This window comes from Myotis yumanensis, unplaced genomic scaffold, assembly GCF_028538775.1.
Source record: "Myotis yumanensis isolate MYYU_CA2020_CCGP unplaced genomic scaffold, mMyoYum1.0.hap1 SCAF_3, whole genome shotgun sequence".
NCBI lineage: Eukaryota > Metazoa > Chordata > Mammalia > Chiroptera > Vespertilionidae > Myotis > Myotis yumanensis.
In genome coordinates, this window is record NW_027223754.1 from 161222759 (window position 1) to 161362898 (window position 140140).

Below are 140140 nucleotides of genomic sequence, written 5' to 3' on the forward strand. Positions count from 1 at the left end.
AGCAGGCAAGACAGCCAGCTCCTTCTGGGACCCAAGCCCTCCCCTGGTTCCACCTCTACCCGCCCTACCCTACTCGGGAAGCTGGTTGCATAACCCCTTGGGGTGTTTGGCAACATTGCTTGTGGCTTGACCTGATGCTGGTGGTGGTGTGCACACGCTTTTGGGTGAGGGTGGGGGTGGATGGAGCAGGGGTATGACAAGAAGTCAGTCTTTGGAGGGTGGGTGAGTAGCAGGGATGAGGAATGGTATAGTAGTAAAGATACGTGGCCACATTTTTCTCCATGTTCTGTCTCTGCTACCTTTGCTGAAGAGGGGGAATCTTGAGGGATAAGAAAATCTTAGGTATCGTACAGTGCCAAGCCACAGGCACTATCCAACCCATTCAGGCTCCTAATCCCCTGTTAATCTTACATTAAGCAAAGGAGACTTAAGGTAGAAGGGGGTTGACTCTGGACACGAGAAATCTGAGAGGAGGGAGCTAAAGGAGCTCTTCTCACCCCAAGGGCTGTAAAGGGTGTTTGGAGGCAGCACACAGCCTGGGAACCGCAGTAACGGCCTCTTTTTACAGGAGGGGAGTGAGGGGAAGGTGGGAGAGACACCTCCGCCCGACTCGTTGCCTGAGTGAAGGCTGCTTATTCACTTCGCTCAGCCTACCTGTCCATGTCTGTCCCCCTAATAAGTAGTAAACTGCTTCAAATGCTTCTATGAATGCCTATTGCTTACAGGATGAAATACAACCTCCCTGGCTTGACTTTCAAGATCGTTTACAATCTAGCCCCAGTCAAACCTCCCAGGCTTATCTTCTACTACATCTTACCCCTACACCCACCCAAAGTCCTAGGCTGTGTTTTATGCCTCCGTGCCTTCACACCTTTGCTTGGAATACCCTTCTCCCCTTCTCTGCCTGGTGAACCCCTAGTCATTCTCCACAGCTCAGCTCAATTTTCACCCCCCCTGTGAAGTCTTCTTTGAATTTTACCAAACAGAAATTCAGTTTCATAGTACTTTCTATAGAATTTTATTTATTTTTTAAAAAATATATTTTATTGATTTCAGAGAGGAAGGGAGAGGGAGAGAGAGATAGAAACATCAATAATGAGAGAGAATCATTGATCAGTTGCCTCCTGCACTCCCCCCACTGGGGATCGAGTCCACAACCTGGGCATGTGCCCTTGACTGGAATCGAACCTGGGATCCTTCAGTCTGCAGGCCGATGCTCTATCCACTGAGCCAAACCAGCTAGGGCTACAGAACTTTATTAGTGTAATTCCCCGGCTAGACTATGAATGAGGACATGGACTGTCTTACTCATCTTTGTGTTCCTGGAGTGTGACCCACAGTAGACAGTCAATAAATATTTGTTGAATGAATGAATAAATGAATAGGTTTGTGTATCCATAGTTGTATCTACAATGCCACAGTATCCTGACTGGTAGTTTTCATTCAATAAATGTTTGTTGACTAGCTATAACCTGATATCATTATTTAATCAGCCATCAGTGTGACTATCACCACTCCTAATCCCCTGTGGGTGCCCAAATAAGTATGCAAGTGAGAGAGCTATATCTGAATGTGCGAGTTTGTGACCCAGATTCATGTCCAAGTCATCAAGAGATTCTGAACCCACACGTAACATGCAATGAAGCCCTGGGTCACCTCCTGTCCTACATAGATCATACATGTAGAATCATGATTTCCTGGGATAAGGATGGAATTCAAAACATTTAACCATAGGTTTGGCATGAGCATTGATAAATTCCACACATACAGGCTGCAGGGAGGCTGAAACGAGGTGGTATTGCATTGCCACTTGAATTGCTTAGTTGTATTGCTGGGTTGTGGGGGTCCTGAGAGAGAACTGGGGTGGCTGATGTGGTGGGGGGGAATATTTGGAGGGTTCCCAGCGGCTATTTTTTATCAAGTGGGACAGAACATTTTCATTGTTTTAACAGTGAACACAATCCTATCAGAGAATACTGGCTGAATGCCAAACCTGCTTTGGGGTGTCATCTGTCTGCCTCCCCAGTCTTTAACTGTTTCCAATTTAACTTGAGCACCATATGAAAAAAGAATTAGAGGAAAAGGGTAAGTTGCAGCTGTAAGGACTGAAGCTAGACATAGGAAGGACTTTCCTTAGAGCTGAAAGCCACTAAGAGGTAGGAGGAAGCAAGGTTCTTTTCTCCTAGTCTCTGGAGAGAGATGTTTGGCCTGGGACTTGGGTTGTGGGTTGAAGGCAAGGGATGAAGAGTGACTTCTAGGGGTACTTTCTGACCTGACACAGAGCTGATATCCTACACACATGCCTTGGCCTGCCCAGGGTATGTGGCTGCCTTGTGGTTGGGGTGTCTTGCCTGGGAGAAAGGAGGACAGAGGGCACCTGGGGTCCCCTTTAAGGGAGGTGAATAATGTCACACACACACACACACACACACACACACACACACACACACCAATTCCCTTCACACTGTCAACAAACCTGGCCAAGAAAGAGGCCTTTGTCCTAGGACATCTGAGGCTGTAGGGGGAGGGGAGAAGGCTACAGGTGAAAGGACACATCAAAGCAGCCGCTGCCTCTCCCCAAAATAGCTCCCCTACCCCTTTCCCAGAACCCAGGCGTTCCTTAAATAAAAGCAGAGCCCTAAATGCCCACCTGCCTAAACAGCCGAGAGACCTGGCCCTTTTCTTCAGCACCCTTCCACCTTGCTATGACTCAGTTTCCCTGTCCCTGAGAGAGTCAAGCGAGCAGGGGGAAGGAGGTTACAGCTTGTATAACGTTTAGAGGTCACTTTGGAGTGGAACATCCGCTTGGAACTCATTATGTGCATGGGAGAAACACAGACCTGGCTGGACTCCTGGGCTCAAAAGGAGGGCTGGGAGAGGCTTGAAGCCATGTGTGCCCCTGCTGGCTGGGATCAGAGTGGGGGTGGGGTGTGGGCAGAAACCACACCGGGCTCAAGTTTCCTCCCTTGGCCAGAAGGGGCAGGAGAAGAGGAGGGCCACAGGGAAAGGGGAGGGTTGGAGGAAGGACGGAGAACTCCGGCCGAGGGCTTCATAGAGGAGGCTGGTGCACCGCCCAGCAGCTTCCTCTGCTCAGTGCTCAGTGCTCAGCCTGCAGACTCAGCGCTCAGCAATGGCCAGGGGGCGGGGCACAGACCTCCCAGGTTCTCAGAGGTAGCAGGGATCCTCGCGAAGGAGGTGTCAGCCCAGGCCCAGCCTCCCCAGAGACAGCACCTGGAGCCTCATCTCTCTCTGCACCCAACTTGGAGCCTGCCACAGGTGCCTGAGGGGCGGGGTGGGAGGGGGATTCTAGTGGGATCCAGAGACAGGCTGGGGGCGGGGTGGCGGAGGAGGAAAAGGGAGGAAATACCCAACTTTTGGCATGTTCTTAAGAGATATCAGACCTTCCCAAGCTGCCCCTGGTTTAGGAATTTGACATCTTTGGGAACTCCTCCGGGAGAAGACCTAGATGGCTTCTGGAGTGTTCTGGGATTCTTGGGTTGAACGGCTGTGCATGGGGACCAGACGGTGGTCCGCTGAGGCACCCCTGAGGGGCTGGAGAATGACCCTGAGTAACCCTTCAGCAGGCTAGTTGCCCTGGAGAAGATCGTAGACTCCCAGGAGAAAGTACCATTCTTTCTCCTGGCCATTTCATCATGCTGCCCTGTCCAGCCGGCTGGGACGGTTTGGTGGAGGCTGAGGAATTGGAGACATTGGAAGTGTCGTTGCAGCAAGATGTGCTGGTGGGAGGGTGGGGTGCTAGTTCTTGCCTCCCTTTGCCCTTCTCTTCTCTGGGCAATAGAGATCAGCTTGGACTGGAGGGGAGCGGAAGGGTCCCATCCCCAGTGTAGTTCCTTGTACCTGGAACTCATGGCAGCAGAAAGGGAGTGGGCAGGGAAGCAGTGGAAGGGGAGAGGGGCTGGGGCTGGGACTCTAGTCATTGGCCCCCAAAGGACTGCAGTTTGGGGTCTAGGGACCATGTGACAGGATGGCAGACACTTGTCCCTCTCCCCCTTGTTCCCATTCACCTGTTTGAGTTATGTATGTCCCCAGGAGGTTGAATCTCGTTCTGATCAACTCCATCTCCTTTTCCTCCATTCCCTTTGTTTCTCCCTCATCTATGTGTCCCTCTCCCTCTTCGGGGATTCTTCCTAATCTCTCCAAGTAGGTTGCTTACTGGCTACTCCACACCCCAAGTTTCACTGATCTCTCTTCATTCTTTCACTGCCTCTGTTGACACCTGTAAAGGTAGAGTGGCCTAGTAAGCCTCAGAAGAGGCTCCTAGAGGCAAGCGCCCCCTCTGCCTTGTCAAGGTAGTTAGAGCTCCGGACAGCAGTTGAGGCCAATGTCTTCCTCTCCCCAGCATCCCTCCCTAACTGGTCCTCCTGTATCCCTAAGCAAAAAGCCCCGCGTCATTCTGTGAGTACTCAGGGACTGTGATGAGAGCTTTCTGGGTATGACCATCAGGACCATCAGGATGAGAATAAAGAGGGTGGATTATAGTCCCTGGAGATGCCTCCAGTCCTACCTGATACACAATGTTGGGGAGTAAGATGGCTGTGTGACCACTAAACTGGGAAGTGGAAACTGATTATTCGAAAAGAAAAGGGACACAGGGAGCCCCACTCCATTTCCCAGCATTCTCTAGTTTCTGCACCCTCTGTGATGTTCTTGCGTGTGTGCGTGTGTGTGATGTTCTTTTGGATCCAACTCTCACTGAACTCTCTTCCCCAGTTTATATCACTGGCTGCTACACCCTGGCTGATCCTCAGGAGAGTAGGATCCGAAGACTCAAGGGGCCTATGCTTGGCATATAGGCCACCACCCATCATTGAGTGTCTAGGGAAAAACATACTCCTCCCCTTTGGCCTGGTGCAAACTTGCCACTGTATCAGAAAGCTGATGCCGAGGTTCTCTCAACTCCCCCTTCCCCAACTTCTTGCTTCTCTCTGCTCCCCTCTGGTTCTCATTTCCCTGTCCTAGGGTGAGGTGGAGATTGAGCTCCTGGTCTTCATGAGAAGAGGCTGATATCCAGTCTCAGCCATCGGGGCAGTCAGAACCCAGTGTTGCCCGGGCCAAAGATTGGAAGCTAGGAGAAGCCTGGAGACCACTTGCCAGTTGGACTAGTTTAGTGTGTCTCAAAAACACCAGGGCACTTGTTAAAATGTTGATTGCTGGGTACCCGCACCGATGGATTCAATTCAGTAGGTCTGGGGTGGCTTTCAGGAATCTGTTTTTACAAGTACCCAGGTAGTGTGGTGCACAATACAGTTTGTGACTGCCTGAGCTAGAAATAATCTACTGCCTCTCACAGCAAGTTCTTCATCCTGTTTCCATTAAATGGAAGAGACTGAATGAGAAGCAATTTGCCCAAGGTCATGCATCTGGAAGGCCAGAGAACCTTTCTCCTGCCTCCTAGGGCAGAATCTTAGTATTGCACCTAAGCGTCAGGCCTAGGAAGATATAAGGAGAGACAAAGGGTGGGGGTAGGTGGGTGTGTGAAGGACTGTGAGGCAAGAGCCAATGTCCCTGCCCCATAAACCCCTTCTCCATTCACTTTGCCTTTGGGCAATTTCCTTCAGAACCTGGGTGGGGGAGGGTGGATTTCCGGTGTTGAAATGGCATCCTGGACAGACATAAACACCCCACCCACTCTGCCCAATGGCCAGGGGCCTGTGCCTATACCAACTCTCAGCTCTGGGGATGGCAATAGAACAAGGGGGTAGGGGCAGGGGCTGGAGGAGGTCCTCTTTCTGAAGAATAATTTGCAGCTCTCTCTAATTATGTTGTGAGACTCGAAGAGTGGACTCCATAACCAAATAGGCCATCCTTGTGGTAATCTAAGGTCATGCAATTTGAGGTCATTCCGTCCCATCCTCTGTTCTTCTGTTTCCCCTCCCCCTAGCCTGACTGCTTCTACTTATATGACAGGAGTAGGGAGTAGTGTCCGGCCTTAAGAGATCAGGAGGTCCCTGCCAAATTTACTCGGAATTTCTTGCCGAAGGCAGGGAGAACAGATGCAGGGAAAACGGGTGACAGGGAATAGGGAGGTAGGATGAGGAGAAGACTGACAGAGAGAAGATGAAGGCAGAGGTGAGGGTTTGCTGAGAAAGTTAAGCTGTCCAAGCAGAAAGGGACCTCCAAGTTCCACTTGTCCAACACTCTAGTTTTACAAATGAGGAAAGAGGCTCAGAGAAGTGCGATGACTTGCCCAACATCACACAGCTACTTTGTGGCAGACCTGCAGCTAGAGCCCAGATCAAAAGAAAAGGGGCTGGAGGGGAATATGTATTCAAGGCTCTAAAGCAGTGGTTCTCAACCTTCTGGCCCTTTAAATACAGTTCCTCATGTTGTGATCCAAGCATAAAATTATTTTCGTTGCTACTTCATAACTGTAATGTTGCTACTGTTATGAATTGTAATGTAAATATCTGATAGGCAGGATGGTCTTAGGCGACCCCTGTGAAAGGGTCGTTCGACAGCCAAAGGGGTCACGACCCACAGGTTGAGAACCACTGTTCTATAGAGATATTCCCTAAAAGAGGAAAAAAGAGACTGAGATCCCACAGAAAGAATCGATGATGTAGACCACTATTAAAGGCTTGGGGTATGGAGACAGAGGGTAAGAAGGCACCTAGAAGGCGATATAGGCTATTAGACTAGCCGTGAGTAGACTCAGTCAGTAGAGGTGCCTGACCTGACTCTGCTATTTACCAGCTTGGGTTTCAATGTCTGAATGGACCTTATAGGATCTTGGTGAAAATCAGCCTCATAAACGAATGCTTATAAAACACAAGTACAGTTCTTGACAAATGCTTAATACATCTTTGTTACCTTGGAAGAGGAAAGGTCCCTGGCTGTGGGTTGGGGTATGGACAAGATGACCCTGCAGGGACACAGGGCAGAGGTCCAGTGACTCCAGAGACCATTCCTCCTCTGCTGTTTGCAGCTGATAAACCTCTTATCTGGCCCAGGCAGGGGAGTCCAGGGCCAGGATAGGAGGAGAGGGCAGGGCAGCTATCAGGCACCAGGCCTGGGCCATATCTCAGAGAAGGGGAGGGACTGTCTGCGTGGTTCTTCCCACAACACACTCCTTGGGGATCCCCAGGCACTCGCTCTCATCTTGGGAAGAAAAGGCTGAGATCCTAAAACTGAGAACAGAGGAGGAAAGCAGGAGTGATCCCTGATGTTGCCTCAGAAAATGGGGAGGAAAAATCCAGAAGATGTGACTTCTGCCCCAGCCAGTGATACAGTTTTGGGGAGAAAGAAATAGGGTAAAGAGAAGGCATCCTGTCTAAAAAAAAGGGTAAAGACCTAATGTGCTCCCAAAGGAACTGACTACAGCCATAGCAGAGGAGGTGGAGGTCACACTGCAGAAAAAGACGTTCTAGCTTGAGGAGCTGGTTGATGAGTCTAGCGTGAGGGGGAGGGGATGAGGTCTCTCCTCTCAGGTACATTGGAAGGAGCCTCTCTCTGGAGGCAGGCAGGATAAAATTGCTGACCCCCTAGTAGGAGAGCCCTAACCCCATTTCTCCTTTGATACAGGTTGCTGGGGCCATTTGGGTTTTGGGGGACCCTGGACCAGGCCCTGGCCCAGTAGGATGCCCCCGTGTCCTCCCCAGCAGAGCAGGAACAGGGTGACACAGTTGCCCACTCCGGAGCTGGGTGAGATGGAACTGACTTGGCAAGAGATCATGTCCATCACTGAGCTTCAGGTGAGTGGAGCTGGGGGCGGGGGTGGGGGGGGGCGTGGGGCGGGGGGAGGATGCGGGGGCAGGGAAGAGTAGAGAAGCAGAGAGTCTCGCTGGGACTGAGACAGGGGGCCTGAACAAGCAGGGCTCAGGGTCTCAAGCTGGAAATGTTCCAGGCACTGGAAAAGGAAGGGCTGAAGTAGAAGGGAGATCTGGATGTTAGACCAGAACATTAAGGGGAAGGGGTGTGGAAGAGCAGGGGACAGGAGTGGTGGGGAAGGAAGGATTTGACTGGGGAATGTATGCTCTCAGCAGCCACTCTGCACACATCTCTCTACCCCACCTCTGGCCCCGCCTTCCCTTCCTCACCTTCTTTTATTCTGACCTCTCTTTCCTCCAATCCTGCTGTCTTCTCCCTTCATTTTCTCCCTCTGCCCTCAGCAGCTGGGCCCCTTTCCCCCAGGTAGCTGAGCAGTAGTTCAAGGGCCTCAGGAAGGGGGGTCAGTCTATGCCAGGGTCCTCTCCTCCTGCTAGTGGACAAAGGGGTATCTGTTGGCCTAACAATAAGGTCTTTGTCCCCAGCTGGGCTAGAGCAGGGTGGCTCCCCAACGTGGTTTGGGGGCCCTGTTTCTAGCATGTTCTCTCCTCCTCTCTGCACCTGGGTAGGGGCAGAGGGACTGAAGAGTGGAGGGTAGAGCTGGCGCGGGCTCCCCAAGGTGCCTCTTAGCCCCCAGGGTGACACAGCTGCCCACTCCGGAGCTGGGTGAGATGGAACTGGCTCTGCGCCTGACCCTTTCTCTCTCCCCTACCACTACGCATGGGCCCCCGGGATCTGCCCTAAGCCCTGCTCCCACACAGCAGCTCCCTCTGCTGGACACCCAGGGCATGGCCAGGACCTGAACTTGACCCTTTGACCCTAGATAACCACAGCAGGAAAGCGTTCTGAGGGGTCATCTTGGATAACAACTCCTTGTCTTCCTGAAAGAAATAAACATGAGCCATTTCAACTCAGTAAGAATTCCTGAGGAGGAGATTCCATATGTTAGTTCTTTCTGAAGTCCGTCCTCAGTGATATCCATTCCTGTTTAAACTGCTTTCCTCTTAGAAGACTTGCATTGCAACTTTACAAGACGCTTTCAATGATTTTTAGTGCCTTTTTGTTCCTTGGTTGTTATCTCACTGGGTCTTTCAGAAGGACCGAGCTTGGTCCTGAGAGAGCTGGTTCTCTTCCTCAGCCTGTCTCCAAATCTCTTTTTATGTCTTTTCTTGCAGGGTCTAAATGCTCCAAGCGAGCCGTCGTTTGAGCCTCCAGCCCCAGCCCCATACCCTGGGCCCCCACCACTCCCAACTTACTGTCCTTGCTCAATCCACCCAGATGCTGGCTTCCCCCTTCCTCCACCACCTTATGAGCTCCCAGTATCCTCAACTCATGTCCCAGACCCCCCATATTCTTATGGCAACATGGCCATCCCAGTCTCAAAGCCACTGAGCCTCTCAGGCCTACTCAGTGAACCCCTCCCAGACCCCTTAGCCCTCCTGGATATTGGGCTGCCAGCGGAGCCACCCAAGCCTCAAGAAGACCCAGAATCCGACTCAGGATTATCCCTTAACTATAGTGATGCTGAATCTCTTGAGCTGGAGGGGACAGAGGCTGGTCGGCGGCGTAGCGAGTATGTAGAGATGTATCCGGTGGAGTACCCCTACTCACTTATGCCCAACTCCTTGGCCCACCCCAATTATGCCTTGCCATCTGCTGAGACCCCCTTAGCCGTAGAGCCCTCTTCAGGCCCTGTGCGAGCCAAGCCCACTGCACGGGGGGAGGCAGGGAGTCGGGATGAGCGTCGGGCCCTGGCCATGAAGATCCCCTTCCCTACGGACAAGATTGTCAACTTGCCGGTAGATGACTTTAATGAGCTGTTGGCACGGTACCCGCTGACAGAAAGCCAGCTGGCACTAGTCCGGGACATTCGACGGCGGGGCAAGAATAAGGTGGCTGCCCAGAACTGTCGCAAGAGAAAGCTGGAAACCATCGTGCAGCTGGAGCGGGAGCTGGAGCGGCTGGGCAGTGAGCGGGAGCGGCTGCTCAGGGCCCGTGGGGAGGCCGACAGGACCCTAGAGGTGATGCGCCAACAGCTGGCCGAGCTGTACCGTGACATTTTCCAGCACCTTCGGGATGAAGCTGGCAACAACTACTCCCCTGAAGAGTATGCGTTGCAACAGGCTGCTGATGGGGCCATATTCCTTGTGCCCCGGGGAAGCAAGATGGAAGCCTCAGACTGAGCTGGCCCAACTGGGCGGACCGGTGATGGAGATTCCCTTCATTCCCTTCTCATAAAGGAACTCCCCGACCCTGAGGCCCAGAAGAGGACAACAGTGAAAAACCTGACATGTTAGGTCCAAGGTGTGTTCAATGAGGCTGGCTGTGAGACAAGTATGTGAGGGGAAGGCTGGAATCTTTCTGTGATTCAGCTCCCCAGGTCCTAACCTCCACCTCTTGTTTGAGCTTTGGTTTATAAAGCACTCTACAGAAATAGTTTTCCACTGTGTCTTCCTTCTCCAGGGAGGGTGATGAAGCGGAGCTCTCCTCAGAGCTCATTTCTTGGTTTTGGGGGGAGGAAATCCTGCCCAGCTCATTTCTTTCCCCCATAGCTCTGTGAAAGAGTGGCACGCACAATTTTGGCTCTAGCAGTATGCGATCTACCACCTTCATCCTTTTCAGAGCCAGGGGCCGTGAATGATCTGAGGAACTCCACCTCCCTGGTGGCCCCCTATTTATAGAGCTGAGATTGCTGCCAAAGCTGGCTAGACCTTCTATGCAAGGTCCCTGAAGCTTATTTAGGCTTTCCCTTTCTCAATTTTTGGAACACAGGAGCCTAGAATACCCACAGGCCTTTTTTCTATTTCCCTCCTCCTGCCTATTCCATAGGACTCCCTCAGCCCGGCGGGGGAATATTCCAGAGCTCCCTAAGATGACGAGTGAGCAACTCTTGATTGGAATGAGAATTTGATTGGACGTCTAAGTTTTAGGGGATTTCACACCCAAGTCTGAGTAAAACCTGCTCCACAGTAGAGCACCATATGCATTTTGGTGAACTTTTCCTTTTTTAACACTACGGTGTCGGGTGAATTTCCCGCCAAAATATAAGATGGCGCGGGCAATTATTTAGGTTTCCCGCGCAAAATCAGAGTTAGTTTAAAATGCCTATATCTTTTGAAGTATGGGTTCGATTGAAATGAAATTTTCGGTTTCTTGTGTAAAAAATGAAAATTTATTCAATCACAGACATTTTTTTATCTATTCAGTACATAAATAATTCGATATATATAAACTAAATACGAAAAACCCAAAAAATACTTATTACCTAAAAATATACACATATTTTTAAAGTTTAAAATAAAATTTTCATAATAAATCAAAACAAATAGAAATTAATAGTTTTTTAGGTATCTTTGTGAACGGCAAACAAACAAATATTTGGCAATACGCAGTTACAATCGGCCCGAGTTTACACGTTTCCCGCACTCCACCGCAAATCTATATGAACCGAGTTAAGACGGCTCCCGCGGAGTACGCGCAATTCACGCGAGCCGACTTAACTCGTTTCCCGCAATCCAAGTGTTAAAATTTTTATTGATTGATTTTAGAACAGGAAACATCGACCCACCATTCCACCAACCCATGCATTTATTGGTTGATTCCTGCACGTGTCCTAACTGGGGATTAAACCCCCAAGCCAGCCAGGGCCTGTGAAATTTTCTATCTCCCTAGTTATGTTAGACACTTTCTTGTTCCCCACCCTTTTCTAGATCCTTGAAGACCAAGGGCCTTTTGTGTGTATTTTTTCAATAGAGTTTTTTTCAATATAATTTTCTTGAAACAGTAATTTTCAGATGTCACATCCAAGTTCTGACACTTTCATCTCCTTGGAGTTGGGTAGTTCCCAATCTTCTCAGGCCCTGAATTACACAAACTTATTTTGGCATTTTGCTTCTATTTATACTTCTATTCAACTTTACTAGCTCCATTCCAATGGGGAAATCTTCCAGATTCTATAATTTTTAAAATATATTTTTATTGATTTCAGAGAGGAAGGGAAACATCATTGATGAGAATCATTGATCAGCTGCCTCCTGCATGTCCCCCACTGGGGATTGAGCCTGCAACCTGGGCATCTGCCCTTGACTGGAATAGAACCTGGGACCCTTCAGTCCGCAGGCCGATGCTCTGTCCACTGAGCCAAACCAGCAAGGGCTATTTCCAGATTTTGATAGCGACACTACAGTTGTGAGACAAAAGCAGAAAAGTGGTCAAAGATGTGAAATCTTCATATCTGCACATTCTGAAAAACAGTCCAAGTTTAGGGAATTGAAAGTAAAGCTCTCTCTTCCTAATAGATCTGAAGAGTCCACACTTGTCAACTTTTGTTCTTCCAAAAAACTGAACATGTGGGACCAAGTTGTAGAGGGCAGGGCCTGGGGTCAACTGTTCAGAAACTTATTACTCTCCTAAGGCAGTGGTTACAAACCTTTCGGACCCCATGGACCACTGGTTGGCGACTGCAGGCTGCCCTGAGGGACATCAGTTTTCATTCTAATCCAGCTCATAAAGGCAATTCACTGAGCACCTAATAAGCTCTGGTTCAAAGAATGAGACATAGTGAGGACAATGCCATGCTTATGTACACATTACCACGAAGACCATCATATACATTGTTTGGTATGTGCTTAAAGCAGGGGGAACAGGCTTTTGGAGAGTAAACTGGATGTGAGCCTATTTTGAAGAACTAGCACAGGGTAATTATCTTCCTTGAGTCTATTTCCTCTAACTTGTATCAGTAAGGCATCCATCAAAGTACACCGAATGTAATACAATTGTTTTTATTTTTAGGAGAGAAATGTCAATGTGAGTATAACATTGATTGGCTGCTTCCTGCATGCCCCCTTACCTGGGACTGAGTGTACAACCCAGGCATGTACCTTGACTGGGAACGGAATCTAACCACCTTTTGGTATATGAGACAACAGCCAACCAAGCCACACTGGACAGGGTTGATGTTCTTCAATAAGAATGCTTTAGCGCCGAGACCGGTTTGGCTCAGTGGATGGAGCGTCGGCCTGCGGACTGAAAGGTTCCGGGTTCGATTCCGGTCAAGGGCATGTACCTGGGTTGCGGGCACATCCCCAGTGGGAGATGTGCAGGAGGCAGCTGATCCATGTTTCTAGCTCTCTCTCTCCCTTCCTCTCTGTAAAAAATCAATAAAATACATTAAAAAAAAAAAAGAATGCTTTTAGCTCTTGTTAACCAGTCATCCCAGGAAATTAAAAAAATAAAAATGCATTTAGTAAACTCTGGTAACCGGAGTTGTCCTATCCCACCAAACCACCATGTGAAAAACCACATCTAGTAACTTTAAGTCACAAATGGAGATTAAGCAGCAAGATAATGTACTTGCTACCCCACCCCGCCTTAGCTGATTAAAATTGAGGCAGGATGACCTCCTAAAAATAGTAGGGAAAAATGTTAAGCCTTTGCTAAAATTGCCTAAGATACCTGGCCAATACATACTTGTTCACCAAAGAGGACATCCACTATGCCCCTCCAGAATTTAACAGATAAGCATAGCTCTTGTGAGACTGGAGTGGGACAGCTCTGGCTTTTACAACTTCTCTCTTGCCAGGAGAACTAGAAAAAAAGATGTGTTCTCAAGTGGAGCAACAGTTACCAGCTTACTTCTACCGGTCACAATTCAGCCCTGCAGTGAGAGCCCAGCCTCTCAGATTTCAGTTCCCACAACCCAATCCTTCCTTGTTAATCTGAACACCAGCCCGTGATTTAAAACATTTACCTTAACTGCTAGGTTCAAAATGCAATGACTTTTTACACGAGGCCCTGCTTGTTTAGATTGTATCACGAAAAGGAGAAAGTGAAAGTAAGAAACAAAGTTAAAAGCATTTTATTTAAAAAGCCCATTCATAAAACTGAATAATTAATTCAAGCTGCAACACAGCCAACGAAAACTGCATGGCAGTGAAAATGAAGTGCACACTGGCTCAGATAAAGGTCGTCCTCATAAGGATGTTCCTGCAAAAAGAAAAAAAAAGTTATGAAGTATTTACACAAGCAGATGAAAGATTCCCATTCTTTTTACTGGGAACCCAGTTGCTTTATTAACAGATTTCTATTAGATCAGATTAGCAAGTCTTTGGTTCTGAGGCAGATTCATTCTATTTTGGCAATACCAATCATTTGCTTACCATTGCTTTATAAAAATTTACCTTTTAGCCATGAGCTTGGACAGATGAGTTTCTGTTTAAGACGTGTTGATAAGCCTGTAGTACCAGACTCCTCCCTAGAAAAGCAAACAACCTTTAGAACTAGCTTTTCTGAGATAAAGTCCCATCTCAGGCTAAGTCCCCCACCCCCCAATTAATGGTCCACCCGCCCTCCCACCATCACTTTGGGGAAGAGTCTAATGCATTACTTTGAGCCATTGTTTTAAGGAAATGGGTCAAAGAAGTAGGAAATAAAATTAAGGGCCAAAAATTTATTATTCATAGTAGATACAGTTAAAGCACTCATTTCCTTCAATTGTTATCCACCAAGGCTAGGGTGTCAATTTAAAGCAATCCATCTCCAGAAAAACCAAGTTCAGCTTAACTGGACTAGTTTTGGCTCAATATATTAAGGAAATATAACAAAAAACTGGATTTTACATAACTATATGGATGTAAGTAAAATCTGTTCTTACCTACCAGCATAGCAATAAAACCTTTCCTCCTGGTTCTGACTGCTAGTCCTAAGAGTCAGGTGTGCCTTACTTTTGTCTGCCTCCTTCCTTGCGATGGTCACTGAAAATTCACTCCCTCCTAGCTTTCATGGAGCGTGCCGTGGCCTGCCCCTGGCTTATCTGTACTCCACATACCACAAGTGTCTACTCTCAGCTGTAGAGTGTCTGAGCTCGGAGCCATTCGCGCTATGCTTGCTAGCAGTTCCTAGTAGCTGAACATCTCTCCTGGATCTTTAAAGGCATTGTCAGGAATCCTGAGGTATCTGCAAACTCCCTCAATAGTTAAGGTTCCACCTGCCATTGCAAACTCAGCCAATATCAAACCCATGGAACTGTATCATCCATCCATGCTTTCCCACCCGCCTCCACTCCACCTCCCACCCATCACCACCCCACCCCCACACTTCCAAGTAACACACCCATGGGATGAAACACAGTCCTAGTGATAAAACAAATCTCTATGCTACTAGGTAAGTACAATGGGACTGAAAATATCAAAGGGGAGGGCTCAAAAGAACCTATATACAAATAACAATGACTGGATAGTATGTAACTTAAAAGATTTAGAAATCATTTTCCATACAATTAACATTTTAGGATGGTTGTGTGATCTTGTGCCATGTTTAAAGGAAAACTGCAGTTATCATGTTTGTAAGCAGTATGGTTCCTAAACATGCCCATAATTTTTGTTTCCAAATAGGCAACTAGTGTGGTTAAAATCTATAAACCTCTATAAAGGCCCACCCAACCAGAACAAAGGAAACTGCAGTTTTCCTTTAATGTAAGCCTATTTTGTGTAGGAATAAGAATTTCTTACTGGTGCTGGCCAATTTTAAAAAACATCTCCCAAGTACTCTAAATCTGTTGACTTTTGGGGTGGCATTAGCCAGCAGCTGGTTTCTATTCTCTGGCAAAGCTTTGAACTTGAATTGTGATAGAAGTATTCAACATTATCAGGGGTGGTGGGTAGGGAAAGTCCAAAGCTCTGCCAGTCCCAAATCCATACAGTTGTCATTCAAGAGGATAGTAAATCGTTTATTGATTACACATGATAATGGATGATACACAAGCTTCATATCCAGCTATAATTTTATCTGGTACCATAATTCAATTTAGATATATTGCATAGGATGTGCCAACAATCATTAATAACCAAATAAACTCCATGACTCTGCTTGGGTGACCCTTTTAATGGTGATCTCCAGGTCACAACACAGTAACTGTCAATTCAACTACACCAAAGTTTCTGAAGACAATGGCTTCTGTGCCCAAGCAGTTTGTAAATGAATTTCAAATGGAACCTGGCATCACCCTGAAGGAATTCTAGCTTCACACTGTTGGGGTAATTTACCAAGATGGCTTCAGAGCAAACTAACTTTACACAGCACATTTAAAAAAAGACACATTTATTCAGCGTCATGATCAGACTATTACATTTAGCAATCAACAGCATGGGTGCAAAAAAAAAAAAAAAAAAAATCTACATTAAAACCCTTGGTTGGAATGCTTTACACTTTCCACAGAACAGAAACTAAAATAACCTGTTATACAATTAGTCACAAATACAGTCCTCGAGTTTTTTTTGCCCATTCACATGAGTATTGTCTAACACATGTCTTCTTTGTAGCAGCTAGGCCCTGCCACCACTGTGCTTGGCTGAGTTCACAAATCTGTTGTAACCTGTAGCTTCCCTGTCACTTCTCTGGCTCTCCTCTCCTGCTAAGCTTTGTTTCCTGTTGAACAATATGGAATAAAGTTGTTAATCTAAACATATTAAGACTTAAAGGCTACAATCCAATATCAAGTTTTGTTTCCCACAAATTTTGCTGATCTGAATTATTAGCTTAACATCCACAATTTTACTGAAGTTATAATGTTAACTATGTTGCACTGCTTAGCTACATTAGGGTTACTGGGTTCATTATCAATTATGAAAACTAAGCCAAAATACAAAAAGATGTTTACTTACCTGGCAGTAATTAAAACCTTCTGCCACTGCCATAGCTACTGCTGCTGCTGGAACCGCCATAGCCACCTAAGAATAAGGGTTGTTCCTTTAAACTTTTGGAAATATCAATAGTAATGCGTTTATGTTTGAAGCAATAGTTAAAATCTGAGGTTAAGCTCAGATGATATTTTCAATTTGATTGCAAATTACCAATCACTTCAGTATTTTGAAGGCTTTAAATTGTCAGCTTTTTATTACTAGTACCAGTTAGAAATACACTTAGCCCTCTAATACTACATATACATGCACCATACCTTGGTTTCGTGGTTTGGCAAAGTATTGACCTCCACCACCATAAGGGCCAGAACTTCTGCCTCCAAAGTTTCCTCCTTTCATAGGCCCAAAATTTGAAGATTGATTGTTGTAATTGCCAAAATCATTGTAGCTTCCACCACCTCCAAAATTGCTTCCTAGGAATGGAAAGAGGGCTGTACTGAATCTATTTAGTGTTCAGAGTGTGGGGGGGTGGAAAACGAGGTTGCACGACCTGCCTGCCTTTCTTTCTCCCAAACTAGGATGGCTCCAACGTTTATCTTTGCCATTTCCTATTTTCTGGACAAGGCATTCAGTTGAATAATCCAGTATTCAAAAAAAAAAAAAAAAAAAAGTACCCAACTCACCATGACAACAGAGCATATTCTCTAGCCTTGAAGGCCTTTATCCATCCAGGGGCACTGCAAACACATGCTGGATACATCAACTAAGTGCCTATGGTCCCAAAGAAGTTAAAACACTAAATCCTACTACAGCTTATCTAGCTCCAGCTGAACACGCCACTATCCACTTATTCAACTAGTTGGGAGTGAGGCGGCCCCAGCTTAAAGCTAGGAGGTAGCATAGCAAGCCCATTAAAAAGTACCATGCAGTGTACCACATAATGCTTTTAAGAGCATCTAATCCCCACATGGGCATAAACTACAAGACTAATCTAGCTACTGCACCAAGTACCTGGATCACTGGATACCTACCACTACCACCGCCAAAGCCGCCTCCGCCTCCTCCGTTGTTATAGCTGTCATAGCTGCCACTCCCGCCATAGCCACTGCCCTGGTTTCCATAACCCTGTCCACCACTTCCATAGCCTCTGCTTCCTCCAGAGTAACCAGGGCCGCCTCCTCCATAACCACCTACAAGAATACAATTCTTCTCAATAAGACAAAAGTACTCAACAATCAAAATCTGTTTAAGGCTAATGGGAAACAGCCTGCTTGAATCATGCTGTAATGGTCAGAGTTTAGCTTGTCATGCACTAGATGCACTCAAGTTTTAGTTTCTACCCATCTATTCTGTAGACAGCCAAAAAACCTTTTCACTTGTCTAATTCCTAAAACAACACTTACCATCATTACCAAATCCATTATAGCCATCCCCACTGCCACCATATCCACCGCCACCACGGCTGCCACCAAAGCCACCTGTAAGAGAGCAAAATTTTAAAGCAGGTTTGAAGTACATAAATTGCATACAAAGTCCAGCCTTGTAAGTATGAACTCTAGGAAGTAGTTCCTGCACTGTAACAATGATTTCCATACCAGAGTCTTTAACTTCTGGTTAGTGAGAAGTCACAACATTTGGATAAAATGTAACTTTGGAAATGCTGTTACAATACTGCCACAGATTACATAAAGGACAAATTATCTACGTTAATTAAATTACAAGCTTACTATTAGTTGGTAACAGTGGAGTATAATCCAATACCTCGACCACTGAAGTTTCCTCCACGTCCAAAGTTGTCGTTTCCACCAAAACCACCTCCACGACCACCTCCGAAGTTTCCAGAACCACTTCGACCTTAACAAGAAAAGTTTTAAGTGTTGAGCCATACAAATTAGAATTGAGCTTTAAGGTTTATTTAATAAAAGCAAAAACACCCACCTCTTTGGCTGGACGAAGCACTAGCCATCTCTTGCTTAGATAGAGCTTTCCTTACTTCACAGTTGTGGCCATTCACAGTATGGTATTTCTGAACTATATTTGAAGATAAAAAGAACACAGTATCTCAGGGTTTAGAACACAACCCAGACTTCGGAACCCTTAGCAAACATGTCACCTGATACTTACTGACAATCTTGTCTACAGAGTCATGGTCGTCAAAGGTTACAAAAGCAAAGCCTCTCTTTTTGCCACTGCCTCGGTCAGTCATGATTTCAATCACTTCTATTTTCCCATACTGTTCAAAATAATCTCTTAGGTGATGTTCTTCAGTGTCTTCTTTAATACCACCGACAAAGATCTTTTTCACAGTTAAGTGGGCACCAGGTCTTTGAGAATCCTAAGAGGGAAAAGGCCCCAATTAAGTTAGAGCAGGATCTATCCCAAAATTAGGATCGAAGTTTCTTGCCATCCCTAGTGTACCTAACGGCACGCTTCCAAGGGGAAAGAAAAAGCATCTCTTACTTCTCTCGAGACAGCCCTCTTTGGTTCCACCACTCTTCCGTCCACCTTGTGTGGCCTCGCGTTCATGGCTGCGTCCACCTCCTCCACAGTGGCATAGGTGACAAACCCAAAGCCTCTGGAGCGCTTGGTGTTTGGATCTCTCATCACCTGAGATGCAATTCATTTAATACACAGTAAGATCCCCAAAGCCACTGACATTTCCACCTTTAATAAGGTAACAGGAAACTTTATACTGGCCCTTTATACAAAGCCCTGCAGCTCCCATTACCCACCTAGTGCAAATCTAGGAATAAAAGCCTTTTAATCACTTAAGCCCACACCTTCCCGCCCAAGTTATCTGCAACTGTAATCCTGTTAATTTTCCCAAGCATTCAGAAGGAACTAGAGCAAGACAAGCCCAGGAAAATCGACAGGTTCTACTGCCCTTTTGTCTCTTCCAAGCCTTACCACACAGTCCGTGAGCGTTCCCCATTGCTCAAAATGGCTCCTCAGACTCTCATCGGTTGTTTCAAAGCTCAAACCTCCGATAAAGAGCTTCCGCAGCTGCTCGGGCTCCTTGGGAGACTAGGAATGGGGGGGGAGAGGGGAAGCGTTAAGTGGGCGCTTAACGCAAAACACCTTTCCCGTACGAGAAGCAGAACTAGACAGCACCGTGGTAGCGCTCATATTGTTCCCGCGGGTCGCAACAAGCCACGTGCTTCTCCCCGTGGGGGAGACCTTCTGTTGGGGCTGGGAAACCGCGGGCGCATGCGTCCCTACTTCCCGACGCACGCGCAACAAAAGGACTAGGTGGGAGGGATCCATTGCCAGTAAGAGATTACAGCTGCTTTTAAGAAATTCGCCTCTGAGACAAAGCAAAAAAAAAAAAAAAAAAAATCGGTGTAATGTCTAAGAGTCTTACTGGGAGGAACGAGCGGCTGATAACTAAGGATTTCAAGACGACGGCCTCATGGCCACGACGAGGACAAAATGGCGACCTGAACTTCGGGAGGGGTAGGCCCTGGGCGCGACCCAAGAACTGCCGAATGGGCTGGTGCAAGCAGCCCATCCACACTGCATCCCATAGAACTCAGGAAGGGACGAGGGAGAAAGTTAAGTTGTAGAGAGCGTCTAACTCACCTCAGACTTAGACATGATGACTGCAACAGGGGAAATTCCAACGATGCTTACTCCGCGGCGTTCACCAGCAGAAAGGAGTGATCTAAGGAGCGTATCTGCCAGCCTACTTTCGGCCTCGCTTTTTTATCCCGCCTCCTCCCTTGCGGCATTGGTAGACTCCGCCCCTTGGTAGCTCTGATAGGATAACTGAGATAGCTTCCTGCTCCTATTGGTCTGTGGTGCCGCATTGCTGTAACGTCACCCGTTTGGGCGTTCTACGCAGTGCCCACCCCTCGGAGACTATTGGTTCCTGAGTAATATTATTCTTAACTCGTCTGATTGGCTACCCAACCAATCATTCATATTTAAATGTACCTAGGGTATTTAAATAACATTCTAACCTTCTACGCTGCAAATGTTACATTGTACTCAGTTTGTACTCAGTTGTCAAAGCATGATTAATACTATGTATCAAAAAGTAGAATGTGACAATTTTATTTTTTGCAACAACCGCCTGCAGAACGCATGTGTAGTAAAATGGCGAGTTCACGCAGGCGCATTAAGAAGTTCCGCCTGGCTCAAAAAACACGTGAAATGGCGGGCGGGAGACGGTGGCGAACCTACAGCGCCTGCGTAATGGCGGGAGTTGTGCCTCGTTTTGCGCAGGCGTAATGGGCGGAGAAAAGGTCTGGTCCCAGGATTGGTAGCGCAGGCGCAGGGACGGATCCGTTTTGGCGGGCGGTTGGCGTTGCGCAGAAGACGGCGGCAGCGGTGGCTTGTGGTCCGGCTCTCATCACAGAGAAACAGAGAAGACATTTGCGTGAGAGATCGGTCTCGATCCCGGGTAAGTGGCGGACAGTCTTGCCTACCGATGGGAGGTCTCGAACCGACTCCAATTGAGCCCGTTATTGTGTGAAATGAATGGATCGCGAGGTGGGGGCTAGTGAAGGGGGAGCGGTGGGTCTGGCCAACCAATGGAAGGACAGGGGCGGATGTTTTACCCCCGCAGGTTCTGTGGAGCTTTGCCCACGAAGAATTTGACTGGCATGTGTATAGACCAATTGAGTCTGTCTTTAGCTGCAGACTGATCGGTCCTTGGGCCATCGGAATGTGGGAGGCGGGTTTTCTCCTCCTGAGCAGCATTTCACTGAGCCAATGAGCACGAAGCGCGCGGTAGGTTGGGCTCCTCCCAGAGGCAGCGGTTTGACTCCAATGGGGAATGAGGGAGTCGGGCGGTTAAATGGATGGACCAAATCTGGAGCCAGTAAAACATCCTATGGAGAGCGCTCGGCTGGTCGTCCAATCAGCGCTCCAAAAGACAGAGGTCTTAGGTTTGGGGTGGCGAGGAAGGGTATTCGATGCCTGTGATGGCGCGTCGGGGGTGGGTATTTTGTCCACAATTCCTTCTCTAACGAAGCCTTTAGGCCTCCATCCTATAAACCTCCCTGGTAGGGAAACTGCATTTGCTCCTGGATACCTTGAGTTTGCCATTTTCTCTGTACTTCCCACCATCCAAGGGAGGTTTTTGACTTTGAGAACTAGCTCCATTAGGAAGACTTCCTTGAAGTGTTAAAATGAATGGGATAAAGCTCTATGTATTGTGGAAAGGCATCCGAAAAAAAACTACATGATGCCTATTTCCACGGGCAACTCAATGTTTGTAAAAACAAAGTTTTGGAAAGCTTCATGATACAGTGGGATCGAGGCAAGTTGGATCTCTAATGTTTAAATCTTTGCAGGGATTATAAGAATTTGTGATTAAGGTTAAGCTAAAGCCCTGACCGGTTTGGCTCAGTGGATGGAGCGTCAGCCTGTGGACTGAAGGGTCCCAGGTTCGATTCCAGTCAAGGGCATGTACCTTGGTTGCGGACACATCCCCAGTAGGGGGTGTGCAGGAGGCAGTTGATTGATGTTTCTCTCTCATCGATGTTTCTAACTCTCTATCCCTCTCCCTTCCTCTCTGTAAAAAATCAATTAAAAAAAAGATTAAGCTAAAAAGTCAAGTTTTTGTTGTTTGTTTCCATTCATAATCGCGTATTCTCACCACCATTTTCCTTTCACCGTGAGAGTGCTGTTTTCCCCTTAGGAACTAAGGCCATTCTCGGTCTAAAGTATATAAATAAAAAAGTAACTTTTTGAGTACTTAGTATCTGCTAGGCATCATGCTAAGTCCTTTACAAGAAATATTCATCTTTCCCAGTGCCTTTTTCTTTGAGGAACTTTTCCCACCGCATATGTCTCTTTACACCATTAAAGAGCTTCTAATCCTCTCTTTTTGCTCCTTCTCTGAGATTGTCTGAATTTGGATAAGAAGGAAGCTGCTTGAGGAGGGTGATATTTAGGTTGTTGGTGGCAGGAGGACTCATTCATCACTTAGATTATTATCTTTTGATTATATTTCCTTCAAAGTGTTTACTTGTAGTCCATCTCCTGTTGGTAATGCCCATTTTGCTTATTCTAAGATTTTTAGCAAAATATAGAAATTTTCATTACATTTTGGCTATATCAGAATATATGCTGCTCTAGTCACTGATTTATTTAGGGTCAAGGGGAAAATGTTTAAATACTGTAACAGGTTTAGCTACATATGAAGTACCCTTATGATTAGAGACCTTTCTAACATAAAAGATAATTTTAGTTGAGCTTATAGTGAACAGAGGAGGGATTTCCACGTTCTCTGGCACTTGGAAAAGGACAAACCTATTTCATATTTGGTTATGAACTATTTGTAGGTATGCTAATAATATAGCTGCTTAGTTTATAAAAACTAAAGGACTATAGGTTCAGGATATCTTTCCGTGATTTCTTTAGGTTTGAAAAGATTACAATCTTGGTCTGCAGGATTTCTCAACCTCAGTACTGTTGACATTTCTGGTAGGAGGAATGCATCTCACCTCTCCTTACCCCCTTTTGTGTCCATCAAAATGTCTCCAGACATTGCCAGATGTCTTGGGGGGTATTAGAGCAAAATCTCCACCAGTTGAAAACTATTGACCTAAAATGACAAATGCTAGCCCTGGTCCGGGTAGGTCAGTTGGTTGAGCATCCTCCCTCCCTTGCACTGAGGGGTTGGCGTTGATTCTAGGTCAGGGCACATACCCAGGTTGCAGGTTTGATCCCTGGTCCAGGCTTGTATGGGAGGCAAAGGATCAATGTTTCTCTCTCTCAAATCAATAAAAACATATCCTCAGGCAATTAAAAAAATAAAATTGCAGATGCTAGAGTTGATTTTTTTGTCAAAGTCTTTTACCAATTAGAAATTGAGGGAGAAGATGGGTGAAGTGTTTGGGAAGTGGCCTTTGGTAAATGGATCACTAAATCCCAATGATTATCTCTTCAGATATGATCATTGTTCCATTGGATAAAGGGAAAATTTCATGAAGTCTTTTTTTATCATTGATTGCATCTTATGTTTGGCTTCCAAAAGCAATGGCAAATATATTTTCTAAGAAGGTAGACTTGCTTTAGATGCTTCTTGCATTTCATGTGAGTTAAGCCTCTGTACTGAGATTCTTTTGGATCCGTTTCAAACTTTTTTGACCTTATCCTCAATAAGAAACACATTTTATTCTGACCCTGTGCATACAATGAAACAATTTTCACTGTACAAATAAAAGTGCAAACACTGATATTTTTTGTATCTACAGTACACTTTCATTTTCTTAAAAACGTAGGTCATTTTCTACTGAACTGATTTCACAGCTGTGTACTGACCTACAGGTTAGAGAAAGAAAAACAACTGATCTATAGGATAGGTAACCAAATTATGCCACCTTAAATTACTCTCTGAGTGAATTCCTCCCATCTCTAGCCCAAGTTACTTAGATTTATAAACAAAATAGTCAGTGAACCCTTATTTGATGCTTCTTATATATTTTAATTTGAAAGATTTCAGGATTCGATTAGGAGTTTTTGGTTTACTGTGGTGTGCAAGTAAAAATTGCTTGTCTTATTAAGAATTCTCTTACAGTGTCATAGTTACTAGGTCTCATGAACATTTCTCTGATGGGGAAATTTTAGTGGGTAATTTTTAAAAATAATTTTATGTTATTTATTTTTATTGATTTAAGAGAGAAAGGGAGAGAGAGAGAAACATCAGTGATGAGAGAGAATCATTGATCAGCTGCTTCCTGCATGCAATCTGGGCATGTGCCCTTGACCGGAATCTAACCTGGGACCCTTCAGTCCGCAGGCCGACACTCTATCCACTGAGCCAAACCGGCTAGGGCAGTGGGTAATTTTTCAGTGATGTTCTGAGAGTATCACATTGAAAATTCCAATGTTAGGCCTTTTATTTTTCCCTTGCCTTCAAAAGTAATTTATTTATTTATTTATTTTATTTTAGGGAGAGAGAAGAAAATCTAGTTGTTTTTCCCCTTACTTATGCATTTATCAGTTGATGCTTGTATTTGCCCTGAGCAGAGATCAAACCCGCAGCATTGGCATATGGGGAGGATGCTCTAACCCAGTGGTTCCCTATGTGGGGCACACACCCCACAGGAGGGCAATTTGATTTTTAAGGGGGGCAGTTCGAGAATGAGTTATTAACAGTGAAATTTGTGCATTTCTTGTGGTTTTAGGGCTTCATATATAGTATATAAGTATATATTGTGACCTATTTATGCATTTCTTTATGTTTTGAAAGTTTATTTGCTATTTTTTCATATTACTTCATATTATTATTTTTTAAAACAGTTTCTTAGTGATTTCTTCCTCAATACAACTGTCCTTTTGTTCTTTTATTTTTCTCTTTCATGGATGCCATGTTCTTTGGAAGCTTGTTTAGACGAAGTTAATGACCTTTTAGGCTTCCTCCACGAGAATAGGAGCTCAGTTTTTGAATAATAAGAATTATATGGCACGGGGTCAGGGCGGCTCAGGATTTTAGAGTTGCTTAGGTGGGGCATGGCCAAAAAAAGGTGAACCACTGCTCTAACCAATTTAAGCTACCCAGCCAGAGCTTTTTTTCTTGCCTTTGGAGTACCTGGCTTGGTTGTTAACAAGACAAAATGTTGAGCTTATATTACAAAAATTAAATTTCGAGCACTGTGCTCAGTCTTTAGAGGCATACTATTGCAGCCAAACCTAAAAGGGAAAAAAACACATCTTTACTGAAAACCCATCAATAGGTGAGCAGAATGATGGTTGAGGAAAAAGAAATTACATAACCTGTGACTGGATTTTTATATGTGTAGCAAAGTTCTGGTGGTTTACAGAGCCCTGACAGTAGCTCTAGAAAAGAGAGAAAGGTGTCCAGAATACAAAGACTTCTGAGGAAGACAAGTACTCTTGGCCTTTATTGAGGTACAGTATTTTATTTAAACACATAGCATGATTTATTTATCTTATTGCCCGTGGTCGGCAAACTTATTAGTCAACAGAGCCAAATATCAACAGTATAACGATTGAAATTTCTTTTGAGAGCCAAATTTTTTAAACTTAAACTATATAGGTGGGTACATTGTTATTAACTTAATTAGGGTACTCCTAAGGCTTAGGAAGAGCCACACTCAAGGGGCCAAAGAGCCGCATGTGGCTCTCGAGCTGCAGTTTGCTGACCACGGGTTAACAACCCCTGGTAAGGCATTTCTTTTCTTTTTTGTTCTTTTACTTGCTCTATTTTTATTTCCATTCACCTTATCTGAAATTGGGCCTAAAGCTGTGCTGTGATTTTAGAAAGTAATAAATTATAGTGTGAAATATCACGTGTAACTGACTCAGTCACTATGGCTGCTATTTACATATTGTTATTCCTGAACTTGGACTCTGGGCTATTATCTTTTTCTCCTGATGTAAATTTTGATTTTCCTTCGATCTTTATAGAGGATGGCTTTAGCTGATCATTGTACTAATGGGAAGGAGTCCAGGTCATCCTGAGAAGATTTGGCTTGTGCAGAGTCCAAGATGCAGATTTGTTGGATTTCTGTAAGCCACTTGAAGCCACATATTCATTTCTGATGACAACTTTACACTTCTGTTGGCAGAACACCCGCAGTGACAACTGTTGCCTATGTTTAGTCTGTCCAGGAGCTCTACCAGCTAGCATGTTGGGGGGAAGCCTACACTGTTTTTCTTAGCAGCTGTGTAAATACTAAACCTTTCTGGTTTTGTCTACTCAGATTCTGCCAAAATTTTTGGGTAAATTGCATCCTGTGATTGCCTCAGTTTACCCTTTGAAATGAGGAATTAGAGGTTTTAGGCAATCTTTGGGTCACTTGAAGCACATTTCTTTTTTGTATCAGTAATTGGTTTTATATATATTCAGTTTATGATTTTAAAGTTTTTATTTCCCCTGTTTTTTTTAAAAATATATTTTATTGATTTTTTTTTACAGAGAGGAAGGGAGAGGGATAGAGAGTCAGAAACATCAATGAGAGAAACATCGATCAGCTGCCTCCTGCATACCCCCTCCTGGGGATGTGCCTGCAACCAAGGTACATGCCCTTGACTGGAATCGAACCTGGGACCCTTCAGTCCACAGGCCGACGCTCCATCCACTGAGCCAAACCAGTCAGGGCATATTCCCCTGTTTTAATTTAATTTAATTTCTTTATTTCTTTCCTTTTTTTTTTTTGTCTCCCTGGGTGTTAGTTTCTTGTGGCTGCTGTAACAAATTACCACACACTCAGTGGCTTCAAATAACAGGAACTTATTCTGGAGGCCAGAAATCTGTAATTAAGTGTTGAGCCCCTGTGGAGGCTCTAGGGGGAGAGTCCCTTCTTTCCTTTTTCAGCTTCTGGTGATTTTCAGCCTCAGCCTGTGGTCTCATCTCTCTTTGCTCTGTCTTACCATTTTCTTCTGCCTCTTTTACATGGATACATGTGACTGCGTTTAAGGCCCACCTGTATAATCCAAGAGAAATTCTCCTTTCCCATCTTTTAATCACATATAAGATAATATTCACAGGTTCTAGAGATTAGGACATGGATATCTTTTTTTTGGAGTCATTCAGATCAGTACACTCTGGATCTGTAACTCCTATCCAGATAAATTTTAGCTAATTCAAGAAAGAAAAGGTTACTTTAAAGCAAATGAGAGAGGCAACTGGGAAAAACGGCTCAGGAAACCTGGGTTCTTATTTCTGCCATTAAGTATTGATATAGTAACCTTGGGTGAGCCATTTGTCCTCTTTTGTCCTTAGTGTCTTTATCTTTTTTTTTTTTTTTTTTTAAATGTATTTTATTGATTTTTTTACAGAGAGGAAGGGAGACGGATAGAGAGTTAGAAACATCCATGAGAGAGCAACATGGATCAGCTGCCTCCTGCACACTCCCTACTGGGGATGTGCCCGCAACCAAGGTACATGCCCTTGACCGGAATCGAACCTGGGACCCTTCAGTCTGCAGGCTGACGCTCTATCCGCTAAGCCAAACCGGTTAGGGCTAGTGTCTTTATCTTATACTAGAGGCCTGATGCACGAAATTCTTGCAAGGGGCTCGGCCCCTCCCACCATGGTGGTCGCCTCTGCCTCAGCTTCGTCCTGAAGGAAGTCTGGTCTAATTAGCATATTACGCTTTTATTATATAGGATGGAAGAATTTGGGTAGGTGATAGCTAATAACCTTCTAGACTTAACACTTCCATGAAGTGACTCCTAAAATGTCCAGGAGTTTGTTTTTGAAGTCAATAATTTTAAATAAAAAACTCATCTAATATTTTGGGTCAATGTGGTTTGGTGGTGTGGTCTTGCCTAGGATTTGAGAGACATAAGATTGAGTTGTTGGCTGGTTGTCAACTCCCTGGGGTATTATTAACACAGGGCAACAAACCTGTACTTGTTAATTGTGTGTGATTTTCTAAAAAGAGAATAGTGGACTAGCTGGGCTGTGGACTTTGTAGTCTGGATTTCCTTTCTAGTAAGAGTAGTTTGTCAAAATTAAACACTGACAGGTTTTTCTACCTGAAACTAGGCCATGGGCCTAGTTTTAGAATTTTTCAAATGTAGTCTGATTCTTCAAACTCACTCAGTTCCTGCTTCATTGTGCTTCATTGCTAGGAAGGACACTAGAAATCATGGAGTTATTTGCTGAAAGGAGTATTTCAAGATCAAGTTTTATAACACATTCATCTATTTCTTCATGGAGAGGAGGAACCAAATTCAAGTATTTTTCTGATTATAATCTACATTTCTTAGAATAAAGCAAATTTATATCTGAGCCAGCAGGCATAATTTAATTATGTTGGAATAAAATGCCCTGTGCTAAAGAGGTCAACCAACAGGTTGGGAACTCTGTCTTAAGTTTGGTTTCTGAGGCAAATACTTGAACTTCATGTGCCTTGTTTCTCATCAGGGCACATGGAGTAAATCAGTAAGACTCACCTCAGATGGAGATGTGGAGTGTAATATACTGCTAATTTGTTCAGTACTTTACAGCAATAAATTATATCAAAGGATCTGATAAAACATAAGCAAACCTTATTTATATGAATAGTTGGAGACAAGCATAGATAAAACTTACAGATAGTTCAGAAAATTCATTAAAGTTATTTTTAACTTCTTCTATCATCAAACGTTTTACCTTCTGTTTCCTGTATATTTTCCAAAGTGTTTTCTTGTTCTTTTTCCATAGCAGCATGAGGTAAGTAAGGGACATAGCTAACACTAGGTTAGATAATGAAAGGATCAATTCATCAAGAGGACACGGCAATCCTAAATTTTGCACAACTAATAATAAAGCTTCAAAATATCCTATATAATAAAAGCGTAATATGCTAAGTGTCTGACTGTTTGACCAGTCACTATGACGCGCACTGACCACTAGGGGGCAGATGCTCTGACCCGTAGGTTAGCTTGCTGCTGGGGTCCCGCTGATCGGGACTGGGTGAGATGGGCCAGACACACCCTGGAGCCCTCCTGGGGTTCCTCCCCAGCCTCGACTGTGCACCCATAGGGTCCCTCGGCCTGGCCTGCACCCTCTCTCGCAATCCGGGATCCCTCGGGGGATGTTGGAGAGCAGAGTTAGGCTCAATCCCTGCAGCCAGGCCAAGGTACCCCACCAGTGCACGAATCCGTGTACTGGGCCTCTAGTATGAAAGAAAAAACAATAGAACCCCCTGAAATATGTATATCTACAATTACATACTTCTAAGTAACCCATGGGTCAAAGAAGAGATTACAAAGAAAATTAGGCCCTGACCGGTTTGGCTCAGTGGATAGAGCGTCGGCCTGCGGACTGAAGGGTCCCAGGTTCGATTCTGGTCAAGGGCATGTGCCTTGGTTGCGGGCACATCCCCAGTGGGGGGTGTGCAGGAGGCAGCTGATCGATGTTTCTCTCTCATCGATGTTTCTAACTCTCTATCCCTCTCCCTTCCTCTCTGTAAAAAATCAATAAAATATATTTAAAAAACAAAAAAAAACAAAGAAAATTAGAATATATTTTGAACTGAATAAAAATGATAACATGACATACCAAAATTTGTGAGATGTAACTAAGACAGTGCTTAGAAATTTGTAGTATTAAGTGCTTCAATTAAAGCAAAAAGGTCAACCTAGCCGGTTTGGCTCAGTGGATAGAGCCTCAGCCTGTGGACTGAAGGGTCTTGGGTTCGATTTCGGTCAAGGGCAAGTACCTCTGTTGTAGGCTCTTCCCTGACTCAGGCCCTCGTCAGGGTGTAGGCAGGAGGCAACCAATCGATGTGTTTCTCTCTCATTGATGTTTCTGTCTTTCCCTCTCTCTTCCACTCTCTCTAAAAATCAATAGAAAAATATCTTTGGGGGGTATTAAAAAAAAAAAAAAGGAAGAAAGGTCTACAGTTAGTGACCTATTTTTCCATCTTAAGGAACCTAGAAAAAGAAGAGCAAATTAAACCCAAAGGAAGCAGTAAGGAATTGAAGTATAAAACAAAAACAGTAGAGAAAGTGGGTATTTTGAGAAGGTCAATAAAGTTAATAAATCCAGTCTGATTAGGAAAAAAAAAATACAAATTACTAGTATCAGGAATAAGAGAAGACATATCATTACTGATCCTTCAGACATTAAAACAGTAAGGGAATGTTATGAAAAACTATGTCAGTACATTCAGTGTCCTGAGATGAAATGAATCACCTCCTTGAAAGACAAACTACTAAAGCTTACTGCAGAATACAGAACTTCACTAGCCCTATAGAATTTGAACACCTTCCCACAGAGAAAAGTCCAGGTCCAGATGGCTTTACTAGTGAATTTTAAGAGACACGGAAGAAATATCAATTCTACACAATGTCTTCAGGAAAATGTAAGAGGAGGGAACACTTACCAAAGCATTTGTTATTTTTAACTTCATCTGTTATCAGACATTTAAATTCTTTTGCTTTACATTTTTGAAGTGTTTTCTAGTTTTATTTTTCTCACAAAGCAGACCTATGAGATAAGTAGAGCAAATAACTAATATCCTTAAGGTTAAGCGAACTGTTCAGTTCAACCTTTCAGTGATTTAGTTGGAATAGGACCCACATCTTATTCCTAGTCCTGATATTTAAAAAAATATGTTTTTATTGATTTTAGAGAGAGAAGAAAGGAAAGGGAGAGAGAGAAAGATACATACAGACTGACCCAGAGTCAAGCAGGTGACTTTTTGGTGCACAGGATGACTTTCAATCAAGTGAGCACACCAGCCAGGGCCCTACCTCTAATCTTACCATTGTTAACAAGTTACCTCTTTAGTAGTTTTTTTATAACAACCTTTGGAGACAGGCTAACCACTGACTTAACCAAGGGTAAACTATTAGAATCCTCAGCCATTGAGTTGAAGACTGAGCTAGACTCTTAATAAGCCCTCAATAAATATCCCATAACCAAGCAAACAATTTTAGAGCAAGGATCAGAATTACTATGTTAATCATCCCTTTAGGATTTGAGTCAGGATTGTAGTTGGAAGCTGGACAAAAAGAGAGTTAGGAACATCTTATTTGTCTTAAGTAACACATCAGAATACTCGGTGGAAGAGCTGGGTGGTCTGAGATTGGCCATCCCTGTAGTCGTTTATCTGATGGTGGCCTGCCTTTGCATTTAACTATCAATATATCTGAGGTGTAGAGCACACTTTTATGATATTGTGGCATAGTAACTCATACTTAAATGTCAATATAGATATTTGCAAAGACCTACAAGGTTCAATAATTTCTGGTGTGGGTTTGTTTCTCCTGTCATCACCCATTATGTATTTTTTTATAGCTTTTAAATTGCCACAGAGAGAAATTGGTCAAGATCATAATAGATGGCCAAGGAGCTGCCAAGGATTCTATTGTATGGGATGGGGAAAAGTTCAATACTGGCTTGATTTTATTTATCTAAATTGTAGGCTATGACTTCAATATAATTCATGTTGCAAATATATCAAGGTAACAGCAAAGCACAAAATTATCCCATATGTTGAATGAATGCTCTCTTTTACTCCCTGAAATTTTATAGTCTGAGATATCTTTCTTATTCCAATTATATGAAACCTCCCTTTTTTGTTAGCATGTATTAATCAGATTTTAGCATATTGATTTAAATTCTAAAACCATCTCAACAGTTAAAATAGAGGTATTTTAGAAATTTTAGTTATGGTTATACAATTAATTTTTTTAAAAATATATTTTATTGATTTTTTTTACAGAGAGGAAGGGGGAGGGATAGAGAGTTAGAAACATCGATGAGAGAGAAACATTGACCAGCTGCCTCCTGCACACCTCCCACCGGGGATGTGCCCGCAACCAAGGTACATGCCCTTGACCGGAATCGAACCTGGGACCTTTCAGTCCACAGGCTGACGCTCTATCCACTGAGCCAAACCGGTTTGGCACAAATTAATTTTTTTATCTCTTGAATGTCTTCACTAAACTTAGATTATAAGAGAATATAAATTGTCTGACATAGTAGAAACTCTTCCTTAAAATGAGGATTTGTTTAAAATGACCTGAAAGGGCCTTTTTACCCTTAAGCTGCTGAATTCTAAAATCTATATAAATGAGAGTGGTAAGTACCGAGCCTTAATTTTATGGCTGTTTGAAAAATGCTTTATGACCATAATTTTATTTGGGGGTGGACTCTTTAGTTCTCTTTTAACCCTTCCATATTTTGTGAACATGTTCTGCTATAAGATTCATGATAATGTACTCAAACATGGCTATTACTCATTTTTCTTAAGACTTGTTTATGATGAAATCTCCAGGTTCTTTACAAAAGATAACAGGATCTAGTTCATGCATCATCACATTTAATTAAGAGAGGGTAGGTGTGAGATTTAACACCCACCTGAGGCCATAGTGCTTTGAGATGAGTTCAGTATATTCCAAGGATAGAGTTGTTAGAAAGTACCATCTGGAAGACATTTGCCCATAGTGCTGCTGAATTCTACCTTCTCATAAATCTTGGTATCTAACCTCTTGCTTTGTGATGGTTTAAGTGCACCCTAACTGAATTTAACAAAGATTGACATTTGAGAGAAGAAATTCAGTAGATTTTAATAAAGGAAAAAAACAAATCCCATATAAAATTTTTATTTTGTGGGAATGTGATCTGATAATGAGATATCAAGAATTTGTGTGCTACTGCTAAATATACCAGTGAACCAGACTTACAACTCAAACAGTTTTGACATTGCTGTAGTACATACTCATTTATATTTTTTAATGGTACTCAGATTTTGGAGGACAGGGCAGCCAAATAGAATTTATAAGGCAGCCTTTATCTCCATTTGTGATGTATATGTTTTAATCTGAAAGAAAAAGGCCCTTTATTCCCTTACTCAGTGGAACATGATGCTTGGATAATCAACAAGCAGAATGCTTGGCCTCAGAATCATTCTGTGACTTGTTGAAGCAGTGCCTTGGCCTGATTTTAAAGGATCACAAACTGGACCTGTGCTAGCCAAAGGGAGAACATTTCCTCCTACACTCTCTATTAATAAAGTTTGTGTTGTCTATATGTGACTTGTTAATGATAGGGGTGTTAATGACGACAGTTAATCTTTTCTCAACTCTTTTCTAATCCAGTCTCTTAAAAAGCTTTTAACTCCTTTTGAATTGGGAACTTAACGGGCTTTTGGTGGAGGTGGAATGGTAGTTATCAGCCCATTTAACAAAATCTGAGATCACCAGGACAGCTGTAATGTGCATCTATATGCTGTGTTTTTGTCAAAATGCCACATAGCTGATACTTTGGAAATCATAAATCTAGTGGAAGGAAACATCTTTATAGAGGGTATTTTAGTTTTATGCAGTATGTGTTACAAACCTAAAACCACTTGTACTTATAGGTCCTAAAGAGCAAAGAACATGACCCGATTAAAATAGTTTTATAAATTTGGTTTCTTTTCATCTGTTTTGTCACAATAAGACTGGATAGAGGATGCTTTGAAGACAAATTGTAGCTGACAATATAATCTTTACCTAGGCCACTAGTCTTCCCCAAGGGCCTTAGAGGGGAAATGGGAATTTCTTAAGGCTGGGCCTAGTAAAGTCACCCATCAGTGGCATATTTAATTAATACATATGAGAGGGAGCTTTGCATATGCCCTCAACCTACTCTACTCTTTAGAATGGCTTTTTTTTTTTCTGGAGGATTTTGCCTTATTAGACTTACAGAATTTATATTGAAACTCTAAAATGAAGAGAGAGAGCTCAATGATTATACATTTTAACATTTGATCTGACTACCACCATCAAATAGTTAAGTGAGTAGTTCAGTGAGGCAACTTACCAGTGCTTTTTCTTTTTCTTCTTCCAATTTAAAAAAAAAAAATATATATTTTTTTATTTCAGAGAGGAAGGGAGAGGGAGAGAGAGAGAAACATCAATGAGAGAGAATCACTGATCAGCTGCCTCCTGCCTACCCCCTACTGGGCATTGAGCCTACAACCCGGGCATGTGCACTTGACCAGAATCGAACCTGGGACCCTTCAGTCCGCAGGCCGATGCTGTATCCACTGATCCCAACCGGCAAGGGCACCAGTGATTTTTCATAACTTTTTAAATAATACACAAAAAGCCTAGAGAAAGATTTAGAAATATATAATATATATATTTATTTATTTGCTTGTAAGTAACGATGAAAATAAAATTTGCTACACCAAGCTCTAAGAAAAGCCGCCAAAACAGGTAGTGTTGAAGAGGGACTTGAGGAGAGCCTGAATTAATACAGAGCAGGCCCATATCAGAGACCCAATGTGGGTGGTTCTGTGGTTTCAGGATTGATTGGTTAATGCAAATGTTAACCATTATCTGTTCTGGATTTCCCTAGCTTTCCTCTTTAATTTCTGGGGGTTGGCAGCTTTAACACATTTTTTCTTTTATCCTGGTAATGTGTGGGGTTTTTTGTTTCCTCTCTTTCTGCCTCACTTCCTCACTCCCCAACCCGCGTGCTCCCTTTTTTCCCCTGGAAGATTCATCTGTTAAAAATGTCTTCTGTTATCAATTTGGAATGTGGATTCTGACTGTGCCTGACTTCAGTGCTCTTTGATGTTTTTCCAAGGCTGACTCTCACTAGATCCCTGGTTTAGGTGTCTTTTCCCTGACACCGAGAGGCCTGTAAGGTGAATTTGCCTTGTATCATTGATATAAAGGGTTGGTGGGGCCTGCTCTTTTCTTGTATCCTTATGGGCAGATAAGTTGCCGGAGTCTGTCTATAGATGTTGATATCTTTAACAGAGTTCCTGCGTATATTCAAGAACGGGTCTGTGAGAACTGTTATGCCTGAAAGACTAGAAATTTGAGAAGCTACTCACCCCTTCCCATGGAGATTTCCACAAGGATAAGGTTGCATTCAGAGGCTTATCCTCTCTTCCTCCTGCGTAGTATTGGGGTTCTACTATAATCACTCCATCATCCTGCCAGCCATGTCTCATTTCTCATACTGGAACGCTCCCTCCTCCCAAGCTCAGCTTGAACCACCAGTCCTGATGCTTTATCTGGTCCAGGCTCTAGCCCTTAAATTGTCTGTCTGGCTTTGTGTTTCATTTGACCCTAATACACTGGGTCGCACTGTCTAAAGGAGAATTATGTCCCCTCCGATGTCAGGGTGCATTTCTCATTTCTTACTGCTGCTCCTGAGCAGATCTGTAACTTCAAGGTTAAGATAAGACACATTCCATCAGAACTATGTCGTCATCCTTGCCAGCTTCTGATCTGTGACTGTCCAGGAGATTTACAAGACAATTGCATGCCATTCTTTACAGAATATTATGGTTGGACTCTGACTCCTGGCATCAGGCCCAATTTGATTTGTCAGCTGTTACAAAACCCATTTCCCAAAGAATAAGGGACTTCAGCAGTGTGCCCTTTAGGCAGGTCTTAAGAGTGGGAAGGAGGAAATTGATCTGGCTCTTTAGTCCTTGCTATTTTAGCGAGAAGGGTGGACTCCAGAATATTTTTGTCCCTTTCCTCCTTGAATTCACTTGTTTTCCCCCTGAAAGAATAGTGTTGCTAAAGTGTTAATCTTCTTTCCTGTCCTTTATCCCTTCACAGAATTACTATTTAGTCTTTTCATTCTGCCATCTCCTTTGCTTTTTTGAGTTTTAAAGCATAAGAATAAGTATTTTACCCTTGAGAGAGAACATACCTATCTATTCTCTGAAGGTTTATTAGTTTACCATTGCCTAATTAACAGGGACACTGTTCCTCCTTTCTTGCTGTCTAACATGTTGAGCTGCAGGAGTTACTGCATATGTGATATGGTTTAATGGCTTAGGAATTTGGAAGGTCATATTTCCTGCTGCTGTTGTATTCGGCCCTATAATATTTTTACAAAAGCTTCTCTTTAGGGGACTGAACAGCTCTTTGGTTTCAACATAAGCTCACTCTTTCCCTAGGAGGTAGGTGGTGGGGATTTATTTGGCCCATTTTAGTGATTCTGGGATTAGATTGAAAATTTATTTACTCAAGATCACACTTGGCAAGTTAATCACAGAATCAGAACACTGATCTAATTCCTTGGCATTATTTTCATATACCAGTTAAACAAAAAAAATTTAGTTTCCACTAAAGCAAGTCTTTTTTTTTTTTTTTTAATGGGTTTATCATGCCATTGCTAGCAAAAAAAAAAAAAAAAAAGACTGGTCTTGGGGCCTGGTGTCTAAACCACCAGAAGCATGGCTAGGTAGGAGAGACAACATGCCTGTTGTCCTAGAGTTTTGCAAGCGTTTTTATACATCAGGGAGGAGAAAGATGTAATTGTTCTGAAAGGATTTACGTTAGTTTTAGACAAAGGGGAAGGGAGAAGGTGAAACAGGACCGGTTCTGGGATGGCACAAGTAGAGTCCTTAAGGAAGGAATGTCTCCTCTTGTGATTAGCTGTGGGCAGTAGATTGGAAAATTCATGTGTAAATAAGATGCGAAGTCTCCTGGGATTCTGTTGCACTTCGCTTTTGGATAATCACAGAAATAGCCACCTGGAAATTAATACTAAATTCCAACGGATACATAGGAAATGTGAGAAGTTTTTTCTCACACTTGGTCCACAGCTATTACCAGACTAATGTTCTCTTTCTCTCACTCTGGTTGCTGTAATTTTAATTTAGAACACCTTGGAATATTTTTCTTCTCATCCCTTAGCTGCGAAGTTAAAGTTAGGAAAAGTTAAAAAAAAAAGCAACTTTTACTCAGATATCATGATGATTCATTCAAAGTTGAGAAAATCTGTAGTTGAAAACTTGTCTGCTTTGCTGTCATACCCTATAATTTCTTCTGTTTGATAACCAAAATAATCATCATTCTCTGCTTTTTCCTCAGGTTGATTTTTTTTTTTTTGTCCCTTTTTTATTACTGGCCTACGGCAGCCACTTCTAGCTCTAAAGACAAGTATCTATAAAGCAGAGCAGGGTTTTGGAGCTCTCTAAAATGTTCTTTAGGACCAGGAGAAATGCAAATTTATGGGACTGCAGGTTTCTAGGTATTTTTTCTTTGTCTCAGACCTTCTTTTCTCAAGTATAGGGACTATTGGTATCTATATAATTTTTAGTTATATATATTTTGGATGGGTAGTAATTATTTTAAAATTTTCTATATAACATTACAAGAACAACTAGTGAGAAGCGGTTTTAACAGTAATGGTTGGGGTTGGACTGCTCTCCCCTACGCTTTTTGTTTTTGTTTTTTATTTGTTTGTTTTTTTTTTCCAATCTATAATTTCAGTTGAAAAGTTCTTCGGTAGTGCTTCAAGGCTCTGGGTTCTGTTTCTGTATCTGGTAATCTTTTAAAGAAGGACAGTTATATCGTATCCCAAATACTCTCCAAGCCATTTTAATTAACTGTTCAGTGACAGATGGTAGAAGAGGCCCTGTGTAAAGTGCTTCTGGTGGGCTGGATTAGGGGATGGGTGGTTTGCACTGATTCTGTTGTAGAGGAACCTAGCCTTTCCCTTCCCCCTTCCAGTTGAGCTATAATCCTGTTGGATGATCTTAAAATGCTATTGATTAATTTCCAGTGGTTTTAGGAATAAGCACAAGTTTTGGATTTAAAACCCAAGAACCAATTCCCTTGAGCTATTGAGGCTAAGGTAGGTACCTTCCAATTTCTTCGCCCAGTCTTCACTGAAAAGGAAAGTTAAGGCTTTTAACTTTTCAGTTTGCCTCTCCCCCTCTTAGTCTAGTACTGCTGCCAGTTGCCATGGCAACGGACTGGGACAGCTGCGCAGTGGCGCCCAGGCAGCTGGGTGGGGGCGGGGGAGCTGCCTGCCCGCCAAGCCCCAGATCTGGGAGGGGAGGCCCTCCTGTTAGCCCAGAGGGAAAGAAAGAAGTGGGGCGATCCGGTAGGTAAAGGAGAGAACCCCCCTTCATCTGCTCCCTTTGGGGAGCCCCTTCTGCATGAATTTGTAAAGGGAGATTTTCCCCTTTTCTCCCTCAAACTGAAGAACACATATGTAAATCCTTGTTTTTCCTCGTGAGGCTGGGAGGCCATGGCCACAATGCTTAACTGCATGCATCTAACCCAGGGCTGGTTTTAACCCCAGCGCTCTGAACTAAACTGCTCAGCTCCCGGAAATTCCAAGGTGAGTGGGGGTGGGGTGGGGTGCTCTCCCTGGAATATGACATTTCCTGTCTCTGGTGAGGTCGGAGGCTATTTTAATTTTAAATAAATCAAATCAGATATTTTTTTTCTTGAAGCTGAAAAATTATTCTGAAGCCCCATACTTACATTCTCCCGTCCACCTCCTCTTCCAAATAAAGTATTTCAATGAGAGCTTAGTTTTATTACAGGGCAGTAATGAGTACAGACAGTTTTTTTGGTGGGCAGACCTATTGCTAGCAAGTTCTGAAGATACGGTGTCCAACTATTTACTCTTGGAATAATTCCTTAAATTTTGCTATTTGAAGTAAATTAAATGCAACTTTTTATGCTACTTGGCCTGAACAAAATTCTGAGATTAGTAGTGACCTTCCCTAATTCTGGGAATGGTCTGGTCAAGATGGAAATATTTTTATAGAGATTGCTGAAACAAATCTTTAAAGATAAATATGGAGTTCAGCTAAGAAAACAATTCCTGCTAATTTATAATCCAGACTGTAGGCACCATTTAACATGGTTAAAGAAGTATTCTTAAAAATGATTATGGTAACAACGTGGGAATTTAAAAAAACTAGATTCTCTGTTGAGTACCCCCTGGTTGTGCATATTTCTGAGCTTAACTCAATTTCCATTTGTGTTGCCTTCAGCTTTCCTTGGGCCAATGAATGGTTCCTCTGTGTTTTGAGGCTTCATGTTCATGTGAGTCTGGGGCCAGACTTCTCTTTCCTCCTCCTCTTTCTTTGGCCTGAAGCCAACTCAAGTTAAGAGGCGAGGTACCTCCTTAACTATTTGTATTAGTTGAGCGTTGAGAATTACTGAGCAATCCAATGACTACTTTTGATTTTTAGGACAAAATTTTTTTTCTCCTCCCTGCCTCCCTCCCATCCCCAAATGAAAAAGGAGGCTCAGTGTGTTTGAGATGTCTTGCTATTGTGAGCTGATGGATGCCCTGAAGAGACAAGCTCAATTTGTTTAAGGGAAATGTACCGAGTCACTGAAAATGTGGTGAAAGATGCCTGTGCAGGCCTTTTTTTTGTGCTGCTACGAGACTGACCAGTCAAGATGCTCAGAGCAGAAAGTTACATTTTGGTGGCTTTTCTTTTTTCAGTTTTATAACGAACCTTATTTACTATAGAGGGAAAGGTTCTATCTATCATGATTCTTTTAACTGCAGGTTTTCCACATTTCTATTTTAGTTTCTGGCTTGTAAACAATTACAGTAGTAGCCAGGACAGACATATCACACTACTTGACTTTAGGAATCTGAAATTAGAGGAGTTAGACAGTTGTGCCATCTAATTTTGGTCCTGTTGGTTAAAGAGAAAGTTGTGGTTGGGAAAATGGGGATAGACCCATTTTTCATTAAATTCTTAGGATTCATATGTAGAATGTTCAAGGCCTGAGAGAAGGGTACCTGGCAGTTGCGTTATACCCTTTGTATCTCATCAAGAAGAGACAGAAACTTGTCCTGGCCTATGCTTTCTCTGCTCCCCTGTGCTCAGTTGTAATGGGAGTCCAGCACAACGCACAGCAGGTCTCTCTCAGTTTAGGAGGGCCTCCGTGAGGATAGGGCTGGCTTTTAAAGGATGAGAAACCTGGCTGGGTAACGCAGTAGGTGGAGCATTGTCCTGTGCACCAAAAATATTTCAGGCTCGATTCCCAGTCAGGGCACATACGTAGGTTGCGTGTTTGATCCCTGGGGAGGGTACAGGAAACAATCGAATATTGATGTTTTGGTTTTTTAAAATGTTTTTATTGATTTCAGAGAGAGGAAGGGAGAAGAAGAGTGATATAGAAACATCAATGATGAGAGAGAATCCTTGATCAGCTGCTTCCTGCAGGCCCCCTACTGGCGATCGAGCCTGCAACCCTGAGCATGTGTCCTAATGGAGAATCGAATTGTGACCTCCTGGTTCATGGGTCGGCACTTAACAACTGAGCCACACTGGCCTGGCAACTAGTTGTTGTTTCTCTCTCTCTCTAAAATCAATAAACATATCCTCAGGTGAGGATTTTAAAAAAGAAGAGACAAATTTTAACTCCTCACATGGATTCTGACTATTATGTCCTTCCCATTTGCAGGAACCTAGTGGCCTTAGTCCTTCAGGTGGAACAGCGTGCGACATGGGAAAGAAAACCAAGCGAACAGCTGACAGTTCTTCTTCAGAGGATGAGGAGGAATACGTCGTGGAGAAGGTGCTAGATAGGCGTGTGGTTAAGGGGCAAGTGGAATATCTACTGAAGTGGAAAGGCTTTTCTGAGTAAGTGCCTTCTCTTAGGCCTTAGGACTCTGCGGAGGTAGACACCTTTGATTTATTTCCCCATGAACCACCACCATTTTGTCTTTTTCTTTCCCCACCTGCACTCCTTTCCTAAGAGTCAGAAGACGCAGCAATAAACTAAACAAAGTCTTCCCCTTCTTTGGAGTTGGTATTCTAATGATAATGCTTTTGAGAGGCAGTATAATGAATTGGTTAGGAACATGGACTTGGGAGCCAGGGTGCCTGGGTTCAGATTCTTATGCCACCACTTACGATGATGTGAGCTGGGTGACCTTGGTTAAGTTCCTTAATCTTTTTTTTTTTCTTCTCAGTAAAATAGGGATAAGAAATAATACTTGTAATAGAGATGTTGGGTAGATATACCGAGCCTGACACATAAGTAGAAACTGTTACTTTTACTATTCTTTTGGATATAACTAAGCTAAAATACATACGTTGAAGAAGATGATAAAGTATTAGTCATCGTCATGGATTCTATAGCCCATAGCTTTCCAAAATGATCCCTGGATCTCAGAACTGCCCTAAAATGAAGCTCCTTCCTTCCTTCCTGTTCTATTGTTACTTGATTTTTTAAAAATTGATTTTAGAGAGAGAAAGGGGGGGCACCGACTTGTTATTCTACTTATTTATGCATTCATTGGTTGACTTTTGTATGTGCCTTAACTGGGGATTACACCTATAACCTTGGCATATTGGGATGGTGCTCTAACCAACTGAGCTAAAGCACTTATCACAATGATACTTAAATATGAGGCCACAGTCCCGTGTATTGTCCCCTCACCATACCCCCTGCCCCCAAGTATTTATTTTTGAAATTTTCAGATGTACAGTGAGGTCAAAGAAATTGAGTGAACACTCAGATACATAACATCTAGTTTCTATAACATTTTTTATAAAGTTGTGGGTTTTTTTTTATTGATTTCAGAGAGGAAGGGAGAGGGAGAGAGAGATAGAAACATCAATGATAAGATAGAATCATTGATCGGCTGCCTCCTGCACGGCCCCCCACTGGGGATTGAGCCCACAACCTGGGCATGTGCCCTGACCAGAATAGAACCTGGGACCCTTCGGTCCGCAGGCCGACGCTCTATCCACTGAGCCAAACCAGTCAGGGCAACTACAATAAACATTTTAATGTAACCTATCCATCTATTCCTTTACCTATCATTCTACTTTTTAAAAATACCCATTTGCCCAGTCAGCATGGCTCAGTGGTTGAGTGCCAACCTATGAACCAGGAGGTCATGGTTTGGGGCACATGCCCAGGTTGCAGGCTCAATCCCCAGTGGGAGGTGTGGAGAGGCAGCCGATTGATGGTTATTCTCATCATTGATGTTTCTATCTCTCTCTCCCTTTCCCTTCCTCTCTGAAATCAATAAAAATATATTTTAAAAAAGAAAAATACCCAGTTAAAAACCTTCTTTTTAAGTCAGCTTTAAGGATGATACTAAAGTGATGGCCAGAATGCCTGTTAGGCAGTAACTGGTTTTATGCTGAAGTACTAAAGTAGGTTATTATTTTCTTTGGAATAAATAGAACTAGATACTTTGAAGCATAGAAGTAGTAGCTTGAAAGGTGAAATATGTGAAGCTAGTAATCATTAGGCATTTTGCCTCAATTGCTGGTTAATTCTTTTCTCAGGATGACTGATAACAAAGAATAGATTTCTCAGAACTCCAGTGAACTGATAGGACATGGTTTAGGCTCCTTAGGGTGGTAATATCCAGTAGAAATATAATGCAAACCACATGTGTAATTTTAAATATTTTGGTGGCCACATAAAAGAAAAGTGAAATTAATTTTAATAATATACTAGTATTTTATTTAATACAACATACTAAAATGCTATTTCAACAATAATTAATTTTAAAATTGTTGAGATGTTTTACATTATTCATATGAAGTCTTCAAAATCTGATGTATATTTTACATTTTATAGCATGTAGTTCAGATTAGTCATGTTTCAAGTGCTCAGGAGTCACATGTGACTAGTAACTACCATATTTGAACATCACAGCTTTAAAGTGTAAGGCTTAAGTATACTAAAAGATTCAATGTTTTGACGTATCTTTGGACAAAGGTATGAATCAGGAGCCTTTGGAACATAAGGTTATTTCATTACATGAATCAAATTTTCTTATCTTGAGCACTGTTTTAAGTGGGATAGTTTGTGCATTATAGGATGCTTAGCATCTCTGTCACATAGAGCGCTATAAAGGTAGGTAACACAACAATCAGAATATACCCTTCGTATTTCTAAAGAAAGATAGAAAAGGAAAAGACAGATTAAGCATTTGTCAGAAATGCCCAGGATTTTATTAAAGACTGGAATTTTGCCCCTTCAGCATTGTCTACAACTAAATACCTACTGCTTGCGAGGCAGTGGTCAGATTCTTCCTTGGTTGATGTAGAAACAGCATTATCAATGTGGTAGGAAAAGGGATGATCCCATTATAGGACTGGCCTTCCATGCTGTGAACAGAGACTCTCCTACCCCTACATCTAGTGTTGTCATGCCTCTTGATTTTGGTACCTTAATTTCTTCTGGGATAGTAAACTATATGGTCTGTGGGTATGGGGAAGGCTATTGTGTACAGAATCTTTTTTGGCTGAAAAGGAGCTATGAACGAGTGCCTTTTCTAGTTCTAGCTCAAATGATTTAAAAGTAAATTTTGTCTCATTCTTTTTTTTTTTTAATTAGAAATACCCATGACTTTGTCATTAATAGCAGCCGCAGATATTTCTGTGTTATGTTAAAGTTGTTGCAAATATCTTTTTTAAAATATATATTTTTTATTTATTTCAGAGAGGAAGGGAGAAGGAGAGAGAGATAGAAACATCAGTGATGAGAAAGAATCATTGATTAGCTGCCTCCTAAACACCCCACACTGGGGATCGAGCCCGAAACGTAGACATGTGCCCTGACTGAGAATTGAAACATGACCTCCTGGTTCATAGGTCGACACTCAACTATCCAGCCACACCAGTTGGCCTGCAGAAAGTTGTTTTAAGTCTAGAGTAAATATCTCAAATTTTTTCATCACTCTGCTTCTTACCTGAATCAAGTTATGTCATGTGTTCAAAACCATTCCTACCTAAAAATACCTTATTTTAAAAACAGTAAAATATCTAAAATGGGTAGGACATAAAATAATGTTCCCAAGTCAATGAAAGTATTGTAGGAACTGCTTCTCTGATATGTTTACAGATGTATCTTAATATAAACTAGTCCTTTCTATATAACCCAATAGGACTCCCTTGATCCAAGTTTAATTAGACCCAATTATTTAGTTTGGGTTTATTTATTTTGCTTATTAATATAATAATATATTTTTGAATGACTAGTAACAGTAGACTTGAATCCAGACAATTGAATTAATGTACTCCAATTCCTACTTCTGAGTCTTATGATTGAAATTGCCTTTTTTTTTTTTTTTTGAATAACGATTTCCAATCCTCCAATAATTTTGTTGACATTTCTTCAAGATATAAGTAACATATTTAACTGGGGGGGGGGTATGATTTATTAGATTGTCCTCTCACAATTTGCATAGATGATTGTATGTGTGAAATCACATTATTTTGCCACTTATAGAGTTCATATTTGAGTTTTTAACACCTTTATTGAGGTATCATTTACAGTCTGTAAAAGTCATTCATTGAAAATAAATGATTCATGATTTTTTTATTAAGTAAATTTATAGAACTGTGTAACCACACTCCAGTTTTAGAAAATTTTCATAACCTCTCCAAATTTCCTTGAGCCCATATCTAATTAATTCCAAGACCCAGACGCCAGCATCAGGGAACCACTGATCTGCTTTCTTTCAAAGGTCTCAAGTTGTCTTTCCTAGACATTTCATATAAATGGAATCAGACAATATATACTTTTGCATCTGGTTTCTTTCACTTAGATAATGTTTTTGATGTTTTGTTCTTCCATGTTGTAGCGTGTACTAATTAGTATTGTGTTCCTTTTTGCTGTTGGATAGAAGTTCATTGTATAGATATACCAGATTTTGTTTATCCATTCACCAGTTCATGGACATTTGAGTTGTTTTTAACTTTTGGCTATTAAAATGCTGTTATAAATAATTGTGTACAAGTTTTTTTGTGGATGTATAATTTTTTTCATTTTTTTCTTGGATAGATTCCTAGGATTAAATTTGTTCCTTTTAAGTGTAGGGTCTCTTTCTCTTTTGTCTATTTGTCCTTTTAAAACTAAGGCATTAGATTTCTCCCCTCTCCCCCCTAATTCTTTTCTCTGTTCTTGTCCAGGGAGCACAATACTTGGGAACCTGAGAAAAATTTGGATTGCCCTGAGCTAATTTCTGAGTTTATGAAAAAGTATAAGAAGATGAAGGAGGGTGAAAATAACAAACCCAGGGAGAAGTCAGAAACTAACAAGAGGAAATCCAGTTTCTCGAACAGTACTGATGATATCAAATCCAAAAAAAAGAGAGAGGTAAGTTTTCTTTCCCCCTTTTCCCACAAACTATTCTTTTGCCTCCCCGTGGCCCCCCCCCCCCCCCCCCCCTAAAAAGAGCCTCATTTTGTTTATTTCTGTTCTAAGGATGGCCTTCAAGGTAAAATAGTTGAACAAAAGAGCTTCCAGGGAGGTATGTTGATTAACTACAGCGCCCCCTCCTGGCTGAATGAGAAATGTAATATATGTACACTGAATTATATTAAGGTGGCAAAATTTAATCCCTATAAAACATTCGGCCACTGTCTGTCTTCTCCAAGCAAGGCTAAGCTGTCTTAAAGAGGAATGGTTTTTGGTGAATTTTAAGAATAGAAAAGGGCTTTAAAACATTTACTGTTTTACTTTCTTTTTTCGTTTGTTCCAAAGATAGTCCCTTATTTTCAGTTCTTTATATTCTTTCATTTTTTTCATTGAGATGAAATTCACATGTATACAATTAACCATTTTAAAGTTTATAGTTCATTGACATGTATATTCTCTTTAGATCTTATTTTTATGTACTTTACATAAGAAATTAATTTCATCCTTTTTTTTTTTTTTAATCCTTGCTCACTCAAGGACATGTTCATTTTTTTTTTTTTTTTTAGGGAGAGAAAGGAGAAGCAGGGAGGGAGAGAGAGAAAGAGAGACATCAATATGAGAGAGAAACATTGATTGGCTGCGCCTCGACTAGAGCCAGGGATCAAACCCGAAATGTAGTTATGTGCCCCAACTGGGAACTAAACCCACAACCTTTTGTTGCACGATATGATGCTCCAGCCAACTGAGCCACACTTGCCAGGGCTTCATCTCTTTTTGAAATCTTTTTATTGTTCAGTTTGGAAAGTCTGTTTATAAAATTTTGGTTTTATTCAGCTGCTTTAGATCTCAAGTTACCAGCATGAGCAGTGTTATTGCCTCTTTTTTCATCTATATCTTTTCCATCAGTGCACACACATATACATATACATATACACCCCCTTCAAGCTTCCACTCCTTTCCTTTATTTCAAGGTCATGAAGCGTTTTGTGGTGAAGGATGTATCATACCCTTAAAATTTAATAAAATAAAAGCGTAAGTCTGCTTCTGAATCTTCTAGCATCACTGTCATAAGCATCCCTGTTTATCTTCATTCTACTTGGATACCTGTCTTTCTAGAGCATTAGTTCTCAGCTCTGGCTGTACATTAGAACCACGGGGGTGTGGGGAGTGTGCTTTTAAAAACCTCCAGAGCCAAAAATGTACCCCAGACCAGTTAAATTTCATTTCTGTGGGTTGGATCCGGTCTCCATAGAGAAAATGGGAGACCAGCTTTCCCAAAAGAATTGATATAAGAGTGAAAGATTGGAGGCTGCAAGTGAAAAAGGACTCTGGGTTTGTGGCTGTCTCCTTATTTGTTTCCCTCATTGATTTTATTTTACCTTATTTTTAAAACTGCTCTATTCTGGTGAGGTGTGTATATCATTGTGATAAACTATATCGTTATAATAAACTGCTGATAAAGAATTTGAGAATGCCTTTCTCTAAGGAGCTAAGATTTGGTTTTTTCTTTTTTTAATTTATTGGGGTAACCTTGGTTAATATATACGTTTCGGGTGTACACTTAAAATACCTTCTTTTTTTTTTTTTTTTTTTTTTTTTACCTGTGAATTAGGATCCTATGTGTCACACCAGCAACAGGTGCTTTGGACTTGGCTCTGAAGAACCTAAAGGGATATCCTCAAAGGACCTTCTTTTTTTTTTTATTAGTCCTTTGTATTCTGGCTTTTGTCATTTGACTAATTCTCCAGCTAAGTAAAGAGACCGAAAACAACACAGCGTAAGACTTTAACTAGCCATTTGTGACATACAGTGTTTATATCCTCAACCTGAGGTTTCTGTCGTTTTAAAAAGGAACAATCTGGCTTAGAGCTACTGGCCAAAGCAGAGTTTTGTTCCTAGGCCAGGTTCTGATGCTGCCGACCTTGAAAACAGTCCCCACTCGTCCCTCATATTGTAATGTTCATCTGGGGCCCCGACAGCATTCTCAACAGCGCTGGTGGCTGTCATCTAGGCAGCTAGGAAGATAGGTGATGTAAGTTTTAAAGGTACAGGAGGGGATTGCCTTTCTTTCTTTTGACCACTGCAGAAGAAATTTGTCAGTTGGCATTATGCCTGATTTAAGATTACTGCCTGTGTGATGATTTTTGCATTTTCCTCGCCTCGTCACCTATTCAGCAGCTTGAACATTTTTCTTCCCCTCCCTCCTTATGTGGCAAACTGTTTTCAGCTGCCAGCTATGATTTACGACTCAGTTCATGTGCCAGCATTCCAGCTGTGAGCATCTGTGTGCACATCTGGGAACCTCCTCCCCTTAAGAGCTCCCCAAAAGGGCTATGTTTTTGAGTCAGTGTCTCCCTTGATCCATGCATGGAATTTCCTTCCCAGTGTGGGTTCTGGTATCTTTGGAGACCGCCTGGACCCTGAATGTTTGTATGTCTCAGAAGAGAGCAAGGGAGGTGAATGTCAGATCAAAGAGATTTTATGAAAATCAGACATCAGATGTGAGTTCATTTGTGCAGTCTTTATCTTCCATAATAAGGTTTTTAAAATCACCTGCTTTGTGCCCTGTCTGGTGTGACTTGGTTGGTTGGAACATCATTCTGCACACCAAAAAGTGTCAGGTTCGGTTCCCAGTCAGGGCACATACCCAGGTTTTGGGTTTGATCCCGGTCGGGGTGCATGCAGGAGGCAACCAATTGATGTTTCTCCCTCTCCCCCTTCTCTCTGAAACAAACAAAGAACAAAATTAAAAATTACCTGCTTTGCATAAAATTTTGTTCTCACCAGTGCCATCAGACCTGAATCAGACCCTGTACTCCTTACCTCAATTGCATTCTGGCCAAATTTGAATACTCTCCTAGAGAATAATCAGCTTGTTTGTTTTTAATCACTTCCAGTTCTGTTTTCTAATGCTAATGACTCACCCACATTAGGAGCGGATAGGCACAGACCAGGGCCTCTTCTCCAAGAGCATGGGTAATGCATTGTGTGAACTCTGAAAGAAATTTGTTGTTTTATGGTACTTCCTTGAATCATTCGTACCTCTGTTCTTTCATAAATATGGATGACTTTGTGAAAAGAAGTATTAAAAATATTGGTCAGTGTTAAGGTAAACTAAAAGTCTAAAAAAGTAAAGATTGAGAGATGTGGTATACTTGAAGTTTATAATATAAAAAAGGGTCTAGTTTGGGTAAACATGGACTTGTTTATCATCTCAGAAGCAATTGATATCATTAAGGAGATTGGATTAGAGGAGTTCCTAGGTGATGACTCCGGGATATTAAAGAGTTTTAGGGGCCACTCCTAATCTTGAAGGAATACTGGAGGGACAACTGCATCTTCTTGCAAAAATATCTTTTGGCATCACTGTCACTGGGTGATGCAGTATTGTATTTCTTAAATTTTAAGAATTTTATTACAAAAATGGTATCTGGTGATATTAAATTAGGTTGTGCTTTGCTAAGCTGAGAAATAGGTTTTAACTTTTACCCAGCTGTAACTTTTTTTCATCTTCTGTTTATAGCAAAGCAATGATATTGCTCGGGGCTTTGAGAGAGGACTGGAACCAGAAAAGATCATTGGGGCGACAGATTCCTGTGGCGATTTAATGTTCCTAATGAAATGGTGAGAGCGATTGGATATTACTCTACAATTGTGGGGTTTCTTTTGCCAGTGGCTTGAATTTGTATGGAAGATAGGGAGGGAAGACTGAGTATTTCCCAACCAAATATTTTGATTGTCAAGGACCTTTATTTGACACCAACTATATCTGTATTAAATGAGAATTATGGTTTGGAATGAATTAAAGAATTCAAGACATTCTCAAGTTTTGGTATTAAGCCAAATTATATTAGCCCAGATACCAGAAAAGGGTAGATTTGAGGTGGGAAGCATATAAACATGACCTAACCACTTTTTTTTTTTTTTTTACACAGTTCTGAATCATTTACCGTTAGACCAGTGGTTCTCAACCTTCTGGCCCTTTAAATACAGTTCCTCATGTTGTGACCCAACCATAAAATTATTTTCGTTGCTACTTCATAAGTGTAATGTTGCTACTGTTATGAATCGTCATGTAAATATCTGATATGCAGGATGGTCTTAGGCAACCCCTGTGAAAGGGTCATTCGACTGCCAAAGGGGTCGCGACCCACAGGTTGAGAACCACTGCCTTAGACCATGAGCCTGTGGCCATAGGATAGGAGCGAGTGGGCTTTCTGCCACCACTGAGGACCAAGACCACTGAATAATGTCTAAAAGGGAAAAATAATCGGAACAAAAAGCATTAAGGATAATACTGGCCAAAGCACAAGAATTTCATCCGGCGGAGGGAATGGCTCTTAGAGGAAAGTGTAGTTACGTCCCCTCAATTTGGTTTCTAAAAGACAGGGTGTTTTATGGTCAGGCCCCACTACCTTCTCTATCCAAGTGCTCTGAGCTTATGGTTTAGGTTTGGTCTCTAAATAGAGGGTTCATGCTCTAGTGCCACTTAGGAAGCTAATTATCTTAAAAGTATAATCCAAAGGTGTAACATTTTATTTGATCCTGGGGTGGGGCCAGCCTGCCTGCCAGGGATGATCCCCTACAAAGTTCCTGGGTTCTTCTTTTCTCTGAGCAGCAATTTGGCCATTTTTGTTGTTGTTGTTGTTAATCCTCACCCAGGGATATTTTCTTCATGATTTTTATTTTTATTTTATTTTTTTAAAATATATTTTATTGATTTTTTACAGAGAGGAAGGGAGAGAGAGAGAGAGTTAGAAACATCGATGAGAGAGAAACATCGATCAGCTGCCTCCTGCACATCTTCTACTGGGGATGTGCCCGAAACCCAGGTACATGCCCTTGACCGGAATCGAACCTGGGACCTTTCAGTCCGCAGGCCGACACTCTATCCACTGAGCCAAACCGGTTTTGGCTTCTTCATTGATTTTTAGAAGGGAGGGGGAGAGACAGAGAGAGAGAAAAACATCCATGTGAGAGAGATCTATTGATTGGTTGCCTCCTGCTCTCACCCTAAACAGCACTGGGGATCAAGCCTGCCCTTGACCAGAATTGAACCCGTGACCTTTCCGTCTGAGAGCCAATGCTCTGACCACTGAGAAAAACCAGCTAGGGCTATTTGATCAAAATTTTGCTGGTAAATTACCCAAAAACCTATTTTTTGGAGAGTCACTATACTCTTTCAGAAGTAAGGAGCTGTGTTGACTGCTTTTCCCATTCCATCATGTGTGCTACTTATGATTTATAGTCACATATTAACTAACTCTTTGCACCACTGTCCAAATTTGAGTATCTTCTCTAAGCCATGAATTTTCCCCTCCTCTTCTCACTCATAATACTTACCTTTATGAATTAAACATTTCCGTTTTCTAGACAAGGACGTAGTTGTCTTTACTCACATCTCAGTGGAATTTTGATTAAAAATTTTTTTCCTTGATTTGGAATCCTGGTTAAGAAACTTGCTGTATTTTTTGTTATATATTACTAGAGGCCCGGTGCACAAAAATTTGTACACTGGGGGTGGGGGGGGTCCCTCAGCCCGGCCTGTGCCCTCTCGCAGTCTGGGACCCCTCGGGAGATAACGACCTGCTGGCTTAGGCCTGCTCCTGGGTAGCAGAGGGCAGGCCCAATCCCTAGGTGCAGCCCCTGGTCGGGCTCTGAGCAGGGCTGATTGGGGAGTTGGGGCGCCGACCCCTGTCATGCACAGAGCAGGGCGGATCGGGAGGTTGCGATGCCACCCTCAGTCACGCTCAGGGTAGGGCTGATTGGGGGGTTGGGGCACTGCCCCCTATCACATTCAAGCCAGGGTCGATGGGGAGGTTGCGGCGCCACCCCCTGTGACGCACAGAGCAGGGCCCATCAGGGGGTTGGGGAGCTCCCCCGTCATGCACAGAGCAGGGCCCATCAGGGGGTTGGGGAGCTCCCCCCTGTCATGCACAGAGCAGGGCCCATCAGGGGGTTGGGGAGCTGCCCCCTGTCACGCACAGAGCAGGGCCCATCAAGGGGTTGAGGAGCTCCCCCCTGTCACTCACAGAGTAGGGCCGATAGGGGAGTTAGGGCACCGCCCCCTGTCACACACAGAGCAGGGCGGATCAAGGGGTTGGGGCGCTGTCACTGTCACACTCAGGGCAGGGCCAATGGGGAGGTTATGGCTCTACCCCGTCACAAAGCAGGGCCCGTGGGGGGCGGGGGGGTTGGGGCGCCACACCCTGTCACACACAGAGCAGGGCCGATCAGGGTGTTGGGGCGCCGCCACTCTCACACTCAGGGCAGGGCCGATGGGGAGGTTATGGCTCTACCCCTTCACACACAGAGCAGGGCCTGTGGGGCGGGGGGGGTTTGGGCGCTGCCCCCTGTCACACTGATCCAGTGCTAGGAGGCCTCGCGGCTCTGCTGATCTCGGTGCTGGGAGGCATATTACCCTTTTACTATATAGGATCGTGGCCTGGGGGCCGGCTGGTTTGCCCTGAAGGGTGTCCTGGATCAGGGTGGGGGTTCCCACTGGGGTGCCTGGCCAGTCTGGGTGAGGAGCTGAGGGCTGCTTTCAGGCTGGCAATTGACTGAAGCTCCCAACCACTCCTTTTTTTTCTTTTTCTTTTTTTTTTTATTCTGGGCCAGCTTTAGCTCTGGCTCTAGCTCTGAGGCTTCCGGTGCTATAATCGAAACAATGTATAACTCTAGCTCTGAGATCCCAGCTGGCTGAAAGCTTTCTTCTGGGGTTTTGTTTAGCTTCTATATTTGCAACATAGTTTCTTAGAGTTGTAGCTCAGAGGCTGGCAAGTCAGGCAGGGAACGTTGCAGTCTGCAGTCACTGGAGCAAGCAAGCCTCATGTTCGCTTCCAGCTGCCTAGCTGCCGGCCGCCATCTTGGCTGACAGTTAATTTGCATAAGGATATGCTGATTAGCCAATGGGAAGGGTAGCGGTCGTACACCAATTACCATGTTTCTCTTTTATTAGTGTAGATAGTAGAACCTATGTAACTTGGATAATTGAACTTTGCAGTTAATTCCTACATTTCATTTTAGTACTAGATTTTACATTTTTCCTACTCTCCTCCCTTTTATAAGTACTGTTGCTGACTTAAATTTCTGTTCTCTTATTGTTCCAATCCACAGTTCTGGCTAAAAGGATAAAGAATGTTTAAAAGGACACCAGATGAGGAGGGTTAGGACGCTTTCACTTGATCCAGAAACTGGATTGATCACTTTATGCATAATCAGTAGGAGTGAATGTAGGTTTGATTGTGTGTTCGTGCACATGCTCACACATACAAATAAAAATTATGGGAACAGAATTTATATAATTTTCAGCCTTTTGATTAAACCTGCTATTTCCCAACTAAATTCTAGCTGTGAAGATTGCTGTTTTTGTCTGATGTAGTAGTTAAGTGATATTCACTAATGCAATAGTTAGTAATACAGTCATCCTCCCTTATCTGTGGTGGATACATTCCAACCTCCCCCCTTCTTGCCTGAAAACTGCAAATAGTATGGAACCCTATATGTACAATGTTTTTTTCCTATACATACATACCTCTGATAGAGTTACATTTATAAATTAGGCACCATAAGAGGTTAACCAACAATAATCTATGATAAAATAGAACAGTTTACTGTAATCAGATTTATGTGCTCTCTCTCTTTCTAAGATATTTTTATTGATTTCAGAGAGGAAAGGAGAAGGAGAGAGAGTTAGAAACATTAATGATGAGAGAGAATCATTGATTGGCTGCCTCCTGCACACATTCCCTCTCTCCCCCTCAACTGGGAACTGAGCCCGGAACCCGGGCATGTGCCCTGACTGTGAATCGAACCATGACCTCCTGATTCATAGGTCGATGCTCAACCACTTAGCCACACTGGCCCGGCTCAAGATACCTTTATGTATAGCGTGGATACACTGGACAAAGGGATGATTTTAAATCCCCGGCAGGCTGGCACAAAATTTCATCATGCTACTCAGAATGGCACACAATTTAAAACTTAGGAATTATTTATTTCTGGAATTTTCCATTTTATATTTGTGGACCACTGTTGACCTTGGGTAACCAACTGCAGAAAGTGAAACCACAAATAAGAGGTGGACTACCATCATTTAATTAATTTACTTAAATTTCTCCTTGAAAATACTGAATTAGACCCCAATAAATTTAATAAAAATTTTAAAAAGAAATTGTTGAACTCGTAGGGTTCTTCTCACTTTGAAATCAGGATGGAGAGGAAATCAAGTTAACTGAATACAGCAAATACAGGAACCTATATTTGGACAGACTCAATCTTACTTCCTCTTCTCTTAAGTCTCCTTCCTGTTCTTTCTCCCCAGGAAAGACACAGATGAAGCAGACCTGGTTCTTGCAAAAGAAGCTAATGTGAAATGTCCACAGATTGTGATCGCATTTTATGAAGAGAGACTGACGTGGCATGCATATCCTGAGGATGCGGAAAACAAAGAGAAAGAAACAGCAAAGAGCTAAAGAAGGGGGTGGTCTCTGTCATTTCTCTTTGTACATAATACATTCACCTCCCTGCCTCCTCTCCCTCCTACCTACCCCCTTCTATCCTAAACACATTCATACAAAAATGTGCTTATCACTGTGCTCCACAGGAGAAATGTTGGTATTGGTTTTCTTGTAACATAACGGATGGTCTGATTCATGATTAGTGTCTCTCTGTGAAGACCAGGCATTTGCATACTGTGTGTAAAATTCCCACAATTTTTTCCTTTGCCCTGATCTCTTTCTTCTGCTCCCCTGTGACCTCAAGATGAGTTTTAACTTTTTAAGCACCTGAGAGTCTTGATCTTTTCAGGGTTGGTCACTTTTAGATTGGGGGATTTTGTTACAATGATGGTAAAATTGGTTCTTAAAACATGTTGATGACCAGCTAGCCTTTGCTTGAGATCTTGGGATGGAAAAGATGTTACCCGTCTTTTTAAATAGCCAATAGCAACTGCCTACCTGTTGGGGCTTTCCCAACTTCATTCAGCTCTACCCAGGAGAATACAGGGTTTCTGGTGTGGTCTTCTGGGCCACCCTCTGTTGTTCATCTTCACCCCTCCTCCCAGAGTAGCTCCATCCTTGGAGGACTTGAAATTTTACATTCACATTTGTCAAGGCACTCCTTTTAGCCCCAGGACTTGTGGCTTTGTTTCTTAGCAATCCCCGATTCTGCTTCTGTAAGTTGGTGTAGTCTGTCATAAAATGACAAGATTAATAACTGTGGAGCTTTTTAGCTATTAGGACATGAAGCTGATGGGGTAGGATACAGTTGTCTTTATTATTACATATGGTATATATGTATTGTTTCCTTCCGTTCCTCACATTTGGACTATATATTTATGTAGGTGTGAGTGACTGCCTGGTGCTTGCTTGTGCCAAGGTGCTAGGCACCCTCCAACCCTGCCAACTTCTGTGGCCTCCCAAAGCATTCCTGTTAACCAAAGAGGCTTCGAACCTGACCCTCACTTCTCAGTGGACACCAGTTTCCCCTCTATGCCATTATTTTCAGTGAGGAATTCTTGGAGGGGAGCCATTGGCAACACTATCAGTTTTAAATATTCATAGTGTTTATAGTCATAAATGTCCTGCTTTGTTGACTCTTGGATTTGCCAAGAGTCTCCAGTGCTCTTCCTTTTTCCACCCTAAAACTCTGTATCTTCTTTTTAAAAATGTGTTTCCATGAAAGACTATCGCCTCAGAAGATGACAGGCCCTGGCATTAGCATGTTGACACAACCGTTTTCCTTTTAGCTTCCTCCTGTTTTGCCATTATATTGAGAGTTTGTTTTTCTGATAACCTGTCTATATGCTAAGAAATGCCCTACTTCTCTTTATTCTTTTTTTCTTTTGGGGGAGGGTGTGGCTAAAAATTCAAAACTAAAAGTAAGGAAATAGTAGGGTTTTGAGCATCCTTGTCCTAGCCCAAAGCTGAGGGAATAAGAATAAATGCTTGAAATAGCCTTAACTCGAATTCACCAGTCATCAAGGTTGTTTTTGTTGTTGCTTTGATTTTTAAAACATAGCTGGCAGGAGTATTCAACCATTTCTAGGTTATTTTGAGTAATGAGGGGAATGAATAGATTGCTTCTAGTCCACAGATGAACTGAGCTGAATAATATGCAAATCATATACCCATTCATAGCATTTGTTAACATTGCTTCCCTGCTTAGCTGCTGATTGAATTCTGTGTGCTTCTATAAATTATGTCAAAAATTATACTGCACAGTTGAAAAGACAGCTGTTGATGCAGTGACATGACAGACTGGAACAATGAAGATTTTGGTTTAAGTCATCCAGGAAAATCCTTCTGAATGGTAATGTGATTAGGTAAGAACTTACCCATATCTCAAGTAGGTAGGGGTTTTATCTCCATCTTCCTTTACTCTCTGAAGGAATTAAAGGCCTAGATCAAGTGCTAGGTAATTGACAGTTGTTACTACTAATCTGATGGGCATTCACAAGAAAGGGTGGTCAGGAAATTGATTTGTCATACAGATAATCAGGGATATCATTTAGGGTAGATAAGCATAGGACTAGAGTGGGCCAGAGCCCCTGAGGAAGTGATCTGGTTCTCAGTTTGCAGGTGGAGAAAATGACTGCTTAACCATGTAGCTGTTTATCAAAATCTGATTTTCTTTGAACAACCCCAGTATTATACATTCATTACCTTACTTTTTGCTCACCTTTTTCTGCCCACAGTTTATTGAATCAAGGTCTTAATACTGAGTGCCACCAAAACAACTTTTGTTCTCTCCCTCTCCTGCCTATCCACAGCTGCTTCTATAGGAATGTCGGGAGCCAGAAGCCAGTACTGCTTTCAGCCCTCAGCACAAAGGAAACCAGGTGCCCTCCTAGGCCTCAAGCTTTTCTTAATGTTGAGAAGCTGTCCTGGCCCTTGGAGAATTGCAGCCTCAAACAGAAACTTGTTTTCATGGGGTTTTCTCTTAGAAGAGTTAATAGCCATGGGCTAAGCACTCAAACATCTAGGTCTTAGATGCTCAGTATGTTTTTGCTGTGTTGAGTTCTTTGAAAACATTTTTCTAATAATTTCTTTAGTGATCAGCATTCAAGGATCTCTCTTTCACAGAATGGAGTAAAGCTTTGCCCAGCAGTCTACCAAGGTCAATGTAGCCACCTTTCTGAGCTCTGGGCAGAACTGATACCCTCACATTAAGATCAACTGTTACAAACATCAGCCCTGAAGGAAGCACCCATTTTTAACCTGGAGAGAGGCAGGCAGTTTTTGTCTGCTCAGGGGAGCATTTGGACCTGTGGTGCTCTTGAACACGGAAGTCTGGATGGTCCTTGGCTGTCCCCCTAGCCATATCTGTGTGTTACCTTTTGTTTTTTCATGAAAGGTTGGTCTGTTCCCATAGCCTGGGCAGTTATTAACTTTTTTTTCCTGTTCTGTAGCCACCCTGGCGTCCATTTACTTTCAATTTACTAGATCACATCATAGGGCCTTGGAGGAGGTGCTTGGGATTTTCTTCCTGTGATTTTGTTGGATCTGTGTTTAGGCCAGCTCACCTAACATACAGAGGGATCTGTTTTGGGTTGGAGAGTGATTGTCTTTGCCCTTAGGATCTGACATTACAGGCCTAAAATGACATGAGAGCCCCAGGAAGGGTTATGTCATTAGATTTAAAATGTAGAAATTGTTTCTCACAAATTAGGTCAAAGGAAAAGCTTATTTTGCACCCATGACTCCATTCTTTAGGTTTAGATTTTTAGACTAAAAATTATAGTGTTGAGGTCTGTACCTTTGTAATCAGACCACCAAGCAAGCATACCTGTAGCAAAGCAGAAAAAGGAAAGGTCTGGACCCAGTATTCCAATTTCATGTTGGCTTTACCACTAATTGTAAAAGTTATGTTTTCAAAAACAGACTTTACCAAGCCATGCATCCAAGAGCATATGCTAAGCATTGGGTACCTCTACCCAATTAATAGTGGCAGATTTGTATTCAGCCATCCATATCCAGCTACACTAGTGTATATCAACATTCATTCAACATTTTTTGGCCCAGGGGATACAAAGTTCAAAAAGATGCACTTCCTGACTTCAAAGAACTGTCATACTGGTGTGGGGTAAACTGACTATTAATAGTTCAGTGTAATAAATGCTTTAAGTGGATACACATTTCTGATTTGGAGGCAGAGACAGCTATTGATACAGTTTGTAGCCCTAAAGTAGGAGGCTAACAATTGGTTGACATGTGGAAAAGACCTGTGACCTTGGATGAACTGAGTTAACTGGTCATAGATAGACCACAAGGGCTTGTTTTATTCCAGAAAATAAAAAGAACTGAAGGTTAGTTAGAAATGCTGCTATTACTGAGAGAGAACAACAGGTGAGTGGGGATTGAGAACCCCAGATTTTGATCCCTAATATAGGCTCTTTGCCAAAGCAATTAATGGTATAGTTAATCCTTATTGTGGAGAATACTAACTGTGTTGCTGATCCAATTATGTGTTGCTATGTTATTGTGGGTTCTGTAACATTTATTCCTCATGGACATTTTATCAGTTTCTCACGCCTTCTTCATGTTCTCTTTTCTTTTGGAGGAATAAACATGAGGCTGGCTTTAAGCCTAAAACAGGGACATATTTGACAATGACAGGAGATTTACTATAAAGAAGGCTTGGGCACATCTGTTGACACCTGGGCATCTACTCTGGGCAGTGTAGTTTTATTCAGCACTGCAATGGTGATTTCTAAGCAGAGACTTGTCTCAATTATGTGGAAACCCATGAACATACATATCCTGGAATTTTCTATTTAATCAGTTTGGGTGAGGCCTAGCCTTACTGAGTAACAGTCTGACCTTGAGAAATTTTTTAGTTCTGACCACAAAAAAAAAAGATAGTTTTTTCTGCCTGACAATTGAGAATTGGCTACTATTTAGAAGTCAGAATTCCCAAGAATTAGAATAACTCCTGGAAAATTAAAGTGTGAAGGTTTTTGGCATAGTTTCATAAAAACAATTTTAGTTTCTTTTTGCTTGCGCTGGATTTCTTAAATTTTAAACTACCTCATCTTGTCTTTCTAGAGTTACTTCGACTTGTCATTGCCTCTAACATGCGTGACTTTGGCTGTTTTTAAGATGGACTTCTTCCTATTCATTGGCAGCATGTTCTCTCGCCTTTTCATCCCAATCCTCATTTCACTTAACATACTGCTTCTCAGAGAAATGTTTTAAAATCTTGGTTTATGGGAAGAAAGTGATTCTCCGAATGCTATTTGTCTCAGATCAGTAGGAAAAGGAGTTAAAATGGGGGTGGGGAGGTGGGGGGTGGATGGGCTGGGGGGAGGCGGGACAGAACTGCACTGGAGGCAGCCTACAAGGGAAGAGCCATTAATTAAGACAATTTCAAAGTCAACTGATTGTGATCATTAATGTCGCAATAGATCAAAACCTAATTATCACAGCCTAGGTAAGAGCCATCAGTATTAATCAGAAAGTCTAATAGGAAACTATTATCAAGAAATTAGGTCAAATTGAATGCAATGAACTTTTAATCTTGCCATTCTGTGTTTTTGTGTGTGTGATGTCCCCTGGCATTGGCAGGTGTGACCCTCACAGTTGATCCGGGCCCCAGTGGCCAGTTTGTCACACTTTGAGGAGTTCCAAACACAGACTGAATCTGAACTGTCATTGCCACTGTTAATTGGTCTTGAACTTCATCATTTGGACTTGGTGTGATCAGCAATCAATGAGAAAAGGTTTATATTTAGGTCTTGGAATGGTTGGTCCTTCCCGGAAGTAGAGTATCCCTGAATATATACTGTGTGTGTTGATACATTCTTTGAGCTTCTGATGTATGTAGGGTCTTGCCGCTCTGGCCACTGCAAGGAGGTATGGGTTTAGTATTTGATTCTAAGCCAAGGCAGGCTGTGGATTTAGTCTAACGCCCCACTCCCCACTAGTTTTAGGAAGAGGGTCATAATTTCTACCAGAATCCACTGTAAATCCAACGGAGCGGGGGAAAGTGTTTTTTGCTTGCTTTTTGTTAAAGTGTTACTGGCAGGAGGAAAGAATATTATAAGAGTCTTATGACTAGTTATAGAGAATACTTTATCCCCTCTCTCTGAAATGAAAAGTAGGGGGGTCACCATTTATATCCTTAATCTTGAGCTGTTTATAAAGATGCCGCAATTCCAGAAGTTGAGCTGAGTCTAGAAAGGTTGGTAAGATTCTGTCTTCTAGAATTGTCTTCTAGAAGCTGCAGGAGGGAGGTTGGTGGTGCTGGAGTTCCTTTGCTCCTAGTTTAGCCTGTAGAGATGTGGCTGCTGTCACCATTGTTGTTAGCCTTTCCCCACCAACCTTGCAGCTCAGAGCACTACCAAGACCACTGCTGGGGGGATGGTTCTAATCTTTCTGGTTGAGTGTGGTCTTGCTTCATTCTGGATTTTAGGAATTTGGATTACTCAGTGCAGAACTTTGGGAAATCAGTGTGACTTAGTCCTTCACCTTATTGTTTTAAATGTAATTTTATTTTCAGAACATTTATTAACATATGGCTTTCAGAAGCAGTTTGTTTCTCCAAGGTTCCTCACATATGCTAGAAACATAATAGCCCTCAGTTAATACGTGTGGGTTGCTTGAGTTGATCTAGTTTGCAGAGCGATGTGTACTTAACTGGCTTCCTTTTGCTCCCAAGTGCACTCTAAGAAATCAGATGCTCAGGGGAGTGGAATAAGAATTGAGTGGATGCTGACTATGTGTGCCAACCTCCTCAACTGATTCATAATGGCTGACCTTGGGCAAGTCACTCCTTTCAATGCCTCAGTTCCCCATCTGTCAAATGGGGGTAATAATACTGACCTACCTCACAGGGGTGTTGTGAGGCATTGTAAATCAAAAAAGTTGATAGAATACTTTAGGGTCCTCAATGGAGGATGCTTTGAGCCTAAGTCCAGGCCTGACATAGGCTTTAGTCCTCACTGAGCTGTCCAATGGTTGGAGCTCAGAAAGTTTTCTGCCCCCCACCCCTCATCAAAGCTGCTAGTTCAGATGTTGATGGTGTTTTTGTGAATGTTGGAGTCTTAATAGTCCGGACTTAGGATGTTTAGGGGGAAGGCACTTAGTATTTTCTGTATCTCGCATCCACGGAGAGGCTGTTTTAGACCCAAGAGCATTGGATTCAGGGATCACCAGGCAGGGGAGCTACTGCTTGTTTCTCTCTGCAGGTTGGGAATTAAGGTCCCATGCCCCAGGGACTTGGAACAGACTCGAGCTGTCCCAGAAGCAAAGTAAAGACATTGGGTTTGATTTATATTGTTGCTTATCACTCCCCAAACTGACCCCCAGACAACTGGGACACTGCAGCCCTTCATGATACCTGTACCCAAGCCTCCACCTCCCCACAGAAACCACCTGGTTTGAAAAACATAACCACTTCCTCCACCCCCCCCCCCCCCCCAAAAGAGCCACACTAGGAAATTTTTTCTAGAGGCATGTTTAATACTCGGAATTGGGCATTGCTATGCTTTAAAGCTTCGTCCAGTTCACTGCGTTCAGCATCACAGTGTCCACAGTGAACCCGACTGACTTTTTCCTGTAGTTTGGGAGAATTTTGGACACTTTCTGTTTGCCCAGGTGTGGGCTCAAGAGCCTTACTCTCCATCTCAGTTTAGGGGCTCACCCAGCTCCTTTTCCCAACAGGGCTCTTTCTCCTTTCCCCCTCCCTGGCCCTAGAGGTGTAACCCATGAAAAAGCACAAGGTCCTGGCCTCCTGCTGCAGTCACATTCCGGTTCTCCATGTTTTGTGGACTCTGCTCCTCTGTTCACCCAGCACTGGCGGCAACAGATGTTCTGTGGAGTTCTGGAGGATGAAGAGCACTGTCTGACATCCTGCCGAGTAGCCAGGAGTTGACTCACCCATGGCCCACAGCCTTCCCACAGATGGGATCTAAGAGACTCAAGAGGCTGGGTTTCTCAGCACCATACCATCCTGAGTAGCAAAACAAATCACACTTTATAGCCAGATTTCTGAATGGAAAATTGAATTCTCTCTGGACTTTTTGGTTTGTGGGGGAGTATTGGTTGTGTTTCTTGGTTCTATTTCAGCCAAACATGTCTGCTTTTGATTTTTAATTTTTTTTTTTAGAATAAGTGATATATATATATATATATGTGTTCACCTTTTAAATGTAAATGTTCCAAAGTAGGCAATTTATGTGTTTCCACAACTGACATCCAATGCAGACCTCATTCTCTCCCCCTCTTCTACCCTCCTGTTTTCCCTCTTTTCATACTCTTGTATTGATTCTAATAAAATGGTTGCTTTTCAAATATGGATCCTGAGTGGTGGTTTGAAGAGCTGGGTCTTAACACCCCTTCCGTAATTTGGGTCCTGCGATGTCAGCTAGTAGTCACACATGTCTTTCTGAAAGAGCAGCGCGTTTTGGAGAACAAGGGCTTTTTTTCTAAGGATTGTTGGTCTCTGACTTTCTGCAAATAGCCACAGGGTGGCGCAAGTTTGAGGGAATAAGAATGTATGTATCCTGTTCCTTACTCTGTTCACTTAACCAATTCAGGTTGTATGCCTTCCTGGTGTCCTTGCTTGTCTCTGCTCCCAATGGCTCAAAGAATAAACATTACCCTCCAGGAATCCAGAGACTCCTAAAAGAGTCAGCCCCTGGTTAGAATTTGTGGGGAACCATATTGACAATCTAAATCAGGTTTGAAAATCCCAAAATGTGTGTTTGTAAATATAACTTTATTATCTTTCTGATTTACTTCATAAATACCAAAGAAACTGTTCTCTGAGGACCAAGTGATTGTAGATCAGGAGTATGGTGGGGGTGGGGGCAAGTGGAAGTTGGATTAGAGGAGGAAAGAGTATGTAGATAATCAAGAATTTACTGGGTAATATAAGCCTGGTACAGTTGTGACGAATGGAGATGGGCAGAAACTCGCAGAAGACAAAAGTGAGCAAGACAGGGGTCTCGGAACCCAGACATCCTCCCACTGAGATGTGACTCCGAAGGGCTGAGCCCTCCTGTTTTCACCATCTCTTATCTAATTCTCCCTTCTTGCTGCTGAGTTATAGGGTCTCCTCGGTCTAATCTCGTAAAGTCTTATGAAGACATCTGTAGACTGGCTGGTTTAATGGTCCATGAACCCATAAACATGGGATAGGAGAGCCATTTGGTCCACTTGAGAGCCAGACCTTCTGGACATTATTTATTCCCTAACTCTGAAGCCTGGGACTGCTCGCCCCCTTCCCTTTCAATCTCTTTCCAGTTCTCTCACGCCACTTTGTCTCTGTCTAGGGCCCATCCGAGACGCCAGGGTTTTGACACCCGCACTGCCACTCCTAAACAACGCTGTCTTGGTTTTTGTTTCCCTCCAGTATGTCAGGGGGTCTGCCTGCATGGCACTCATTCAGATGAGCTCTTCTTCATCACTCGTAACTCTTCTCCCAGGAATCTTGCCACTCGGAGCTCTGGAGAAGCCCAGAGCTGGGCAGTGCTGCCTCCCCTTTTGTCTCCACTAAAGGGCTGCAGAGCCAGGGAAATCGATGCAGCACTGACAGCTGGGGAAAATGGAGGCTCACTGTGTGGGAGCCTGTGCTTAGCTGGATCACTGAGCACACAGCTTGGAATCGCCCTGTTAGAGTAAGCAGCCCCCAGGCAGCCTCTGCCTTTGTGAGGAAGTGTGAGCTGGGGGAGAGCCTAGTGTTGGCTACTGCATGTGAGTGTGTGCAGAGGGCGCAGTTCAGCCTGTGGACGTGCCAAGCTGCTACTCAAACCTTGAGTGTGACCTGGGGCAGAGGAGGGGGGGGCAGACAAGGCAAAAGCTGGAGCCAACTGGTGTGTGAGCATGCCACACAGACACGGGCTGCTTCTCCAGCAGAGGTGACAGAAGTCCAACAGAGTGAGAAGCCTCGTGAACTCACCTGCTGAAAGTCACGGCCAAGCTGCTGGCACAGGAAGGGAAGGGTCTCTCCTCAGGTCCTGGGCTCTTTTGCCTTTGTTTCCTTCTCCCACTCTGCTCTCCTGCTTCCCCTCCCCCCTCTGCTGCTGGAACATCTTGCTTTCCAGGTGCTGGCTCCCTCCTCTCAGCTTCTGTATTTGTGCCTCTGTATTTTTTTTTAATGGTTTCTCCCCTTTGTCTACTATATTATGTATGTTTTTCTCTTTGTCTTTTTCCTTCTCATTTCTGGTCTCTCCACCCCATGTTCTCTCTACCCCCACCCCCGTTAAATTCCATAAACAGCCTCAATTCGGATATTTAATTCCAACCCCCTCAAATTATTGTCTTTTTGCAACAATCTGGGACTCTTTACGAGCTCTTTCTACCCCATGCTACCTCTGGAAACAGGTGCATCTCTTTCTGTATATAATGTGATGCCCCCTCCCAGACTGAGAGAGGCAATGCTGGCCCAATAGCCTCATGCCTCTTCTCAGCACAGCCTTGTGTGATCGTTGGGTTATGAGCCAGGAAGAGATGCTGAGAATTGAGTTTGCTGATAAACTGAGGGGCTGCTGAGATGAGAAGGTTTGGGGTTATTACTGCACCCTCTGCCTTTTTTCTCCCCCTTCCTGTTGCTGCTGTCCTCTGGGGAAGGAAGCTGGTGGGGAGCTGTGGTAGTGGCCATGGCCTCTGCAGCTTATGAAAGTCAGCTTATACATCTGCAGCAAGGGTGGGGGTGGGGCCGAGTGAGATCTGCAGCTGGGGGAGGAGGGCAGGTAAACCAAAGCCGTGCCATGTAAGAATGGGATGGACCATTCCTTCATGCTTTTTCAAATAGCAAGCAGCACCTCCCTCTGCAGCTGGGTTCGCTGCTTTATGTTTCAGTGATTCCTGACACCAGCCAGGGAGTCCGCTCCCAGAGAACCGGGCCTGGCTGTGCTCCTTTGTCCTCTGTCACGTACCCCCTTTCTCTCTGGTTCCTGCTTCACCATTCCAATTGGGTCTGCAAGGAGCCAGAGGTAGAGGGGATGGAGCTGCCATGGCGCTACCTGGAGAGTGCAGGCACATCTCTCCCAGGACACAGAGGATGCACCCTCTTCCTATGTTTTCTCTACCATTTTTTTTTTTTTTGAATCCTCACCCGAGGATATTTTTTAGAGAGAGTGGAAGGGAGGGAGGAAGGAGAGAAAGAGAAACATCGATGGGAGAAAGATCAGCTGCCTCCTGCCCAAGCCCTGAATGGGGCCAGGGTACTTGCCCTTGACTGGGAATTGAACCCACCATTACTTCCGTCTGTGGACTGAAGCTCTAACCACTGAGAAAACCGGCCAGGGCTCTTTACCCTTCTATTTTTTTAAAACTTGCAACTTTTAAAAAATATATTTTTTATTTTTATTTTTTTAAAAATATATTTTATTGATTTTTTACAGAGGAAGGGAGAGGGATAGAGAGTTAGAAACATCAATGAGAGAGAAACATCCATCAGCTGCCTCCTGCACACTCCCTACTGGGGATGTGCCCGCAACCAAGGTACATGCCCTTGACTGGAGCCCAACCTGGGACCCTTGAGTCTGCAGGCCGACGCTCTACCCACTGAGCCAAACCAATCAGGGCTATATATTTTTATTGATATAAATGAAGGGAGAGGGAGAGATAGAAACATCAATGATGAGAGAGAATCATTGATCGGCTGCCTCCTGCACGACCCCCTACTGAGGATTGAGACCCCCTACTGGGGATTGAGCCCACAACCCGGGCATGTGCCCTTGACTGGAATCGAACCCGGGACCTTTCAGTCCACAGGCCAACACCCCTATCCACTGAGCCAAACTTTTTGCTTTTTCTTTTCTTTTTTTTATTTGAGAGAAAGAGAGAGGGAGAGAGAGATAGAAACATCAATTATGAGAGAGAATCATCGATTGGCTGCCTCCTGCATGCCCCCCACTAGGGATCGAGCTCACAACCTGGGCATATGCCCTGACTCAGAATCGAATTGTGACCGCCTGGTTCATAGTGTTACAGAATTTACCAGGCAACCAAAAAATACACAGTAGTACTCGGAGACACAGGAAAAACTCATTTATTTCCAGATGTACTAGTACCGTGAATCAGGGGAGCCTGTTTCCAAATCCTGAGCAAGCCAATATGGAGGAAGCTTTCTCTTTATACCCATTGGTTTCTTTGTCTCCCAAATATGGATCAGACTTCCAGACCTTTCAACAGGCTTTGCAGAAAGCCCCATGTGTTGGGCCCTAACCGGTTTGGCTCAGTGGATAGAGCGTTGGCCTACCGACTGAAAGGTCCCAGGTTCGACTCCGATCGAGGGCATGTGCCTTGGTTGCAGGCACCTCGATCGATGTTTCTAACTCTCTATCCCTCTCCCTCTCTTTAAAAAAATTAATAAAATATGTTTTTGGTTTTTTTTAAAGCCCCATGTGTTGGGATGGGGGACGTGAGACCACACCTAAAGGCCTGGCCTGCCAGCACTGATAATCCCCTTGGGGGTTGTGTATTGTTCATGGTTTATGGCCTCTGTAAAATGTGAGTATTTAGGTAAACAGGTCTTGCAAGACCAGATAATTAAGGAAGGGGCAGTGACTTGATTATAGGCTAACAAGAATGTGCATTAGGGATACTGATTAACTAGGTACAGAGTCAGGCTGGTAGCCCCCCAAATGTCTTAATTTCCTCATCAATAGATTGACACTCAACCACCGCGCCATACTGGCCCGGCTCTTAAAAATTTTTAAGATAATAACTTGAGAATTTTATAACCGTTCTTGAAATGACTAGAGTCATTTGGGATGTTGTAAGAAGACTGTAAATCACTGTTCTTTAGTGTCCAGCTAAACCAATTAGATTCTTATTTCTATCCAAATTTTTTGCTACCTTTCAGCATGGGAGTAACAACTTCCCTCTTTGAGGGTTTCCTGTGGCTCCATTCATTAACATAAGGGATCATGGGCAAGTAGAAACCATTTTCCTGATTTCCTCCCCATCCCTGCCTATAAAGGGAGGTGAGGAATAGTGATTGGCTCTCATGTCCACCCTTTACTCCCCCCTTGCTTCTTTCACTCAAAGCAGAGAGAAGGGTTTCTGTTTTGGTTTAAGGAGCTGGGTCAAGGGTGGTGGGGGTTGAAGTTGCAAACTTGGATACAGGAGGTGAAGGAGAGAGGAGGAGGCACAAGGTTGTCTCTGAAAAATTGGGAGACTGGAATGAAATGAGTAACGATCGGAGATAAGAGCCTGGGAAAAACAAATGTGCAGGGTGTGTGTGTGTGTGTGTGTGTGTGTGTGTGTGTGGAGGGGTGTGCACTCACACACACATGTGCCAAAACGTGCGAGGAATGGAATGTGGATACTCACAGGGGCCTGTAAGGCCTGAGGCTGCTTTCCCTGCCTCCAGGCAGAATGTCTTCTTCACCCAGGGACTCATGGCTGGAACTTCACTTCTGAAGAGCTCTGGGCGATGAATCAACTTAGCACTTACCTTCATGTGTTTTGAGTTAGAATAGTCTTCGCCCTGGACTGGATGACTGCCCTGAAAATCTAAAAAATACTTTTGATTACTTCAGGAGGCCCTTCTGCATCCCAATGACTTCAATTTCCACACTGGTGGGGGGCGGAGGGCCTGGAATCCTGATGTTTTCTCCCCTTGATTCCCAAGGCCTGCTTCAGGTGGCCCCAGGCAGGGTATGAGAAGGGAATGTGTATAGGGAACAGATTGAGGGGTGGGCAGTGCAGGTGTCACTGGTTGCAGATAGGGGCACCGTAATGCGCATTAGAGATTTCGCAGAACCGAAGAGCTATTGTTGCCTCCGAAAAAGACACAGGGCAAACAGCTTCCCTCTTCCCCGCATTGAAGTGACCAGTTTGTCTGTGTATGAGAGTTGGAAGGATGTATTAATTTGAATATAACTCTCTGAATATATGTTTGTGCTCATTTGAATATATTAAGTTCCTCTGAGTCCAGGTTGAGTTACTCTAATGGAAGGGAAGCAATGGCCTAGGCCAGTAGTCGGCAAACCGCGGCTCGCGAGCCACATGCGGCTCTTTGGCCCCTTGAGTGTGGCCACGGAGTTTCAATCGCACTGTACGTGCGCGCCCGCACGTGGTATTTTGTGGAAGAGCCACACTCAAGGGGCCGCAATTTGCCGACCACTGGCCTAGGCCATTCAAGGCAGCAGATAATCCCCAAATCATTTATGAGTATGACTGAACGGTGCTTTGGGTTGCACTCAGGATGGGCTTTAGAAGGTGCCTGTGGGCTTCTCTGGGTCAAGAGGAAGAAGTCATTAATGGAGGCAAAGGAAAAGTGCTCTTGGACCTGCACCAGGACAGCCATACCGACCAGAAGCAGGAAACTGCAGGCAATGTGTCTCTTCAGGTGGAAAGGCAGGGAGGCCAGAGGGCCTCAGAGGCAGCATGCTATTGGAGGACAAGGGCATAAAGAGTGGCAGGGTGAAGTTTGGACAGAGGTTAGGAAGCAAGATAAGCTCTCAACTGACCTCACTCCCAAATTAGCCACATCACCAGCCCAGAACAACTGGGCCCTGGGAAACAACTGGCCCTCCAGCTCAGCCTCAGACCCTTGAAATAGTGGTGGTTCCCATGTTTCGCTCCCAGCTCTTGTTTTCATCCCAGTTTCCTTCTTCCGAGATAGCTCATCCACTCTCCAAACTTCACCCACTGCTTATAACAAGGTTCATTAACCCCAAACCTGTTCTCTGTTTCCTCTGTATCCACTGGCCTTCTGCTTCCTCCTCCTGAGTATCCTGGAGACGTCTCAGGCAAAGAGCTTGACCAAAGGAGTTACATATCATCCCTGCCTCTGGATCTCACAGTCTGAGACATAGCTGGTGTTGGGGGATGGTCGTTACAGACAGATGGACAGGGAACAAGGATGAACATACTAGTAATTTAAAGAATGAGATGACGTCGGGGGAGGTGGGATTTATCTCCATCATCACCAACAAGTGGGAAACTCACCAAGAACACCAACAACTGTTAGCAAGATCTTCACTGCCCAGACTGTCCGGCCCCTTCTGGCCCCAGCCATACAGATCTCCCTCCTGCCCTCCTGCTTTCTGCATGGGACTGTCTTGGTCTCAATACCCGTATCAGTGAGGCTGTCCCAGCCGTGAGGTTGCACATCATGTCCCTGGAAGCCCCAGAGGTGATGGTTTTCGACGTGGAGATCTCCAAAAAGTGGGTCATACATCATTAGGACCCTGGTGGTGTCTCAGGTCCAGGATGGGACAGAAAGGGGAACTGAAGGGAGATGATGGGAAGCTCCCCTAGGCGAGCAGGGAAAGCATTTGGGATGCAGAGAGGATAGGATTTCTAGACTCTAGAATCTAGAGGATAGAAGGATGGCAGGAAACTAAGTCCCAGAAGAATGAGGAGAGAGGAAATGGGAGTGGAAAGGGTAGGTGTATAAAAGGAGAGGGAAAGAAAAGAGAATAGTCCCAGGCAGACTGGCTCAGTTGGTTGAATGTCGTTCTGTACACCAAAAGTTTAATGATTTTATTCCCCTTTGGGGTGTAGGCAGAGGGCAGCCAATCGATGTTTCTTTCTCACATGGATGTTTCTCTCTTGCCCTTCCTCTCTCTAACCATGTCCTCGGGTGAGGATTAAAAAAAAGAGAGAGCCCTAGCTGGTTTGGCTCAGTGAATAGAGCATCAGCCTGTGGACTGAAGGGTCCCAGGTTCGATTCCAGTCAAGGGCACATGCCCAGGTTGTGGGCTCGATCCCCAGTGTGGGGCATGCAGAAGGCAGCCGATCAATGATTCTCTCTCATCATTGATGTTTCTGTCTCTCTTTCCCTCTCCCTTCCTCTCTGGAATCAATAAAAATATACATTTTTTAAAAAAGAGAGAGAAAGAATAAAAAGGAAAGTGAGAAGGAGGAGGTATGGTAGGGAGTGAAGGAAAACTCACCACGTGAGGGAGGGGCACCTGAGTTGCGCCCCTGTACCTCCTGTTCACCATCACCATGAAAGGAGGTGATGAGAGTCTCAGCAGGGACAAATTCACGTCCTTCTGTCTGTGGGCTGAGGGGAGAGGGGCTTCCAATGGTGCCCAGCCTCTTGAATGTCATAACCCCTGACACCCACACAGACCAGCCTCCTGTAAGGTAATGAGTTTTTAGTTGTCTCACCTAGAAAAGATGCCAGGTGGGGCTCCATAAGTAAGAGGGTGCTGGGACCCTATGTTTTTCCCTTAGTGTTGGGCGCAAGCCCTGTGTGGTGTGAAGCTGGATCCAGACTGCGTCTCTTGGTGGGATAGGACTCGGTGCGTGTACCCAAGGGGATGTCAGGGTTAAGGATGATGGGTCTTGGCCTCAGTGCAAAGAAGTTGAGTAGACAGAAAATAGGGCAGGTCTGAGGGAGGCTCCGGCTTAAGCAAGGGTAGGCTGAATCCTGGGCAGTCAGAGAAATCCCTGAATAAAACACGCATAGAGCAAAGTGGAGCTTCCCAGGTAGTGAAAGCCTTTATCTGCCCAAGGTGTCACAGCTGATTGGAGCCCAGGTCTGTCTTCCCCAGAATTCCCTGCTATATTCTGTTTCCAGAGGCTTTGGTATGCCCCTCCCATTCCCGGGATGCCTACGTAGGGCAAGATTGGCCATAATCAAGGGCAGGCTGGGGAATGAAGGCGCCTGGGAGCCTGCTGTAAGCTGGCTAAGGGAGCACAAAGCCACCAGAAAAGACAGGAGACATGGGAAAGTGGCGGAGAGGAATGGGGCACCAAGCCCTCCCCAGGAGGGGAAGCAGGGACCAGGACTCAGCTCTCGGGATGGCTCAGAAGGCTCTCCTGCCTCTAGCCCTTAGGCAGCCGGAGGCGATTTGGGAGTTTGTGCTGCCCCCTGGTAGCCATTGAGGGAACAGCAGTGAAAACCATTCTCTGGGAACAAGCAGTAGGACCTCCACCCTAGGGAGGGGTGACTTGCTGTCCCACATGTTCTTGCAGAATGCATATTGGTGAAATCTGAGGCTCTGGAGACCTCAGTCTCTCAAGCTGCTTGGCTTAGATTGTTAGTGGAAGTGCTTTCCTCTCCAGGGGGAAGGGGCAAGATGGATCCACACATCTGCCTGGAACCTCAAAGAATCCCACACTTTTTGACATATAGTAAGCATTTCATGGACTATTTCATTCAATCGCTGTGAAGGCCCTAGTAAGAAGTCAGTATCATTGCCATGTTACAGCTGAGGAAACAGCCTGAGAGAGAGGAAGTTCATGTTTTCCCAAGGTCATGCTGCAGTAGAGTTTGAACCCAAAAGGACGGAGGAGGGGGATCTCCTACAGGGTCACAGATGCCTTGTGAAGGCTGCTTGGACCAGCAGAGCCCTGAGTGTCTTCTGTGTGTGTCATCTTCCAGATGCCTGGGAAAACCGCAGCTTCATTTATTCCTTCATGCTTTCATCATTTCTAAGCATCTCCTGGTGCCAGACTGTGTGTCCGGGGACTAGGATACAACAACAATCAGACATGGTCCCTGTCTTAACTGAGCAAACTCCGCAATCTGGTGGGTGCAACTTACCAACCGTTTGTGCAGTAAGTGCTAATAGATATCATTACCAATTGCCAGAGGTGAGAGAAGTTAGGGAGATCTCCTCAGAGGAGGGAATGTTTTAGCACTGATTAAAAAATGTGTTTGTCGCCGCCGGTTTGGCTCAGCAGATAGATAGAGCGTCGGCCTGCGGACCAAAGGGTCTTGGGTTTGATTCCGGTCAAGGGCAGGTAAAAAAAGAAGTGTTTGTCAAGCAGACAAGCGGGAGGGACAGTCCAGGTGGAAACAAGGTGCAGGTAAAGTCCAGGCAGAGGGAGAGAGCTTGTTGGGAATTTAATGAATCTCCTGCAATTTTGTGTAACTGAAGCACAGGCTGTGGTGTGCCCAGGTCTGGCTACGATGCTGGAAATAAGTCTAAAGATCAAGAAAAGGCCCTAGCTGGTTTGGCTCAGTGGATAGAGCATCGGCCTGCAGACTGATTCCCACGATCCATTCTGGTCAAGGGCACATGCGCTGGTTGCGGGCTGATCCCCAGTAGGAATGTGCAGGAGGCAGCTGACCAATGATTCTCTCTCATCATTGATGTTTCTATCTCTCTCTCCCTCTCCCTTCCTCTCTGAAATCAATTATATATATATATATATATATATATATATATATATATATATATATCAAAAAAAAAGATCAAGAAAAGAAGGATGCCAGCAGGATGTGAGGGGCTTTCCTTGATGGGAGTAAACAACATAAGCTTTATTCTCATGCCTAAGAAGACCACAGTGTTTTAAGCTGTTGACCATGATTAGACCTGTTTGTTTTTTAAAAATCTTCACCCGAGGATCTTTTTTAAATTTTTTTTTTAGAGAGTGGAAGGGAGAGAGAGAGAGATACATTGATTGGTTGCCTCACTCGCCCCCAACCGGGGCCAGCGATGGAACCTGCACGCGCCCTTGACCGGGAATCGAATGTGCGACCCTTCAGTCCAGAAGCCGACGCTCTAACCACTGAGCAACCGGCCAGGGCGAGAATTTTTTTTTAGCAAGATACCCTGGGAGGCAGGACTGCCACCTTAAGGGGTACACTAGTCTTGGCAGGAAACGCCGACCAGAAACCAGGCCCGAGGCGTCAGGGAAAGGTGAATACATTGAGACACTGCCCAGGTGGAGCCCAAGAGTGATAGAGGAAAGAGGAAGTGGGGTTTCGGGTAGACAGATGCCGGGAAGGTGGCGCGAACCCGGGAGGCGGGGCAGGCAGGGCAGCGCCGGAGGCTGCTCAGGGAGGCGTGAGAACCCGCCGGCACCGGGGGCGCGAGCCAGCGCGGCGGCGCGGGAGAGAGCGTCCACCCAGCGTGTGGCCCCGGCGCCCGCAGCCGCCCGCCACGAATTTATGGCCCAAAGCCGGATGCAGCTGTGCGCAGCTGGGTATGCAAATATATGCAAATTAGCGTTGCCTCGGCCTTGGATCCGTCGCTAGCTGTGTGAAAGGGTGGGGGAGGGGCGCAGCATTGTTAGTGCTCTTCCGTTCCCCCAAAAATGTTCAGACTGGAGTGTGTGGGGTGCGTCTTTCCTGCCCCGACGGTCTCGCCTTGGGACCATGACAGTCTATCCTGAGGAACGTGGGGTCCCCTCCCTGTTCCCAAGGGCCTGTACACCCCCACCCCGCTCCCACCTACGGTGCAGGCAGAAGGACGGCTCCAGGCGCCGACTGTACCGAGCTCCCGCTGCTGGTGAGAGCTGCTGTCCTGCCCCTTGAGCGGGAGGGAGCCCCAGGGCCGGGTCTCATAATCCCACGCGCGCCCCAGCCCGAGAGAATCCTCTCTCCCCACCGCCCGGGAAGGGGAGGGTCGGAAGGCCTGTCTTCTCTTACCCCTTCATTGCCACCCGTCCTCCTGCTTCCCATCCGCTTCTAAAGAAGTCCTTCCAGAAGTCTAACCATAGTCACACTTGCTGTTGGTTTTATTTTTCCTTGTGGTTTGGCGAGAAGACTCTATTCCCGAAGTTCTTGTTGTTGGGTTTTGAGGGTATGGGAACGGGGTGGAGGATTTCTGGGCACGGCTAGCCAGCAAAGCCCCCTGGGTGAAAGTCCCTACCCCCCGGACCTAGAAGGGAGTCTGGGCTGGGGACTGTCCTCCCCCGCTCTGATCCCTTCGCTGGCCGGCGATTCCCACAGCAGCCACAAGGGGTCTTCCTTGCGCTAGGAATGGGAGTCCTGCGTCAGGCTCCAGCGCAGGGAGGCTGGGCGCCTGGCGCAGTGTCCTCTCTGCGGCCCGCGTACCCAGACCCGCCCTACCCGGTGGCTTCACCCAGTCGCGGACGACCTTCAGCTCTCGGACCCAGAGCTCCGGACTGGAGATCGGCACTCCGTGATCGCCCGCTCCTTCCTCTAAACCTAGGGAGCAGCCCTCTTGCTGGGAGTGGAGGAGAGGAACTGGGAGCTGACACGTAGTAGGCGCTCAAGAAATGTTTTTGAGATGGAAGAAAGCATGTGGCAGTGTCCTGTTCTGAAGCTGGGGGAAGGACGAGATGACCTAGACACGGTGGAGCGGGACCCCCACCCCCAAAAAGGAGGGCGCCACAGGGGGGTGCAACTCTCCACCGGGGAAACTGAGGCCATGCGTGGGCCCAGGCGCGTGGGATTTGGGTATCGGCACAGCTGGAGAGGTCCGGTAGTAACTAGGGAAATTGGACCATCTTGAATTACCTTTACTACAAAGCGGGAGAAATGAAAGATGGGGACCCCTAAAGGCAGGTCTTGTCAGGATGGGGAAATGGGATGTCAGCATGGAAAGGGGCTGAGGGTTGAGATGATTTAGGTAAAGGAGGAAAGGTAAAGCCACCACTTTCTCCCGTGAGAACAGAACAGACCTTATTAGGTTTAGCTGAAGCTGCAGCAGGAAAAATGGTGGTCAGACACCAGGAAGGACTTCCTTGTTGGAGTCCGATCTGGGGTGGGGGTAGGGGGGTGGTGTAAGGGGATGATGATGTTCCCGGGAGCTGGGGGCGAATTACCTGAAACCCCCTTAACATGAAAACCGTCAGGGGTGGTGGGAGCGGGGGAGACAATGTAGTTAAGGATTAGACAGTTGCCGGAAGTGTAGGTAGAGGCGGCAGCCCTCCCTCCACGGAAGCGCCTACGGGGTCTGAGGAGTAGGCGGCCCCGGACCAGGTGCTCTCGCTCTCGCTGCCCACCGGCAGACACCTGGGTGGCCCCTAGACACCACCTCTCCGCCCCCTGTCCCCCCCCCCCCCCCCAGGGCTTGCGGAGGGTGGGGGTAAGGGCTCTGCCCAGCCGATGGGGCGAGCTGTGTCCGGATGCGTCCGAGTCCCAGACCACACGCTGGTGGCATAGACCTCCTCGAAGATCCTTCATGGGCTACCGCAGCACATCGCCAGCCGCCCCCCACTTTGGAGAACCCAGGGCGCTTCCTGAAATGTCTTCCCGCGACCCTTGCGGAAGCTTGCTCGCTTAGTTTCCCTGGTGACCCTTCATCTGAGAATAGGGACCACGGCGTGATTAGCACACAGTAGGGACATCAATATGGCCTTGTGGTGGAGGCCTGGCTTCAGGTTTTGCATTCACTAGCCATGTGACCCAGGTTGGAAGCCTCCATTTCCTCATCTGTGAAATGGGGTTGTTCTCGTGTCTTGTTCGGCATGAAGTAATGGAGGTAAAAGCGTTTTGTCTTATGCAGATTTGAGCTGTGGGAGTCCGAGCCGCGCTGACACCCGCGTGCGCAGGCATAGGTGCGCTCACAGATATGTTCAGGCTCTTGGAGGGGCCACGTCCCGATCCCCGGAGGCCGGTGAAGCAAAAGCTGGAGAGCTACTAGAGAGGGAGCGCAAGGATGCGATGGGTGACCCCAGAACCGGCTCTGCCAGACCTAGGGTACAATTCTCCAGGCGGGACCTTCGTTTCCTGCGGGACTCCAGAAACCCGGAATGGGGACCCCACTGTGTCCAGCAGAGGGCGCCCAGGCTAGCGTCGCCACCTCGCCGCAGCCCTAGCGATGGCCCTCTCCAGGCCGGCCCGCCTTCCGCGCGCCCTCTGCTGGCCACCTGGGGCACCGCCGCCCGGCTCCCTCCCCAGTGGCCAACTCTGTGGGCCGGTGTCTGGTGTCTGTTCTGACCACGCCCGTGCGGAAGCCGGACCGATCCCAGGCGTCCAGTCCTCCTGCCAGGACTGGCTCCAACTCTTCCTGTCCCTCCGTTCTGTGGAGTAGGGTTCACCGCCCCCTCCACCCCTCAGAAGGGTGGTGGGTCAAAGGCCCAGGTTTCCCACCTATCTCCGCACCCACGCTGGGCGGTGGGCGGTGGGGTGGTGGGTGGTGAGGCAAATCTCAGCAGCCGCCTGTGCAGTCTCTGTCCCCACTAGTGGAGGACTGAAAGGCAACCTGCCCGGTCCCAGCCTTCTGGCCACCGCCAGGGCCCAACCTTCATCCTTCAGGATCCTCAGCTCAGGCTTCAGCCTCCTACCTGGACGCCCTACCTACTGTCTCTCCTCTGCAGAGTCTCTTTCTAAATCGCAGGTCGCTCACCTACTTAAAACTCTAGTAGCTCCCCATTGCCAGATCCAGGCTCCATCCTTTATGATGTGGCCTCCTGTCTCACCAGGTTGCCTCCCTGCCTCCCTACCCACAGTTCTCCAGACTCATCCTGCTCTTCCATGTCTTTGCATATAGTGTTCCGGCTTTACTTGGCAAACTCCTATGCATTCCTCAAGGCCCATTTCAAATGTTCCCTCTCTGGGATTATTTCCTCTGGGATCGCTTCTGTGCTGCCAGGGACTGTATACACACGCCTATTTTGTGGCACTTAGGTCAGGGCATTAAGTATTTATAAGTCTGTTTTTTCCCCCTACAAGGACTTGAGTTCCTCAGGGCAAGGCCTGATTCTGATTTGTCCTTACACATCCTGGCAGTCCCATGACTGACCAACTGGCACCTTAGCCCCAGACATGGAGAGCCAGTTTCTCATGTCTGCCTCTGGGCCTGGAACATGGCCTGTTTAGAGACTGACTGGACATGCCAGTCTCTCCTTTGCTCTCTGCTAGGGCAGGCCTCTGCTGCCCCTCCCCCTAGGGCCATGGTCGGCAAACTGCGGCTCTTGAGCCACATGCGGCTCTTTGGCCCCTTGAGTGTGGCTCTTCCTAAGCCTTAGGAGTACCCTAATTAAGTTAATAACAATGTACCTACCTATATAGTTTAAGTTTAAAAAATTTGGCTCTCAAAAGAAATTTCAATCGTTGTACTGTTGCTATTTGGCTCTGTTGACTAATGAGTCTGCCGACCACTGCAGGGGATCAGCTCTTTGTCCCTGCTTCTCGCTCCCCTCCCTGCGGGAGGAGGTGCTGCAGACCTCTAGGTGCTGGAGACCCACATCTAACTCCAGTTAGAGCTTTATTTCTCGAGAGCCCAGAAACAGACCGTAGGGGAGACTTCTCCCTGCAGGGTCCTGGAGATCCGGCACTGGTTCTTGGCCCCCACCCCAAGTCAGCCCACCCCCACACCAGAACTCTCCCCATCCTGGTCCTTGCTTGTCTAGCCTGGGGCTTGGGGGCAGAATCATAAATTTGGGAGACAAGAGGTGAGATAAAGATCATTTGTTGAAAATAGTGTAATCAATCATTGGCTAGAGAGAATACATCCACGAATTCCCCAAACATGGGTGCTCAGCTACCCCCAAGCCCTCTCTTAGGCTCCCCCCCAGCCCCCACCCAGGCCTCCCTGGTCAGCGCCTTCCTATCTTGTCCTCAGGCCCTCAGGACCTCTCCTGTCCTATCCTACCTTGCGAGGGTCTCAGGATGGAGAAGTCCCATCCCCCACCCTTCCCTGCCCACATTAATGAGCACATTTTTGAAAGAGCCTGGAGGGGAGATTCCCAAATTTCTAGTTGCAGAGTTTCAGGCTGAGGATGAGCAGATAAATAATGGCTTGCCAAATTAATTAATTATTTTATTAGCCCGAGTAATTATTAATCAGGTCATTAATCACCCAGCTGTGCACTATGAATAGTAATTGAGTGGTGGTGGTGGGGAGCAGGGTGAAGCAGGTTATGGCTCCAAGGTTTGGCAGCATCTGGACCCGCTCCTGGTACTAGGCAGGTTTGGGAAGGCCCCATCTCTCCTCCCCCCCACCCCACCCCACCCCTGCCGCCATGCTTAGGGATTAGGAACAGAACAGGGCCCACCTGATCCCTTTGGAAGGGCAAGCACCACTTTCATCCTTGTCTTCCTGACTTTCAGAGTTTAGCCAGATGCAGGATGTGGAGGCCAGACATGTACACAGAGGTGAGAGGAAAATGAAGGGAACGTTCACTGGGGAGTGTGTGTGTGCGTACAGGGTGAGACAGTGGGGACCCAGTAGGGAGAGACAAAGGCAGAGCCGGATGTCCAGATGTCCTCGCTTCCTCCCCCCCCTCCCCCGCCCCGTGTCAGTCTGACCCATCAGTTGATGTGTCAGAGCAATGCTGGGATTGACTCGGAGTTTTGCCTTTGGACCTGATGCTTGGGGACTGTGCAGATGCCACGGGAGAGGAGGAGAACTAGAGGAGGTAGAAACCAGAGGAGGCGGAGGGGAAGGGCAAGATGAGACGGAGTCAGGGAAGGGGAAAGTGAGGAAGGAGGGAAGGATGGGCGTGACTCTTCGCCTTCGGATTTGGGGCCCTGCCGGCTCCAGGATTTTGTATTGTTGTCTTGCTGGGATGTCTGATGATTCCATACATTCCACTCCACTCAGGACCTCCTCTCCTCTGGGGTTTGGAGTGGGCCGAAGCCTCTGAGTCTTTCCCCTTGGCTACCTCTTGGGAATCCGCCCACTGTCCCGTGGGGCTGGAGGGCGGGGAGGTATGAGCATAAAAGGAGAAGGTGAAGTGATGGCAGATGACACTTGTCCTTGACACCAGGAAGTCACTCTGTAGGCTCACCTCCATCCCTCTCGCTGTCTGGAGATCCCATCACTCATATCCTGTGTGGTGTCCCTTCAGCAGCAGCAGGCTCTTGTCCCGTATGTTGCCCCTGTCCCCAGGCCTTCCCATCTCGGGCCAGGTGCTCCCAGGTCCTTCCCTTCGCTGCTCCCTGGGGGAGGGTCCTGTGATCATTCTGACTACCCTGGTCCCTCTGTTACAGCCCGTTCCCTGTCTGTTTACAGTGACTTTCACTCTTTATTTACAAGAGGTCCTGCTTTGTTTATGACCTGTTGGGGGTCAGTTTCATGTGGTATCTCCGGTTCCTCTCTCATGCACTGGGTGTTTATTTCTCCTCTTGGCGCCCTCTTGGCAGGCCCTTCCCCAAGACCCCACTCTGCGGGGGCACAGGGCAGGGAAGGCCTGGGTCTGAGGACCGGAGCCCTGCAGGTTGAGGAGACATGGGGCTGGGAGGGGGCTTGGCCTGGGGAGGCTGAACACAGGGATCCCTACCCAGGGGGCGGGGGGGGGGCGGGGGCGGGGGGGCTGCTTCCTGAGGAGGGCTTTCAGGAGGAGGCCTCCCAGGCCCAGGCCCTGAGAATATGGACACCCACACCCAGCCTGGCCTCCTCAGGGCCTGTCCACTGGGCATCCCTGTTCAGTGTATCCTCTCAGCGGAGCCCTGGGGGCAGGGCAGGGGGTCAGGCACAGGGGCAGCTTCTGACAAGACAGATCCTGTCATGAGATAAACACACAAACACGGGGCCTGGAACCCGGCCTCTTGTTTGGAATTCTTGACTGAGGGAGGGGGGCTGCGGAGGGGGCAGTTGATGGGAAAGGGAAGGGGTTGTGGGGAGGGGGGAGAGCAGACCTACTACAGGGTCTCAGGGTGCAGAAAGAGGGGACCACAGCCCTTCAGCCCTTGACGTTGCTCTAGGACTTGTTGCCGATGACTTTGAGGAAAGGTCTAGCATTTAAAGCCCCTGAGATTGACCTGCCTGCTTATGAAATCACTCAGCAGTGGGCATGGGTAGGGGGCAGAGGCGGGGAGGTCTGGGGAGGTCAGGAGGCGGGGGGGGGGGGGGGGGGGGGGCGGGATGCAGCCCATCTCGGTCATGGTTATCAGTTCTTCCTCTTGTCTGACTTGCTGTCTTTGTAAGAAACCGAGGGAGTGGGGAGGGAGGGGGGAGCGGAATGGGGAGCAGAGGAGGCCGGGATCTCCCCGGAGTTGTTCATCTTCATCCGGGTTCTGAACGTTTTCAGGGAGACACTCCAGGGGACCCGCTCCAGCCCTGCCAGAGCCTTTTTCTGCCTGAAGACAGACTCAATTCACCTCTTCCCATCCTCGGGGCGTGTGGGGGCACCCTCCCTCACCCCCAGGGGCCCCCTTCCGTGTGTCTCTGGGGCATCACAGGTATTCCTCCTCCTCCGTGTGCACCCGTCCCCAGTCTTTCAGTCTTTGTCAGGCTGGGGCGTCGCTGGAAAGGAGGTAACTATTTCGTGTAGCTCCCTTCCCCTGACCTCTCTGTCTCACTGGGAAGCCTTCTTCAAGGTCCTCTTCCAATCAGTTTCATCTGCCCAAACTTTTTCTTAGAACACAGGTGGTCCAGTCCCTGTCCCACTCCCAAACCGCCCTGGGCCCTATTGCTCTGGGTCCCTTTATGGGTTCCATAGAGCTTTCCCCAGATTCTAGGAACACCTCCCGCCTTCCTGGGTGCCCTGTCCTCCCAGGCTCAGATTTCTAGTCCCCAGAGGGCAGAGGAGGATGCAGTTCTTCCCACCGACAGCAGAGGGCAACACACACAAGCCCAGGCAGAAGAGTGTGGAGGCTGAGGGGTCTGGGGTGCCTGGCGAGAGGGGGAACAGAAGCCTGTAGCATGGGTAGTGATTTGGGGGAAGAATTGGTGGAACATTCTAGGGTCACTCGGTGGGGGTGGGAATCTCTAGTTCTTTGCCTTATTTACACACTCTAAGGTAGCTAATACTATCAGCTACATTTGGGGCCGATACTTTATATATGATATGTCAACTTCTCAAAATAACCGCGAGGTGCTTTTATTTTCACTTTACAGAAGGGTAAACCGAGACCGGGGAAGGTTCAATCATGTGGAATCCTGTGCCCAAGGTCACACGGCCAGGGACCGGCCGAGTGGAATTCAGTGGTCATGACGAGGTGGCTCTGCCTGGGGGTCTGCCTCTTCCTCCCAGACACTCAGTGAGGAGCCTGGGAGGGGCCTCCCTGCGCCACCCACCCCCTCCTTCCGGAGTCCAGCAGGGTTCAAAGAAGGGGTTGGGAGGCTGGAGGGGGGGGGGACCCCTGCCCCCACAAGCCTCCCTTGGCCTGGCCAGATGCCTTTGGGGCCTGGAGACAAGGGCTGGAGAATGGGGCTGCCATAAACAGTGTCCGGCTGCACCCAGGCTGTAAAACCCGCCGAGCAGGGGCTGGAATGCGGAGGGATCCAGGAAGGATTTCCCGGCAGGGTCTGGCCTGATAGCATCTTTGGGGCCCCGGGGTCAAAGGGGAGCCCGCCTCCCTCCCCTCCCTCTCCTGGCCATCCTGCTGCTCTCTCTTTTCCCTCCCCTGCCCCTCTTTCTGTAGTTGTGTCTCTACCCTCTACTTGATCCCTCTCGGCCCCTTCCTCTCTGAGGGGCGGTACAGCCCCCGTGGGAGCCTGTTGGCTGTAACTGTGGGATTTCTTTGCTTTGCTCCTGTCATCTGTAAGGTGGGGAATCATGCTAGTACCTATCTCAAAGGCTAGATGAGGTAATATTTGTAAAGCACTCAGGACAGTGCCTGGCTCACATGAAGTCCTATCTAATGGTCTGTTGATATAATAAATATCAGTGTATTTGTTTATTCCTGTTTCTTCTCTCTGCTGAGGGATCCGGGTTAGTCATGGGCCTTATTCCCCCCATTTCTTCTCACAATTGTCATCTGGATCCTGGAGGGGATGCGGCTGAGGGGGAGGAGGGGTCTAAGGACAGAGCCCAGCAGAATAGCCACCAGAGCAGGCTCCTAGGCCTGGCTCTGCAGACCAGGCAGCCATCCCTCTCCGAGCCAGCAGGGGGCAGCAGACGCCTGGACTGTGATGCGCAGGAGAGGGGGTGCCCCAGCTCACCTGGCCCTGCTGAGAGAAGGCGCTAAGGACGAGGAGGAGTAGCCCGTGGTTGTGTCTCTGTGGTCAGGCCAGGCCAATTCCCCGGGGCCTTTCTCTTGCCCCTGTGTCTCAGTATGTGTGAGGGGGTGTCCTGCCCTGTGGTGACCCATGTTGTGACATGTACAGGGCAGGTGACTGTTTTAGAATGTACCAGAACCACCAGAGTGCATGTGAGAGCCAGAAGAGACTCAGAAATTGTCGAAGGGCCTGATTTTCTTCATGAGGAGGCTGAGGCCCAGAGAGGGCAAGCCGCTTGTTCAGGTTTGCACAGCGAGTTTGCTGCGGAGCTTCCAGGCTCCTGTTCTGTTGCTCTACCGAGTGGGTGTCTGTGTGTAGCACGAGCTAGGCATGTGGGTGCTGCCCCATTCGGGAGCTTGGGCTTCCCAAGAAGTGCCAGCTCAGTGCCCGGCCCCTGAGGCTGCCCCCGGAAGTGGCCCTGTCTTCCCCTCCCCTGGCTCCCCTGGCTCTGCCCTGGCCTCTTCCTCATGGCCCAGCTGCAGAGAGGAGATTGCCTTCTTCCCCAGATTCTAGGTCTCTGGAGATCAGGGCTCTGATAATAACAACAGTAGAAACATGTGTAGAGTGGTTGTTGCCACATGGATCCGATCACTTAATGACTTAAACCTTCAACAACCTTACAAGGAAGGCACTCTGACTCTTCTTAATTTACACACGAGGAAATGGAGGCACAGAGAGCTCAAGGGCCTTGCCCAAGATCACACAGCCAGCAGGTAACCAGGCTGTCCCGGGGAAGCTCCAAGCACTAAGCATAATGTATCATGCAGTGGTGCGGCTCTTCCCCAGCAACCACTCTGACTGCTTACTGAGGGCTCACCCTGTGCCATACACAGCCAAACACTTCTTATCCACATGGGCTCTACTCCTCAAGGTGGCCTGTGACGTAGGTTTTATCGTCACTTTGCAGACGAGGGAGTGGAAGCTCAGTAAGCAGGGGAGCCAGGCTCCGTGTAAAACCCACACACGTAGCCATCTGGCCTGGTGCTCTCAAGCTTTACGTCCCCAGGGATCTTGTTAAAATGCAGGTTCTGGTCTAGTAGGTCTGGTCAGGGCCTGAGATACTGCATTTCCATCAGCTACTTCCGGTGTCGCCAATGCTGCTGGTGCACAGATCATACTTTGAACACGAAGGCTCTGTGGCTCCTTCCAGTGCTGGCATCATGGGCTTTCTCTGGGCCTCAGTGTCCCCGTCTGCAAAAGAAGAGGATCCCCAGGGTCCAGGTTCTCAGTTCAGGCTCTTTCCACCCCCCACCACTGCCTGATACCCTCTCTAAGCACTTGGCTTCCTGCTCTCGGAGTGGAGAACGGAGAACAGGCAGGTCTTAAGGACCTCCTGGTGTGCCCCCAGCTGGGACAACTAGGACTCTGGTGGCGGTGGGTCCTATCTCAAAATCACAGAGCACATTTGTGGCAGATGTGGAACTGGAACCCATATTCCCGACTTCCAGGCAGGTGCCAAAGGCTCTTTCTGAAGGGCCTTGGGTGCTCTAGGAATCCCCAGAGAGGCCAGGCCTGGGCAGTGAGGGCTGGGGCTCCCATAAGAGGCTGCGTGATGCAGTCCTGGTTGGGAGCCATTGCCCTCCCTGCATTGGCGCCATCCTGTCTGTCTTGGATTCTCTCTCCTCCCCTCCTTTCTTTGTTTCTTGCTGTGCCTACTCTCTATGCCCTGGCATCTCACCCCATCTCTGTTCCAGTCTGGTTGACTCTCTCCTCCTTGTTCCCCGCCTGCCAGCATGCAGTCACAGGTGTGACCTGGGAGGGCACGGACTAGTTTGCATGGACAGCTCCACTCCCTTTCTCCCGCGCAATCTGACCTTCCCATGCTCTGGCCCTCCTGGCCTTCTGCAGAGAACTTTTGGGCGGGTGGATGAACCTCCCAAGGCTGACAGTGGGGGGCGGGGGGGGGGGCTGCCTGTCTGGGAGGCCCTACAGCAGGAAGGTGGGTCTCAGCCAGGCTGGCTGGAGCCCTCCAGAAGCTCACCCTGTATCCAACAGCAGCCTTTAGGTTGATCTCTCTCCTGGCCTTCCGCTGGGGGTGCAGTGGAGCACCCATGTCCTTTGGTCTTTTCTTGCCACTGACACTGCCTGACCTCCCAAAGAGTCTGCTGACCTCACGTGCTTACCTGGAAGATGAGGAAACCAGCAGCTCGCCCAGGAAGCCCAGAAGGCTCATCTCTTGCCAATTTTTGCTTCTCCTTCTTTATCTTCATGTTTCAGAATTATTTGTTTGGCTTATAACAGGGGCAGAAAGCCAGAGTAATCTCCAGGGAGAAATCCTCTCCAATCCCAGCAGGAAGGATTGAGGCTAGATGCTTGGGAGAACTTCCAAACAGCCCAAGAGAGCAGTCCTGAAAGGAGGCTGAGGATCCTCTTCCTCCCCCAGCTCCTCCTCTTCACACAGCCACGCCCTGCCCTCTGACCTCTGCATGGATGCCGGGGGAGGGGTGGGCGGGCCCCCCTGAGGCTGAGGGATGGGCTGGGGCACCCCGCCACTCTGGCCTTGCCCATTGTCCCTGCTCTGGCACCCATGCCCTCGCTATCTACTCCAACTGTTCCTCCCCTTCTCAGGTCCTCCTGGCCTCTGTCCCCACCCTGCCCACGGGGTCAGCTGAGCTCTGGGCTGCGGATTGGGTCTCTCTGAATGTGGAGCACCAGGGGGCTACCTTCCCCGGCCGGGCTCTGACCGCTGGGGCCGCGGGAGGCAGAGCTGCCTGTCCTGCCGCCGTGTGGCCACAAGGGGGCTCCGGGACCAGGTTTTTCTCCTTTTCCGCAGGAGCCGCAAGAATTCCCAGCAGCCCCAGAACTCGCAGCTTTTCTGGAAGTGCCGGCCATCCTCCTGCAGCTGCCAGGGAAGGGCCTCTGCCAGGCGGGGAGGCCGCCGGAGCGGGAGGCAGCCTTTGCCTATCCGGATCCTATTCCAGAAGTATCTCCCTTCTCTCGGGAAGTCCTTCCAGCTGTCTACCCTCCATTTCTATTGCTGCTGGAGGGAAGGGAGCAGGCCGAACGAGCCACTCTTCTCCTTCCTTTCCTTTTTTTTTGCACGAATACTCCCCCCTTCCCCTAGGCTTGAACTGAAGTACTTATTCTCCTTGGCATCCCCTGGCCTTTAGAGTTCAGACTTTGCTCTGCCATCACAGCTGAGGATTGGATAGGCAGCAGCAGGAGAAATGTCAGCTAGACACGAAGAGGGACTTCCTGACAGAGGGACAGGAGCTGCGGGGCTTGGTATCCGAGGGAGGCTGAACACAGGAAGTTACCTGCTCATCCGGGCTCTGGTTCTGTGAGTTGGGGAGAGTCCTCGGTGATCCACAGCCACCACCTGTCCTTCCCTCGTGGGCGTTAGACAGGAGGGCTGGGCACAGTTCCCGGCCCCGGGCACCTCCACGCCTCAGAGGACCATGGATGTCGCTGAATCCTTGGGCTTCAGATGGAAGAGATCTGTGTGGGGCTTTTCAAAGGAAAACACCTGAGCGCTCCCTTCCCTGCCGGTGACCACGGGCAGAGGGAAGGCCAGGGTGAGATGACAGAGCAGTTTTCTGCACCCACTAAATGTCTCTTCAGAGCCCCTGTTAAGTCATTACATTCTTAGCTTGAACATCACCAGCCTACTGGGCAGACTGAGCTGATGCCGGGGTATCCTTCCTGGAATGGGAGGTGACACCAGGACTTCACATCCTCCACCGGGCGTGCCGGTGACTGGCCCCCTCTGCCCTCTGCCCCTCGACTTCCCCAGTGGGATGTGAAACGGCATCTGCCTCTCGTTCTGGGCTGTCTTCAATGCGGAGAGGGCCCTGGGGCTGTGGGGAGAGAGGGGCTTTGGAGTCAGACCCCGCCTCATGGAGGCAAATGGCAGACCTCTCTGCCTCAGTTTCTACATCTGTAGGGTGGGAATAATAACCCCTACCTCTCAGGCGAGCTTTGTGAAACAGTGTGTGTGAATGGGCCCTAAGGCACTGAGCAGGGCAGGTGCTTCCACCCTCCACACCCCTCCCCAGGCTCGCTTGTTCTTGGAGAAGGGGAGATGTGCCCATTTCCCAGACAGGAAAATGGGGGCAGGAATGCTACTAAGGCCCAAAGATTGGGTCTCCGCTGGACATGCTTGAAGATCAAAAGTTTGGGTTCCCTCCTTCTCTTTGCTTCCCTCCCTCTTTCTTCATTGCCCTTCTCTGACTTTTCTCCCTTCTGCCCCTCACCCCACCTCTTTTCTTCCTTCTCCTGCTTCTCCCTATCATTCTGTTCCTCTGTTCCTCTACCTTCCTCCATTCATTCATTCAGCATTAAGCTAGGTAAAAGGGATTCCTTAAAAAATCGAGAAATGCACATCCTGCCCCCCTGGCCTCTCTCCTGGGCCTTCTCTTGCATGTTGCCCCAACTTCTGCTCCTCCTTGACTTTCCCAGGAGGTCGATGCCCCTGTTCCATGGACCGGGTTGGGGAAGGAAGGTGGTAATGGAATCTGGTCCAATTAAACAAGGTGTGCTCTGGAGAGAGTGCTGAATGGGACATGATGGTTCTTGCCCTTGAACGACTGTGGTGAAGGAGGGAGGCTGGGCTGTCAGCAGCCTGTGACAGTGCTGGGGAGCCTGGGAGGACATCAGGGAAGACTTCACCCGAGGAGGTGAGCGTCGAGCTGGGTTTTGAGGCATGAGCTGGAGTATTCCCTGCTCATAACGGTGTGGGGAGAAAGGCAGTCCTGCCAGAAGGACCACCAGGGGCAAATGTATGCTGCTAAGAAAAGGCGAGGAGAATTCAGGAGCTGCCAGGAGTTCTGTGTGGCCGGAGCCCAGGGGACTGTGGGAGACTAAAATCCCAGTCCAGAAAAAGCTAAACAACGGTGTCGGGTGGTCAGCTAACTGGCCAGACAAGGGGGTCCAGAACAGTGCATTGCTCTTGGCCAAATGCATGACAAGGAGAGGGTAGGACCGGGGACGTTAGGAAGAGAGCCCTGGGCTCCCATCTCCTCTGTCTTGTTGCCTATACTGTCCCGGGAAACTTACTCGAGTGACCCTGGGCCTCAGTTGTTTCATCTACAAAATGGGGATAGTGTTGCATCACCTCCCTGAAGACGAGGTAAGACAAACAGTGTGGTTTCTTGAGGTGCCTTCCAGGTTTGAGAACTGTAGTTTTATGGTCATTCTGGGATGGATGACCAAGGGGGTCTTCCTGGAAGAGGAGGGCTTGGTGCCTGGCCTTAAACTATGGTGATTGAGCTAAACAGAGGGGGGTGGGGGGGGGGGGAAACATGGGGACAAAGGTCAGAGGCAGGACAGTGAAAGTCACGTCTGGAGGTCTGTGTGTAGCTGGCACACGGGGGCGTTGAGGGCTGGCTTTAGGGCAGGAGATGAGGCGGCTGTGGCAGGGCAGGGATGTGACTCGTGCTGGCAGGAGGTGTGGGAGAAAGACCCATGACCACCGACCGCACTCCTACCCACCCTCTGTCCCCGCCCCCAACCCCAACCTCCCTAGGGGCCAGACTGAGCTAGGAGGGAGCCTGGACTTGGAAAGGGCTGACTGGGAATCAGGGGCATGCAAACGAGATGCAAACAACATGTAAATTAGCCACTCCCTGCTAGACCCACTGCTTGAGGTCTGTTTTGTCTGAAGTCGAGCCACAGGAGGGTGGGGCAGAGGGTCCTCTCACCTCCCCTGCTGGGGCTCCTCCTGCCTCACTGGCTGAGCCTCGAGAGACCCTGGAGACACAGTCCCAACTGCTCTTTCCTTTCCTTTCTGCAGGCTTGGGAGCTGTCCCTCCGGTTCATCCCCGAGGACTGGCCCAGTTCCTGTAGTTACCCCCCAAAGCCCACAGGAAGAGTCGGAATCTCCCTGAGAGGGAGCGTGAAGGGCAGGGCAGGAAGATGGCCTGAGATAGAAAGAGCAGCTGGGATGGGACGGACGGGGAGACTGACGGGGAAGGGCCAGGTATGGAGAACAAACATACCCGGGAAAATGGATATGCAGACACAGTGAGCAAGCAGCCCCAGAGACCCTGAGATTCCAGCAGAGACCCTGACCGACGGAGACAGACAGGGCCCTTCTCCTGCTGCCCAGCCTGGGACGCGCAGGACCAGTGCCGCTCTGTCGGTTTCTTCTCGCTTGTCGGCCTGTCCCTGGCTGACGGTCCCTTTGTCTGTCTAGCTCTTTGTTTGTTTGTCTCTTTGTTTGCCTGTCTCTCTCCCAGCTCCCTCCCCTCTCCTGCTGTTTGTTGTCTCTTGGTCCAGACCTCTCTATCGGTCGCTGCCCTCTGCCTTGGCCATCTCTCTGGGTGAGAAAACTGCCCCTGGGGGTTGCGGTATCCATGGGTCTCTACCTCCTGATCTTAGACAGGCTCTTGCTTTTCCTCCTCCTGCATCTGGGTCTCCATTTCCTCTTCTTAGGGGTGGCCCCACCCTCTGCCTCCTATCATATTGATAAGACTCAGGAGTGTGGGCAGGTGACTATATTTAAAATTGCTCAGGGATTGGAACAAAGGATTTAATTCATTTGAGAGCCAATACTGCATTTCAATCTTCTAAGGGCAAAGCAAGAAGAAAATAATGACTGCAGCATGAGGCACACTGGTTAGACATTCAGGGGGACTTCCCAAAAGGGAGGTGTGGGAAATATTAGAATAGGCCAGGTACAAGAGACTAAGCAGCACCTTCATAACCTCCTGTGGAGGAGCCCCCTGGGAGGGAGTACTCGGGGAGATGGGCAACCTGACAGGAAAAGGCCTTTTGATGTGCGGTGGCGGCGATGGGCATGAGAAGGCTCCGGTACCAGCTCCTGCCAGCACCTGCCCGAGGGTCCCACCTGCGCAGCCTCCCCGGTGGCTGGGAGAGGCCCGGGGTAAGGGTGTGGAGGAAGTGCTGTCTCCCCACCTCCACCTCGTTTCCCCACCATCTTCCCAAGCTCAGGACCACCCCGCCCCCCGACAATCCATGAGAGATGGCTGCTGGGGACGGAGTGATGTATGTAATGCAGATAAAATGTCAGCAATTCTAAATGGGTCCGGAGATGCAGCCGTGGGGGGGTGGGTGGGAGGGAGAGAGGGCGGAGCAGGGGGGAGAGAGGAAGGGAAAATGAGATGTGGGTCCTCACCGGGACCGCAGCAGGGGCAGACACCCCCTCCCCCAGCAAAAGCCCGAGGAGGGGTGGGCCCAGGCGGCAGGAGCCCAAATGAGATTTTGAAGAGGGAGCTGGAGGGTGGGGGGTGGAGGAGAGGAGGAGGCGGGCGGGGGCAGCGGGGCCGGAGCTGCTGATGTATAGCGGTTTCATAACTTCCTCAGTATTAAAGGCAGGTTCATGGGGAGGGCAGCGCCATTAATCACAAGGCTGAATGGGGCTGGGATTTGCTGAGAGGCGCGCTTGCTGTCTGCTGCGCCTGCCCGGCTCAGGGCGGGAGGGGGCAGGCAAGGATGTCCCTGCTGAACTAGGGGTAAGACCCCAGGAATCTATTTTGGGTTTGGGCAAGTGGGTCCTTGCCAGTAAGGAGGGGAGGGGGCGCTGTGGAGCCTGGCGGGAAGAAGGGAAAAGAGGGTTGTGGCGGGGCTGGGGGCAGAAGGGCTGGGGGAGTGATGGGGCAGCAGCTGAGGGGACCCTGGGGGAGAAAAACTGGGGAGGGAGGATTGTGCATTTGAACATGAAATTGATCACATGTAAATATAATGCAAATGACATGCAAACGAGCACAGGATTTCTCTGGGTCCATAGCTCAGGCATTCTCTTTCTTGGACTGAGAATTGGGGCCAATTTGCATCCAGTTCCATGCCCACTGCCTCGTTTCTTTATTATTAATATTTTCTTCTTGTAACATAAAAATCCATACCTGAAACCTGTATGCTCCTGTTGACCAATGTCACCGCAATCAATGTAATAAATAAATAAAAAATATTTTCAGAGGGAGAACTGAAGGTTTGACTTTTTAAGAGGGTAATGGAGCCAAGGTGGGGCTGGGGCTCTGGCCCCCGGCGAAAGGGAGAGGCCGGCCCTGGGAATGGTAGCATCAGGAAACTGACATACCTGAGTGCGAGTGAGGGAGCCCAGTGGCAGGACGCCTGGCTCCGTGCCTGAATTGAGGGGGGGGAGACAGGTCCGATCAGATGAGACAAGGATGTGTCGCACGTTCTGTGAGGTGGGCCTTGGCATCCTCTCTTACAGGTGAAGAAGGAAAAGATCAGCCCAAGGTTCAGAGAGCATGATCTTCCTCAGTCACACCGCTGGTGAGGGCCAGACCCGATTCCAGGTTTCCTTGAAGGTTCACTGCTCCCTTCAACCCGCCATAGGAGCATCTCCGAATGAGGTAAACAAAAACAGAGAGCAGATATCATGTTGTCAATACAACAGGCATTTATTGAGCACCTAGTGGATACAAGGCAGAGGGCCTGTGCTCAGAAGACCGAGTGCTGACCTCTTAAAACAGTCTAGTAGGAGCCACCAGGCATTTTAGCAATTAGTGAGACACTTCACAGTTAGGGACGAGGGTCACCAGAGAGGCACCAGCAAAGGGAAGGTCAGGGAATGTTTCTGAGGGGAAATGGCATTTGATATGGGCCTTGGTGAGTGGGTAGAATGGATTCAGTGGCAGAGATGAGAAGGGAAGAATGTTCCAGGCAAGGGGGGCAAGGTGGGCCATTGTGCAAAGGCAGGAGACCCCAGTGCGTTGGAGCAGAGTGTGTGGAGAGGTGTGAGGGAGGTCGAGCTGAGAGGCTAAGGGTGTGTGTGTGTGTGTCAGGATGTGAGAAGGTTGGGAGGCCCAGCCAGGGATGTGAATGTTACCTGATGGTAAGCCGGATGTAGAGAAGAGGGTCAATCATTCATTTGATCTTTGATTCAGCAAACAGACAGAGTGTGCACTAATCACATGCCAGGGCTGCCCTAGTAGCTCGGGATGCAAAGATCTGATGTGTCCCTCCTTAACCCGTATAATTTTGTTAAGCAGTGTCACCCCAATAAACTGAATAAAGAGGAAATAAGATGTGTCCCTCCTTTAGGAAGGTCGGTCAGCAGCAGCGTCCTCATCAGTAAATGGGGTAGAAGAGAGGGTCCCTCATAGCGTTAGCATGAGGGTTAAATGGGAGGATCTATATCAAGCACCCAGGGTGCTGTCTGATGGAGGAGAAGCACTCATGAGGGTTAGCTATTGCTGTTATCATCCTTCTCACACTTCCGAGAGGTGTGGGATGGGGGACAGAGGCAGGGAGGAGGTTGGCAGTCTGCTGCAAAACCTGGGGAGGGACAGGGTGAGGCAGTGTGGGTGGGAAGGAGGGGACAAGAGAAGGCAAATGACAGAGCCAGAGCCAGGGGCAGAGAAGCGTGGCCTGGGAGCACTGCAGGGGGCAAGGGAGGCCATCCTTGGTCAAGTCCCTGTTCTGCTGCGGGTTCCCTGGGAGTGCAGGGCAAGGCAGGGCCTGGGTGGTGGGTTGGCCGGAAGCTGGGATTCTTGGATCCTCTTCCCACTTGGCTCCTCTTCCCCCTCCCAGACCCATCCTGACTCCTCTTCTCAGTTGCTTAATTTGGCTCAACCTGTGGGAGATACTCCTCCCCCGCTCTGCCAAACGTGTAACTTTCTTCCTTCTGCTGCCGGACTTGGGGACCCCTTGGCTGTCTGTCTGTCTGATGTCTGTGTGGTCCGCTCAGGATAATTGCTCTGGACAACTCTAACACCACTCAGACAGATTGGCTGGCCTCCTGGCCCGACATCTCCCACCACTGCATCAAGCCAAATTACTCAGCCCCCCCAGCCCCAGGCTCTGGTGAAATCCGATTAGCAAGGAGAGAGCTGCGCTGAGCTGACAGCTCCTCCGATAATTGCTTCCCAAGTAAGCGATGCAAATCAGCCCATCCAGCCTGTCCCTGCTCCTCTCCTGGGAACCCAGGCATCCAGGCCCCAGGAGGGAACAACTGAGTTGGGGAGACTCGGAGGCTGCCACCTGCCTCCAGTGAAGTGGCCATCAATCCATAAAGCTCATCTGTGCTGGCTTGGGCTTGGAGATGGGGCGTTGGGGTGGTGAGGGTGGACCAGGGACCCCACTAGCTCTGCATTTCTTTCTTAACAGAGAGTGTCACTCTCCCCCTCATTCTCTCCCCTTGGAGAAGAATCCTATGTACCCATTTCCCAGTAAGGTAGATGAAGGCAGAGATACAGAAGACACAGAGACAGGGAGATGGATGGCTGAACTGTTAGGGAACAAATGAACCCTGTCAACGGCTGATTCTCCTGGTTTTCTTTTTCTTTTTCTTTTTTTTTTCTTTTTAAATATTTTATTGATTTTTTACAGAGAGGAAGGGAGAGGGATAGAGAGTTAGAAATATTGATCACCTGCCTCCTGCACACCCCCTTCTGGGCATGTGCTCACAACCAAGGCACATGCCCCTGACCAGAATCGAACCTGGGACCCCTGAGTCTGCAGGCCGACGCTCTATCCACTGAGCCAAACTGGTCAGGGCTCTCCTGGTTTTCTAATTCTAGGAGGGAGGTGGGAATGGGGCCTTAGGACCCGCGGAGAGCTGTCTGCATTTGTGAGTCCCCTCTGCACCGGGTTGGGGGAAATACTTTGAGGGTTAAGTCCCCACAGAGCTGGGAAGAGGCTGTGATACCATATATCTTGGGAAGCTTTCGGAGCCCGATCAAAGCCGGAGACTTTGTGCCTGTACTTGGATGCAGTGGCCCTTCCTCACCCCACACCTCAGGGACCTCTCTCCACTGCCCTAAATTAGGTCCCTTTACAGGCCTGTTAACATCTTTCCTTCCTATATCTTTATCTCAAGTTCTTTGTGTCTTTGACTCTGTCATCCCATCTCTGCTGATTTTGGAGACCTTAAAGTACTTTCCTTGCGGTCATGAACTCCCAGCCCCCAACCCTAGCCCGTATGGGGCACTGTCTTTGTAGAAATAGCCAGGGACCAGTTGCCTGTCTTGTCCTCTGTGCCCGTGTGTCTGTCATGGCTGTAAGGCCTGGGTCCTGGGGCCTCAGAATAGCATCTGCCTGAGAACCTGGCACGTGGTCATAACAACAGCTAACCGTATGGAGCATCGATTCTGTGCTGGACACCATACTAAGCACATTATGTGATTAAGTCATTTAATTATCACAAGAGGAGACACGGATTACAATGATCATCCCATTTCACAGATGAGTTAAGTGAGGCACAGAGAAGCTAAGTAATTGTCCAAGGCCACCACTAGCAAGTTGGCAGAGCTGGGATTCAAACCCAGGCCGTCTGAGTCCAGGGCCCACACTCTAAAGGCCTCTGCTATGTCACCTCTCCTCTCCAATGCTGACTGCCAGAGGGTAACTGCCCAGGGGAGTGGAGCTGGGGGGAGATGGCTACACTGAAAGTCAAACACTGAAAACCTTTGGGGCTCCCCGGGCCAGACGTGGTGGGAGCTGACACGGGTGACACCTGGTATTTGGGGAGGGGAAAACATGGCCCTCACTTCTACAAATATCTATTTCTGGCTGGAGCGGTGCAGCTAGACAATTTCCCCTTCCTACTCAGAGCATGGAGGCAGGGGAAGGGCTGAAAGATCGGAGTCAGAGCTATGACCTCCAGAGGCCGATAGATGGCGCTCATGGCCCAACACAGCCCGGGCAGCCCAAGGAAACCAAAGGAAAACAAGCCTGAAGTTAACCCCTTATCGCCGGCGCTCAGGCCCCAGGAACAGGCTGATGGGTGGCAGAGGGCCCTGTCCCAGGACCAGCTGGCCCCTAAGGAATGAACCAATTCTCTAGGCTCTGTCCAGGCCACAGCTGAGTCTGCTTCTATCCATAAGGCTCTATCCATAAACCAGCAGCCAGTCACTTGGAGATTTCCCAGAGGCCAGGAGTCTAAGACAAGGACAAGGCAAGTTGTGAGGGCCCCACCTCAGCCCAGTGCATCTCTCAGGCTCTGTCTCTGGAGAGTTTATGGCTGTCTATTTCTAAGCATGGAGGTGTGGGGCCCCTCCTTCCATCTTCCCTCAGAGGGACTCACTCGGTAGGGAGGAGTAGCTTGGGCTAGAGGCAGAGAAGGGTCCTAGGTCCTTCTTGGGTCAGCTATAGGGACTCACTGTGGGTTCCCCAAAACTCAATTTCTTCCTATGTCTGGACCCCTATCTCTGGGCTCCTTGGGGTGAATGGCCTTACAGGGACACAAACAGTTATCCAAGTCTTCCAGGAAGTTGAAATTGGGCCTGGGGTTCTAGGGATCTCCATTTGTCTGTCACTCACTTCACTCAAGTCGGAATGTCTGACTTGCAGTGTGTAGGGGCTTCCATGATGAAAAACCGGAAGTGCTTGGCAAGCAAGTGGCAGAGGGGTGGGGTGGGCAGGAAGGTTGTCTAAGGGATGGTGAAGCTCCTAGAATTCTTAAACACTGTTCCCCATTTCATACTAATTTTTGTTAAGAAACACACAAGTACATAGATGTACAGAGATAGAGGAACCTGCGGGAGGTGTCAGTTCTGGAAGCTTGGGGTACTCTTATTTCAGTCATTCCAGAGAAAAGAAATGAAGCAGATACAGGGAAATAGATGTACACAGAGAGAGACAGAGACACACAGATTAGAAGAGGCTAGAGATAGAGATAGATTTATTTGGGGAGAGAAAGGCCAAGACACAGAGAGGGAGAGACTCTGACACAAATGAAAGCTCAGGAAGTAATGGACTTTGCCAGGTGGATGAGTAATTAAGTTTCCAAAGTCTTGCAAGGTTGAGAGTAGTTTCTCACCTTTGGTATCAGTGTGTCACTGCTCATAGTTCCCTGAAGCTCCTGCTGCACCCATTCATTTTTTTTGTCTATTAGTAGGATAGCAGGGGAGGCTTGGGAAGAGGGTAGCATCCTTGTTTTCTCACTTCTTCCTGTTCTGGGTTTATTGGTTTCCTTCCTTACTACCTACAGGGAGACCTGGCTTCTTCCTGATCTCAGTCATGGCTGTGCTTATGTGTGCAAGGGATGGAGGTGGGAGGAATCTAGAAGATCGCTGATTCAGGGGGTTCCAGTCTAATGACACAGAGACAGACCCAGACAGAGGACAAGAACAAAACTATGAGTGGGACAGCTTTGCACACTGGTATTGGGTTGGGGAGGTGGGAAGGAATGGACTATTAGGAATGCAGCCAAGGGATTGCGATGGGTCAGGAGTGGTGTCCTGGACATAGTATTTGAAGGGGAGGGTTGGGAATGATGGGAGGTTATAATGCTGGGCAAATAGTAGTGCAGAGGGGAGAGAGAAGTCAAATGGTAAAGCCATGGAGACTTAAAGCCATTATTATGACTTGTTAGCTGCCCTGACTGGCTCGTGTTACTCAGTGGTTGAACATCCACCTATGTATGAACTAGGAGGTCACAGTGTGATTCCCAGGCAGGGCACATGCCCAGATCATGGGCTTGATTCCCAGGAGGGGGCATGCAGGAGGCAACCGATCAATGATTCTTTCTCATCATTGATTTTTGTTTTTTAAAAAAATATCTTTTTATTGATTTCAGAGAGGAAGGGAGAGGAAGAGAGAGATAGAAATATCAATGATGAGAGAGAATCATCGATCAGCTGCCTCCTGCACTCCCCACATTGGGGATCAAGCCCGCAATCTGGGCACGTGCCCTTGACCAGAATCGAGCCTGGGACCCTTCAGTCCACAGGCTGACGCTCTATCCACTGAGCAAAACCGGCCAGGGCTCATCATTGATGTTTATATCTCTGTCTCCCTCTCCATTCCTCTCTGAAATCAAGTATGTGCCCTGCCTGGGAATCACACTGTGACCTCCTAGTTCATACTTGAGTTGTTAGGAGATGACAGAAGTGCCTCCGTGGATGTTCTACATACAGTCCTAGGAGGGCTGCAAAGGAGAGAGGTCTCTTACACCTGGGGCAAAGGAGGGCTAGAACTGGTTTTTAACCATGTTAATACCCTCAGGTGGGTTGAGAGGTTGGGGATGGTTGAAGATCCTTGATCCTTAACCCCTTTGGGGAAAGTGTTGTGGATGAGCTATGGAAGGTTGATGCCTTTAGGGCTAGAACCCAGGATCTTCGAGGTCCGTAGTAAAAAGCCTTGCTCTCACTTCTCAAATGTTGTTGATTTAGCCCTGAAGTAAAGAATAAACTACAACCCCCAGCATCGCTTAGCGCTAATTTAGCACGCTTTCCGGGGACTTGCGCATTTCCGGCGGAAGTGGCCGCGACTACGCCAATCGCCTTTCCTAAGCAGAGCGGACTACGATTCCCACTGTCCTCCGCGCCCGGGGGCGGGGAAAAGGACTCGGAAACCGGATGGGCAGCTGGGCCAGGTGAGGAAGTTGGAGGCTAGAATCCAGGGGCGACGGGGGCTGGCTCGGGGTTCACGCGGCTTCGGGTTGGCTGCAGGCGAGGAGTCGGGATGTCTGCGTTTTGGGGCCCCTCGCGCTGCTCAGGGTTCGACCCGGCGCAGAGAGCGCGCAGCCCTTGGAAGCCTGGAGGCCTGCGGGGCGAGGCTTTCTCGTCGGGCGCACGCGGAGGTTTCTTAGGGAGCCTTAGTCGTCTGCCCCCTCGGAGCCAGGAGCAAGGATGAAGTGGTGTTTTTGAGCGCGTGCTCTGTTATCTTTATTATAATTATTGGTCTTAAGGGTTTGCTGATTGTCCCTGTGGATTCCTGGGGTGCCCATAGGGACAGGGGAGTGGAGAGTGTCTTCGATTCTCTCTTCACTTTCTGGGTCTAGTGTCAGAAAGCCTAGGTGTCCAGACTTACCGCTGGGTCACCCTCCACTTCCTCTGCACTTAATGTGACACGACACTGATTTATAAAGTATCTACTAGTATGTGTCTTAAGTCTCTGGCCCTTGATGACTTTAGATAGTGCTTTCAAGTTCCTCTTTTGGGCTCTTACAGTGTTTTGTTAGGGACATTAAAGCTCCAAACAGTGTATTACAGTTGTTTATCTGTCATCTCAGTGGTTTATGAGCCTGGCCTACGTTTTTTTTTTTTTCATTTGGGATTTCTTCCCCACCAAGAAACAGACTGTTACAGTACCTATCATGTAAAAGACTCCTACATATTGAAAAAAATAAACCTACTGGTGGTAGGTTAGGTGGAATTTCTCATTTTCATTTCATAGAGTTAAGTGACTCTCTAGAGAGAACCTTCTTAGAGTTGAAACCTGGACTAGAACTTGAGTCAGATGACACCCTTTCTGTGGCTCTTGCTATCAGATCAGGCTTTGAAACCCTGGAACACTGAAACAACCCTTGTCACTTTGTGTACCCCCAGCCTTGCTGTCTCCAGCATAGGTCTCTGAAATCAAAGGTAGGTCCCACTTACGGCCGAGAGAGATCCCACATCTGGACCAGCCAGTCCACTAATGTTGGTGCTACCTGGGGAGAGGCAAAGCAAGAGCCTCTGAGGCATTGGAGTCCTCCCCAGCTTCCTTCTCAGCATGTGCCTGAGGCCAGTTGGCCCTGGGTAGCCAGCTGGATAGGTCAGTTAAAGAATTCTGAGATCAGACGAGGGAAGGAGTTCCTAAGTTTGGCCCCTGATTTTTCCCCCTCTCTTCCTCCATGCTAGGGTCAGAGAACAGGTTGATGGATCAAGCTGTTGTGTCAACCTTGAGTTCCTATCTGGGTTACTCTTAACCTGAGCAAGGGGTTGAGAGGGAGAAAGAACCATGGTCTACGCTATGGGAGGTCCAGACCTGATGGAAACACCCCAGAGCCTGGCAAGCCCTGGGAAGGGGCAGAGTACAAGTGGGCAGCTGAGCCTTCAGCGAGTCAGGATGTAGTCCATCAGGAACGGCTCCTGGGTAGGAGGTAGTTTAAATAGGGATGGACAGAGCTGAGCAGGTATTCGTTGACTACTTAGTAAGAGCTAAGACCTTGCAGAAATGGAGGGAAACTGAACAGTGACTGGCCTCTGATCTCAAGTACATTGAAGAGGGAGGTATATGAATTTATGAAGAAACTACTAACCATGGTGACACAATGGTTCTCAGCCTTCACCAACCATCAGAAACACCTGGGGAAGCTTGTCAAAAATACAGATTCCCAGGCCTTGTGCCAGATTACAAGGTTTGCTTGAATACTCCCTCTGCTTTCTCCCTTCTTCTTCCCTCTCTTCTTCTTTTCCCACTTTCCCTTCCTCCCCCTTTACATGCAACATCTCATTCTTTTATATTATACAAGAGGCCTGGTGCATGGATTTGTGCACCGGTGGGGTCCCTTGGCCTGGCCTGCAGGGATCGGACCGAAACCAGCTCTCTGACATCCCTTGAGGGGTCCTGGATTGCGAGAGGGTGCAGGCCAGGCCAAGGGACCCCACTGGTGCACGATCGGGGTTGGGGAGGGACTGTGGGAGCATTTCAGGGCGTGTCCGGCCTGTCTCTCCCAGCCCAGATCTCTCCCAGTCCAGGCAAGACCCCAGCAGCAAGCTAACCTACCGTTTGGAGTGTCTGCCCCTGGTGGTCAGAGTGGTGGTCAGTGCGTGTCATAGTGACCGGTCGAATGGTCGAATGGTCGAATGACCGGTTGAACACTTAGCATATTAGGCTTTTATTATATAAGATTTTAAAAAAATATGTTTTTATTGATTTCAGAGAGCGTGAGAGAGAGAAACAAATGAGAGAGAATCATTGATCAGCTCCCTTCTGCATGCCCCCCACTGAAGGTTGAGCCTGCAACCTGGACCAGGAATTGAACTGTGACCTCCTGGTTCGTAGGTCAACACTCAACCACTGAGCCACACCAGCTGGGCATATTAATATTATTTTAAAATAACTTTATTTTTCAAATACAGTTTACATACAATATTATATTTTCAGATGTACACCCCAGTGTTTAGACATTTATACAGCTTATGAAGTGATCATCCCGATAAATCTAGTACCCATCTGACACCATACAGTTGTTACAATACTATTGACTATATTCCCTATCATGTGCTTTACATCACCGTGACTACCAATTTGTATGTAATCCCTTCATCTTTTTCACCCATTCCTCCAACACTTCTCTCATCTGGCAACCATCAAAATGTTCTCTGTGTCTATGAGTCTGTTTCTGTTCTTCTTCGTTTATTTTGCCTTTTAGATCACACATATAAATGAAATCACTCTTATATCAATATTATTAAGTGAATGTTATTATTTTTAGTATTTGGATGAGGAAACCAGAGACTGGCTCTGGTTACTTTGCTCGTAAGAGAGTCTGGTAGTCATCCCACTTACCACTGAGGATTCTTGAATGTGGGCAAGAAGCTGGACTGGGCTGGGGAGGTTGTAGAATTAGCAGGGGTGGCTGAGTGAATCATCTAAGGCAGTGGTTCTCAACCTTGGCTGCACATTAGAATCACCTGGGAATCTTTTTTAAATCCTGATTGCTGGGCCTCATCCTCCGGAAATTCTGCTGGGCCCCACCCCGTAACAAAGAAAGAGAATTTCCGGAGGATGAGGCCCAGAAATCAGGATTTTAAAAAGATTCCCAGGTGATTCTAATGTGCAGCCAAGGTTGAGAACCACTGATCTAAGGCAAGATGGTTTGGGTGATTCAGGGCTCATTCTTGAGTCAGATAGTTTGGGTTCAAATCCCAGGTTCATGACTTGCTAACTGCATAACCCTGGGCAAGTTGCTTGATCTTGCTAAGCCTCAGTCTTCTCACCTGTAACATGGGAGCAATAATACCCATCTCCTGGGGTTGTTACGAGTATCCATGGGGTGTATCTGGCACGGAGCACTTGCTTACCACCTGGAAGCTATTGTAATTGGCCCTTAGTAATTAGTCTCTGAGCTATGGCTTTGCACCTGCATCTCATTCTTCAGCACATTGGTTCCCAGGACACGGCTCATCCTGGCTGGGCTTGTTTTGTTAAGGGGGACATTGAAGGTGCTGAAAATTTGCCACCAGTAGACATTTATTGGAAACTTACCATAGCTTACCATGGTCTAGGACAGTGATGGCGAACCTATGACACGGGTGTCAGAGGTGACACGTGAACTCTTTTTGGGTTGATTTTTCTTCGTTAAATGGCATTTAAATATATAAAATAAATATAAAAAACATAAGTCTTTGTTTTACTATGGTTGCAAATATCAAAAAATTTCTATATGTGACACAGCACCAGAGTTAAGTTAGAGTTTTTCAAAATGCTGACACATCAAGCTCAAAAGGTTCGCCATCACTGGCCTAGGAACAGACTCAAGACCTAGCCTGATGGAAAGGAGGCTTGGAGTAGGGGATGGGTTATTCACTCCAGGTGATGAGTGAAGGGGAAGGGAAGAGGTCCTTTCATTATCAAGAACTGAGATGAGCTTAGTCCTGCCTGGAGGTTGGGGGATGACTGATATAGTCATCTTCCGAGTCCAGGAAATGGTAGTGGAGCCCTGGCCGGTCTGGATCCCTCCTACTCTACGGCTGAGGGGCCTCTGTCCATCTCTTTTCCAGGTGACGCTGACATGGCTGTGCCCCAGGCTTTCCCACCGGGGCCCCTTCATGAGCCTACAGGTACCCTGGTGGAGCCCCAGCTCTGCCCTCGAAGCTTGGCTGAAGGCTTCCTGGAGGAGGAACTTCGGCTCAATGCTGAGCTGAGCCAGTTGCAGTTTTCTGAGCCCGTGGGCATTATCTACAATCCTGTGGAATATGCGTGGGAGCCACATCGCAGCTACGTGACCCGCTACTGCCAGGGCCCCAAGCAAGTGCTCTTCCTGGGCATGAACCCGGGACCCTTTGGCATGGCCCAGACTGGGGTAAAGGGCTTGGCTGTCCCTGGTGGGTGGAGTGGGAAGCTCAGGGGGGATGCTTGGCTGCATGTGCTGTGGAGGAGGAGAATGTGTGCGGCTGTGGCCGTGCGGGGCTCCCATCCCTTTCCAATACGCACACTGGCTCCTGTGGGTCTCAGACGTTCTCCTGGCCTCACTGCCTGTCGTTAACCAAGGACATTAATGGTAGTTCCGTTTCCTCTGTGAGCTGTCCGCTAATTGCCTCTGAGAGCCCTTCCTTCCGCCAGCCCCATCCTTGCCTTACCGGATCTACCTTCTCCCTAGAATGTGGTTGGGATCAGGAGAGGGACCAGGACTACTGGGCCCTCAGGAGAGACTGGCTGAGGGGTCGGTATGGAATCGATGCAGCGTCTTCAGGCAGCCTGGGCTCTGTTTCTTAGCTGAGGAGAGGTTCAGACCAGAGCAGGCTTCAGGGCCTGCCTGAGTACCTCTCAGGCCCCGGGATGAGTGACTGCCCCTTGGTGGGGTGCTTGGCAGGTGGGGGAGGGGAAGAGGCTTCAGGGCAGGAGGCTCAATCGCTTTTATTGACCCCAACTGGGGGATGAAAAGTGGTCAATGATGATCAATGGAAATGACAGCCTGAGGCTTGGGGCTGAGAGGGCACCCAGAGAGCAGTGGTCAGCCCTGTCCTTGTGCCTCCTCTAACCCTGGCCGCCTTTCTGTCTCAGACCATCCATTCGTCCTCAGTACTACCCATCAGGCATTATGAAGGGCCCGGTATCTCCGTGAACTCCCTGTACGTGGTCCCAAGGGCTAGTGGGGGTAGAGGCAAACAAATAGTTCTGGACCACAGTCCACAATGAAAAATTGGAGAAAGAGGGACAAGATCAAACCACAGGACCAGGAATCCTTGTCTCAGGCCTTTGGGTGAGTGGGGGGAGGTGTTCAGGCTAGATCCTCATGGAGAGTGAAAAGGGGTCAGTTGGTCCAGAGAACGGGTGTCAGTTCTCCTGTTGGAACCGTCACATCTCTCTCCTCCGCAGGTACCCTTTGGGGAAGTGAGCGTAGTCCGGGACTGGTTGGGAATTGGGGGCTCTGTGTTGACCCCTCCCCAAGAACACCCTAAGCGACCAGTGCTGGGGCTGGAGTGCCCACAGTCAGAGGTGAGTGGTGCCCGGTTCTGGGGCTTTTTCCGGAACCTCTGTGGACAGCCCGAGGTTTTCTTCCGCCACTGTTTTGTCCACAATCTGTGTCCTCTGCTCTTCCTGGCTCCCAGTGGGCGCAACCTCACCCCCGCCGATTTGCCTGCCAAGCAGCGAGAACAGCTTCTTGGGCTCTGTGACGCGGCCCTCAGCCGGCAGGTGCAGCTGCTGGGGGTGCGGCTGGTAGTGGGTGTGGGGCGGCTGGCGGAGCAGCGGGCACGGCGGGCTCTGGCTGGCCTGATGCCCGAGGTCCAGGTGGAGGGGCTCCTGCACCCCTCCCCTCGGAGCCCACAGGCTAACAAGGGCTGGGAGCCAGTGGCCAAGGAGAGACTGAATGAGCTGGGGCTACTGCCGCTGCTAACAAAATGAGCGCCCCTGGGGCCTGGCAGAGGGACACATTCAAGGCCCCCAGGTCCTTCTTGGGCGAGCAGATGACTACACGCCTCCTGGACTGGAGCAGGAAGATCCTCCTCGGCCGTCTGGTTGCTGGGACCTGCCACGGCAGTTTTGACACTATTCCGGCTTGCTCTCCTGATTCCTGCCTTCTTCCCCTTCCTTTGAGCATTGCCTTTTTGGAACCTAACTCCACAGAGAGGCAACACCTGCAAACTGCTTACTTCACTGTTTCCTTGAGAGCCTCTGTTCAACTGAGTGACCTCCAAGGTCTTATTTGCTATCTCAGAGAAAAGATCCTGCCAGGATGCACACCCATTCTCATAGAGGAGTGTCCTTCAGCTGACCCCTCTCCTCACAGGGACCGGGACAAAGCCTGGGGCATGGGTATTAAGAATGAACTTACGGAAGACTGAGGCTGGATCAGAGAGAGGAAGAATTCCGTGTGGCAGAGTGGGGAAGGCTCGAAGACCTGTTGAGACTTGTGAACTTGACTTTGGGCATGTTGATTAACCTCTTCAAGCCTTGGGGTCCTCATCTGTAGCGTGGGGACCCCTACCTCATGGGGTTGGTGTGGGGATTAACTGAGATAACACTTAAAGTGCCTTGTGTGGTACCTGGCACATAGATGCTCATTACACCTCTTTTTTTCTTGTCTCCGGTTGGGGAGTCACTGCACTACAAGGGAAGCCCCTCCACTTGAAGGCCTTGGGGAGAAGTCTCAGCCTCCACCTGTGGCCTGGGTGAGGGCAGACTTGCCCTGCCAGAGATGGACCAATGACTTTATGAAAAACCCAGCCTGTGATTTTTCAGTCTAAGCATTAAAAGCTCCTAAATATTTTTGTGTTGGTGCTTTTTCCCTGTCCTGGGAACATGACAGGGGTGGAAAGTGGTAGTTTATATTTTCCCTCCTACCTCTTCACTGTTGGCAAAGGGTAGCTGGCGGGTGATGTAAACATTTTCAGTTACCTTACCAAAGCAGCAGGTCTCTGCTAGGGGCCTGTCCAGTGGCTTGTCTTCTGCTCCGGGCGCTCTGGGGAGCAGGTGGTGGGTGGATGGGAGCCTGGTGTCTCCAAGCTAACTCATTTCTTATGTCTGTTGCATGGCTGGCTGGTGTGCCCATTTGGCAAGGGTTGGGAAAGTGAATCAAGCTGGGAGCAGAGAAGGTCCTGAGACCACCTTAATGAGGAGCACATGGGCTCTTCTGGGACAAGTCATCTCCAGCTTTCAAAATTAAGGCTTTTAGTATAAGTGTCTGAGTCTCCCCTGTTCTCTACACCCCAATTGTATAATAAAGAATTTTACTGGTCTTTGTCCTTGGTTCTTTAGAAGGAGCCTCTAAATCCTTGGACTTTCCCAAGTGATAGGAATTCCTGTTATTCATGGTGGATCCCTCAGACCACACCTGAGTTTATGATGAAGTTTGACTCAGGATGAGGGTGACCATGCTAGAAAGACCAACCATGTGATTAGAGGGTTGGGGCTTTGAGTCAGGTGATATCAGCCTCCATGGAGGAGAGGGGGCTAGAGATTGAGTTCAACCATGTGGCCAATGATTTTTTTTTTCTGTATCCAAAATGCTTTTATAAAAAAAATATAAACACAAAATGATTTCTTAAATATTTTTATTGATTTCAGAGAGGAAGGGAGAGGGAGAGAGAGAGAGAAACATCAATGATGAGAGAGAATCATTGATTGGCTGCCTCCTGCACGCCCACCCCTACCCCCCACTGGGGATGGAGTCCACAACCCGGGCATGTACCCTTGACCGGAATTGAACCTGGGACCCTTCAGTCCACAGGCTGAGGCTCTATCCACTGAGCAAAACTGGCCAGGGCAATGATTTCAATAAGTTATGGCTACATAGTGAAACCCTAATAAAAACTCTGGACACAAGGCTTTGGAGAGCTTCCTGGTTGGTGGACACATGGATATGTTGGGAAGGTGATGTGTCATGATTCTGTGGGGAGAGGGCATGGAAGCTGTTTTTTGGATCATCCCAGATCTTGCCTTATATGTTTGTTCATTTGGCTGGTCGTAATTGGTATCCTTTATAATAAACTGTAATTGTAGGTAAAGTGCTTTACTGAGTTCTGTGAGTTATTCTAGCAAATTATTAAACCTTAGGGTGTCAAGGGGACCCCTGAATTTATAGCCAGAAGTATAGGTGGCCTGGGGGCCCTCGAACTTGCAGCTGGCATCTGAAATGAGGGCAGTCTTATTTGGGACTTTGCCCTTAAACGTTGGACATGGGCTAACTCCGGGTAGTTAGCATCAGAATTGGGTTCAGTTTTGCACCCCCACATGCCTTAGCCGTCTTTCCCTCTCTCTGCTCTTATGCTGTAGTGTAAGTAGTCATTGCCCATGTTGCAGAGCACTGGCGTAGGCACTGTGGAGAACTTCGCAGTGATGGAAGCCGTTGTTCCCTTAGGCATTTAGCTGAGGCAGTCAGGGAAAGTTTTCTGAAAGAGGTGGCATTTCCAGTGGCCTTAGAGAATGGGAACATTTTGGAGAGCTTAGAGAAGAGTGTTGTTATGTTCAAGGGGCAAATAGATTAGCATTGACTTGACCCAGTTGGGAGGAAAAACGAGAGGGAAGTTGGGGACAGTTTACCTGGTGTGAAGGGTCTTGAATCCTAGTCTAATTTTAGAGACTTTAAAGTACAGTTGGGGGAGTAGGATGCACAAGAAAACACCCAACAATAAGTGGAAACCCACAGATGGTAGAGTCACTATTCTTGGGGTGCATCTTGTCAGGGAAAGGTTAATTAGGATCCTGGCACTGCCCTTTCCCAAGCGCACTGTGTTAGTCTGCCGCCATAACAAAACAGGCTGGGTGGCTTCAACAACAGAAACGTATTTGCTCAAGTTCTGGAGGCTGGAAAGTCCAAAATGCAGATGTCTGCAGGTTTGGCTTCTGCGGCCCCTATCCTGGGCTTGCGGATGGCCGTCTTCTCCCTGTGTCCTCCCATGGCCTGTTCTCTGTGTGTGCACCTCTCTGGTAACTCTCTTCTTATAGGGACACCTGTCCTATTCATCCCACCTTCTGACCTCATTTAACCTTAATAACCTTTTTAAAGGCCCTACCTCCAAATACAGTCCCATTGGGGGTTAGGGCTTCAACACTTGGGGAACACAATTCAGTCCATAATAGGTACCTAAAGTCAGGTCACTGCTTTTTATGTCCCCCACCAATATCAACCTCTAACAAAAGGGGGTACTCAGGCGTGCTTTTCTCCAGGCCAGGGGTGGGGGTCGGGGAGAGGTGGTGATGTTGAGGCTGGTGAGGTAGCTTAGCTAGCTGATTGGACTTAACCCACCAGACTGGCCCCTCCCCCCAATTCATCTAGAGCAGTGTTTCAGTATAAATAAGTGTCCCTAGGGAAGGGAAGTTCATTGTCTTCTCCCGAGCCAAAGGGAATGGACACTTCACCTGCTACAAAAGTATCTTCCAAGCAAATTGAAGTGATTTTGGATCACCTAGAGCAGTGGTTCTCAACCTTGGCTGCACATTAGAATCACCTGGGAATCTTTTTAAAATCCTGATTTCTGGGTCTCATCCTCCGGAAATTCTGTTTCTTTGTTATGGGAAGAGGTCACAACATTAGAAACAAAGAAACAGAATTCCCGGAGGATGAGGCCCAGAAATCAGGATTTTAAAAAGATTCCCAAGTGATTCTAATGTGTAGCCAAGGTGGGGAACACTGATGTAGATTTTTACAGTCCTGTATAATAGGCACTAGCCACGGGTGGCTGTTTAAATTTAAATTAATTAAAATAAGTAAAATAAAAAGTTCAATTCCTTAGTCACTAGTTTCAAGTACTCAATAGCCACATGTGGCCAATGGCTACTGATTGGACGGCACAGATAGGGAACAGTCCATCGTTGCAGAAAGTTCTATTGGACAGCACTGATCTAGAGATCAGTGGCTTACAACCCTGCCCGTGGATCAATTCACCTGTGGAGGTTTTAGAAAAAAGTGTCTCAGCTCCATTTAAGAGATTTTGATTTGGGAGGTCTGAAGTGCAGCCAGGTATCTCTTCCCTTTGTACTCTGCATAGGCAGCCAAGATTAAGGCGGGATGGCACTAGTGCCTTGAAGGCAAGAAGTGAGTGTCTTACCTTCCTTTTGCCAGTATGCAACCCCACACCTGGCACAAAATAGGTGTTCAGGACACAGTTGCAAATAATGCATGAATCTTGTTTTGGAGACCTCCCCCAGGTGCCCAGGCAATAACATGAGGGTCCCCAGGGTTGTTGCTTTTTTCAGTGATGACGATTCAAATTCTGGTTCAAAGGAGTGATAGAGGCTTAAAAAGTCTTACCCCAAAACACACACACACACACACACACACACACACACACACACACACCGTGTTAGAGGCAGGAGTGGCACTGAGACTCTGAGGGATGGAGTATGTTTGGGAAGAAAGACACTTTCTCCTCTTGTTTCCCCGACTGAAACAGGATGGCTTAAAGAAAGATTGAGTTTTGATTTTGACTACTGTGTGGCCCTTCATTTTCCTTTCTCAATTCAAAAACACTTACTGATGTCCGCTCTGTGTCGTTCCCCACACTAGGCACTGTGGATAGTGACAGAGGTGAATTAGGTGGTTCTTTGCCCTCACGTTGCTCACTGTCTGGTGTTGGGAGTTACAGGCATATAATTATAGTATAAATCAAGTGGAAAATGTGTTGTGAACAAGTTCTAAACAGTGCTCTGGGCGCACTGACTGAGGAAGTGATTAGTCCTCAGAATGTGGGTAGGAGGTATGTGTGCCTGTGAGCCAGGGCGGTGATTGGAGAGTTCTTCTCTCATCACTTGCTTAATCTTGCTACTTTCATGGAGTGGCTCTTCAAAAAGGGGGCCACTGTGTCATCTCTCCCGAAGAATTTCTCAGCCCTGACTGCAAGGAGATAGAAAACAGGATGAAGGGAGGAGCTCCAGAGCCAGGAAACGGCAGGAACTAAGGGTTGGGCGTGGCTCTATGGGAGACAGGAAGTGGGGCTCTCTCTTTGATCTCTTGTTCTGTGAACCTCTGTGATGGAAAACTGCAGCAGGTTCTGTCAGGGGGTGTCCAATTGTTGGAGCCAAAAAAGACCAGAAACTCAGCCTGGACATAGCTGGGTAGAGAAAATAAATGGAATGGAGGGAGGGACTAGAGATTGTGGCCCAGCACAGACTAAATCTCGACTCTTCAAATATTCCTGTTTAGGAGGATGTAGGCCAGCTTTTTTCTATTTTTTCCTAATGCCCCCAAAAGGAAATAATTTCAATTGAAGCACGAGACATTGAGGTTAGACACATGGATAAACTTCCCAGCTACGACCATCAGGTGATGCAGAAGTAAATTGCTTTGGGAGAAGCTGAATTGCTTTCTTCTCCAGAAGCCTTACCGCCAGCCGAAGCTTACCAGTCAAGGTTGAATTATAATGTATTTGGGGAAACCTCCTCTCCCTCCTTGTTTTGACCCACATTCTGTCAACAACAACAAAAAGCAAACAAAACAACTGCAGCACAATTCTCCTGCATATCTTTTTACCCATTCTTCTGCCCCTGCATCCACTCAAGGCTCAGCCTGATGTCAGTCTCTAAGCCCAGCTAGCAGAGGGGGTGGCTGAGAGCCCAGAACAGTCCTGCACGGTATCGCCTGTGCCAAGTCGGGTTGCCATTTCCATTTTCGTTAATTGAAGCAGCTTGACCCTTATCATTTCAGGCCAGCAATTTCCTGTCTGCCCGTTGGGAGTGTGTGGAGGACATGCCTCAGCAGGTCATTCTGTCCTTCCACCTACCTTGATGGTGCTAACTCACTCCTAGTGCAGGCTGCAGAAATGGCTCTCCTATTGCAGTTGATGGGGAGAAGCCCAGCCTCACACAAATGCCTAGCTTCACTCCTTGGGATCTTAAACTTTCTGTCTTCTTAGGAAGGCCTTCCTGGTGTCTACCTTCAAGCCTACCTGTTGTAATTTGGGCTCCGTTTTGTGTGTTTCTCTGTTCAGTTTTAAGAAACGTGATGACTGAGGCAGATGCCTCTCAGAACCTCATCTGATGGGCTTTCTCTGTGGCCTGGGAGAAGAACAAGGTGTCTGTGAAGGAAGGGTTTGCCTTCCAGCCCTGGAGAGACACGCAGTGGAGCAGTTGGGGTGTGATGGCTCCGCTCCAAGTGAATGTGTGTTTTGCTTCTTACCCAGCTTTGAGGAAGGTCTGTGTGTAACCCTGTGAGGTCACTGAGTCACCACCTTGCTCCTGTGTGTGGTAGTGTCACTCTGTGAGAGCCATTTTTAAGGGGCAGGGTGATGTGTTCCCTCTGGAGTGTGGATCTACTGGGTATTGCATGCATTTGCGTGCTTTTGTGATCCATGGGAATCTTTTTTTTTGTCTCTGCATTTTTAAAATCTCCCAGGTGGACACTTGTGTAATTTAGTTGCACCCATTTTTGCTGCTGTTGTGTCTTTGTGTCTGTAGTATTTTTGTGTAGCCGCCGCCTTTTCATGCATCTTCAGGGGACTTGTGTCTTTCTGAGTGTCCTCTGGCTTGTTGGGGAGGGGAGAACAGAAGAAGGAGCCCAGACACGAAGGGGAGCCGTCGGGATGGGGGGAGCGCGTTGGGAGGGGTGCGCTGCCATCTATGACTTGGAAAACAGATTTGCGGAGGAGGCGAGCAGCGCGGGGCGTGTGAAGCATGCGGGGCGGGGGCGGGGGCGCTCTGGCCCCCAGCTCCTCCGCAATCCAATTAAATAACATTTAAATGCATAACCAGCCCGCTCGGCGATGAGGCTGGAGATTGGAGCGGGCGCGGCGGCGGGCCGCGCGGGCGGCGTTTTGTGGAGCTCAGCGATTCTGGCGGCAATTTCCCCGCTCCGCGCGGCTTTTACGAGCCGGCTCTCGGGCGCCCGCCCGCTCCGCTGCGCCCGCCCCGTGCCCGCCGCTTCCCGCCACTCCCGCCTCCACTCTTTTTTCTCCCTCGCCTTCTTCCCAGCCTTCTGGTCTGTCCAAGCGCGCGTCTCTCCCTCTGTGCCTGTCTCTGTCTCTCCCGTGTCTTTGGGTAGCCTCTGCCTCCCTCCGCCCCTGGCTGCTCCTCATCTTTTTCTTCTGGTCTGGTTCTGATTCCCTCTGGCTCGCCGTCTGTCTGTCTGTCTCTCTCTGGGTGTCCGAGCCTATTGCACGTCCTGTCTGCAGCTCTGCCATCTGTCAGCATTTGCTTCTCGCCCTGTTTCTGCCTCTGACTGTGACCTCCTTTCCTGGCTGATGGCCTCTCTGCTTCTCTCTAAATCACCAACTCATTACAGCTTCTGCTTCTCTTTGCATCAGGGGTGTGTGTGCGTGTGTGTGTGTGTGTGTGTGTGTGTATGTATGTGTGTGTATGTGTATGTGTGTTGCCTCTCTGGCCTCTGCATCCTCCCACCCCCAAACCCTTCCCCTCAAGTCAACTTCCCTTTCCCCACCACTCAGAGGCCTGTGGCTGCGCTGTTATGACCTCACCACACCAGCCTTCACTCCTCAGATTGTCTCCAAATGTGTGCTAGCGGGAAGGGCAGAGGAAGGAAGGGAAGCACAGGTTAAGAAGAGGGGGGAGCGGGGTGGACTTGATGGGCTCAGGCCCAACTGGCTGATGCTGGAGACGAACGTGTCCCGAGTGCTTGATTAGAAGAGACCCACTCTTCCTCACCTCCTTTAGGCCTGAGCGCACTGCACACCAGGGGAGTATTGGAGGGGCCTGATGTCATCAGAGCTTGAGGATCTTCCCAGGGTCCGATGAACCGGATGGGGCAAGTCCAGGAGGAAGGCAGAGAAAGCAAGACGAGCCATTTTGTTTCTTGTATGGGATCAGACTCCACTGTCTCCTCTTCCTCTTCACTCGCTTTCTTATCCTTGCTCAGTCCCTTCAACATCTGGAGCCTGCCATTTACCAGATGCTCCGTGCTATGCAGATTCTGGGGAAGAGCATCCCTGACAAAGAGAACAGCAAGGGCAAAGGCCCTGATGTGAGCTTGTCTGGTGTGTGGGAGGAACAGCAAAGAGAATAAGGGAAGAGAGATGATAGGTCTTAGGTCATGAGAACCAGAGCATGTAGGGACTGATAAGTCACATGAGGCTTTAGCTTTCGCACTAAGATGGGGAGTCACTGGAGGGTTTTGAGCAGGGAGTGTCATGATCTGCCAGGTATTTTTACAGAAAATTCTTATTATTTAATTGAGATTAGATTGAGAAAACAAGGGCAGAATCAGGGAGACCAGTTTGGAGCCTAATGCAGTACTGGGTAAGAGGTGATGGTGGCCTGGACACGGCGGTGACAGTGCAGGTGGTGATGAGTGGTCAAATTCTGGCTGTACTTTGCAGCAGAGAGACAAGGGATTTGCTGATGGGCCTGATGGAGGGTGTGCGAGAAAGAGTGGAGTCAGGATGAGACCAAGAGATTTGGCCCGAGTGATCAGAACCATAGAGTTGCCATGGATTGATACGGGGAATACTGTAGGAGGAGCTGGGTTTGGGGGGAGTCAGTTTTAGACATGTTAGGTCTGAGATGCCTATTAAGCATCCAAGAGGTGTCTAGTCAGTGGATTGACACACAGTTCCAGAGTGAAGTCCAGGCTGGAGATATAAATTTGGGAGCCATGAGTGGCACTGAATGAAATCCCTTAAGGAGTAAGCAGAGACACAATTAAAGGACATTCATTCATCAAGTTCAGACATTTCAATATTTAGAAGTTGTGGAGTTCCAAAACAAAACAAAACAAAACAAATGCTGAGACATCACAGCAAGGAAGATCTGAGAATGGGGTAGGGGGGCTCTTGGATTGATCATTCTTCATTCCCAGCCACCCAGGTGGGCAGACCCTCATAGCCCCAAATTTAGATGGCTCCACTCACTGGGCCTTGGCTTCATTCTCCTCCAAACTCTACACACCAGCCGGACTGCCCACCTCATGCCACCCATGCTCAAGGACCTACATGAGCTCCTAAGGTTAGCATTCTGGTCGTAGAGACCAGGAAAGAGAATTGGGGCAAAAAAGGACCTCAAGATCTTGGCTTGCCAGTAGGGACACCCTGAGAGACAGTGACTTGTCTAAGGTCCCTCTGCCAGTAGGTTGCCAGGGCTCCCAAGACATAGTTGAGTGCTCTTTATACCACCCCATGCTGCCCTTGGATCACTTCTCAACAAGCAACAGATGTTTACAGAGTACCTGAATATGCCCTCTGTGTGCAGAATAGCAACGGAGGATTCTAAGGGGTAAAGTGGAAACAATTCTTGCCCTCAAAAAGCTTGAACTAAGGACTCCTGGGTCATTTTCCCATTCTTTCCCCATCTTTTTGCTTTGATTCCTTGTGACTTCCCAACATGGACTCTCTTCTTCTCCATTTTATGCCTTAGGTCTTTCCTTCTCTTCAAACCTTGCTCCAACCCTTTCTTCCAGAACCCTTTCCAGATCACCTGGATTACCTCAACCACTAGGTAGCTCAGGCCCACACCCAAGGGTCTTTTCCTAATCTCTCATACCCAATCCATATGCATTCTGTCATCCAATTATATCCCAAATCTGACCACATCTCACAATCGCCACTTAGACAGTCCTAGTCAAGAGACTAGGTCTTGCTTGCACCGCTGACCATAGCAGCCCCTGACAGCATCCCCTGCTTATTGCCCTTGCTGCTGCTTAGATACCTCCAGCGCTACAAGGCCAGGTGTTGGCCTTCCTAAACCAACCTTTAAGTTTAACCTGTACGCATGTCACACACAGGCCTATGTGGTATAGGCCTTTTTCGCTGGCTGCTGGGGAAGGGGCAGCATTTTTGTGATTGTGGAAGGGAGCCCCCCCATGCAAATCTGGGGTCTTCCCTGACAGAGATCTATGCCTCTCCTCCTTGTATATTGCTGTCCTCTGTCACTCTCTTACGGGTCCTCCTTCCTCCCGCAGGCTGGAAGTTGTGCCAACAGGGAGGGCAGACGTTGTTTCTGTGGGAGAACCTGGGATATTATTTTCATCTGATTTATTTTGGTCCCTGATGATTCCCACGCCGATGTGCTAACAAGCAGGAGCAGCCAGGAGCAGCCATCACCAGTATTTCGTGGAAGGTGGATAGATTGATGGGCAGGCAGGGACTGTGTCCCAAATAGGTCATCAGGGAGGGGGGATAAAAGGGCTTGGGGGCAGGAAGCCAGTCTGAGCCTCAGTTTCTCAGCTCTGGGACACCTTTGGTGGGCCCTTCCTCTTCCTGGGTCCCATGGCCTCCCACCTCTACAGGCCCCTCTGTTTTCAAGCTCTTTAGTCCAGAGCCCTGATGATTCTTCTACAGCAAACATGCCCAGCACATCTCAGGCAAAATCTCTTTGAACTTGTAGAGTGAGGAGAAAAGTCTGTGTCCTTGGTGTTGACCACATCTTTGATGTGTGGCACATAGTAGTTGCTCAGTACACAATCAGTGACCAAGTAAGGAAACTTGTGGTGTCAGTGAGGAAGTTTCTCAGCTACTACCCGATTTCAATTATTTTCAGCGTTAGAAAGCAGAGGGCTAAGTTTTGGGTTCCTCTACAATGGTTACCCATCCCTAGGTTTCCTTTCTGGACATTTTCTCACCCTTACTTGTTTATCTCTTCCTACTCTTTCATAGGTGTTTTAAAAAATATATATATATTTTTATTGATTTCAGAGAGGAAGGGAGAAAGATAGGGAGAAACATCAATGATGAGAGAGAATTATTGATTGGCTGCCTCCTGTACGCCCCCTACTGGGGATGGAGCCTACCACAGGGCATGAGCCCTGATGGGGAATCGAACCATGACCTTCTGGTTCATAGGTCGATGCTCAACCACTGAGCAACACTGGCTGGGCTTTCATGGGTGTTTTAACGGTTCTGTTTATGTCTGTGTCTTATATGGTAGATCATCTCAGATATTTTCAGGAGAAAGTGGGGAGAAACAGCATCTCTTGAAGATATTGTCATATTTCACTTTAGCTGCTGTATGATTTTTTTTCCTGGTTGCTACCTTCCAGGTGGCTGCTAAATGAAGGGGTGCCGATCATATGCTGTCACACCAGGTCTTGCTGGTCACTGGGGGGAGTGCCTGGAGAGCAAACAAAAAGCCAACCTGAAGTTTGGTGAGACAGCACCATTGAAAGAGGGGAATCAAGGGAGGACAAGAGAAGATCGGAGAATCAAAAAAAGGGTCAAACAAAGATAGGAGAGAGCAGAGATGAGGCAAAAGGGGAGGGGCATAGGATCTAGGCCTCAGCTTGCCATCTGTAAAATGGGAATAATAGCATTGTTGTCAGGAACAAGAGAGTTAACACATGTGAAGGGCCTGGCAGGTAGTAACCTTTATATAACCGCTTGATGATAAAGATAAGAAATGGGGGTGATACTGCCTCTATCACAAAGGGTGTTGTCAGACTCAGGGCTTGTAAAACACCTTATAAGCTGCAAAATGCGAATGCTTTAGCTGGGTAATACTGATCCCAATCTTGTAGTTCTTTTGCCACTGTCCTGTCTTCATGCTGATGAGGAGGGAGCTGCCAGAAGGAGGCGTGGACCCCTGGGTTCTGTTCTGCTTTGGGGACTCTTTCCTTCCAGCCCTTCTCACCTCCTCCTGAGCAGAGTCCAAGCCCCTCACCCTCCCTGCTGCCTCAAATGCCCCGAGGCACGGTGCTGAGAAGGTGGGCTGGCAGGAGGGGTGCAGGAGGGAGGTCAGGGGGAAGCCAAGCTGAAAATGAAAGCTGGGAGGGGGCAGCGGGGCAGTGCCTGCTCGGATCATGTTGTATAGCAAGCTGCCCCACCTCCGGCTTGCTGTTTTTCCAGATATGGCTCTTCTTCCTTTGTCTCTCGGCCTGTATTCCTGTCTCCTCTCTTCTCTCCTAGCCACTTGGCCTTATTTCCTTCACCCCTCAATACTCCCTAACCCTCCTAACCCCTTCCACTCCCCTGGCTCCTGCTCTGAGACTCTTCATTTTGTGCCCTCCTGTCTGTGTCCTCTCCCTGTAGGGTTCTCCCCAACACCACCCCCCACCAGCTCTCCCTGACTCATCTCTGTGCCATTCCTTTTTTTCTCTCTCTGCTTCCATTTTCCTCTTCTATTTTCTGGCTTCTTTTCCTTGTTGGCCCCTTTGCCCCCTGCTCCCAGCCTTTACCCCTGCTCTCCTCCCTTTCTCTCCCTGTCAGCTTCACTGCTTGGGTTTAGGGTCCACTGTGTAGTCCTCATTCACCTGATGAAATATATATATAGCTAATATGCAAAGTGTCCCCTCAGGAGTTCCACTGGGAGACCGGAAGTTCGATTGCTTGCTGTGATGTGCACTGACCACCAGGGGGTGGCGCGGAACGAAGGAAGGCCCCGGCCAGCAGCCAAAAGGCCCCGATTGGCCCTGATCGCTGGCCAGGCCTAGGGACCCTACCCATGCACAAATTTCGTGCACTGGGCCTCTAGTAATAGTAATAGCAAGACTAAAATTTAATGAGCACTTACTATGGACAGAGTACCTCTAAGCACTTAATCTCCTGTACGCCTCTCAATAATCCTGTGAGGTAAGTTTATCATCCCTGATTTACAGATGGGGACTGTCAGGGGTAGAGAAGTTAAATAACTTGCTGAAGGTGTGATAGGTAGTAAGTGTTGGAATTTGAGTGCAAGCCTGTCTGCCTAAGGAGCCTGAGCTCTTAGCCACAGGAATGGATACTGGAAGCTGTTCCTACTTCCTCTCCCCATGAGGTTAAAAGAACCCTCTTTTTAAAAATATATATTTTTATTGATTTCAGAGAGGTAGGAAGAGGGAAAGAGAGATAGAAACATCAATAATGAGGGAGAGCCCTAACCGGTTTGGCTCAGTGGATAGAGCGTCGGCCTTCAGACTCAGGGGTCCCGGGTTTGATTCCGGTCAAGGGCATGTACCTTGGTTGCAGGCACATCCCCAGTAGGGGGTGTGCAGGAGGCAGCTGATCGATGTTTCTCTCTCATCGATGTTTCTTTTTTTAATCTTTATTGTTCAGATTATTACAGTTGTTCCTCTTTTTTCCCTCCATTCTCATCGATGTTTCTAACTCTCTATCCCTCTCTGTAAAAAAATCAATAAAATATATATTTAAAAAAATGAGAGAGAATCATTGATTGGCTGCCTCCTGCATTATTAGAGGATTGAGCCCGCAACCTGGGATTCCTGACCGGGAATAGAACCATGACCTCCTGGTTCATAGGCTGACGTTCAATCACTGAGCCACGCTGGCTGGGCAGAACCCTCTTTCTTTAAACATCATCTTGGCACCTCAGATTCCTTCAAAGGTCATATGGTCTCTTCTCCTTTCTCTGTACAGGACCAGATCTGACTTAGCTGGGAGAGGTCATTCTGCAAGTCAGTGCTACTGATAATGCATTGCCAGGTGCTGCCCTCGCACTCACTGTATGCATGTCATCTCCTGTAACCAGAACAATAACTGTGTGAGGTAGCTACTCGTCTTATCCCCATTTTACAGATGAAGAAACTAAGGTGCAGGGAAGTGAGTAACTGGCTCCCGGTCACACAGTTAATAAGAGCAGTGCCAGAATTTGAACCCAGGCAGTTTTTCTCTGGAGAATCTGCCCTCCTTAACCGTGACACTGCTGCACCTGCCTCCTGGGAAACAGGTTGAAGTCTCCTGCTTAACCCAGCTGCCAGCCCAGCTGTTTTGAGAAGTTCTTGAGGCCCATCCCAACCTTTAGCTGCAGCCTGTTTCCGTGGCACTGCCCGTGGTGGAGTAATCTCTGCCACCAGCACCGACAGCCCTCAAGATCTGGCCAGCCCGCCAGCCCTAATCGGTGCCCGAGGGGATTTATTGGCTGCTGTCCCCAGGGAGCAGGGACAAGTGTCTTCCTCTCCAGCCCTGCTGCCTCCCAGCCCCTCCTTCTAGCCCCTCATGGCAACTGATTTACTCTGTGGCTGGGGATTTAGCTGCTGTCCTGGCTCCTACTATCAATTCCTGGGCAAATAACCCAGCTCTGCATCAAATTGGCCGACAGGGGAGTGAGTGAGCCCGGAGCAGATGGCCATGGGGTGGGGAGGGCAGGGGCAGGCAGGGAAGGCTCCAGGCTTTCTTGTGCACCCGTGGCCACAAGGCCAGGCTGTGCCTTGCTCAGGCCCATGGGGTCCCCCTTAACTTTCAGAGGATTTAACTGCCCATCCTGACATCTCCCGACCCTCAGCACCAGCAGGTTCTGGTTGGAACTGAGTCTTATCCCCGCTGCTCCATCTGAAGTCTATTTGCCTGACATGGGTGCAGAAGGAGAGAACGGACTGCCATCCCTGGGTTTCATTATGCTTCAAAGAGCTGAGCATGGCTTGGCTTCCTAGGGCCCCGCGCAGCACATATTTGATGTAGGTTCTGCCCTCCCGAGAGGGGCTCAAACTGAAGCAGAAAGTGGTAAGAACTTCCCAGTGGGAAGGGGTGAAAGACCTCAAATGCAGGCGACTTAGGGTGGGGCTGAGGGGACCTCCAAAATGTGGGCCTGAGTCAGGTTGGGTGAACCCAAAGGGGAGGGGTCCTTCCTAAAAGGGAAGGAGGGAGGGATGCGGCAGCCATGGCCGAGACCCCAGAACCTTCCACTTTGTGGCCTGGGCACATGATGGCTGTCCCAGGTCCACGCTGGAACCGAGGACAGGTGGGGCTAAGTAGGGTCGTCCTTCTGTCAATGCCCCTTGTTCTTTTGGTTTCCTCTGACCCTTCTTCCTCCCTGCCACCCCTACCTGCCTCCTCTGTTTCTTCCCATTTGCCTTGTCTTTCCCATGGTGTCAGCTCTCTGAACCCAGAAAGCACATCTGTCGCTCCACTGACGGGCCAGAGGTGGTGGGCTGGAGCTGGAGCTTGGGGCTCTGGTTCCACTCCTTGGAACCTTGCTCAGCCTGGAGCCTGTCCCTGGTGTCCGTGCCATTTTGTTCTTATATTCCTCATCCATCTTCCCTATCCCCCCTCCCTGCCCCCCCTGCCACGGCCGCCTCTGCCTGGGAGATTACAGACACTGAATCAGCAGCCAGCGCCACGTTCTGCTGACAGGGGACTTTCTGTCTCCGAGGGCTCCTGGGTGGGTTCAGGGTCCCTCCGGGCCTGGGATTTGGGGTGGGAGGAAGGAAGGGCTGGGAGGAGAACAGGTGGGTAGAAAGGGAGAGGTGAAGGGCAGAAGATAAAGGAGAAAGGAAGGAGAGGGGGAAAAGAGATTTGGAAGAAGAGACGATAGGAAAAGATAAAAGAACAGTGAGGGATAGGGAGAGAGAAGCAGAGGGTGGGAAGATGGGAAAGGGGGTGCAAGAGGGAGAGGGGGAGGGTGTGGGAATTAGGTGGGGAATGAGCCCGTTCACCAGCCTGCAAGCCCAGGCCTGCTCTCCCCTCCCCTAGTGTCCACCCAGCAGACCCCTTGGAGGCTCAGGTTCATTGAGACTAGGCTGAGGGGTGCAGTTGGGGCCCGCAGGCCCTGGGTCTGGGGCTCTGCCTTGCGCCTCCCTCTCTCCCTCTCACGTGGTGGTTTGTACTTCATCTTGTTTGCGGGGCGGCTGGGCCTGCTCTCGGGGTTTAATGATCTGTGCCATTATTTATAGCTTTGCGCGCTGAGAAACACACTGAATTTATCGCTTGCTTCTATAAATAACCCTGGCAAACGGGTGCCCAGGGAGGAGGGTGGGAGAGGGAGGGGGAAGCGAAGAAAGGAGAGGTGGGGGGTAGGGCAGGGGAGGTCTCTGTAGACTCTGTCCCCAAAATGGGGTGACATGAGTGCTCAAGGACAGTGGAGGCTGCAGGACTGAGCGTGGGTGTGTTTAAAGGCCCGTTAATACTAATGGGACAGTGTGTGCCCCCCGTGACGAGGGGGGTGATTGCGTGTGTGAATTGTGTGTGTGTTTGTGTTTGTCTCTGGTGCCATGTTGGTGGCAGTGAGGTTGGAGAAGCACCACGCAGCCCCGAGGAATGCTGGTCTATCAATGGATGTGCAATGGGGCTGAGAGGCAGCCCCGACTAGAATCAGGGCTGACAGAAAAGACTACAATGACACTTTCTCGGGGTTCAATGGCAGAGGTGGTAGAAGGAAAAGGTGGGGCTGTGTGTTTGTGTCTGGCTAGGCCTGAGGATGCTTCTAGCCTCCTGTGAAGCAGGTACAGCGTCACTGGATCCAAGATCCAGAGGGACCCTGGCTTTGGAGAGGAGGCAGGGGTCGTGCACTTGGCTGCATTACTTCTCAAAGGGCCCAGCTGGGAGTCCCGGCCTAGGATGGGGTAGGGGCTCCTGCGCCCGCCTTCCCCGGCAAAGCCAGTCCCAGTGCTGTGGCCTGCTGATTGGTCTGTGCCTGCCTATAGACAGCCGTGGCCCCTGCCATGGCTCCTCACCCTCACCCTCACCCCAGGGCTGTCCAGGACAGGTCTTGGGGAATGGGAGCCCTGGCACTGCTCAGCCGGAAGGCAATGTCCTGCCTCCTCCCGCTCCCCCAGCCGGCAGTCTCCTTCTGCTCCTTACTTCCACACAGAAATGGCTGTAGCAGCCATTAGCTCCGGGAAGCGCTCTGCATCTCTAATGAGGGCATTTGCATATATAACGAAGAACCCTCACAGGTGTTGGGGAAGCTTCCCTTACTCTCTCCCTTTCTCCTCTCTTGCCAGCTGCTGCCTGACCTGTAGCTCTGGGGGGAGGGGGGGGTGGGGGAGACGGGGTGGTCCCTGCCCACTCGGCTGGGAGATGTGCTGAGGGGTCAAAGGAGCAGGCAAGTTGGGGCAGGGTTCTCCTTTCTGGGTCAGAAACAGGCAAGGTGAAAGCCCATTGTGTCAGTGTGTCCAGCCCAGCCCAGTGACGTGTACATATGTGCATGAGTTTGTGCACAAGCACAGAGAGAAGGTCAAGGTCAACACGCCCATCTTTGCCCAAGCACTGCAGCATATGGTAATGTACCCAGGTCAGTGCAAGTATGCAAAACACGTCCCAGGCTGCACCCATCCATGCATCATGCACACGGCTGCCAGCACACGCTCCTTCACACTCATGCCCTGGCACCAGCGCTGCAATTAGAGAAAAATGCACCTGCACCAGCACTCCTCCATCTAAACAGGCCACTCCTTCCCTCCTCTTTCTCCCTATAAACGGAAGTGTTTCTCATGGAGTCATCAGCCATTATTTAGGCCAGAAAACTACCCACCTTTCACACTTACTCAGACCTATTAAGCACACAAGCAGTTTTGTTTTTTTTTTTAATGAGTAAGACGGGCCCTTACACCCTAGATCAGCAGTTCTCAACCTGTGGGTCACGACCCCTTTGGGGGTCGAACGACCCTTTCACAGGGGTCGCCTAAGACCATCGGAAAACACATATATAATTACATATTGTTTTTGTGATTAATCACTATGCTTTAATTATGTTCAATTTGTAACAATGAAAATACATCCTGCATATCAGATATTTACATTACGATTCATAACAGTAGCAAAATTACAGTTATGAAGTAGCAACGAAAATAATTTTATGGTTGGGGGTCACCACAACATGAGGAACTGTATTAAAGGGTCACGGCATTAGGAAGGTTGAGAACCACTGCCCTAGATAAAGTGGCATTAAAAGGGAAGAAAAAATGCCAAGGCCAGGGTGGCTGGTAGGGCCAGGGGTTAGGAACTGAAGGAAGGTGGAGGGGTTTCTGGGAGGAGCAGAGACTGGGGGCTAGAGTCCCCACAAGGTCATTCTCAGGTTATCCCCTACAACCTGACTCTCCAGCTGCAGACCAGCCAATCTCCAGCCCGAGGCCTCCTCCCGCCCTCCTGTTGGTCCTGCTGAACCATGTGACAGTCCCCCTCTCTGGCAGCTGCCCCGATAATGGATGCAGCTGCTCAGCTGTACCTGTTGGGGGACGGGGATTGCACAGCTCCTAATTACCTCCTTCTCCAGCCGGGGCTGGGGGCTGGGCTAGACAGCGGCTCCCTCTCGCTCCACTGGGGCCAGGGCTGACATCAGGAGCGAGAGCCAGACCAGGCATCCCCTGAGCTGGTCTGGGGTGCTGGGGTGAGGGGCACTGGCCTGGGGTGTGGAGAGGGGAAGTGCTTCTGGAAGGCTGATAGAGGGAACAAAGCACATCACAGTGACAGCATCAGTGACCTGGGAGGCTGGGATAGGACTTTAAATAAATGACTTTTCTCCAAGTCCTTCCCACTGACGGCAAGACTCAGGTTAATGTCAAGGGGAACTTCCTGGCAGTCAGGGATGAGACATACTGGAGCAAAAGCCAGAAATGTGGAGGTAGAGGTTTGGAAGATTCCTTAGCAGGCGATTCAGATCACTGCCCAGTAGGAGGCTCAGGGCAAACAGTGCAGAAGTCAGCTGGAGTTAGAGGAGCAGGGAGTGAGGTTGAACTTGGAATGGTTTCTGGGAGGGATGAGCTTGGGTGACCCTGACCTGGACGTTCGTTCGAGGAGGTTGTCACAGATCAGTGCGTGAGGCTCCCTGCCTGGGCTGTCCTGGGGAGGGGGCGGGGGCAGATCTCAGGGTTGTAAAGATGGCAGAACTCCTCCAGACTTCTCCACACGGGCGCCAAGGTCTTGGGGGCAGACGTGCATTCAGCGATTCACCAGTGCAGTGGGTGTCCGGGGGGTGTGAGTGCTCAGGCTGGAGGTGGGCAGAGATGCTGATGAGGAAATGAGACTTCTACAGGTTTGTTCTGACTCCAAGATCCTATGAATCCCCAAATTAGGATTCTCCATGGTTATAAAAAGGGAAACCAGGGCAGGGGGAGCAGAGAACTGCTAAAAACCCCGGAATCCTGGTCACCAGCCTCCTTTCCTTGGGGTAGGATCTGGTGGTGTGACTGTGATAACTGCTAATCCCTATTCATTGATACTGTAGGTCACAGTAACGACACTCCAGCAGAATTCATTAGTCGCAGTGCGGCCATCTTTGGGAGTCTCTTGTCTGAGGGAAGAGAGGGAACGGGTAGCCTGAACCCCTTGGTATCCTGTCCCAAAGGAGGACAAAATGAAGCAGCTATTCTGGTAAGGCCGGTCTTCCGTGACTTCAGTCACTCTTGTGGCGAGGAGGGTAGTGGGCAGGGAGGCCAGGGGCAGGTGGGTTGCTAATGGCTCCCAGCGACCCTTTTGAATGGTTCCCTCATCTCTACTGTTTCTTTCCAAAGTGTTTTCTCCTCCTCTCTGTGTTTACATGGGTCTGGGTTGGTTGTACTGTCTTCACAACAGTGCCCCCTGTCGCCCACCACGCGACTTTACTGCCTGTCTGAGCTCCTGGCCTGTGTGTGGTCAGCCCTTCCCCACCCCTCACAGCCCTGGTGCCCTGGTGCCCTGGTGCCCTGGTGCCTCCTGATGTGAGATTTGGGGGGCCTGTCAGGTGAGGAGATGTTCTCTCTGTTCTGGGTGTGTGTCTGCTTTTAGGAGGGTTTCTTTATGTGCACGCTGGGGTGCAGGCCCACAGAATGTATGCGGGGGGGGGGGGGGTAGCAACGCTCTTACCCATTCAAGGCAGTTATGAGAGGGAGATAGAAGGGGCGGGCAGCTGGCTATCCATCATCTCCCCCCACCCAGAGCAGACCAGGGCGGCTTTGTGAAACCAGGCTTTCCTAATCTTAGCATCATGCTTATGTGTGCATGCATGTACACACACACACACACACACACACACACACTCACCCCTAGAGATAACACACCAGTACTCAGCCTGACATGCTGGGTGACTCAGATTTTTCCCAGGTGGTCTGCTCTGCAAGCTAATTCCAGGGCAAATTTCCTAGTAAAACCTCTTTGCATGGGTCCTCCTCCTGCCCCAGATGGAAACTTCCCATGATTCCTTAGTTCCTGTGGGTGAGGCTCAGCCTCCCTAGCCTAACATTCAAAGGAGTCTGATCTGGTCCCAGCCTGACTTCCATAATCCTCCAGCAGGAGTATCTTCCTCAAGAAGATGGATCAGCCCAAACAGGTGTGGCTCAGTGGATAAAGCATCGGCCTGCAGACAGAAGGGTCCCAGGTTCTATTCTGGTCAAGGACACATGTCCGGGTCGCGAGCTCCTTCCCCTACAGGAAGCAGCCGATCAATGATTCTCTCTCATCATGGATGTTCCTATCTCTCGCTCCCTCTCAGAGGAAGGGAGAGGGAGCTAATATTCAAATAGACTAAACGGCGGAACAACCAACCGAACAACTGATCGCTATGACGTGCACTGACCACCAGGGGGCGCACACAGAACATGGCAGGCCTTGATTGCGGTGGGATGGTGGAGCAGGTGAGCGGGGGCTCCAGACCAAGGCGGGGAGCCAGTCACTGTCATCAGGGCCAGCCTCTGGTGGTAACTGAAAATTCTCTGCTCCCACGTGCCATGGTCCCGCCTGGCGCTTGCACCTGCTGTCGGCGCTGGCCCTGCTCGCACCCGCTGCCAGTGCCCAGTGCCCGGCACTGGCACCCAGCACTGGTCCCAATTGCTCGGCACTGTCAGTGGTATGAGTGGAGGCTGCCGCCCTGATTGACCCTGAGGGCTTCTCCACCTCCCCCTTCTCCTGAGGGGTGATCAGGGCAGCAGCTGCCATCAGCATGTAGGAGTGGCAGTGGTGGGAGAGGGACTGCCGGCAGACAGGGGACCAGGGGCCATTGGCGGGAGGGTCTGGGTGGGGGCGTGGAGGATGGGCCGAGACCCGCCCCTGTGCCCACTGCAGCCTCAAGGCCCACAGTTTCTTTCAAGATGCATGAATTCGTGCACTGGGCCCCTAGTAAAAACATATTAAAAAAGAAGCTGGGTCAGATGCACTTATTTCCTCCTCCTGCACAGGTCACCAGGGACGTGCCCTTTTCCCACTCACCTCTGCATTGGGTTAGACCCCCTCTTCTAGGAAGCCTGTTGATTGCTTCATCTTATATCACCTTCTGCCTTAGCTTCGTCCTTGACATTTGGAGAATAAGTCTTTCTAGAGGTTGGGTGGGAGGACCCTTTCTCCCTGTTTTGAGCCTCTTAAGGCAGGGTCTGTATTTATTCATCTTTATTTCCTGGTGCCAACATGGTGCCTGGCATCTGTGTGTGTAAATAGCTGAGAGCCTGGCTCCCCAGGAGGAACATCCATCTGAATTAGATCGAGTCCCTGCTCTGACTCTCCTGGCTGTGATCCTGCCTGAGCAAGCGGCTCACCCTCTCTGGGCAGCAGTTTCCCAGTGACGCCTTGAGGAGGTTAGATGTCCCTCCTCTGAGGTTCTGTGTTTGTGTGGCGGTGAGGATAGAGATGTAGATGCACACACAGTCCCTTTCACCGTAGATGGTGAGGAGGCTGGCGTGGTAACTAGGTCAATGACAATTAAACTCCAGGGTCCAGAGAGTCCCCCCCCCCCCCCCCCCCCGAGACTGGTGTCAGTACTAGACAGATCTGTGTGATCTTAGACCATCCCTCTCCCTCTTGCACCCTCAGCTTATTTATATGAGAGCTAGGATTAATGTTGAAGGCTTCTCTGGGGCACTAGAGAAGATTCAGTAGTTAGAAGCTTAATTCATGCACACAATCCATAAGGCTCTTCTTCTCTTCTCCTTTCTCTTCATGTGGGCTCTGCTCTGTTTCTTTTCTCCTTGGTTATTCCCTGGGAGAACTCCTCACCTTTCCTCCAACCAACCAAGGAGGGTGGCATCAGCCCTTAGTGGGGTCCCTGGTCTGCAGCCTGCTGGGAGGGTCCGGCTGCAGAGGCCTCAGTGAGCTTCCAGTTAGTTCCTCTGCTGCAGTCTCCCATGCCACGGCTGCTCTGCAAGAATCACGGGATTTCCCCTCACCCCAGGTTCCCATAGTCCCAACTCCCCCGCCTCCTGGACATCCTGCTCCCCTATCTGACCCTGACCTCTGGGATCGCTCCCAGCCTGAGACATGTCCCCTTTGCCTCATCATGCTTCCCTTGGAATACTGAGGCTGGACTTGTCTACAGAGGCCAGCAAAATTCCTCAGGAGTGTGAGGAAGGGGGGGGGGGTCTGTAGTAAGGGGAGACCCCTGTCCTACATTATGGTCTCTGGCTCCCCTTCGCTTCCCACATCACCCCTGGGAGAGGGTTGGATCAAGGCCTCAGAGTGCTGCTGTGCCCCCAGCCTCCACAAGACCTCAGGGGCTGGAAACTTTGTAGGGAGCTGAAAGGGCCCTGGAATATGTTCAGGGGACCCCGGGATCTGCCCTCCCAGCCCCTCCTCTGTCTGTGATCTCTAAGGACCTCAGTGCCTCCAGACTGGGGAGCAGCTGCTCTGTTTATGGTGTGGGAGGCTTATCCTACTGACGCCTCTCAGCCCAGGGCTCTTGAGGGAAGAGGGGATGGACTGTGGGAAAACTGAGGAGAAGGAACCAAGCCCAGCTTTGGAAGGAGGTGCTTTGGTGACTTTCCCCCCTCCTTGGAGCAGCTGGGAGGCTCTACTAAAAATCTAGCATTTTCTCCTAAGGACAAGTGACCCTGAAAACAAGCTGGGGAGGGGGACCAAGGGGGGAAACTGAGGACAGAGGAGGGTCAGCAGTCTGTGGGGCAGAGCGCGAAGCTGCTGGAAGTGAGAGCCAGAGAGAGCCGAGAGCGGAAAATGCCAGTTTGAACTCCGTGAAATTGGTTTGGCTGTGAATATGAGCGTTGGGGCCACTGTGGATAAGAGCGCGAGGGCCCTCGAGCCTGGGGGCTGAGTCTCAGTGTTTCATGTTTATGAGGGGGACTGGCCTCTGCCTGTGGGAGGCCAAGAGGGAGGAGGTTTGGGCAGAGCCGCACAGCCCTCCCTCCGACCAGAAGCGGCCCTGTCCTGACTTTCTCTTAATCTTAGTTTCCCAGCCACTCTCCACCTGATTGAAAATGACGGACTCTCCACAGCCTCCCCTGCTCTCCCCAACCCGGTTTCCCCCTAAATAGTTATGTATGAACTTTGACCCAGGGAATCCGCTTGGGGGAGCATTTTGGGAAAACATGATAGAGCCTCGTAAAGAATTCCAACAGCTTGCAAACAGCCTGTGCTAAATTGCCCCTTCAAGTGAAAATTAAAGCAAATGACTGTTTTATGGCCATGTTTTCTTGGGCTGCGGTTATGGCGGGAGTACGGGCAGCTCAGAGCTGGGAAGCGCGCAGAGGGTGAGGCATTCAGGGTGGTGTGCACCTGGGCAGGCAGGCAGCTCTAGATGGAGCCCTCTGTTCCACTCCCTGCACCCCTCCCTCCCCCATCCCTTTTCTGTGCAGAGGGAGTGTGGAAACACCCCTGGCCCAGAAGGTCTCTCTCCAGGCCTCCCTTCTCTCCCAGTGTGACCTTGGAGAGTTCTTGCTCCTAGGGGGACACCTGCCTCCTGGAGTGCCTGTGGTGGGAGCCCTGGGACCATCCTGGCCAGGGCTTGACCTGAAGTCTGTGGCGCCCCCAGTTTCTGTGGTGGCCTCTGGGGTTGCTGCCAGGGCAGGAGGGACTGCTGCTCAGGCTCCAGACCACCGCCCCCCTTGCACCATTTCCTCCAGACCCAGTCCACCTTTGTGTATTAGGGTTCTGAGTGAGGCGGGTTTGAAAAGTGGTTCTAAGACAACGATGGTGATGATGGTGATGGTGGTGATGGTGGTGATGGTGAAGATGGTGAAGGTGAAGGAAATCACTGACCTACTGTAATACCTTCACTGTGCAAATGAAGAAACGGAGGCCCAGAGGGACCGTGTTGGGGAAAATCCTTTTCAGGCCCGTGAAACCCTAAGTAAGAACATGGTAATGACAACAGTGGCCCATGTTCATTGACCCCTAGGATGTGCCAGGTCTTACGTGCTATGCACTTTCCGTGGGTCGTCCTATTTAAGATTCAGAACTGTGTGAGGTATTATTCCTGTGAGAACCCTAAGGCTGAGGTCCTTCAATGGCAAAGATGCAATTTGAACCCTGGCAGTCCCTCTCCAGGGCCTGGCACTCGGTCACTGCTCACATGAGGCCTGGATCCAGGTCAACCCCTGTGGAGTGGGTGCCCAGCCCTGCTGACCCAGGGCCAGTGCTCCTTCCCCTCGACCGGGCTGCCTGGAGCCTGCTGTGCATGGGTCCATGGGGCGCACCTTGGAGAAGGGGACGCCTTGGAGAAGGGGACGCCTTGGAGAAGGGGACCTTGGAGAAGGGGACGCCTTGGAGAAGGGGACGCCTTGGAGAAGGGGACCTTGGAGAAGGGGACGCCTTGGAGAAGGGGACCTTGGAGAAGGGGGCGCCTTGGAGAAGGGAACCTTGGAGAAGGGGACGCCTTGGAGAAGGGGGCGCCTTGGAGAAGGGGGCGCCTTGGAGAAGGGGACCTTGGAGAAGGGGACCTTGGAGAAGGGGGCACCTTGGAGAAGGGGACGCCTTGGAGAAGGGGGCACCTTGGGGAAGGGGGCGCCTTGGGGAAGGGGACCTTGGAGAAGGGGGCGCCTTGGAGAAGGGGGTGCCTTGGGGAAGGGGACCTTGGAGAAGGGGGCGCCTTGGAGAAGGGGGTGCCTTGGAGAAGGGGACCTTGGAGAAGGGGACGCCTTGGAGAAGGGGGCGCCTTGGAGAAGGGGGCGCCTTGGGGAAGGGGACCTTGGAGAAGGGGACGCCTTGGAGAAGGGGGCGCCTTGGAGAAGGGGACACCTTGGAGAAGGGGACGCCTTGGAGAAGGGCGTGCCTTGGAGAAGGGGACCTTGGAGAAGGGGACGCCTTGGAGAAGGGGGCGCCTTGGAGAAGGGGACCTTGGAGAAGGGGACGCCTTGGAGAAGGGGGCGCCTTGGAGAAGGGGACCTTGGAGAAGGGGACGCCTTGGAGAAGGGGACGCCTTGGAGAAGGGGGCGCCTTGGAGAAGGGGACCTTGGAGAAGGGGGTGCCTTGGGGAAGGGGGCGCCTTGGGGAAGGGGGCGCCTTGGAGAAGGGGACGCCTTGGAGAAGGGGACCTTGGAGAAGGGGGCACCTTGGAGAAGGGGGCACCTTGGAGAAGGGGACTTCGCGGGGCAGAATGGGGTTTTTTGAAGGAGGCTTTGAGAGGCTGAGAAGAGCTTTTAAGTGTTAGGAAGGACTCCAGGAAGCTAGGAGGATTCTGATCAGGGAGCAACTGTACAATATGATACAGCATCCCCGCCCTGTCCCTCACCCGTGACTGCCCAGGTAGGGAGAGCTCCTGCAATATCATAGCCGGCCCGGCCCAGCCTGCAAAGCCTCTCAGTGACCACCCCCCAGACTTGTCCCTTCCCTCCTGGCTGTTCCGGCCTCTTCTCAGGGGCTTCACTGCTAGAACTGGATGTTGGATCTGGCTTCCTCCTCAGAACACAATTTATGGCGACATGTCGGAGACTCTGTTTTAATGAAGTTGCAAAAGTAGGTTAATGGGCTGTGGGTGTTTTTCATTCCCTTCCCCCTGCCCCATCTCCACCCCTGGGCGGATGAATGATGCCTCTCCCAGCATGATGCAAAGCCGGGCTGAGGATCCAGGCCTGGACTCCTCCGCTCACACATCTCTTCCTTGGCCTTCTGCTCACTCCTCGGCGCTCTTCCTCCCTCCTGCGGGGAAGGTGCTCAGAGTGTCTAGCCCCAATTCTGCTACCTCTGCCCAGAGGGAAAGAGCATGGCGTATGTGAGTGGCAGGGCCCAGGGCAGGGGCTGGAGCAGGGGTGGAACCCTGGGGAAGAAGGAAGCTGGAGTTGGAGGTAATGGACTTCCTTTGGTTGGAGAGGCATGGAGGTGGAAGCTTGGCTACCCTGGACCTGGAGAACTCTGCAGGTTTTGGGGGAGGAACCGAGTTTCTGGGAGCCTCTCCAGTTGCTGTCCCTGCCTCTGATTCGTCTCTGTGTCTCCTGGTGCCATGCCTGACACACGGCTGTTGTTGCAAATATTTGCTGAGTGAATGAATGATGGATACAAGAATGAACGACTCGCTTAGCCGAGCATCAACCCGGGAACTAAGAGGCTGCCAGTTTGACTCCGGGTCAGGGCACATGCCTGGGGTGCGGGCTTGATCCCCTGTGGGAGGTATGCAGGAGACAGTCGATCCATGATGTTTTTCTCTCATTGATGTTTCTATCTCTCTATCACTCTCCCTTCCTCTCTCTCTAAAAAATCAATAAAAAATATTTTAAAAAATGAACGAATGACTCTTCTTTTCCTACCCCAAGTCTCTGGGCTAGAGCTCCTCCTAGTCTGTGCTTACCTCTGAAATGGCTCTCAGCCTGTTCCTGCTGGGGACCTTCCCCCCTTCCCACCCCTCTGCCCATCCTTGCTCCGTACTTCCTCCTCTCAGGAAGTGTTCCAGGATTAGGCTGCAAGAACAAGTCTCCATTTGTTTGCCTGGGTCCAAGATGAGGTCTGGCATCCGTGGAAGATGGCAGAGGGTCTGTACCGCTTTCCTCCAGTCTCCCCTCAGCCACACCCAGCCGGGGCTCTGAGACTGAGGTGGGAGCCAGGACCCAGTTGCTGGGGACACAACCCAGGACACATCCTGCTTCTCCCAGGTCCTTCCTCCTCACAGAAAGCCCGGGCATCACAGGATCTGGCCTTCAGTCACCCCCTGGGGAGCAAGGACCTTCCACACTCCCAACCACTCGCTACCGGTAAATGCCGCTGGCCACCAGGGTTTGGGACCTGAATGCCAAGATGGGGTGGCGCAGGCCTTGCTGCCCTGCAACCTCAGATTGTCCCCTCTTCTGAGAACCTGGGTCACCTCACCCGCTTCAACCCCGGCTTCCTTCGCTCCCTCCCCATTCTGGGCCCAGACAGAAGCACAGGCTTGTGGCCTTTTAGACCAACCCTGTAGAAATTCCAGAGAAACCCTACCAGAAAGCCCAGAATCCCCACCATAACCCCCAGGGCAACTCCACAGTAACCCCCAAACCCTACACCCACATCCAGGACCCACTATTACACCCCAAGCCCTATGGTAACACTCACAACTACCCGGCCCAGGAAGTGCCACCGTGCCTCCCAGCAGGCACAGGACCTCACCGGCTCCCGCAGGGGCACCTGAGCCTCTTGTCCCGCCACACTGTGCTTTCTTGACTGGACAGGGCATTATCTCTGAAGACCACAAAGCCCCCCGCCCCTGACCTTGCTCCCCACTCAGTTTCACTGCGGCCCCGGGACAGGGGTGCTCAGGCTGGATGAGGGCTGCTGGGAGCATGGAGGGTGTCCGTCCAGGTCCGGTGAAGGGACCCAGTTGTCTGCCATGTTGTCCGGCTGTCCCAGGAGCTCAAATAGGAGACCTAGAGGTCACCCTTGGGAGACCCTGCCTGAATCAGTCGGGTCCAGTTTTATTCAGAGATGGGTGAGCAGAATGAGGGCGTATTCCCTCTTACTCAGTCCCAGCTGAAGGCCCCCCTCACCTGAGATACTGGGGGAGGGGTCTGGGAGGACAACAGACCAGGTGGCCCCCGGGGGGCAGGACACCCAGGTGTAAAACCCAGTTTACGCCTGATGTGGGAATCCTGGGGCTCCTGTGGAAATTTCCACTGATGAAAAGAGACAGGACAGACACTACATGTGTACCTGCATCTATGCAGATCTATGCAGTTTTGGGTCTGGATCAGAGCGGGGCGGGGGGGGGGTGGGGGGGGGAGGCGGGGCGTGGCGAAGCGGGGGGGGTGGGGGGGTGGGGGGGGCGGGGTACTGAAGGGGAAGATGTGGGAGGGCTGGGAAAGGGCAGTTCAGAGGGAAGACACAGAGGTCCAGCCCCCGATCTGAGGGAGGAGGAGACCCACCCAGGACTGACTTAAAATAGTTGGAGGGCGTGTTCAGTGCAGGGGGGAGAGGAAAATGCAACCAAGGGTTTGCAATCAGGAGGGCTTTATGGAGGAGGAGAATGGGTAGCAGGATCGGAAAAGAGAGAGCAGCAGAGGGGGAGGGATCTGGTTGAGGATTCTGTAGCTTTATCGGGTGAGGTTAGACTTTCTGGGTGTAAAACTGTAAGGAGAAAGGAGTCAGGAGGCATAGGGACTCCAGACCCTGCCCTCAGCTCTCGACCGTAAGCAATTCACACGCACTTCCAGGGTCTTCTGTCTCTAATCTTACTGGATAAGAACTTCAAGCATACTTGATTTTAAAAAATATATATTGTTTTTATTGATTTCAGAGGAAAGGAGAGGGAGAGAGAGAAGCATCAATGATGAAAGAGAATCATCAATCCGCTGCCTCCTGCACACCCCGAATTGGGGATCGAGCCCACAACCTAGGCATGTGCCCTGACTGGGAATCAACCGTGACCCTCTTAGTTCTTGGGTCGATGCTCAACCACTGAACCACACCAGCTGGGCTTTTCTTTTCTTTTTAAGAGACAGTGAAAGGGAAGGGGAGTGACACACAGAAAAACATCAATGTGAGAGAGATAAATCAATTGGTTGCTTCCTATACGCACCCCGTCCAGGGCTGGGGATGGAGCCTGTAACCAAGATATGTACCCTTGACGGGAATCGAACCCAGGACCCTTCAGTCTGCAGGCCGATGCTCAATCCACTGAGCCATACCAGCCAGGGCGAGCATTCTTGATTTTTTAAAACCTTTGACAGGTGAGCAAAGCACTTGGGCGGAGGCTCCTTGGGCCCACGATTGAATAGAGTCAAGCGGTGCCTCTATTGGGGACACTCACCCAGGAGCACCCCTCTCTCTCTGTGTGTCACTCCCCTTCCCTTCCACTGTCTCTAAAAAGAAAAAAAAAGCCCGGCTGGTGTTGCTCAGTGGTTAAGCATTGACCTAGGAACCAAGAGGGTCACGGTTGATTCCCAGTCAGGGCACATGCCTAGGTTGTGGCTCGATCCCCAGTGCGGGGCGTTGGTCCCGGGTGTGAGAAGGAAGGTTCTGCTGGGGCTTGGACAGCATCGGCCCCAGCTCTGCTCTCCAGCTGTCCTCTCTACCAGCCTCAGCTTCCCGTCTGTGACACAAGGCGAGCTGTACTGGCTGATCGCTCAGGCCCCACCCTTCATCTGATATTTGTTTAATAAAGTTCAAGGTCTTTAAAGGAATCAAATGAATGCTGAGGAGCTTTGCCAAAATATGAAGCATGCTCTCAACACGAGGGCTGCGGGGCTGCCTGGGGCTGGGGAATATGCTCCGAGGTGGGCCCTGGGCCACAGTCCAGCGGGGCTGGGACCCTGGCCAGGCTAATGCAGAGCTCGGCTCAGGTGGCTGCCACCCCTTCCCACAGCCCTGCCTTCCTCCTCCCGGCCCGGCCCAGGCTCTGGGGACCAAGCCCTGCTTGGGCTGGGGGTGGGGGTCCCAGGGGCAGGGGCAGAGGGGGTGGGAGCCTCCCTCTTGAGTGGCTCCCTCCGAGCTGGAGCACAGCAATTACGCGGGAGGATTTATGTCCCTTTGCCTTTAATCGGAAACTCCGTGTCAAGAAGAAAAATCTGCACTGTCCTCCGGCCTGGCTTCCTGCTTTATCATTATTATTGGAGGAAGGTTGATTTGGAAACTTAAAGAAAAGTGGGGTTGGGGGTGGGAGCCACCAGGGAAGGAGAGGTGTGGGGCAGGAGGGTGGCCTTCCTGCTGTTTGTCTTGCGGTTTGTCCTGGTCTGTCACAGAGGGGACAACGGGCAGCACAGGGGCGGGGCGGGCAGGTGAGAAGAGACTAGAGGGACACTAGGAAGGGTAGGGGTTGGGGGTCGTGGAAGGAAGGGGTTTCCAGAAGCTGAGGGGACACCAGGAGGAAGGGAAAGGGTGGGCAGCCACAGGGGGCAACCAGGTGTTGAAGGGATTTGGGGAGCGAAGAAGAGAACTGGGGGGCATGGAGGGAAGAGGCAACCAGGGGCTGGAGGAGGGATAGCGAGGGGCTGGGGCTTGTAGGGGGAGGTGGGCCAGGGCCCCTGGACTGTGCTGTCAGCCTGTACCTGCCGACCTGTCCCTGAGAAGCTCATTCCTCCCCGGCCCACCGGGACCTGTCGTGTCCGGGTCCTGGTGGAGGAGCTGACCTCCCACAAAGCCCACGTTTCCCCTCCACGTGGCGCTACCTCGCAGGGCAGGGGGTTACGGTGACTAGGAATGTGCTGAGGGAACCCCTGACCCTCAGGCCCTCCGAGGCCTGGAACAGAAGTACCCACGGGGGAGAGCCCTGTGCTCCTGGGAGCAGGCGGGGTCCAGGAGAGAAGCCACTGTCCTCGCATCCCCCACGTTGTTGGTGGAAGTCCCCCTCGTGTCTTACCTGTGTTCCTCCTGCTGCTCGGGTTTCGTTCTGACGTGGGGACAGGCACCAGCTCTGGAGCCGGTCCCTGGCGCTCACACCACGGGCACCTCTGTGAACCCAGGGTGTGCGTCTATAACGTGGCGACAGTAATACCTACACGACAGTCATAGGGACATGTTGTCAGGATTAGAGACAATTAGGTAAAGTATCCAGCATGTAGTAAGCCTTCAGAAGACACCATGCCCATCTGGGGGCAGTGCCCAGTATATGCAACTTCTTCAGCTTACAAAGCACTGATTAATCCTCTGCGCCTTCCATCATTTGAGGCTCAGGACAACTCAACGAGGGAGCTGGGAGGGGTCATTGTCCTCACTGGCGAGGGGTGCAGGGTACAGAGCCCCTGAGTGACTTGCCCAAGGCCACACAGCACGGCACTGGGGCAGCCAGATGCGACGGCCCCATCATGCCTCACGAGGGGCCGGAAGACCTTTCCCGGTTCTCTTTCCTCCATCCTTCCCTCAGCACCCCACGCACACAGCCCCTCGTCCCCGGGATGTGGCTCCAGTTTGGGGTGCTCAGCGGAGTGGCTCTGCTTCTGATCCTCCTGCAGCCTGGGCCGTGCCCACCCTCACGTGCCTCCTCCCCAGCTCAACTAAGAGGTTTTATAGCCGTTTACGAGCAATTTCTGTCCATATATCACCGGAGATATATAGCCAGGCAAATATTAGGGACCCAAGCGGAGGTTTTAAGAGGCGAGTTTTACTGCTGCTGAAAGAAGGCGTGATGGACAGCCTGGGAGACCCACCGCCCTCTCGCGCGGCCGGGCGGTGGCAGCACGGACTGGCGTTCGGCGGGAAAACTGGCTGTGAAGCCGAGTGTGGTGCTGGCACCCAGGGGCGCCTGGCGGAGGAGAGTGACCCAAGGGTGGGCTCTGCTCTTCAGAGAGACAGGCGAGGGGGCGGGGAGGAGACCAGAGGTCACAGGCGGGCTCGGATGGGACACCCTCTCCAAACCCCAGCAGGAAGACACTGAGTTCCAGTGCGTTTGAGCCGCAGAACGGATTGAAGTGAGTCGCCAGGGAAGCACGGTCCCTGGTCGCTGGAGGGACCCTTGCCTTCTGCCAGGCGCCTTTCACAACTGGATCTGCGTGAGGGAACCCCTGGCCAGGCTGAGGCTACACAACGGGCCTCGTACACTCTTGGGTCCTGTGGGTGACAGGTGTGGGAGGAGGCCACCCTTGCTCCTCCGTCCCAGGCCCAGCCCACCTGCCCCTGCCCCTGCCCCTGCCCTGCATGGGCTAGACTGGAGGGTTTGGGTGGGTGCAGAGGGGCGTGGAGAGCCTTCTTGGCTCGCGGCCTGTGGTGAGAAGATGTCCTGGGGAATCCTCGCTCCTGATTTAAGCGACTCGGACAGCTTTATGGCGCCTCCTCGAGTGAGCCCCCAACGTTGGCCGTTTAACTTTTTAGCGTCGTTTAATGCTTAGGCTCCAGCGGACAGGCAGGCCCCTCGGCCCCAGAGGCAGCGGCACTAAATCAGGACACTCTGAGGCCCCGATAAATAATTTTTACAGGGCACGGAGCCCATAGATCACCAGTGGGGGGGAGGGGGGAGAGCGGCTGTGATATTTCAACCGATTGTCATATATGACTACCCTGTGCTCTGATCCAGGTCATCCACATGGCAGCGGCTTCAGAACCACAGTCAGCGCCCAGGCCCCCGCACGGGGCATGGGAGGGGCGGTGGGGAGATGGTGCCTCCAGGCCCCTGCCCCAAGCAGCCGGCCTGGAACATGTGGTCTGCTCCACGTGGTTGCCCCAATCCGAGCTCCCTCTGGCACGGGGAGAAGGGAGGACGGCGGGCAGGCTGGGCAGAAGGGAAGAGAAAGAACTTTCTGTAGACAAAAACATCACTTTTAGACCAACTTCCTGATTCTTCAAACAACTGCAAACCTGAGGGCTGGTGAGAACAGGCACCGCGCAGCCAGAGGGAGGGCACGCTGAGGGCTGGAGGGCACAGCTCACAGCTCTAGTGAAAGAGACAGAGGTGGGGAGGCAAGAGAGGAACAGAAAAACGAAGGTGGAAAGACACAGAAAGAAAGAAAGAGAGAAGCAAGGGAGATAGACAGAAACCCACCAACTAGTAGAAAGGACCCTCCGACAGAGTCCTTTCTAGAACCTGTGCCAGAGAGACGGTGGGCTGGATAGGCCAGGGAGGGTGGCGTCCATGCCAGGCTAGAACGCCGTGCCCGAGGTCGCCCTCGGCTGGATGCAGGCCCGTGTGTCTGCGCCAGCTCCACGCGGCTCCCCGCCCACCCCTCCCCTCAGTGCCCTTGCCCCGTCCCCTCATCTGTAAGATCCTGGGATTTGCAGGGACACTTAATCCATATGGAGCTGATTCATTCCCATCTAAATCATCTCCATGAGCCTCCCTAAGAGCCCTCTGATGTGCCAGCCGCCATTCCTCTCCCCTGGCGGTGGCGGGCTGGGGGCTGCCAGTAAACAAACCTCAGCCGCCATCCATCCATCCATCCGGCATCGTCCGTCAGTCCGGCCGAGACCATTCATCTCTCCACCTCTGCTCCCCCCACCTGGTCCTCCAGTCCTCCCATCGCTCTGTCAGTCCCTCTGTGTCCCCCCCGCCCCCTCGTGCCCCTCTAGTAGAACTGCCATCGCTCTGCCTTATTTTGGGAGGAGTCATCTCTGCCACCCACCTGCCTGCAGACAGGAGCCTTCCCTCACCCCTGGCTCAGCAAGGCGGGGCTCTCCTGGTTCACACCTTCCCGGAAGAGAGGCCTTCTGGTGACGTCACTACAGCATTAACAACCCAACTCGGGGACTTTCTTCTGTCCAGCTTGTGTGTCTGAGATTCACGTGTGATTGTGTCTAGATGGAGGTGAGGGTAACATTAGGCGTGAGAGTCTCCAGCATTTGTAATATGTACCTCTAAGCGTTAGTGTGGCACAGGGAGCACAAGACCAATAAAACAGCCCTCCTCCGTGTCTCCCCCAGCAGAGTCCAGCCCGGCACACTGGGTGCTGCCGTGTTGAGAGCTTGCTGGCCTGATCTTATGTACCAGCTCCAGTGAGTCAAGCAGCCTCACACATCCCAGCGCAGGTTTCAGTGGGATGATCCAGTGGGTCTGACACAGGACCCAGGTCATGGCGCCTCTGGCCTGGCAGGGTTTGCAGGAAACACGGAGAGTCTCTCAGTCTGCCCTCCCACCTGCACTTCTTAGCCCGGGCCTGGGGGTGAGCCTTCCCAAGCAGCTCTGTCTTGGCAACAATGGGGCCGGGGAGGAGGAGCAGCAGGTGCTGGTGGGGCCTTCCATGGCACCTGGCAGAACCTTCAAATCTCGGGGAAGCCCTTATGCTTCACATGCCCTAATAAGGTGGCGGGGGGGGGGGGGGGGGGGGAGCATTGCCGGCCCAGCCCCAGCTTTAGGAATCATGTCCTTCCCCTCTCGTGTCTTCTCGCCAGCCTGGGAGTGGAGATTCCAGGGAACAGCTGGGGCTCTGCTAGCCCCTCAGGAGCAGAGACGGGGCAGTTCTTCTGGTCCCATCTCAGTAACTCCATCCACAGTGCCAGTTGGGGACCAAGTTTGTCTCTAGAGTAGAGAGGTTGGGTTAGAGGATAGTTACCCTGCAGAGGGATGGTTTGGGCATGGGTGAAAGGGCGTAGGGTGGTGGACGTAGAGTCACAGGGAGGGACGAGGGCAGCATGTGTGACAGGAGTGTCCTTGCTTAGATTCCAGAGTAATGGCTAGTGGGCGTGAAAGAGGTGGGAAGATGGGCCTTCAGATGCCCCAAGCTGCTGGTGCCCATCACTGCCAGCCCCTCCCCAAGACCCAGAACACATGACCTCCCCCAGACTAGACCTGACCAGGGAGAGAATCCCACTGTGTGAGTCCCAGCCCTCCCCTCCCTTTCCCTGCTCCCCACATGATTTCCCAGCATCTTTCCCCCTTGTCCTTGGTCCCGTCCAGGGAGCCACTCTGAGTGCAGAAAAAGGTGGAGCTCTTCCAGCTGCCATCCAGCTGTGAGGGTCCCTGACCATGCCCCTCCCCCTCCCGGTAGGAATGAAGGCTCTAATTCTAGTGTGAAAGATGAGAAGGGAAGGGTGAGGGGAAGAGGGCCAGAGCAGGGCATAGGGAAGCTAAGTGCTTGCCCAAGCTGTGGGAGGGGAGGGGGCCTGCAGGTGGCAAGGCCCAACTTAAGAGTGATGGAGTGCTTCTTGGTTCTCTGAGCTAGAGACATATGGGGTGTATAAGGCCAAACAAAATGAGAAATTATTGCCAAAGAGAAAGAGAGGACATGGGGGAATAAAAAAGATTCAAGCCAGGGAGATCCAGTGCCACCTGCCCCCTCACTATGGTGACAACCCATCTGTGCTTGGCTGGATGAAAGTCCAAGAGGAAGAAGAGTCCTGAGAACTGACCCTCAGGACCCCCAGGGGAAAATCTGATCCCCAAAACTGCGCTTTCCCCAATGTCACATAGAGTAAGTGCTCCAGGTGGGACAGCGGGTGGAGCTTTCCCATCTTCCTCCTTCCTCTCTCTCCATCCCTCCCCCCTCTCTAGGGCAATGGGGAACCAAGGCTCTCTTCTCCCATTGGCTTGTACCTCAAGGCTCTCCCCAGCCCCCTGCACTCAGTGGCTCCTGCCCTCTCTTGTCCCCTCTGGAACTCCCCTTCCTGCAAGAAGCCTCTCAGGCTTCTTCTCTTCTTACACACCCCCAACCCCAAATAAAGACTCCACTTACCCAAACTCATGGCTGATGTAAGCCCTTGAGGGTCTACTTGTGGGCTGGCGCCTTTGTCCATAGGATTTGAAGTTTCTTTTGTCTGTCTGTCCTCTGTCACGCAATATATCCATGTGTCCAACTTTGACCGTGACCTCCACAATGCAGGCAAGAATCCATGGGTTTAGGTGGTCACCAGCACAGCTCCAGGAGCAACCTGATTTCTGATAGTGTTGACAGCCTTTCTTCGGACTTCATGAGGCAGAAGTGTCTAGAAGGAGGTGAGGGGCCTTAGAGGGCCACTGAGTGTGCCTGATGCCCTTCCCCTGGGGAAGCCACCTCCTGCTACAGCAAGTGCCTGAGGCTGGGCAACAGGAAGAGCTTCTGAAGGCTCGTAAGGGTGTAAGGGTGAAGGAGAGATTTCCAGGTTTCAGCGAAAACTTTGAGGCGGGATGACCTTGACCTTTCTATGCTGCTTTGAGCGAGCAGAGGGGGTGAGTCTGGAAAGGGTTACTCCCCCCTTGCAGGACCGACCCAAATGAGGGAGGGCCACGCTCTCTTTCAAGGGCCCTGATTCATTCACTCTCCATGCCGTTCCATTCACTTTTTCTTAGATAATTGTTTGTTCCTTGGCCAGAAATCTGGTGTTTGAACCCCCTCTCCTATTCTTCCCATGATCTGGGAACCATCTTGGGGAACCAACTCCAGCTCCATCTGAAGGAGCCAGGGAAACACAGAGTCAGAGCCATTTCTAGACAGCGACGCGGCAAACGTACCAGGTGCTGGGACTGCCCTTACAGGGACTGCCCTCCTCTCTTCTTTGAATGTGATGGGAAAGGAGGTGACCCTGGGGGAAAGGGCGGGGCTGGTGAGAGCAGGGTGTGGTGTCAGCTAGAAGAGCACCCCCTCCCAGCTGGCCAGACCCAAATGTGCACAGATGGAAATGCCTTCACAGCCAAGGGCCCCCCCTCCCAAGGAGAGAATCCCACAAGTGGGGAACATCTGGATCAAACCGCAGCCATGAAAGCCCCACATCAAACGAGGGTTTCCGAGCAACCCTCCCCACAGGCCTCGCTCCAAGAGAAATTGCAGATCTTCCTGCTTGAAGCTTTTAAGTGTCACTGAAACCCTCAAGTTTGGGATCGCTCCTTATTCAGGGAGACAGATGTCCCCGAGTGAGCCGCTTGGCTTTGATTACCCCCAGCGGGAGAGAGTGTGTGTGACTGGATCCTGGCTGTGTTGGGAGCTAACCTGGGATTTAAAGCTGTGATGAGGGGCTCCAGCAGTTCAGCCTGGGGGCTGGGGAGAGCGGGACAGGTGGGCCTTTTAAAAACGTGAGGACATCAAAGGTTTGAGTAGGCTCCCTTCCCAGCATTGGCGCCTCGGGACAGGAAAGCAGTGATTTCACCACATAACTGCACGTAGGATGGATCTCAGTCAGAGAACTTCTGGGGAATGTATAGAGGGGAGGGAGGGTGCTCCCCAGAGGGGAGGAAAGGGCAAAGGGGGTTTCTCATTTCCAAAATCGCCTGCCCAGGCCAAGGAAATGGGGCCATATGCTGCCTCCTTCCTGCTCCACCCCTGTGTCTGATGGGAGGGGTGCATTCTTCTAAGGTGGGGAGGGAAGCAGCTGCAGCAGGAGGAGGTGAGAGCAGGATCTGGATGGAGAATGAAGGGGAAGCAGAGGTGTCTCCCACAAAGACAGGAGGAAGGCCGCAGAGCGTCTAATTCCAGGAGACATTGGGCTCTTCCCTCCCTGCTCCCCGGGATCCTTCCAGGTCTAGGAATCAGAAAGCACAGCCCTGGGCCACCGTGCTAGCAGGGGGTATGGGCTGTGTGGCCCATGGGTTAGGGAGCAGGGTGCCCAGAGCTGGCTGGAATCCCAGTTCAGATTTGAGTCATCTACCTGGGGAATGGGTGAGAGCGCTGGCACATTGACACCCACTGTGACCTTGTTTTAAGAAGCCAGTGGTTTATTCTCTGGGTACAAGGTGACCTTCAGTCAGGAGAGGTGCGGGGAGAAGAGGTACCATTTGCTTCCAGTTTACATTAACCTCTCCCCCTGCCCCCGCCCCATTCAGGATGCTTCCCTACCCCTCTTCTCTCTCCTGCCCCCAGAGAGGTCTGTGGGTACGCACGGTGCTCCAGGATGCCTGGGTTTGCCTCCGGGGTGGTCCATCCCGCACTGCCTTATGAAGGTCCATTTATGGTCTTTCCCCACCTAGACTGCCAGTGCCCCGAAGGTGCGGACTCCCTCACTCTCCCTGTGCCCTAGGGGCATCGTGTCTGCTTGCTACCCATCTCCAGCTGGAGCCCAGCCTCCCACCCATGGCCAGCGCTCTGGGGACAAAGGACAACCCACCTGAGGATTCTCAGCCGCTACAGCACTCCCCCCCCCCCCCCCTCACCGGGCTCCAAGGGCAGCTCCTCGCTGACCTCCTCTGGGAGTCGTTTGGCAGGACCTCGTTGACAGCACTTTCTCCCACTTCTGAAATTTGTTGACCATCATTTTATTTTTATTATTATTTTAAAATTCTGGGATGGATATGTTTCTTTTTGTCACGTGAGACCCAATTTTCTTTGGGACCAGACTCTTTCACCCCTTCGCTCCCTGGCCCCAGGCCAGCACAGAGGAGCCCTGCAAGGCCGTGGCTGGCGGACCCTCTCCTCAGTGCTGGCGTCAGTCTTCCACGTGGTGGCTTGTTTGGGGCTCTGACGGCTGTGCATCCAGGAGCCGCTGAGTGGGGCTGTCCTGGCAGGACGGGTGAATAGGACCCCTGAAGGAGCCCCGGTCCCAGTGAGGCACGGACGCTAGGAGCATGAACGACTGCGGCCGAGAGACACCTTGACGGGGATGTTGTGGAAATGGCAGAGGCCAGGCCGGTGGGAGAGGAAAGTGAAAGAGGTTGAAAGGAGAGAAGGGAAGGGTTAGGCAGAGGATGCAGGACCATGTATGCAGCTGGGGTAGACTTGGCAGAGGGAGAGGAAGCTAAAGTAGCTTTGCCTGCAGGTGAGGGCCCAGCTGTGAGCCAGACAAGCCTGGTGCCCAGGAGGGACGCTGGCAATTGTAAACATTGACTCTGAACCCTGAGGATTGTACCCACCCCGCCATTACCCGCTCCCATCTCTACACGAGCTCTAGGCCAGATGGGATGTGTGATTTCTAGGCCCAGCCTGACCTGTGCTCTGGCAACATCATCTGACACCATGCTCAGTTCAGATCAGCTCTGCTCCACACCCTCCAGGTCCGCCCTGGGGCCGGAGCGGCCTTTGAAGTTGATGGAGAGAAGATTGGTGAGCTGTGCCGAGCCTAGATCTCCCAGCCGTCAATGAGGTGAGGAGGGTATCCACTTTGAGCCCCTTTTTGGGGGCTGAAGTGTTGACACTTTCGTTGTCAAAATGTAGGTTTTTCATCCTTGAATGCTGTGTGAGGCTGACCAAACCGGCAGGTGTCTCTGGGCTGTAGGGTGGCCGCAATACTCAGTTCTAGGGACCACTATTCACTGTGCTCCTGGAGCACAACTCTAGGTGGTGCCGTTCACATAGAATTCGGCGTGCATGCCCCCCCCCCCCCCCCCGCCCCCAGGTATGTGACAGTGGGCTGCCATCAAGCCCTGTTTGGGTCAGGTTCTGTTTACCAGCCTAAGCTGGTCAACCTGAGAACCAGGAATATTCGAGTAAGGCTTTGCCCGGAGACAGAGAGATGGACAAAATGCTCTCCAAAGTTAAGTCCTCGTGGGAAGTGGGCCCCAGGAGACTGGAGCTGTTCTGGAACCACAGGACCAGGGAGCAGTATTCAGCCTTAGACTAGGAGGCAGGAAAAAGAAAGGACACATTCCACCCACCAGGGAAGGAATACCGCCTTACATCCCCAGATGGAAAAGGATAACCCATGTGTAAGCACCCAGTGGGGCTGGCACTTAGTAGGTGTGCAGTTCATATGAAGGAATGAGAATCAGTGTCTACATTCCAGTCTCTAGATCTGGGGTTCTTGGAGGTGGAATGGCATGGGAATTTGCTGAAATCTGAAATGGGAGCCTGACCCAGATGGGGGTCAGGAATTCGTTTCCTTCCCTTTTTCTCCTTCTTAGGGAAAGCTTAGTTCGAGGCTTAGGATGAAAAATAACATCCAGATGAAGGAAAGAAGGATCATCAGGAATGATAAATAATACTCTCCAGATGTGGCTTCCGCGCTCTGCATCGGAGCGAGCCCTGCCGCCTCCAGCCACCTTGGGGGGATCCCATGCTCAGCACGGCTGCAGCGACACGTTCTCCTAACTCCTCTTCCGGAATAGTCTTCAGGGTGTGCAACTCCGGTTTTGAATGTCCATTATTGGTGACAAATCTTCATTGTTTGCTTTTTGGAAATCAGTCAAAAAATAATCTATAGTTAACAATGTTATCTTGACTATTTTGTAAAATGACTCTAAAGCCCATTTTTAAAGGAGACTGCAGAAATGCTTTAATCAATAGAGGTGCATAGAGGGTAAGTGTATGTCCTCCTAAGGTGACATATGGTTTTGAAGGACAACCCTGGTTTGTTCGCCCATGACTGTTTAAGAAGCTAATCACAGATATATATCCCAGATTGTGTTCTATAAAATAAAATGATATAATAAATGCATTATGATGTTGAAGGCTGTATGCTAACCACTTTAAGGCCTCTGACAATATATAATGCACTTGCTTTGGCCAAGGGAGGGAGGGACTGAAGAGGCACAAGGCAGACCCAAGTGAAGAATGGGTACAATTATCCAGGGTGAAGGTTTGGACCCCCACCTACACTTAAGAGTTGCCTAACTCTGCCTTCCTCTCTGGACCAGCTCTGCGTCTGGTCAGCCGGACAGTGTGCGAGGTCCTTTCTCAGGGGGAGAGCCATGTCTTGTCCTGGCCCCGTCATTCACCTGCAGA

At 48.9% G+C, this 140140-nt stretch overlaps 4 protein-coding genes and 1 non-coding gene across 14 annotated transcripts; 4 read left to right on the forward strand and 1 right to left on the reverse strand.

Moving 5' to 3' along the window:
- The first annotated feature begins 3212 nt into the window (after positions 1-3212).
- Positions 3213-10219, forward strand: NFE2 (nuclear factor, erythroid 2). Of its 5 annotated transcripts, none has more exons than XM_070407718.1 (3): positions 3213-3276; positions 7543-7712; positions 8961-10219. In XM_070407718.1, the coding sequence occupies exons 2-3, from the start codon at positions 7599-7601 to the stop codon at positions 9966-9968; spliced, it is 1122 nt and encodes a 373-aa protein (XP_070263819.1). In that variant the 5' UTR covers positions 3213-3276; positions 7543-7598; the 3' UTR covers positions 9969-10219. The 5 variants fall into 5 exon arrangements, with proteins under 5 accessions (XP_070263819.1, XP_070263821.1, XP_070263822.1 ...); XM_070407720.1 differs by lacking the exon at positions 3213-3276 and adding an exon at positions 4886-4907; XM_070407721.1 differs by lacking the exon at positions 3213-3276 and adding an exon at positions 5821-5842.
- A 3400-nt stretch (positions 10220-13619) lies between these two features.
- Positions 13620-20105, reverse strand: HNRNPA1 (heterogeneous nuclear ribonucleoprotein A1). 3 transcript variants are annotated; one of them, XR_011470825.1, is made up of 12 exons: positions 20001-20105; positions 19329-19445; positions 18882-19028; positions 18546-18756; positions 18360-18452; positions 18183-18275; positions 17825-17899; positions 17453-17611; positions 16739-16894; positions 16446-16511; positions 13965-14038; positions 13620-13770 (listed from the first exon to the last, which is right to left on the reverse strand). XR_011470825.1 is itself a non-coding variant. In XM_070410083.1 (11 exons), exons 1-10 carry the CDS (start codon positions 20013-20015, stop codon positions 16456-16458), a joined length of 1122 nt encoding a protein of 373 aa, XP_070266184.1. In that variant the 5' UTR covers positions 20016-20105; the 3' UTR covers positions 15491-16209; positions 16446-16455. The 3 variants fall into 3 exon arrangements, 2 of the variants coding, with proteins under 2 accessions (XP_070266184.1, XP_070266185.1); XM_070410083.1 differs by lacking the exons at positions 13620-13770; positions 13965-14038 and adding an exon at positions 15491-16209; XM_070410084.1 differs by lacking the exons at positions 13620-13770; positions 13965-14038; positions 17453-17611 and adding an exon at positions 15491-16209.
- A 573-nt stretch (positions 20106-20678) lies between these two features.
- CBX5 (chromobox 5) lies at positions 20679-61024 on the forward strand. 3 transcript variants are annotated; one of them, XM_070410088.1, is made up of 5 exons: positions 20679-20823; positions 40026-40204; positions 44504-44690; positions 48256-48356; positions 53056-61024. In XM_070410088.1, exons 2-5 carry the CDS (start codon positions 40068-40070, stop codon positions 53204-53206), a joined length of 576 nt encoding a protein of 191 aa, XP_070266189.1. In that variant the 5' UTR covers positions 20679-20823; positions 40026-40067; the 3' UTR covers positions 53207-61024. The 3 variants fall into 3 exon arrangements, with proteins under 3 accessions (XP_070266189.1, XP_070266187.1, XP_070266186.1); XM_070410086.1 differs by lacking the exon at positions 20679-20823 and adding an exon at positions 37607-37686; XM_070410085.1 differs by lacking the exon at positions 20679-20823 and adding an exon at positions 37631-37926.
- On the forward strand, positions 39407-39542 carry LOC139007915 (small Cajal body-specific RNA 11). Its single transcript, XR_011471041.1, has one exon. It is a non-coding gene; the product is annotated as a small Cajal body-specific RNA 11 (non-coding RNA).
- Positions 61025-94377: 33353 nt separating the features above from the next.
- On the forward strand, positions 94378-102542 carry SMUG1 (single-strand-selective monofunctional uracil-DNA glycosylase 1). Of its 2 annotated transcripts, none has more exons than XM_070410089.1 (3): positions 94378-94474; positions 98592-98893; positions 99910-101301. In XM_070410089.1, exons 2-3 carry the CDS (start codon positions 98603-98605, stop codon positions 100435-100437), a joined length of 819 nt encoding a protein of 272 aa, XP_070266190.1. In that variant the 5' UTR covers positions 94378-94474; positions 98592-98602; the 3' UTR covers positions 100438-101301. The 2 variants fall into 2 exon arrangements, with proteins under 2 accessions (XP_070266190.1, XP_070266191.1); XM_070410090.1 differs by lacking the exon at positions 94378-94474 and adding an exon at positions 95940-96223 and having other exon boundaries at positions 99910-102542.
- The last annotated feature ends 37598 nt before the right edge of the window (positions 102543-140140 follow it).

What these genes read in the sequence shown, in the direction of transcription:
- HNRNPA1 (XM_070410083.1), bottom strand. An exon ending in CTCTGTAGACAAGATTGTCA is followed by an intron (nt 18,453 to 18,545) that starts GTAAGTATCAGG and finishes CTTCAAATATAG; the next exon opens with TTCAGAAATACCATACTGTG. An exon ending in AGGAAACTTCAGTGGTCGAG is followed by an intron (nt 17,900 to 18,182) that starts GTATTGGATTAT and finishes GCTCTCTTACAG; the next exon opens with GTGGCTTTGGTGGCAGCCGT.
- CBX5 (XM_070410088.1), top strand. Translation starts at nt 40,068, where the DNA reads ATGGGAAAGAAAACCAAGCGAACAGCTGACAGTTCTTCTTCAGAGGAT. An exon ending in AAGTGGAAAGGCTTTTCTGA is followed by an intron (nt 40,205 to 44,503) that starts GTAAGTGCCTTC and finishes GTTCTTGTCCAG; the next exon opens with GGAGCACAATACTTGGGAAC. An exon ending in TTAATGTTCCTAATGAAATG is followed by an intron (nt 48,357 to 53,055) that starts GTGAGAGCGATT and finishes CTTTCTCCCCAG; the next exon opens with GAAAGACACAGATGAAGCAG.
- SMUG1 (XM_070410089.1), top strand. Translation starts at nt 98,603, where the DNA reads ATGGCTGTGCCCCAGGCTTTCCCACCGGGGCCCCTTCATGAGCCTACA. An exon ending in TTGGCATGGCCCAGACTGGG is followed by an intron (nt 98,894 to 99,909) that starts GTAAAGGGCTTG and finishes TCTCCTCCGCAG; the next exon opens with GTACCCTTTGGGGAAGTGAG.
- NFE2 (XM_070407718.1), top strand. Translation starts at nt 7,599, where the DNA reads ATGCCCCCGTGTCCTCCCCAGCAGAGCAGGAACAGGGTGACACAGTTG. An exon ending in TGTCCATCACTGAGCTTCAG is followed by an intron (nt 7,713 to 8,960) that starts GTGAGTGGAGCT and finishes CTTTTCTTGCAG; the next exon opens with GGTCTAAATGCTCCAAGCGA.